A 122,182-nucleotide genomic window follows, 5' to 3' on the forward strand; every position below is an offset into this window, starting at 1 on the left:
CATAAGTAATATGTGAGTAGATACTTTGAGATTAGGTAAATACCTTTTTCCTTATCACACTTTTGCCTGTTTAGTATCCATTGATGATTCTTTGTTGAATCAGTTACTGCCGTAATGTTGCCACATTTTTTGAGTACCTCCTTGTTTTTTGGCACAATAAGATGCTCCAGACTCATCTTGTACTTTCCCTTCCCCCAACTTAGAATCATCTGTTTCTCCAATGAGTGCTGTTTCCTGTCAATGGGCAAATGGTATTTGGAAACCAAGATAGTTGTGCTCACTGCAATTGGTGTGTCTTTGCTTTTAGGCCCTTTCATTGGATAAAACTATTATATCCATGGTGTTTATTCAAAGAGGAAGGAATTGGGTAACAAAAGCTTTTAAACAACTTGTTTCCACTACTGTAATGTAAAGTAAATCTGACCTCAAACAGAATCTGATTTTTAATAAATTATTGATCATAAGTTTCAGAATCACTTAAGTAGTAAGAAACCATATTGTAAATCTCTCAGATATTTTCTTTAGGAATTTAAAGGGAAGTAAGGATTAGTTGGATATAAATTAGTCATAAAATTAAAATTATATTGCATTTCCATTTCATTTTGTAATACTTTGTTTTGAAACAAAGTTTCTTCTAAATGTTTTCTTTTAAATTAATGTCTCTTTTCATTTAAGTTAATATTTCTGTTCTAAACAATTTCATGTATAAACATTTATGAACAATTCTAATTCCATTCAATAACTCTAAACCTATTTATCGAACCAAAATATATTGAATGGGTTCATGGTATATAACTGTAACAATCCACAACATTTTAATATTATTATTAATAATAATACTTAGTTTACTAAATAAATTTTTGCCCTGAAGTATGCTTGGGAGGCTATTTTCTCCCTAAATGGTTAAAGCATAAATTTTTCTTCGAATTCAATAGCAGTTTGTAATGGATTTTTGTAGTGTGTCACTTAGTGTTATAAAACTTTGCCATTATGATTATTGCATAATTTATTTGTGATTTTCTATGTAATGCTGATTTTTTCCTAAACATTGAATCATTTCATCCAAGAGTTTTTCACATCCAATGCCTTGTCAGAATTTATAGTCAGGCAGCCCATGATTTTAAGCCCAGTTCTACCATCTTAGGATGTGTTATTTTGACAAACTCTTAACATCTCTGAGCCACAGTTTCCTCATCTATAAAATGACAATAATTATACTACCTATATCTTCTGTGAAAAATATTTAGTACGATGCCTAGTGTATGGAAGAAGTTCAAATAAATGTTAGCTATTACAATTATTATTATTAGCTGCTATTAATACCATAGATGTGGAAGTGATAATACATATTCTTTAATTGAAGATTTGTATTTAATGAAGAAATTTGAGGCCAAAGCAGGTGAAGTGACCTGTTGAAGATACTCAGCTAGTTAGCAGCGTAATAACAACTAGAATCATGCCTTCTGACTCCTGTCAGTGTTCTATTCACTTTTTTCAGGACATCTTTCTTTTTCTGTTTACATATTGATCTATATTGTCAACATGAAATGAACAAGAATTAAACCATAGTCACATAGACATGATAGTGTAGATTTCATGGTTTTCATCAAAAAACATGAAAATGCCCTAATTTTCCCAACAATTAGCCTGAATTGGCAGAAATTGTAGACTAAATGGGGTCTTATTTGCCATGAACAGCTTTGCCCTTCATAGCTGATTCTAGACTTTACCCCATGCCTTTATTCACATTTCCTGAGTCTAGAATGTTCTCCAAAAGTCCATAAGGAACACTCTTATTTTTTAAGGTCTAGTTCAAATGCCTGTTTTGGTAGCCTTTCTACCAGTCCTCTCCCCTAAATTAAGTAGAGCCTTATTTATGTTTTATTATACTTTCTTCATCCCTCTGTGATAGCACATATATATTCCCTTGCTTTTAGATTTCTTTACTTGTCTGTTTCTCCCAGTAGACTCTGAACTTGTCCATGGCACAAAGAATGTCTTTATTTGTCTTTGTATTCCTGGATCTTCAAAATAAATGTTTGACTGAGTTGGGGAGCTGCTAAGGGGAGGTAAGAGGGTGGTTTGGGTTCAGGAAAGCCTCCAAGAGATACAGTCAGTTACACACCACACTGTTGGGCTGTTTTGCCTCTGCAGGCAGTCTTGGAAGGAAACATTGCATCTAGTTAAGACCAGAAAAATTGACTGTGTACCAAGAGGGTATCTTCAGAGAGAGAGCCTAAACATGGGACACTAGAGGACCTAGTGATAGTTAGACTATATTTGGACCTTATCCTAGGATTTGTTTTATTCATTCTAGTAGAAAAGTGCTTAGATCCAGAAAAATAAGCAGAGGGAAAGTTACATTTTCCTGGAACCAGAAGTTTAGGATCGTACCCAAACTAGAGTCCCTGAGTCCCTTGTGAGTTTCACAAACTAAGAGAGAGGCAAAAAATTTCATATTCCCTGTAAGTATGACACAACAATTCTGCTTTGCAGTGAAATTATTGAAAGTTGAAAGGTCAGATGTGTGGTTCTTTCAAGGCAAGTATCAACCTTGGAGAGAGTTGTATTGGAGCCAGTACTCATTGGAGCAGTTCCACTGGGTATTCAGTAGTTTGTATCAAAGATGAATTACAGAAGAAAAGATTTTAAAAATGTGGTATCAGAAATATCTAAAATGTTTGTTGGTTTTTGCAGTGGCTGTGTGGAGTGGAGTGAATGTGGCAGGAGTTTCTCTCCAGGAACTGAATCCAGAAATGGGAACAGATAATGACAGTGAAAATTGGAAGGAAGTGCATAAGATGGTTGTTGAAAGGTCAGTAGAAGGGGGATTGATTAAAGGCAATTAATTTCATCTTTACATAGATAAAAGTATAAACAATTGCCATATCCACCACCTCAGATAAACTCTTTATATAGTAAGTGTGGTAGCCACTATCTTTTGATACAGACAAAACTAACTTACAGTGACTGGTCAAAGTTGCTGTAATAGTTTGCTTAGGGAAATCAAATGTTTTCTTTCTGGAGAAATTCTGTTATAGAGGTAACAGTAATAAAACATGGAATCAGTAAGTGAGAAGGACCTTCAGATTGCTCATATCAATAAATAAGGTTGAATTAATGAGAAATGTACATATAGACACTATTTTTCTCATAATTGCCTACAATAAACATCTGCTGACTGATCGCTGAAAGCGCCTAAGCTGTGCTGTGTTTATCTTTCCACAGTCAACTAAAGATGTTGCTTTTTTAAAAACTAATTTTTATTGGAGAAGCTGTAGGTTAACAGAAAAATCATGTAGAAAATACACAGCTCCCATATACTCCTTCCATGCACATGCAGTTTTCCCTATTATTAACCCTTTGCATTAGCAAGGTAGCTTTGTCACAATTAATGAAATAATATTCTGATTATACTATTAACTATATAGTCCACGGATTACATTAGGGTTCTCTGTGTTGTACAGTCCTATGGTTTTTTAAAAATTTTTTATTCTAATAACATATATACAATCTAAAATGTCCCATCATACACATTCAAAAATACAACAGTGGTGTTCATTACATTCACGATATTGTGCTACTATCACCACTATCCATTACCAGAACGCTTCCATCACCCCAAAAAAATTCTGCACCAAGTAAGCATTAACTCCCCATTCTCCATCCCATCCCAGTCCCCAGTAATCTGAACTCTGGTTTCTGACTCAATGAGTTTGCTTATTCTAACTATTTCATGTCAGTGAGATCATACAATATTTACCCCTTTGTGTCTTACTTATAATGTCTTTAAGGTTCATCCATGCTCTCGCATGTATCAGAACTTCATTCCATTTTATAGCTGATTAATAATCCATTGTATGTATATGCCACAGTTTGTTTATCCACTTATTCATTGATGGACACTGGGGTTTTTCCACCTCTTGGGTATTTTAATTAATGTTGCTATGAACATTGGTGTGCAAATATCTGTTTGAATTCCCTCTTTTAATTGTTTAAACAATTGTTTTGTGTATATAAAAGAGCCGTTTTAGTTGGTGTGAAGTGGTGGTGGTATCTCACTGTGGTTTGGGTTTGCATTTCCCTGATGGCAGTCTGGTTTCATTAGCTGTTTAATCTGACTTCAGTGATCTCTTTTATAATTTCTTTCCTTAGTGCCTATGAAGTCATCAAGCTAAAAGGATATACCAACTGGGCTATTGGATTAAGTGTGGCTGATCTGATTGAATCTATGTTCAAAAATCTATCCAGGATTCATCCAGTGTCAACAATGGTGAAGGTAAGATTAATTGTTTAAAATACAGTATGATTTCTAGCATTGTGTTTCTTACATAGATTAAACAGAATGATAGGAAGATGAAGGAAAGGCACATTAGAAATAAACATTTTTTGTGAGCTAAACAATAACTATAACTATTATGTTTAAGAACTTTATTTTTCCATTATTTTGTGGCTAAAAAGTAGGAGGCATTTTTATAAGTAAAGTTTATAAAGTCCTATTATGCAGTTTTTTCTAATCTGCATCTTAGTGATTCACATAAACTCTTTTCCTTAGCTAACGGGCACAAAACCTATAAAGGCCAGTATAAAACCTGTAGAGGCTAAGACATCTAATACATTTTGATAGTTCTCCCTTGTTGCATGTAGTGAATTAGATGGTATCTCTGAATTTTATTCAGCACATGCTAAAAGTAATAACAATTTGAATGTTTAATAGAGTTTAACTACAAATTGGTATATGAAACTAGATTGCCTTTGATGTTATACGTGATAACTTAGTAAATTTAGTTTCATTCCAAAGCTAAATGGTTTAATAGAAGTTAATTATTTTTGAAACAAAATTTTGTTAATTTTGAAAATCTCAATTCAATGCTTAATATAGTAAAACATCATTTAAGACAACCAACTCATTTTCTGTTATTCTATGGCGGGGATAAATGGGGGAATGCAATAGAGTTGAAGAATATGAAGTATTACACACAAATGCAAATGAGATGCATATGGAAGTATTTGAAGGTTAAACGGCATGATGTCAGGGGTCAGATTTAAAATACTATGGCAAAATTTAAAAGGTAAGTATGGCAAAAATTGGATAATTGCTATGTTTTGGGATACATATATAGGAATATTTTATTCTCTACTTTGTGTATATTTAACAAATTTTTGATTACAGTAAAGTACCTCTTGTTTAATACAAACAAGTGACCCTAATTATTTAGTTAAATGAACCCATGAATAAATTACTTATAAAAACTGATAAAAGGTTTGAAAATTGTACTAGTTTTTCGCAACTCTTGAGAGTTGTGTCAAGTTTTTTTTTTTTTAATGGCTTCCAACTACTTCTCAGTACCATTTAGGTTGTCTGTCATCCTTGATTCCCGTAATTACTAAAGAAATTTACAAACATGGAGAGTAATGAATGATATGTTGACAAAGAACTCTAACACTTCATGAAAAATAGTTTATTGCAAACCGCATTTGAATTCAATTTCATTTGAAGACATAATATCAAATTTCATTACAGACTAAGTATAATAGATGTCAATAAGTATATTAGTATTTATTACTTTCTTTGAAATAACCCAGTTTTATTGTAGTGTATATTGGCATACTTATATATAAAATTTAATTCAAAACATAAGTATTGGGAAAATATGGGCTAAGAGTGGTGAAAATTAGGTTAAAGAATGAGTTTGTATTTACCAAATTTCCTACAATTCTGTTTAAAGATAGAACCTCTGACTGTTCCCCCTGTGGTCTCATTTCTTAATCTAAATGCTTTTCTTGCTTCTGACAGGGGATGTATGGCATTGAGAACGAAGTCTTCTTGAGCCTTCCATGTATCCTGAATGCTCGGGGATTGACCAGCGTTATCAACCAGAAGCTGAAGGATGATGAAGTTGCTCAACTCAGGAAGAGTGCAGAGACCCTCTGGGACATCCAGAAGGACCTAAAAGACCTGTGACGTTTAAGTTCTATGCTGTAGAAATTTGAAAACTACAGTGTAATTAACCTTGAGCCATTAGTTATCCTCACTGTACATGGATCACAGTTGCTTTTATCTTCCTAAAGATGTGAGTTTGGGCCCACAGAATCAAAGTAAATGTTTGGTTTAATGCTTGCAGTAGGAACCCTTGAACAAATAAAATCAACTATAGTAGTGTGCTTCTGTTTCTAAGATGACTAATGATTTCTGGAAGTTTTCAGTCAGTCTTGCTTTCAGATAAATCTTTCCATGCACCACAAATTTTCCTACGTTCCAATATCTCTTTCTGAACAGCACAAACATTTTCTTTCAGGACGTGTGGCATGATTTTTGTTGTTGGGAATATGGCTACCATTTTTTTAATGTTATATTTTGAAATAATTTCAAACAAGCTGCAAGAAGAATCCAAAACAATACAGAGAATTCCAATAGATCCTACCCAGATACACCCAGATTTATATGGTTACCATTTTGAGGTTACAACTGAAGAACTATGGCCAGCAGGTGGCAGTTATAATGAAGTCCATTTTCATTCTCTTAATGGAAAAACTCTAAAATAGAGCTTTCTAAAATTGGAATTAACTTCCTTGGAAGTGGTTGTATTTGATAGTGAAGGAAAAGGAAAGTTTGGGCTGAATTATCTGCATCCTAGGAGACAGACTAATATGGGGGGAGTAAAAGGAGGACTTGCCTAGAATTCTGTCCTTATCTTCCTTCCCTTCATGCTCCACCTGCAACACTAGTTCTTCCAGTCTAAGCTCAAGTGCCACTGCTGCTGAGAAGTCACCTGATCTAGATTCTCTCCACTTTCCTCTACTCCGATATTAGCCCTTACATTCCTTCTCATGGGATTTAATCATTTATGAAAATAATTATCTGCTTATACAACTGTCTTTTGCTTCTTTGTATTTCCAGTACTTAGCATAGCTGTTAATGAATGTTTGTTGTTTTTAAATACTTATTAAGCACCTCTACACCTAGTTGCGGGACAGCAACTGTGGGTTACCTGGCCTAACTGTTCATCCACCCAAGAATCCATGATTTTTGTCTGAGCACATGGCAACTCAAAATTAAGACTGCATTTCCCAGACTATTGACTGACTAGGTGTGACCAAGTGACTAAGTTCTAGCCAATGAGATTTAAGTAGATGTTTTGTTTGGTACGTCAGGCAGTCCCCAAAAGTGAGGGTCAGCCCTTTCTCTTTATCCAGCTGCCTGGAACTAAGATGTGATTGCTGGAAACTTGGCAGCTGTCCAGGACCATGAACACAAAGGCAAAACCCTTGGGATGGGCAGAGCTGAGAGCTGGAAGAGGCCTGAGTCCTTGGTTTTCATGGAGCTGCTATACCAGCTATGGCCTGCCTGCTTCTAAATTGTTTTTACATTAGAAGGAAATGAACTTCTATCACTGTTATTTTGGGTATCTGTCTTAACTCTGTAAGACTACAGCTGTCAGACTTAGATCTGACACACTCTGTAAGAATGTTGGGAATACAAATCACAAGGAAAAATAACTGTTAAACAACTTTTTTATCTAATTGAGATGCATGTGAATGATACAGCAAAACAAAGAGCTGTAAAATCAAGGGAAAAAAGTCTTCACATACTCAGTTGGAGCACTTTATTATATTTATTCTCTGGGAAAACATGGAAAATGGAACTGCTAACATTGCCTAGGAATAGAGTAGAAGCCCAATATAACGTAATACATGGACTCAGCTACTGCATGAATCAATGTCCAAAATACAGACTAGGACTGACATGGAGAGTTTATCCATAAGGTAATTTAATCCCATAATTTTAGAATTGGGAATGACTTTTGCCCAAGCTATTTTACAAAAAAGAAACCGAGACCAAAATACTAATTTGATTTGCCTAAATGTAGCCCAGCTAGTTTGAGGCTGTATTGGTTAATTAGTATTCTTTCAAACTAGCTTAAACAACAGCAAAAAAGGTGTGGGGGTGTGGTGGGGGGCTTGGTAATAGAGATGGAAACTTACTGGTGTACCTAAACTGAAAAGTCCAGAGGTGGAACTGAAATCAAATAAGACTATATTCAGGGCCTAATTAATTAATTAATTAATGGACAATAGGATTATAAAGTTTTTCTCTAGCTCTCCTGTGTATTTATTCAGTTCCCAGACTTTGTAGTGGCAAAGTGCCAATAGCAATTCTAGTCTCAAATCCTCTCAGAAAACCCTATGCACTACTTGGAAATTCCAGAAAATTTCTCATTGCATCTTATTGGTTCTCACTGAATGAAATGCCCACCCCTGAAGCTATCGCTATGGCCAAGGAAGTACAGTGCTCTCATTAACTAATGACTCGATTCTTCTGGAGCCAAAACCCATGAATGGAGAATGGTAGAGGGGATGATCCCAGAAGAAAATTGAGGTATTATTTCCAGGCATTGGGGGAAATATATGCTGGGGGTTAAAAACAACAGATGTTTTCTCTCGTGGCTGAGCTGGGATTAGAATTCTCACATCCCCACACCCAATCTGTGATCCTTTCCTACTACCACATTTTACTATGTGGTATTACTGTCCTCCAACAGCTGTTAATAAAAGGCTTATGCTGGTTGCTGCCTTAGTGAAGTTTAATAAAAAGTTTATTCTGGATTCTTCCTTCGTAAAGTTTTCAGGTCCAGTGAGGGTCTTATAGAGGAAATCCACTACCTTTAACATTCTTGTATCTGGCTCAACCTGCTTCCTGTTACTATTGGAGTTCCCCACTTAGAAAGGCTTGTCATTGCATTAGAAAACAGATCAATGGAAAGCAGACTTCCAGTTTTGGAACAAATAAGTCTATGTGAACAAAATTAAGTAGAGAATAAATGGGGAAGCTACAACATGTTCAACTAGACAATGAACAAATGGTTACTGAGTGTCTGTTTGATACAAGTAACTTTTCAGTTGCTAAGGTGGAAAGAGAAGGTATAGTCCCTGTCTTCAGGAAGACAAAACATGTATGTGGTTGCATGATATTTATATGAATAGTGCAGTGCACAGAGAACTATACAGGCTCCAAATATCATACCTTCAGAATTACGACCCTTCTCCCAATCCCATGTGATCAGAGCATCAGATCCTTCATTTAAAAATGTGAATGAATACTTAAATGAGATGGTATGTGGGAAAGAACATTATAAATTGTAAAGCCCCACATACACACATTATTATCATAAAAACATCAGTACAATGGGATTTTATTCAAGTGCCATGACAGTTATGAAAATAGCAAATTTTTGTAGGCTAAGGGACACTTCCTGAAGATGATTTACATGAGATAGCCTAAGTAAAACCTTGTGGAGAAAACACAATTTAGATAAGTGGAAATGATTAGCAATAGCCCAACAATATGAATGGGGGAAAAAATGTTGTACACATGACTCATACCTTAAACCAAGACAAATTCTAAATGGATTGAAGATTTAAATGCAATATATAAATTAATATATATAAGTTCTAAAATAAAACATGGAACATTCCTTGATTACTTTGGAGTTGGTGGGAACTTTCTAACTAAGGCTCCAAACCTAGGATCATTAAAGAAAATGCTGATTCGATTCAACCACAGAAAATAAGAGGTTCCTGCATGGGAAATGATGACAACATAAGCAAAATCAAAAGACAGTGAACTTGGGGGAAATATTAACTCATATCACAGACAAAGGGTGAATTTCCCTAATGAATAAAGAGTCCTTGGAAATTTATTTTTAAAATACCATAGGAAAAATAGACAAAGGTGTTTGAATACACAATTCACAAGAAGGGAAGCAGGTTATTAATGTGTGAAAAAGGTCCTTGATTTCATTCATAAGAAATGCTAGTTAAAAGTACACTGATATACCATTTTTCACCTAAGACAACAGGAAAAATCCAAATTTTTATAACTTATTCTGTCAGCATGTCTTGGGGAAATGGAACTCATATCATTAGAAAGAGCATGAATTGGTAAAGCCCTTATGTAAGGCAATTTAGCAATATCCATCAGAATTGCAAAAGCATATGCATTTTGACTCAGAAATTCCAGTTTTGGAAATTTATCTTACAGACAAACTAACATAAAAACAACACAATATATAGTCTAGTTTATTCAGTCAGTATTGTTTGAAATTGCAAAGGATAGAAAACAACTGAAAGGTCCATAAACAGAAAGCTGTTTAATAAATCACAGACATTCGTTATATATATTATTCCATTATGTAAAAGAATGAGCATGCTTTCTACATACCAATATGGAAAGATATACTGGTAAGTGAAAAGAGCAACATGCACAACAGTATATATTATGCTAACTTTTAGACAAAAAGAGGAGGAAAAAACATTTTGTATTTGTTTGTATGTTCATTAAGAGAATGTAAGGGTCCCAAACAAACTCAAACTATGTATCTTTCCTTTCAAAGCCAAACACAATGATATTTGCATTTTCAGCAATTCTGACAGATTAATTTTGTCTTATTTTATTTTTCAGCCTCCTACACCGTGGAAAAGTAATAAAAACAACTTTTTTAAAAAATGATGTGTCCTTTAAAAAATTCTGAATATTCTAGTGATGAATTTTTTTAATGGTCTTGCCTGGGTCACAAGATAAAGCAACCCATGTCTTCAGGCCACTAGATTAGAAGAGCTATTTGTTATTATTGTTTCTATAAAAGTCAGAGTTTACAAAGCTCTTTGAAGATCTAGTAATTTTCTCTTGGGACAGTGAAATTCTAATGATACATTTATGTGAGATACTTTCATTGTGTGTAACAGGCAATAAGCATCAATTTTAAGTAATAAAATCTCCTTCCCTTTTCAAGCACACTGAACAGGCTGTTTCTGAACAGACTGTGTTTCAGGATAATGTGAGCCTAGCATTAAAGCATGAACTTCCTTCACTAGATTGTTGGCTTGAAGCCCATAGAAGTCAACAATGAAAGAACCACCATTCTTTTTAAATGACCTGAATTACCTCGTCTGTGCTTAGCTAATAGAGGACAGAACTTACAGTGCCAAAACTAATAAACTTAGCTGGGCAATCTAGAGGAAAAACAAATTTTAACACCCCGAGAAAACAGATTAAATTAAATTTATTTTGAAACATCTGAGAAATTTCAGTATTAGTAACTAGAGAACAGACATATAGAGAGACGAAGGTAGTCTAAGTTTGGTTTTGGGTGAAAACAACTAAGAAATATAGAACATTCATGAAGGTTAGAAGGGTTAAATGATACAGGAGATGTTTCTTCTCCCAAGTGAAAAAAAAAATCACTCAGAAGGTGATGACAACACACTTCCATGATTATCTTTTGTTTGTTCTACTGACATGGTATTTGCCCGCCCACATTATAAAACATTGATGGTTGCCTGGCATGTCTCTGAGTGCTGAGGAACTAGACGGCTGCCTGGAAACTGACTCCTACCTGATGCCAAACAGCTGGTGCTTTCAAGTTTTGCTAAAGACTTAAATGGTCATTTCTAATCAGCTACCTAATTCTAAGAACAATGCAAAAGATATTTTTAACATAGGCAAAAATAATCCATATATATTAGCCAAGGGCTTTGCAAAATGACATAATAATCTGCTTACTTAAAATCTGAAGATGTATTATACTTTTTTTCTATCCCTAGTAATAGTGTGGAGGGGATGGGAGAGGAAAAGAATGCTAGCACAATGCTTACCGCAAGGAGACTTTTAATAAATATTAGTTGAATTGTGTATTAGAAAATATTTTGTTAAAAGTATATTTAATATTTAAGTATATCCATATGGATATATAAGAAGGCATGCATTTTCTGCATGTTAACCTGGAACACATTGTCTGCTCAACAATGTATTTTTACATCACTTTAAAATTAAATGGCTTTTAACAGATATTTGCACACCAACGTACATAGCAGCATTGTTCACAGTTGCCAAGAGAAGGAAATGATCCAAATGTCCTTCAACAGTTGATTGGATAAACAAAATGTGGTATATACACACGGTGGAATACTTTGCAGCAGTAAGAAGGAACAAGGTCGTGAAACATATGACAACATGGATGAACCTTGAAGATATAATGCTGAGTGAAATAAGTCAGACACAAAAGGAGAGATACCGTATGTTTCCACTAATGTGAACTCTGTGAAAAATGTAAAATAAGTGTCTTATAATATAGAATAAAGGGGACCTAGAGATAGACAGAAGCTTGTGAAGGGGGAATGATAATCTTACATGTACAGATATGGTAACGAGGGTGATCTTAATGGTATGGGAACAGTCAGATGTGACTATGGTTTGTTAATACGTTTATAAGTATCAGTGATGCATTGAAGGTGAACATGTTTGTACATGCTTATTTAAAGACATGTAATTCACAGAGTAACACTACAAACCTAAATAAGTGTTAGCATGATATACTTATAAGGTATGACATTGGTGCAGAGGGTTAACAACAGAGTGGTATGGAAAACTACCCATTATGTATTAAAGACCATATTTAATAGGAATATCTCACTGACTCTACACTAATAGTAGGGATGAATAATTAGCAGCTGATAAGAACTCTGGGATCTATTATGTTACAATAATCATTCAAAGTTGAGAGTGATGATGATTATACAACAAAGTGAAGATAATGTAAGAAACTGACCATTTATCTTGGGATAGAATATAGATTAGTAAACTTAGGAATGCACTACTTAATAAATCAAGCCCTCGACTTGAGGCTTGCTCTTGTGAAATTTAGGGTTGTAAATAGGAGGCTAAGCTCTTCTATAATTATGCTCAAGAGGCGCCTCCAGGGAACCTCTTTTTTTGCTCAGATGTGGCCTTTCTCTCTCTAAGGCCAACTTGGTAAATAACTTCCCCACCACAAGGAACGTGACTCCCAGGGACTGAATCTCCATGGTGATGTGGGACATGACTCCCAGGAGTGAGCCTGGCCCAGGAAGCAAGGGATTGAAAATGCCTACTTGACCAAAAGGGGGAAGAAAGAAAGGTAACAAGCTGAAATCATAGTGGCTGGAGCCCAAATAGAGTCAAAAGGCTATCCTGGAGGTTTCTCTTAGCAAGCTCCAGCTAGACAACCCAAATGACCACGGTATGCCATGCCCTTTACAAAAGTAGTCCGCAAATACCAAGCTGAGATTCTATAAAAGATTCATTCAATAAATTTTTTTTTTTTTTAACTTTTTTCTTTTTATTAAATTCAGTTTTATTGAAATACATTCGCACACCATACAATCATCCATGGTATACAATCCACTGTCCACAGTATGATAACATAGTTATGCATTCATCACCGCAATTTATCTCTGAACATTTCCTTACATCAGAAAGAACCAGAACAAGAATAAAAAAGAAAAGTGAAAGAACACCCAAATCATCCCCCCATCCCACCCCATTTGTCCTTTAGTTTTTATCCCCATTCCTCCACTCATCCATACACTAGATAAAGGGGGTGTGATCCACAAGGTCTTCACAATCTGACTGTCACCCCTTGTAATCTACATTATTATATAATTGTCTTCAGGAGTCCAGACTGCTGGGTTGGAGTTTGGTAGTTTCAGGTATTTACTTCTAGCTATTCCAATACATTAAAGCCTAAGAGGTGTTATCTATATAGTGCATAAGAATGTCCACCAGAGTGACCTCTCGACTCCATTACTCAAAAAGTTTTAACTTTCAGAAACCTAAATCCACCAGAGTGTTTCTGTACCAGACAAGTCCTAAAACCCGGAGGCTACAGCTTCCTTTAGAATAACAATCAGATGCAGCCCCCTTCCCCATACTGTCAACACCCCCTTTCAATATGAAGAAGTTAGGGTGCTCACTGCCTAGACACCCCTGAAAATGGAGAAAGAGATTAAGTGAGAGGAAGGGGTAGCAACAAACAAGATAAGATTTAACAAAGGTCTATGAATACTGGAACTTTATATAATTATATATGCATTTTTGGAGTGTTGGAATAGCTGGAAGTAGACAAATGACATGGTGGAACTGAAGCCTACAGCATCCTTTGGGATTTGCTCCATAGCTGCTCACTGAATTGTGCCCTGGAGGCCTTCACTTTTCTGTATACATCTTGTATTGCATAATAGGGAAGGGACTGAGACTGTGGAACTGTAATCCATAACAATTTTTGAAATTACCTATATAGCTGCTTGTTGAGCTGTACATCAAGAGTTGACACCTTTCTATACGTATATTTTACAATAATGGAAATGGATGAAGTTGTGGGAAAAAAATTAAATGGCTTTTAAACACTTTTCTCAGCCTGCCTCAACCCATAAACTAAATAGTAGGGTAATTAGAATTTTAATCAATAAAAATGTATTTGAACAAGATCCCTTGCAAAATTGATTTTTTTTTTAATTTTGAGAATATTCAGAATGGAATAAAAGAAATAACATCCCATTTTAGGTGGAGTAATAGAAAGCTTAGAACAAATTTTAAGGCTGATTCATACCAAAAGGGAATTAATTTATGATGGCTTCCAGGTTTTTTTTTTAATTTTTTTTTTATTGAGATTGTTCAGATACCATACAACTATCCAAAGATCCAAAGTGTACAATCAATTGCCCCTGGCACCACCATACAGCTGTGCATCCATCAACACAATTATTTTTTTTTCAATTTTAGAACATTTTCACTACTCCAGAAAAGAAACAAAGACCAAAAAAAGGAAACTCACATCCTCCCATACCCCTAACCACGCCACCCCCTCCATTATTGATTCATAGTTTTGGTATAGTACATTTGTTACTGGTGATGAAAGTATGTTAAAATACTACTAACTGTAGTATATAGTTTGCAATGGGTATATATTTTTTCCCTATATGCCTCTCTATTATTAACCTCTAGTTATAGTGACATACATTTGTTCTAGTTTGTGAGAGATTTCTAATATTTGTATAGTTAATCATGGACATTGTCCAACACAAGATTCACTGTTTTATACATTCCCATCTTTTAACCTCCAACTTTCCTTCTGGTGACATGCATGACTCTGAGCTTACCCTTTCCACCACCTTCACACGCCTTTTAGCACTGTTAGTTATTCTCATTACATGCTACCATCACCCCTGTCCATTTCCAAATATTTAAGTTCACCCTAGTTGAACATTCTGCTCATACTAAGCAACTGCTCCCCATTCTTCAGCCTCATTCTATATTCTGGTAGCTTATATTTCATGTCTATGAGTTTACATATTATAATTAATTCATATCAGTGAGACCCTGCAATATTTGCCTTTATGTGTCTTATTTCACTCAATATAGTGCCCTCAAGATTTCTTCATCAACCCATTTCTTTTAAGATTGTTTTGTTCAAACAGTATACATTCCATCCCAAGTAAACAATCATCGGTTCCCCATATAGTCACATATTTATGTATTGAGCACCATCGCCACTCTCTATACAAGAACATTTCTTCCACAAAGACAGAGGAAGAGTCAAAGAAGGTGGAGAGGCAAAAGAAAAAGGCAAGAGAGAGAGAGAAAAACAAATGAACAAACAAACAAACTTGATAGCTAGAAGGTGACAAAAGGAAAGATAGGATTAACCTAAAGTAGAATAAAGAGTCAGACAACATCACCAATGCCTGGAGTCCCATACCCTTCCCCTATTCCCCACCCCACCCCCATATGCATTTAGCTTTGGTATATTGTTTTTGTTACATTAAAGGAAGCATAATACAATGTTCCTGTTAATTCTAGCCTCTAGTTTCCATTGATTATATTTTCCCCCAATCCCACCCTATTTTTAACACCTTGCAATGTTGACATTCATTTGTTCTACCTCATGTAAAAACATATTTGTACCTTTTATTACAATCGTTGAGCATCCTAGGTTTCCCTGAGTTACACAGTCCCAGTCTTTATCATTAGTCTTTTGTTCTGGTGTCCCACATGATCCCAGCCTTCCTCTTTCAACCATATTCACAGTCATCTTTGTTCAGTGTACTTACATTGCTGTGCTACTATCTCCCAAAATTGTTTTCCAAACCTCTCACTCTTGTCTTTTCCTTTATGTCTGCAATGCTTCCTTTAGTGTTTCCTGTAGAACAGGTTTCTTGTTCACAAACTCGGTCATTGTCTGTTTGTCAGAGAATATTTTAAGCTTTCCCTCATATCTGAAGGATAGTTTTGCCAGATTTAGGATTCTTGGTTGGTGGTTTTTCTCTTTCAGTATCTTAAATATATCACACCACTTCCTTCTTGCCTCCATGGTTTCTATTGAGAAATCCACACATACTCTTATCAAGCTTCCTTTGTATGTGATAGATCGTTTCTCTCTTGCGGCTTTCAGGACTCTCTATCTCTGATGTTTGATAATCTGATTAAGTGTCTTGGTGTAGGCCTATTCAGATCTATTCTGTTTGGGGTACACTGCACTTCTTGGATCCATAATTTTATGTCTTCCATAAGAGATGGGAAATCTTCATTGATTATTTCCTCTATTATTGCTTCTGCCCCTTTTCCCTTCTCTTCTCCTTCTAGGACACCAATGCTACATAAATTCTTGCTTTTCATTTTATCTTTAAGTTCCCGGAGATGATGCTCGCATTTTTCCATTCTTTTCTCTATCTGTTCTTTTGTGTGTAGGCTTTCAGGTGCCTTGTTCTCCAGTTCCTGAGTGTTTTCTTCTGCCTCTTGAGATGTGCTGTTGTATGTTTCCAGTGTGTCTTTCATCTCTTGTGTTGTGCCTTTCATTTCCATAGATTCTGCCAGTTGGTTTTTTGAACTTTCAATTTCTACCTTTTGTATGTCCTGTGTTTTCATTATACAGTTCATCTCTTTTGCCATATCTTCCCTAAACTTTTTGAATTCATTTATTATTAGTTGTTTAAATTCCTGCATCACAGTTGAAGTGCAAGTTTGTTCCCCTGACTGGGCCATAACCTCATTTTTCTTGGAGTAGGTTTTAGTTTTCTGTTGTCTAGGCATGGTTTCCTTGGTTACCCCAATCAGGCCTCCCCAGACCAGAATGGGCTAAGGTCCCAGAAGGAAGAAATATTCAATATCCAGTTTCCCTGAGGGTGTGTCTTAGAAAATTGGTACACCCTCTGATGCCTCTAGTCACTGTGCTTTTCTGCCCAGCAGGTGGCGCCTGTTAGCCTATAATTCTTGACTGGTGTAAGTTCTGAATGAAAGGCAGGTAGTAGAGCTGGGCCCCGCCCCTTTCCTCTTAGAGAAGATAGACGCCCTAGGGGTAGGTCATTAGCATTTCAATGATCTCTCTCTGCCTGTGATATACCCTTGTCTGGGTCACAGAACTGGGAACTGAAAATGGCTGAGGCTTTCTCCACTGAATCGATAAAGGAACAGAGCTAGTCCGAGGCGACCCTCTGGCTCTCCAAGGTCAGTCATCACCCAAAGCCTCTGTTGATTTTTGGGGGATTTGTACCTGTAGTGAGCAGTTCACACTCGCTAATTAAAACCCCAGTTGGAGCTCAGCTGAGCTATATTCGCTTGCTGGGAGAAAGATTCTCTCTGTAGCTCGGGCTGTGGGAGAGGGGTCTCCTGATTTGGATCTGCAGTTTTTACTTACAGATTTTATGCTGTGATCTCGGTCATTCCTCCCAATTTAGGTTGGTGTATGATGAGTGGATGGTCATGTTTGTCCCCCCTGCAGTTATTCTGGATTATTGACTAGTTGTTTCTGGTTTTTTTTAGTTGTTCCAGAGGGACTACTTAGCTTCCACTCCTCTCTGTGCCACCGTCTTAGATCTTCGATGGTATCCAGTTTTAACTTTATTCCTGGATATGCTTTGTCCCTATTTTTGTTATTCCTTTTTTTTTTAATCCTACTTCAGAAACATGCTACTTTCTCATTGTCTTATGGACAGACAGTAAACAGTGTGAAATATGTCTAAACAAAATTTAGACTATAACTAATTAAAACCATACAAACAAAAGCAAAAGCAACATTTCCAGACTTTTATTGAGTGTTATTCTCCACTGTTAGGGGGTGGGGTCTGAAAATGGAACAACAATCCGTACTTTCTATAAGCTTGATGTAAAGAAGTAGACACAAGCACAGAAAATTGCTATAAAATGTGGCATGACAAATATAGTCAGATAAGCAGAGCACATTAAAGAAACATCAAAGAGGAACAGACAACTCAGTCTAGGAGGAGGAGTGTAAGAAAGCCTTAGTCTGGATGACACATGACCTGAGTCATAGAGAATGAATGAAGAGTTACACAGGGGCAGAATGTGCTGCAGACAGATCATTCCTGGCAGAGGGGACAATGACACAGGAAGAGAAGCAGGTCAGAGCATGGTGTGGGGGCTTTGGAATGCAGCCTGACATTGCTGGAGCATCAGGTTCATGTTTCTGAGTGTTAGATGTTGAGGCTGGAGCAGGTGGCAGGGGCCCACTTCCACCTAGATTATTCAAAAGATGAAATCATGGTGGTACAGTATACAGGGACATATCCAATTCTACAGTGAATTCTGACAACATTTAACCTACTTGAAAAACCATGATTTTTCAGTGCTTATGGATTTCTGAATTATTTACTTATTAAACTCTAAAAAAAGAAATTCACTGACCTAAAGCATTTGTTTTAAGGTGGAAATAATCTTTTCCCTCCTCATCCTCAATTCCTCAACCTGGGAATTGACTGCTTTTATACTATTATGAATAGAGAGGATTGACTCAAGAAAGAAAAGCATCAGTTCTAGAGGGAAGGGATTTTTCCATCAGATGGCAGAGCTCCAAATTCTGATAAAGTGCTGTCAACCCTCTTACATGCTGTAGTGGATCAAATTATGTACCACCATGTAGACATGTTCTTGATCTTTTTCCACATTTCTATGGTTGGGAACCCACTGTAAATAAGATCTCTTAAAGATGTTATTTAGTTAAAATGTAGCCCATTTTAGGTTGGCTTTAATCTGGATTATTGGAGTGCTTTATAAGCAGAAGAAAGTATCTACTTGTATCTTTGGCTTTATGATGAGTCTCTTGCAGGCAGTATATAGTTGGGTCAGGTTTTTTTATCCATTCTGCCAACCTCTGCCTTTTGACTGTAGAGTTTAATCCATTTACATTTAAATTCACTACTGATAATACAAGAATTTCTTCTGCCCTTTGCTATTTAGCCTTTGTAAGTCTTTACCCTTTTTATCTCACTTCCATTAAAGCCTACTTTTACATTTATTAGTTTGTTTTGTGTTGTTACATATTGAGTGTCTTCCTATTTCTATCTGGATATATTTTTCATCTGTTTTCCTTGTGTTTACCATGGTGTTAAAATTTAACATCCTAAATATATATTAATCATATTTGGTTTGATAGCAACTTAAGTTAAATAGCATGCACATATACTTTTCCTAAACTCATCCTCTCTCCCCCCACCATTATTTTGTACTTCTTACCATGTGTATCTTTGTACATTGTGTGTACAAGAACCTAGATTTATTGTCACTTTTTATGCATTTGTATTTTAGCACCTGTAGGAAGTACGAAGTGGAGCTACATATCAAACAATACAATACAATAATAATGTCATTTAAAATTACCCAACTGGTGACCTTAACTGCAGGTCTTTATTTCTTTATGCTGCTTTGAATGACTGTCTAGTGTCCTTTCTTTTCAGTTTGAAGAACTTCCTTAGCATTACTTGTAGGGCAGGTCTAGTGGTGATGAAGTACTTCAGCTTTTGTTTATTTGAGGATGTCTTAATCCTTGTTTCATTCTTGAAAGAGAGTCTTGCTGGATATATATAAAATTCTTAGCTGGCAGTTGTTTTCTTTCAGCACTTGAAGTGTTTCAAACTACTACCTTCTTGTCTCTATGGTTTCTGATAAGAAATAGGCACTTAATCTAATCAAGGCTTCCTTGTACATAACACATTGCTTTTCATTTGCAGCTTCCAGAATTCTCTTTGTCCATGGATTCAATAATTTGATTAATATGTGATGGGGCATTTTTTTCTCCTAGTTTATCCTGTTTGGTGTTCGCTGGGCTTCTTGGATATGCACATTCACGTCTTTTGCTAAGTTTGGGAAGTTTCCTGTCATTATTTCTTTGAATAGTCCTTCTGCCCCTTCCTCTCTTTCTCCTCCTTCTGGGACCCCTATAATATATATATTGGTATACTTGATGGCTTTTCCGGAGATCACTTAGGCTATTTTCATTTTTTATAATTCTTTTCTCTTTCTAGCTGTGCTGGTTTTAATATATTATGTCCCCCCAAAAGAGCCGTGATCTTTTAATCCAATCTTGTTGGGTGGAAACTTTTGAGTTTCCATGGAGATGTGACTCAATCAATTGTGGGCGGGACTTTTGATTAAATTGTTTCCATGGAGATACGGATCTGCCCATTCATGGTGGGTCGTAATTAAATCACTGGAGTCCTATAAGAGAGCTCACAGACAGAAGGAGCTCAGAGCAGCTGAGAAGGACATTTTGGAGAAGAGCTGAAAGATCCTTTTGGAGAGCCACTTGGGAGCTGATGTTTAGAGATGCTTGTCCAGAGTTTGCTCCAGAGAAGGTAAGAGACAAGCCCAGAGACATTTTGAAGAAAGCCATGTTGAAACACAACCTGGGAGCAAAGGAACAGCAAATGCCAGCCATGTGCCTTCCCAGCTGACAGGTGTTCCGGGTGCCATCAACCTTTCTTCAGTGAAGGTATCCTCTTGTTGATGCCTTAGTTTGGACACTTTTATGGCCATAGAACTATAAATTTGCAACCAAATAAACCCCTTTATAAAAGCCAATCCAAAAAAAAAAAAAAAAAAGCCAATCCACTTCTGGTATTTTGCATAATGGCAGCATTAGCAAACTGGAACACTACTCTTCAGCCCAACTTGTCTTAATTGTCTTCGAGTTCACTGATTCTTTTTTTCTGTGAGCTCCAATATGCTATCTCCTGGGAATTTTTCACTTCAGTTATTGCAGTCTTCAACTCCAGTAGTTCTGTTTGGTTCCTTTTTAAAATTTCTATCTCTTTATTGAGATTCTCAGATTGTTCATTTATTGTTTCCCTGATATCCTATAGTTCTTTCTATGTATTTTATTTACCTTCCTGAGCATTTTAAAGATTTTTTTTTAAGGGCTTTGTCTAGTATGTAAACAGTCTGGTCTTTTTCATTGGTGTTTTCTGGATTTTCATCCTCTTCCTTTGGTTAGGCCATTATTTCTTGTTTCTGTGTTTGTCTTGTAATCTTTTCTTGTACATTATACATTTTATTATTTTAAAATGTTAACTCTGGGATTTATTCCCTGAGATGTATGTTTCTTGAGTTTGTAACCAGCTGGTGACATGACAGAGATTTTCTTGAGTATCAACCTGCCAATCAGAAAAGTCCCCCAGGGGAATGCAAAAGTGCAGGGTCCTCCCTATCTTTTTGGGCCTTTGTCTTGTCCTGGCCTTTGTGCTTGCTAATGGCTTTAGGAGTTTCCCTGTTTACAGGAGTTTGAATTCCCCCACTACTTTCCAGCAGAATTCCCTCTCCCAGCTGTTTAAAGCAGATAAGTTTTGCCCTAGGCCTTCTGCATCAATTGTTTCTTATACTACTTTCATTGTCATAAGCTGCTCTTGCCTAGTGGACAAATTCTGAGAGAAGGAAAATGCAGAAGAATGTGGGAGAGGAGTCTCTCAGGTCAGTATTTCCCAGCTAGAACAAGGCTAGGGATCCACGAAGGAGGACAGAGGCCAGCTATAAACTGCCCTGGGTTGGGGATCAGGAAGGGCATCAAGAGCTTCTTCCATGCTCCCCAAAGCTGTGCTTTCTTGACCTGCCAGCAAAGGTAGCTCTTCAACTGCCCTCCACAGCTCTGAGGAAGCATACCCTCTTTAAGTCTCCTCTGGCACCCTTGTCTGGAGTGGGTTGGGATAATGGGTGCCATCAGAGCTGGGCCCCCAGTGATCTTAAGTAGCTAATCAAAATCTGTGCTCAGAGATCAGCCCATGCCTACCTCAGTTCTTGGAGAAGTAGATTTTTATGTCTCTTTCTGGCATCAGCAATCTATGCCAGGGGCCAGACCTCACTTGTAGCCTACCATGAGAGTGGGGACTAGGCACAGATAACCACCACACTGAGTGAGCAATTTACTGGTATTTATCATAATTTATCAGCCTCTTTTTCCTGCTCTTCCCTGGATGCTGTATGATACTCTACTGGACTTCTAAGTTTCAAAACAGTTGATTCAGACAATTCCTGCCTTTTTAATAGTTATTCTGGTAGAAACACTGATTCCTGGGGCTTCCAGCTCTGCCAGCTTCCCACAATCCTCAGTCCCCCTTTATTTTTTTCAACTGTGATATTTCAACATTTTGCTCATGCTTGATCACTTAAGCTTGCCTGATCTTGCTTCTAAGTATCTAAATATGAAGAAATCTACCTATGCTTTCAAAAACATTTTCATTCATTCATGAGGCCAGTCATTAATTCTGGTTGAGTGTCTACTATGTACAAATCAATGGGAAGGCATTGAAGAAAGAGAGGAAGGCAAAGAGACATTGGACCTTTCCCACAGCAACAGTGGGAAAAGCAACACTGATCAAATAACCACACAGGTAGATATGCAATTACAAATTGTAATAAGCATTATGAGAGAAAATTATTCTTGTTAGCATTCTGCAATTAATAGGTGAACCTGACCTGTTTTGGGATCCCATAGAAGCTTCCCTCTGAAACAGTTCCATTTGAACTAAGATTTGAAGGCTAATGAGTGGAAGAGTATTTTAGACAGAAGGCACAGCATATACAAAAGCTTTGATGTGAAAAGGATCATGGCCTACTCAAGAAACTAACAGAAAGCCAGTGTGGTTGGGACTCAGAGAAAAAAGAGGAGAGCACAGAAAGAGGAAGCTACAGAAGTAGTCCAGGCCTGTATTCTGCAAGTTCTTATAAGTCAAGTAAAAGCTCTTAATCCATAGCCTAACAGAATGTGGTGGCAACTGAGATGTTTTCAGTTTTGGTATGATGTAACCAGATTTCCAATTTCCTAAAAGCACTTTAGTTTTGTGACGAATGGGTTGCAGAGTGTCAAGAGTGGGTTTCATGGAAATATTAAAAGATTAGGCAAGAGATTATTGTAACTTAGACTAGGGTTTTGGTGATGGGGTGGAGACACAGAGAAGTGAGAGACTTCTGGAGATATTTAAAGGCTAAATTCATAGGACTTGGAAGCAACAAGCAGCATGGCCTTAGTGGTTAGGACTGTAGATTCTGAAGCTAGACTGCCTAGTGTAAATCACGGCTCTGACACTTGCTAGCGATGTGACCTTGAACCAGTCCCTTACCTTCTCATGCCTCAGTTCTCTCACCCATAAAATGGCATATTAACGGTTGTTCCCTCCCAGCATTGTTGTGAGAACTACAGACTTAATAAATACAAGGCATGTGAGTGCTCTAGAAATGTTTGATACTTTTAGATTGGTTATGGGAAGCACAGATAAAGAAGGAGGAGTTAAGGAGGACATATTCAAACATGGCTGAAATTGGTTTAGAATGAACCATTTGGGAGCAAGAAATTGTCAAGCTCTAAACTAATAACCTACCGGAGGTGTCTATTCTTGCCCAATGGGAAAATATTTTTTTCAGGTCAGATCCCAATAAGGAAATTACTCTCTCTTCAAAAAAAGTATTAAAAAATAAATAAATAAAACAAAAGAAGACAATTGCTAACACCAAAAAGCAAAAACAGAACTAGCTACCCACATACCACGAGGACTAACATTAAAGTGATGTAACGCTGTTCCGTGGGCAATAAGGAATTGGCAGCAACTTCCTAGGGGGAGCTGTTGAAGCACACTCATTCATCTATTCTTTCGGCACATATTTGTGGAGTGCCTATAATATGTCAGGCAATTTGCAAGATGGACAGGTTTCCTATTTGTTTACCAATTAGTTTGGGAGATCTATGTTAAAACAAAAGAAAGCCCAAGCAATTATTTAAGAAAAACTCTATATCTGAAATTAACAAATTGGAAAACAAACGTGAATGAAACTGATAAAGTAAAAATAAGTGAAAGATAGGAAAAATTACTAAACACAATAAAGATTGTATTTAAGAGGTCAATAGCAAACATATTAAAATACTAATACTAAAAGTAGTCTCATTAAACTTAGAAAAAAGTTATAGTTTTTCATCGTTATTAGTTGATAACATTTCAGATATTCTAATTATTGCAATCAAATAAAAATGAAATGTGTTTTAAATATTGGGAAAGAATTATTATTTTTAGAAGATTGTTTAAATTAAAAAAAATACAAGAAACACCATTAAAAACCTATCAGCACTAATGAGACATTATAATAAGATGGCAGAATGCAAGATAACTATATAAATGTCAACAACTCTCCTTTATACTAGAAGAAATTCAAAATTGAAATGGAAAAATACCCATTTCACATATCCCATTATTGGTAAAAAGCTCTAAAATATCTATGAATACAACAAATTAAAAAATCAAAAACTGGAGGAGGAGAAGATGGCAACATAGAGAGGAGTGGAAGTTAGTTAGTCCTTCCAGAGCAACTAATAAAAAATGAAACAACTAGTAAAAGATCTGGAATAACTATTGGGAGATGACTGCTACTCTCCACTCATCATACACTAACCTGAATTGGAAGGAATACCCGAGATCACAGCATAAAATCTGTAAGTAAAAACTGCAGACCCGAGCCAAGAGCCCCCTCCCTCACAGCAACCTGAGCTGTAAAGCTTCGCGGTGTTAGTGAGCAGCACTCTCTGAACAAGCAAATATACTTTAGCCCAGCTCCAACTGGGGTTTTAATGTTAACTGTTCAATACAAACTACTAATCCCCAACAAGCAGACAGAGGCTTTTGGTGACGACTGACCTTGGAGAGTCAGGGGATGTATCTGTCTCAGGACAGGGAGCCCAAAGGATCAGGTGCTATCTCCGGCTGATGGGTGAATCTGGGGGCCATAGACTCACCCTGAAAGGGGGCTTTCTCTCTCTCAACCTGGGCAGCTCAGTGGAGAAAGTCTCAACTGTTTTTGGCTCACAGTGCTCTGCAGTAGAGAAAGCCTCAGCCATTTTAAACTTGCAGCACTCTGACCCAGACAAGGGTGGAGATAGCAGAGTCAGAGAAACAAAGAATCTATTTATATACAAATGACTGTCTCTAGGGGTCTATCTTCCTAAGAGGAAAGAGGTGGGGCCCAGCTCTACTACCCACCTTCCATTCAGAACCAAACACCAGAGCCTGGGGAAAAACAGCCATGGGCCACACCTCCTTACACCAGTCTGGAGTGACAGGATGACAAGCGCCACCTGCTAGGCAGAAAGCCACAGGGTGTGTCAATCCTCTAAGACACAGCATCAAGGAAACCAGATACCGAACATTTCTTCCTTCTAGGATCTGAGCCTGTTCTCATCTGGGAAAACCTGACTGGGGTGGCCAAGGATGTCAGATGCCTAGACAATAGAAAACTACAACCTATACTAAGAAAAACAAAGTTATGGCCCAGTCAAAGGAACAAATGTACACTTCAACTGAGATATAGGAATTTAAACAACTAACGCTAAATCAATTCAAAAAGTTTAGAGAAGATATGGCAAAAGAGATAAAGGCTATAAAGAAAACACTGGGTAGACATAAGGAAGAAATCAAAAGTTCAAAAAAACAACTGGCAAAACCTATGGAAATGAAAGGCACAACACAAGATATCAAAGACACAATGGAAACATACAACAGCAGATCTCAAGAGGCAGAAGAAAACACTCAGGAACTGGAGAACAAGGCACCTGAAAGCCTACACACAAAAGAACAGATAGAGAAAAGAATGGAAAAATATGAGCAATGTCTCTGGGAACTTCAGGACAAAACAAAATACAGGAATGTATGTATCATTGGTGTCCCAGAAGAAGAAGAGAAGGGAAAAGGGGCAGAAGCAATAATAGAGGAAATAATCAAGGGAAATTTCCCATCTCTTATGAAAGACATAAAATTACAGATCCAAAAAATGCAGCAAACTCCAAACAGGATAGATCTGAATAGGCCTACTCCAAGACACTTAATAATCAGATTATCAAACTTCAAAGACAAAGAGAGAATCCTGAAAGCAGCAAGAGAAAAGCGATCCATCACATACAAAGGAAGTTTAAGACCATGTGCGGATTTCTCAGCAGAAACCATGGAGGCAAGAAGGAAGTGGTGTGGTATACCTGCTCTACAGGAAATACTAAAGGGAGCACTACAGACTGATAGGAAAAGACAGGAGTGAGAGGTTTGGAACACAATTTTGGGTGATGGTAGCATCACTGAACAAAGATGACTGTGAATATGGTTGGAAGAGGACGGTTAGGAGCATGTGGAACACCAGAAGGAAAGAGGAAAGATAAAGACTGGGACTGTATAACTCAGTGAAACCTACAGCATTTAACAATTGTGATAAAACGTACAAATATATTTTTTCATGAGGGAGAACAAATGAATGTCAACCTTGCAGGGTGTTGAAAATAGGGCAGTATTGGGGGAAAAATACAATCAACATAAACTAGAGACTATAATTGACAGAATCATTGTATTATGCTTCCTTTGATGTGACAATATACCAAGGCAATATACCAAGGTAAATGCAGATAAGAGGGGGGCATAGTGGAGGGGTGTGAGACTCTTGGCATTGGTGGTGTTGTCTGACTCTTTATTCTACTTTGGTCTAAGGTTATCTTTCCTTTTGCTGCTTCCTAGCTGTCATGTTGTTTTTTGTTTGTTTGTTCTCTTTCTTTTTTCTTTCTCTTTCCCTCTCTACCTTCTTTGATTCTTCCTCCTGCTTTGTGGAAGAAATGGAGATGTCCTTATATAGATAGTGGTGAGGGTGGTGAACACATAAATACATGACTATGCAGGGAACCATTGATTGTTTACTTAGGATGGAATGTATGGGGTGTCAACAAAACCATCTTAAAAAAAAATGGGTTGATGACTAAAACTTGAGGGCAATATACTGAGTGAAATAAGCCAGACACATAAGGACAAATATCGCAGGGTCTCACTCATAGGAACTAATTATAAAATGTAAACTCATAGACATGAAATATAAGTTACCAAGATATAGAATGAGGCTCAAGAATGGGGAACAGTTGCTTAGTATGAGCAGAATGTTCAACTAGGTTGAACTTAAATGTTTGGAAATGAACAGAAGCAACAGTAGCATGTTGTGAGAATAAGTAACAGTGCTGAATAGTGCATGAATGGGGTGGAAAGGGGAAGCTCAGAGTCCTATATGTCACCAGAAGGAAAGTTGGAGGTTAAAAGATGGGAATGTATACAACAGTGAATCTTGTGGTGGGCAATGTCTGAGATTAACTGTACAAACATTAGAAATCTCTTCCATGAACCAGAACAAATGTATGACACTACAACTTAGAAGTTAATAATAGAGGGGCATAAAGGAAAAAATATATACCTATTGCAAACTATATACTACAGTCAGTAGTATTTCAACGTTCTTTCATAAACAGTAACAAATGTACTATACCAATACTACGAGTCAACAATGCGGGGGGGGGGGTGGTGGTTAAAGGTATGGGAAGATTTGAGTTTCCTTTTTTTGGTCTTTATTTCTTTTCTGGAGTGATGAAATGTTCTAAAAATTGAACAAAAATTGATTGTGGTGATGGATGCACAGCTGTATGGTGGTACCAGGGGTAATTGACTGTACACTTTGGATCTTTGGATAATTGTATGATATGTGAACAATCACAATAAAAAATTAATTAATTTAAAGAAATAAAAAACTTATGTGAAGAAAATTATAAAATTTACTAAAGAAAAGTCTTGGATAAATAGAGAGACATTTCATATTCCTGGATGGAAAGACCTAATATCATAGTTATTCGTCCTTCCCAATATAAAATTACTTGAGTACCCAGGCAGAATCTGAATGAACAGATGCATTTGTTTTTGTCTTGGTGGGGTGAGGGGTGCAAGGAGAGGGTAGTTGTTTTGGTGGTGGTGGATTTGTCCAAGTGCCATTGATTTAGATGGGCTGTTTTATGCACAGTGGTAATATGGGCATAGTTTGCTGTTAAAATGATCACTCTGGCTGCTGACTGGAGAATGGACTGGGTGTTTGTGGCAGGGAAGCAATGAGAGAAATGTGGAGAATTTAGGATGAGTAAGGAGGCTAAAGCAGCAGACTAGAGATTATAGCAGGTTAGAGATAGGGGTAGCTTGGACCAGGCTGGCAATAGAAGCAGTGGAGAGAAATGGACTCTTTGAGATATAGTAAAAGAAAAAATTTTTAGAACTTTGGTTTTAATGTAAACTCTGAACATTTCCAGATGCAGAATGAAGAAATTGGGAAGGATTATTAAGGTCCCCGACATGTGGTAGTGATTCCCAGTAGGGAATATCATGGGAGAGACAGATTGCCATGAGACATTCAGGAAAGCATCAATAAAACCAAAAAACAAAACAAAACAAAAAAACAAGAAATGATATGAAAGAAGATTTTTCCTTCACTCACATCTAGCTAAGGACTTTCAGCAATTATTTGCAAGGAAAACTGGAAATTAATAATGGAACTATCATTCATATTTTGCTGCATAGATTATATTAAAGTTAAATGTTTAAAAATTATACGTGCTATTCATTGCATAACATGAATTATGTCATTGGCAACTAACCCTGTTGTCTTCATAAAGTTCTAAATTAGTGAATTCCTCCAGACATTGCTGTGATTCAAATAGATAACTGGGTGAACGCTACCTCAGTTACTCTCAAACTTCTGCAGTCCAAAGTAAGGAAACTGGGTGGGAAGTGTTCCTCACAGAGGGTTTTTTTTTCCTCTAAGATTTTATTCAACTGCTCTTTTCCCCAATCTAGGAAAAGATTCAGACAAAAAGGCACAAACTCACCTTAAATAAATGAGGTTATTCTAATCAATTCCTACAAAGTATATTTTGTAAAAGAAGTACCACTAGGAACCAACCAAAAAAGTCAGGGAGTTCAGCAGGGGCTGTAAGAGAACTTGGGAAGATACACACATGCCCACACCACTGAGCCTGTCCCTTTCTCCATTAGAAGATGGAGCCTAGCACCCCTCTTCAGAGGAACTGCTCTTCAGTTGGGCCATGTCTCTGGAAAGCTAACAGAAGCAGCTGGCTGGAGAAGGGATGTGGCACATCCTCAGGCACAACCCCTGAGGAGGGAAGGGGGTACTTAAAAGGAGCCAACACTGGCCCAGCAGCAACTCCATCCATGAGGGTGAAATGGACCAGGGCCCTCCCTCCTCTACATTTGTGCTCAGCCCATGTGGATGCTTTGACTCCAGGTCAAACCTGGGCAACAGGTGGAGTTGGGAGGAGCTACAGAAAAGTCAGAAAAAGAAGAGTGCCCCACTGGGGCTGAAGTGATTTCTGTTTAACAGGTCAAATTTCTTTGTGATATATTGACACTAGAGAATGAATTAATTGCATCAGGGGAGAATCAACTCTTTTCTACCTAATTTCTCAGGCAGGTTTAAGGAGGTCAATTCTTCATGAAAATGTTTTTAATAAATATCATTTTGGTAAATAATAACCATCACTGATAAGAGTAAAAGTCTAGTCTTTATGGTCTCCTGAAACCCTTAAAAAAAAAAAAAAAAGATCAAAAGAGAAACATGTTTAAAATAGACTGACTTTCTCTTCCAGTTATTCCACAAACTGTCCTGCTTCTCTCAGAAGAAGATAAAACAGATTATTTTAAATGATGTGTTTTGGTCCAGGTAAATTTCTAGTATTCTACACAATTATGATAAAATTCTGAACTTCATATACATGCCTACAGACTGACAAATTTGTCCCAGCATGTCCACAAAACTCCAGGGCTATGACACACTATGCCAGGAATGCCAGGAATTACACAAATGGGCCATTAAAAACTTAAAAGGACATTCCTGGTTATTTGTGGAATTTACCCAGTTTCAAAGATGTAGATTTTTTTTTTTTCTCTTATGAGAGCATTTGGATCTTTTAATTTTCTGAGATTTATATGGTTTGGCATAAAATACACTTTAAAGTCTTTCAAAGTCTTTTTCTTTGTATTTCTCCACAAATAATGTTGTGAAAGCTGTATGTTTTATTTCCTCATCAAGACCTATTTTTTACCAGTGCAAAGCTGAAACAATATATGCTTTCAGGAAAGACGGTATCTTTGAATTGCAATCCAAAAGTTTATTTATCCTAGGATTTAAAGACCCATAACATCTGTTTTTGGTTGTGTTTCTCTAATCTATGGTCTAACTTCCCCAGAAAGTAAGAATTACTAGGCTAACCACTAAATGGGTAATAAATTGCAGTTGATTTGAACTCTTCCTTGTTTATTTTAGAAGAGACTGCATACGTTACATCCTGACTATTCATTTCCTGAACTTGATCTTTTCTGACTGGTTCAGCCTCAGGAATTTATTGCCTGTTATCTAAGAACTACTTTTTTTATTATTATTATTATTATTCATTTTATTGAGATATATTCACATACCACGCAGTCATACAAAACAAATCGTACATTTGATTGTTCACAGTACCATTACGTAGTTGTACATTCATTACCAAAATCAATCCCCGACACCCTCATTACCACACACACAAAAATAACCAGAATAATAATTAAAGTGAGAAGGAGCAACTAAAGTAAAAAAGAACACTGGGCGCCCTTGTCTGTTTGTTTGTTTGTTTGTTTCCTTCCCCCCACCTTTCCACTCATCCATCCACAAACTAGACAAACAGTAGTGTGATCCCTATGGCCCACCCAATCCCACTGACCCCCCTCATAAGCCACATTTTTATACAATTGCTAAGAACTACTTTTTAGCTAATTATGATGTTATGTGCATAAGCCACATTTTTATACAATTGCTAAGAACTACTTTTTAGCTAATTATGATGTTATGTGATATATTTTTAGGTCCAGAAGGACCTCTCAACTCTATTTGAGATCTCTCAGCCACTGAAGCTTTTTGTTTCATTTCTTTTCCCCCCTTTTGGTCAAGACGGCATTGTCAATCCCACGTTGCCAGAGCCAGGCTCATCCCTGGGAGTCCTGTGCCTCGGTACCAGGGAGACTTATATCCCTGAACCCCATGCTTTTAATTATTAATATGCCCATATGGTGAAATACATATTTGTGCCCTCATGTATCTTCCTTGCAGGGTGTTAGAAAGTCCCCTTGAAACAAATAATAGGACATATTTGCCATTGATGAACTAGCACATGAACTTAGAAGAAATCTCTTGCATTTTCTAATGACCCTCTCTTCTGAATCATCCAACCTAAATCAACACTGGTTTTATATAGTCATTTATCAGGAAAGTGATTCCACAATATTTCTTGGCACCTATTTCAGTGTTATAAAAACAGCTTCTTTCCTAGTCAAAGTTCATGTGGGTTTGCCAACCACATAAAATAATACTTCTCTTCCAAATGTAGTGATTAAGAAATAACCCAGTACTGATTTTATGAAAAATATGATTTTTTAAAAAACCTTAAGCTTAAATATAATCTAACATTAATTTATCTTAAAATCTAATTTTCCATCCAGAAGAGCCAAGCAGCATGACTCGTCCCAGCACAGAACAGTGGGAGCCTCCCAATCCCACCCCACACACTCTAAGAAGACGGATGATCCTTGGAAGGAACCCAGGGATTCTGCAATAACCCCAGCAAGACACTCTGGAGAGTTTCGTTGGTGAGGAACCTGTGGCAGCTGGGGAAAAAAGTGTCTTAACTGACAACTCCATGTGGATCGTTGACCCTTTTGATGGCACAACTAAATTGCACATAAATTTCCTTTTGTAGCCGTTTCGATTGGCTTTGTTGTAAATAAAAAAATGTGATTTGTAGTTGTGTACAGTTGTATGAAGGATAAAATGCAGACTGGCAGAAAAGGACAAGGTGCCTTTTGTAATGGTCAAAAACTACAGGCTTCACAAGAAGATATTACAAAAATCACTCTTGGTGACAGTTTGGCTCTTCCAGCACACCAGACTGTAAGAATTGTTCTTTCTAATATGAAAAAGCTTCTCTCCATTCCCATTCATGGGACCCAGGGTGCTGGGACAGCAGCTGTTAATATGTGTCTTGTGGCAACTGGAGGAGCAGATGCATATTATGAAATGGGAATTCATTGCTGGGATACAGCAGGAGCTGCATGATTGTCATGCAAGGTGATGGGGAGCAGCTGGATGCAACAGGTGGACCTTTTGATTTGACATCATGAAGAAAAACTGCTTTAAGTAGAAGATTAGCTGAGAGGATAGCCAAAGAAATTCAGATTTCTTCTTTTCAAAGAGACGATGAAGGTTAATTACAACAGCCTTGCCTGTATAATCACATTTGCTTTTCCCCAGATTTGATGACGTATTGGTGATGGTACAAAAACTTAGGACAACTGTTTCAGATATGTAATGTGCTTGGTATAAATTGTCTTTTATGCTCAGATTAGAAAATTGGAACTTGTTCCATATTTTACCAACACTAGGTATGCAAGAATAGCAAAATGTTTGTTTCATTGTTTTAAAAAGTTTTATGGGTAAGATTTTACTATGGGAAAAATTCCAAGGAAATACAATATATGAGACAGGTTTCACGTCAACAGAAACAGTCAGCAAATTTGAGTTTCTAAGTATAGTCCACTGAAATATTGGCTTGCTATTTAGATACATGAGCACTCTTTTAAGTAAAAAGTTACCTTTTTGGAAATATTTTTTCTCTTTAGTCCCACAGCCACATTTAATTAAATTTGTAAGGTTATAATGGGTACCTCTTAGACCAAGGCTTCTCTCTTTACAGAGAACCTTATTTGTTTTATTCACCAGTGTACACATAGCTATCCAGCAGTACCTGTCAAATAGTATGTACTCAAAAAAAAAAAAAAATGCTGAGGGAATGAATATTTTAAAGGCAGAAATTCCTAGTTGAAACAGATTCATAAGAGTAGAGAGCTTATCATTCTGTGTTTTTGCTTTAGTTATTTTTGAAGCAAAACCTATCTAGTTTTCCTTTCTAACATTTTACATTACATCCCTTTTTACATTTCAGATTTCTGTACCATTACACATTACCATACCATCAGTTATTTCTTATTGTGGACATTTCTGCAAATAATATATTTTCCAAAGCACTGCATTGCAGTGTTTATTTGGATTCACTTTAAAGTGACCATATAGGACAGAAGAAACTATTTTTAAAAGGTACTCTCATCAGGTTTCTGATATAATTAGATATGGTATGTCAGTTTACTAAATTGAATATTTTTTGTTTTAAGACGTTTACATCGATTTTGTTGTACACAGGAAACCTAGAATCTGGCAAATATGCTGTATTGTTAATATTGAGCCATTTGTTTTCTTCCCAAACTCCCTATTTCATTTCATTTTCACTGGATTTTATTCAGCCTTTAAATATTCCTTAAAAATCTATGGCTTATCAAACTCAGAAAGAAAATTGTACTGATTCATAGATATTTTTAAGGATTAATTTAATGTTTGACTTAGTTGCTTGACATGTGAACAACAATTAAGTTTTATTGTAGGCTTTTGTGAGCCTTGTATTTGGTAAAATGAAAAGCGCTTCTATAAAGTTTTCAAGGTAGCGGGTTATCTTGAGTATTATAATTATTTTATTTGGACAGTTGATTTGTACTTAAAACATCTCATACTGAATTATTATGACAGGTTGTTTTCACAATTAAATTTATTTTAATTAAGACTATCATGAATAAAATTTTAAACAAAACAAAAAAAATATAATTTTCCCACAGTAATTTCCTACAAATTAGGAAATTATGATTATCATAATGTTTATGACTTTCATGACCTATCCTTCTGGTCTGACACCATTGCATTCAGGATTCTTGTTAATGAGAATATGGTTTTATGCCATGTGCAAACACAAATGGAGAATTATTAGGTTGACGGAAACAGCTAAGTAAAAAATATATCTTCCCAAGGAGACATTTGATAAACATTGATGGGAAAATAGCTAATTTGAGTCTATTTTGCAGGTTTCATTAAAGTGAGGTAGGACAGATTCTCTGGTTTGTCTAACTACACTGATCATTGACATTGAAGATAAAGAAGGCGATTACCAGCAGGTGTCCCACCTGACAGAAACTGGTTTAGTGCAACAAACATTAGATTGTCTCTCTTTATATTAAAAAAATAAACAAATATTCATGCATTGTCTATTCCATGGTACAATTTTGGAAGAAAATCAGTTAAGCATTACCACATACATAACTTGACTTGTTATCCTTGTCATATTTGGCATTTACTCAAATATCCCTGTATATTTTATAAGCTTCTGAGTAGTATATATATACTTATGTTTGGTATAAACCTACGCCATAAACAAGATCTGGCAATGTTTCACATCCTAAACATGGTGGAAGTATCAGAAAAAGAAGTCTTTAGCTCAGTGTTTCTATCCTCCACCCCAGCGTCTCTGCTACCTGAGTAGAGCTTGGCGAAAAGTGAGTCTAGATGGCAACCAACTAATGGTCACCTGACTTGAGACCAAGGCAGGATGCAGATTAGCAACTTGAGCTGGCCTTCCATCAGATCGACTTCATGTGTCTGATTTGCAGTCCCTGGACTGCAACTCTGAGCCAAAGCAGGATTTGGCAGACACTGTAGCAAGGCTGTTTGTACATTCTTTTATTTAATATTTATGACAACCTCAGAGGTAAGTATTATCATCCCCATTTTACAGGATAGTAAGTAGTCCCATTGTAACTGAGATTCACCTGACTCCAAAACCCTTATTTTTAATTAATTTACTATGCTACCTTTCCAGCAACCTTAAACTTACAGTATCATCTGGTCTTGGCTTGTTCTTGGTAGCTTATGCTCTCATCTTCACATACATTCACTCTGGACTCAGATTTTTGTTAACTGGTATTTTAAAAAAATCTAGTGGTAGTACTTATTTTATTAAAAATTAAATAGGAAAATGGAGGGTAATGTACATTGACATCACAGAGCAAAACAAGGACAAAAGCAACAGAAAATTTGATTGAAGTTCCCTGGGTGACTTGCTCTCTCCTCAAGGCCAGATCATCCCTCTGCCTTCTCTCTTTCCAAAAATCTCTTTCTTCTACCTCTTTAACCACAGAAGACATAATCCCTTCAGCTTGTCTGCTCTACTCAGCAAAAGAAGAGTTTAAAATAAAGCTAGAACTTTTCCATCATCTCAAACAGAAATTGGATCATAATGGATGGTGGCGATGGTAGTACAACATTGCAAATGTAATTAACACAACTGAATTATATATTTGAATGTGGTTAAAAAGGGAAATTTTAGGTTACATATTTGTTACTAGAATAAAAAATTTTTAAAAACCAAAGGACTGTACAGCATGAATAGTGAACCCTAATGTAAACTACCAACTATAGTTATTAGTATAATTGTAATACATCCATTGTAACAAAGGTACCACACTAATGCAAAGTGCTAATAATAAGGAAAACTTTGTATGTGTGGGGATATAGGAACTCTGTATTTTCTGCTTGAGTTTTCTGTAACAGAAACAACTTCTCACATTAAAAAATAATAATAATAAAACTGAAGCCAGAGAAAAGGGCTCAGCAAAACAAAAGCTCTATTCTAAAACCAAGTTCTAGGGGTTTGGGTGAACCTCAATTTATGCTGCCACTAAAATAATCTCAAGAGCCAAGGTCAAAATCCCTTTCATTATCTTCAATGTGATGGGTAGGCATTTTCATCTTAGAATAGAAGGTTAATTTAAGGATAATTATTTCCTCTTTCTTTATTACTTCCTCTTCTTTGGCCACTTTCTGGGCAGCTACTCCAACTGTACACAAGAAAACAAACAAACAAACAAACTAAATCAGGAGCCTAAACTTCCAGTGAATCTAAAGACCTGAGAGCTAACATAAATGAATGAAGTAGTCGCATGGAGACTGAGGTGATGGTGGTGACTGCTAAATGGACTGCTAAATGCTCAGCTCCAGCTGATTTTTGACATGAAGATACACAAATGGATTTAGGTAGCCAGGTCCTCTGATTTTTTTCAAGAGAAAATGGAAATCTGAAGTTTTGTGTGAAATCTCGCTTTTTTGAGAAATACTTGCTTTAAAAAATATCTTTGTACCAACACTGTATGTGCCAAGTAAAACTCCAGCCACCATATTGTGATCTCTATCTTAAAAGGTGAACATTCTGGGGGCTCTGATTCTGTAGTCTTCTCTACTCACTATGGAGATCCTCTTTCTGAGATCTCACCATCTAGTGGCTTCAATTAACCAGCTATGTGCCAGATTCCTCTCCTGAAGTTCTGAGTAGGCAGAATATCTAACTTCTTACAGGACACCTGGCTGGTAATTCAAACTCACCATGTCTAAAACTGAAGTCATTATCTACTCTCTCAGGCTAATCTATTCTTCCTCTAATGTTCCTTATTTTAGTACACTGCATGACCATCTACTTAGTTGCTCAAACTAGAAATCTAGGCATTGACCCATATATCTCCACAATCAATAAACTCTATGTCTTGTCAACTCTTAAATATGTTCCACACCCACTTCTCTCTAATCCCACTGCCATCACTCCAATGCAAGTCACCACCATCTCTTGCCTAGATTACATTAGAGTCATTTTTACTGAGGTTGAGTTTTAAAGACAACATATAAGAAGAAATCCTAGTCAAAATACATGTGTCAACCCTCAAATATATTCAGCCAGTAAGATACACAGATCTTGAGAAGATCAACAGTAAGAAATATACACTCCCATTTCCTGCTCATTCAGGGCATCCATTCCCCTCATTGAGTGGATTCTCCCACACTATTTAAATTTTTCTCTCTTGTTATTTCTATCTTCTCTTTTCTCAGCACATATAATTGAATTTGCATAAGTTAAATGTCCATGTGATACATCTCCAAAGTACTGCAAACACATCATCTTCCATCTTATCCCTTCCTAATCCATTCTCAATTGTGCATTAAGAGTGATCTTTGGAAAATGCAGATCTTTAGAATAATTCAGTTTTTGAAATCTGGCATCTGGAATAAAAAATTTACTATGTGTGTTTTGTTCCAAGTTTTATTAGACAGTTACACAAAGAAGTATATTTACTTTGTGTTAAATCATTGGGCTTACAAATTATGCACTTTGCTACATGTGTGTTCCATTTCCCCTCAAAAATTAAAAAAATTAAATAATGAAAATCCTAGCATGGATTTTCCTTGTTAGGATAAATTCAAACTTTTTAACACCCCTTCCCACCCACTTCTCCAGCTTTATTCTTATATCACTTTCTATCTCAATATCTCTGAGATAGCTGCATTGACCTTCCAGTTCCTTAAATTTTCTACATTCTGTTTTGTCTGTAAGTCTTTGGATGACCTAGTTCCTCTGCGTGGAACCCTCTTCTGTCCAGGCAGATAGTTCCTCTGTCCTTAGTTTTTCCCTAATTTTTGTTTTCAGTGTTAATTTAGATGTTATTTTCTCAAGGAAGCCATTCTTAATATTTCTGACTGGGTTAAATTATATTGTTACATGTTCTCATGTCACCTGTATCTCATTCATAACTCTCAGCACCCTTTAGTTACTTGTTTAATACCTGTTTTCTCTGCTAACATAAGATCCATGATCACAGTAACTGACACATTTGATTCTCCATTTTAATCTTGTTTCTGTACTCACAATATTGACACAAAGTATAGAAAATGGACAGCTGAGAGCATAAAAATGAAATATATAGGGATGCTGCATTGAAAAATAAAGGTAATCTTTTTCACATTAAAAAAGAAATGACTGAATGCTAAATAATTCCTTATCGTTGCTGTTTTTTTATAGCATTGAAAAGAAAATAGGAAGTTTCACAGTTTTACATTCTGGAATTTGTGACTCGTGCAGTCTTGAACTTCCTCTCTTGTCCTTCTCAATAATGCGTTTTCTCCATATTAAACCCAAATAATCTTTCTGAAGCACAAATAAGATCACATTACTTCACTGCTTAAAACCTTCCAATGACTTCCTATTACAACCAGGATAAAAGTTAAGCTGTAAAAAGCTTCTCTATGATCTGTTCCCTGCCTTCCTCTCTGAACCCATCCCTTCCAGTCATCCTCTCATTCTTTATGCTCTGAGCTCTAGGCTCAGTGGTTTTAATTCTATCCCGTAACAGTTAGAGTCATTGACAATGCTTTCCTCAGATCTTTAAGTGTTGCCTCTTTTTCATCAGTTTGTCTTTATTTGCATATCACTTCTTGGCCTCCCCAGCTAAAGCACCCATTTCCATCCAATGACACTCTACCATTTTGCAATATTTTTCTTCTTCAGAAACTTAACAACACCTGAAATGAAATAATTTGCTTATTTGTTTACAAGTTACACGTCCACCTGGGATCAGGGACCTGTTTGCTGTTCACTGAAAATTTTCTCAGATCCTAAAATAATGCCTAGTCCATAGTAGGTATCCAATAAATATGTTAACTGGATCATTCTGGAAATTCAGGTGCAGTCTAATCAAGCCTTGGAAGTCCTGAGGACTTCCAGGAAGATTCCAAAATGTCAAAGCAAATGTGCGGCTTTCTAAATGTATCTAGTGACCTCTGCTGGAATACTTACAAAGAAAATCAAATACAAGTCTACATTTTTACTAACTGCCCCCTCATCTCTTTTCATTGAATGATAAAAGGTTGGTGTGAGTATGAAATTACGGATCAGGAACACTTGAGAGTCTTCTCATCTCGGAGAGAATCCCACCACCCTTTCTGTCTGCATGATTGCTCTCTTCCTGCACCCAGCTCATCAATTTGTGTGTCTAGAACAAAGTTTAGAGAGTACTTGGGGATATGTGAAACAGAGAACTTTCCTGGATCACTCTCCACATATGATTACGTAAATAATTCTTTACACATATATATGAAAGAAGGGAATTTATCTAGGTAAAATGGATGGATGAAGATATATCCAATGGACATATTCCATATGATTCCATTTATTTCACCTGTGACTAAGGAAGCAATTTTGGAAATTGCATTCACCACTAAAATGCAAATAATTGGAAAAGGGTGTCTCATGTTGAGAATAACAGGATCTACTACAAGAAATCACTAGGGGTGTTGTATTGTTGAGGGTGTTGCTACTTGAGGTAAAACACCTGAGTGAGAACCAAGGACCAGGAATTTCAAAATATCACAGTAATTAGAGTGGGAATGTATGAATCATGAGGTGATCTGATTATTTCAAAACAGTTTTACTTATTTTATGTATGGTATACATAAACTATGGTATACATATGCATATATATATGCTTATTGAAGAAAATATGTAGCACACAAGTAGACAAAAGACCACACAAAGATTAATAGTAATCACTACTATCTAAAGGAAACCATTGTAAGACTTATAGCATTTAGCCTCCTAATCTTTTATGTCTGTTCTGTCTTCTATTTACATATACTTCATAAGAAATGCATATGTACATTTTTTTCCAAAATGAAGTCAATCCTGTTTATACTACTTTGTGATATACTCATTTTCATTTAGTGTATTATGAAGTATTTCCACTGATCTAAGGTCACTTTCCCCAATAAAGTTTTATGTAATTAATTATTTGAACAGGCAATAAATGCACATAATACAATAATCAAACATTTTAAAAATGTCTCCTTTTTACTTTTCCTCTTTAGTGTAGTAATCACTGCTAGTGGGGGAAGCTTTTAATGGACTACCACATGTCTTATAAATAAGGCTGATAATAAGTATTAAGTTATTGGTATAGTGCCAGGAACTATATTATATAAATAAATAATTTTTTATTTATATAAATTGCTGCATTGCTATTTTAAAAGAAAACCAAAACTAAGTCAAGAAATTGGCTCAAGGAATAGGGGGCAAGATGGCGGAGTGGTGAGGAGCAGCATTTCGTCTCTCCCCTAGAGCAGCTGGCAATTACCCAAGAACTATCTGAAACAGTGTTTTCGGGTTCTCCAGTAACCAGTCACACATTGGACACAAGTTTGGAATTGGAGGAAAAGCTGAGATCGCAGCGAACATTGTAAGTTCCCCGGACCAGGGGTCTGGCGCCCCTCCCCACCCAGACCTCACAGACTGTCTTGCTGCCGGCTCCCTCAAAGGGGGGGGGGGGGGGGACAAAAAACAGCAATCTGCTGAGGGCAAGAAGGGAGGCTCAACCCAACCTCAACTGCAGAATTAATTAACAAATTAATTAACTAACTTTGGGAGCTGGGGTGCTAAAGAAGGGCTGGGCTCCGAGAAGTGGGGGCACGTAAAAGCGGGCACCCATTCCCAGACTCCAAAAAAGCCATTTTTTTTTCCCCTACATTTTGTCCCTTCTGGCCTCTCATTGATCTCTTTTATCTTTTTGCATTTCAATAGCCCCCAGCAGGGGTGGAACTGAAGCGGTTGGAGAGTAATTATCAGACAATAGCCCAAAGCATATCTTTAAATGCTCTATTCTGACACTGACAAAACTTCCAGGCTGGGGAAAGACTTTTAAAAGAGACTCTTTTTTTTTTTTTTTCCTTTTTTATTTTTCTTGATTTCTTTTCTACTTTTTTTTTTTTTTAATTATAAAAGTAATACATGTGGTTATTTTCTATCGGAAAGCCCAGGTTGAGGGACTAGGCTGGGCTTGGGGGAGACAGAGTACCCACAGTGTCTTTGAATTCCGTATTCACTACTGAAGGCCTCCACCCCCGTCTTTAATTGGCAACTCAGGCTGACCAAGGAATCTACCTGGAGAGACCCCAAAGAGGAGAGAGGAGAAGGGAATAGTACCCCTGAGAGACAACTGGAGTTCTAAGGATTGGGAGAGTAGAGGGAGGTCCAGCTCAACTGGCAGTCCTCCTTCTGGGAATTCAGACCCCAGGGGCTGGAATTCAGATTCCGGCTTCAGTCAGCCACGCCCCTGACAGGATCAGAGTCACCAGGAGAACTAAAGTCTACATACCTCCTCACACTGGTGGGGGAGCTGTGGGCTGGCCAGCGCCACCTGCTGGACAGGAGAGGAAAAGCACCAATTCTAAAGGACTCATAGGAGGGTCTCATTCTCAGGAAAACGCCATACTCTCCCAATGAGACCTGGGCCTCACTAGACTGGGAAAATCTGACTAGGGTCGACCATATCTGAGGAGACCCACTCACAAAAAGGTTACATAGAGGCAGAGCAAGAAACAGAAAAACAAGAGGGGAAAAATTCTGATCAACTAAATAGAACCTAAGTTAGAGGTCTAGAATAAGTTGAACTGAATAACAGAGGCCAGAGAACAAAGCCAACCAACAAGAAAACCACTAGGTAAACGACAGAAAACAAGCTCCAAAATAAACTAATCAAGAAAATCAGATGCCTAGACAACTTAAGATAACAAGCCATACCAGGAAACACGAAAACATGGACCAGCCAAAAGAACAAACTAACAGCTCAGCTGAGACACAGGAGTGGAGGCAACTAGTGCTAAATAAATTTGATGAAATGAAGGAAGATACAGCAAAAGAGCTGAAGGATATAAAGAAGACACTGGCTGACCATAAAGAAGGATTCATAAACTTAAAAAAACAAATGGCAGAACTCATGGGAATGAAGGCCACAATGGAGGAGATGAAAAACACAATGGAGGGACACAACAGTAGATTTGAACAGGCAGAAGAAAGGATCAGTGAACTGGAAGACAAGTCATTCGAATTCATACACACAAAAGAACAGATGGTGAAAAAAATGGAAAAATATGAGCAGGGTCTTAGGGAGCTGAGTGACAACATGAAACGCACAAATATACGTGTTATGGGTATCCCAGAAGGAGAAGAGAGGGGAAAAGGGGCAGAAAGAGTAATAGAAGACATATTCACTGAAAATTTCCCAACTCTTATAAAAGACAGAAAATTAGAGACTCTTATAAAAGACAGAAAATTAGAGATTCAAGAAGTACTATGTACCCCAAGTAGAATAGATCCCAATAGACCTACTCCAAGACACTTACTGGTCAGATTGTCAAATGTCAAAGACAAAGAGAGGATTCTGAAAGCAACAAGAGAAAAGCAATCCATCACATACAAGGAAAGGTCAATAAGACTATGTACAGATTTCTCTGCAGAAACCATGGAGGCAAGAAGACAGTGGCATGATATATTTAAGATACTGAAAGAGAAAAACTGCCAACCAAGAATTCTATATCCAGCAAAACTTTCCTTCAAAAATGAGGGAGAGATTAAAACATTTTCAGACAAACAGACACTGAGAGAGTTTGTGAATAAGAGACTGGCAATACAAGAAATACTAAAGGGAGTGCTACAGGCTGATAGGAAAAGACAGGAGAGAGAGAGTTGGAGAAGAGTGCAGAAATGAAGATTATCAGGAAAGGTAAAAGGAGAGGAAAAAATAAGATATGACATATAAATTCCAAAAAACAAAATGGTAGTAGAAAGTACTGCCCTTACAGTAATAACACTAAATGTGAATGGATTAAACTCCCCAATAAAAAGACACAGACTGGCAGAATGGATTAAAAAACAGGACCCATCTATATGCTGTCTACAAGAAACTCACTTTAGACACAAGGACAAACATAGACTGAAAGTGAAAGGTTGGAAAAAGATATTTCATGCAAACAACAACCAGAAAAAAGCGGGAGTAGCTATATTAATATCAGGCAAGTTAGACTTCAAAAGCGAAACAATTAAAAGAGACAAAGAAGGACACTATACATTAATGAAAGGATCAATTCATCCAGAAAACATAACAGTCATAAATATTTATGCACCAAACCAGAATGCCCCAAAATTCATGAGGCAAACACTGCGATCACTGAAAGGAGAAATAGATACCTCTACAATAATAGTTGGAGACTTCAATACACCACTCTCATCAATGGATAGAACATCTAGACAGAGGATCACTAAAGAAACAGAGATGTTGAATTGCATGATAAATGAACTAGACTTGACAGACATTTATAGAACGCTACATCCAACAACAGCAGGATACACGTTTTTCTCAAGTGCTCATGGAACATTCTCTAGGATAGACCACATGTTGGGTCACAAAGCAAGTCTCAACAAATTTAAAAATATTGATATTATACAAAACACTTTCTCAGACCACAATGGAATGAAGTTGGAAATAAATAAAAGGCAGAAGGTCATAAAATTCACAAACATATGGAGGCTAAACAACACCCTCTTAGAAAACCAGTGGGTAAAGGAAGAAATTACAAGAGAAATTAGTAAATACCTCGAGGCAAATGACAATGAAAACACAACTTATCAAAACTTCTGGGATGCAGCAAAGGCGGTGCTGAGAGGGAAATTTATTGCCCTAAATGCCTATATTAAAAGAGAAGAGAGAGCAAAAATTGAAGAGTTAACTGCTCACCTGGAGGAATTAGAGAAAGAACAGCAAACTAACCCCAAAGCAAGCAGAAGGGAAGAAATAACAAAGATTAGAGCAGAAATAAATGCAATTGAGAACAGGAAAACAATAGAGAGAATCAACAAAACCAGAAGTTGGTTCTTGGAGAAAATCAATAAAATCGATGGACCACTGGCTAAGCTAACAAAAAAAAAGAGAGAGCAGATGCAAATAAATGCAATCAGAAATGGGAAAGGAAATATAACTACTGACCCTGCAGAAATTAAGGAGATAATGAGAAGATACTATGAGCAACTATATGCTAATAAACTAGACAACTTAGATGAAATGGACAACTTCCTAGAAAAGCATAAACAACCAACATTAACTCAAGAAGAAATAGATGACCTCAACAAACCAATCACAAGTAAAGAGACTGAGTCAGTCATCAAAAAGCTCCCAAAAAGGAAAAGCCCAGGACCAGATGGTTTCACATGTGAATTCTACCAAGCATTCAAGAACGAATTAGTACCAATCCTGCTCAATCTCTTCAAAAAAACTGAAGAAGAGGGAAAGCTACCTAACTCTTTTTATGAAGCCATCATCACCCTAATACCAAAACCAGGCAAAGATACTACAAAAAAAGAAAATTATAGACCAATTTCTTTAATGAATATAGATGCAAAAATCCTCAATGAAATACTCGCAAATCAAATCCAGCAGCACATTAAAAGAATTATACACCACGACCAGGTGGGATTTATTCCAGGTATGCAAGGCTGGTTCAACACAAGAAAATCAATTAATGTAATACATCACATCAATAAATCAAAGCAGATGAACCACATGATCATCTCGATTGGTGCAGAAAAGGCATTTGACAAAATTCAACATCCTTTCCTGATGAAAACACTTCAAAGGATAGGAGTAGAAGGGAACTTTTTCAATATGATAAAGGCAATATATGAAAAACCCACAGCTAACATCACACTCAATGGAGAGAGACTGAAAGCTTTTCCTCTAAGATCAGGAACAAGACAGGGATGCCCACTATCACCATTGTTATTCAACATTGTGCTGGAAGTTCTAGTTAGAGCAATTAGGCAAGAAAAAGAAACAAAAGGCATCCAAATTGGAGAGGAAGAAGTAAAACTTTCACTATTTGTAGATTACATGATTCTATATGTAGGAAAGCCAGAAAAATCTACAGCAAAGCTACTAGAACTAGTCAATGAATACAGCAAAGTAGCAGGCTACAAGATCAACATGCAAAAATCTGTAGTGTTCCTATACACAAGTAATGTGCCACAAGAGGAGGAAATCAAGAAAAAAATCCCATTTACAATAGCAACCAAAGGAATCAAGTATTTAGGAATAAACTTAACCAAGGACACAAAAGACCTTTACATAGAAAACTATAAGAAACTGCTAAAAGAAATTGAACAAGACCTGAAAAAATGGAAGAACATACCATGTTCATGGATTGGAAGACTAAATATTGTTAAGATGGCAATTTTACCTAAACTGATTTATAGATTCAATGCAATACCAATTCAAATCCCAACAACTTACTTTACAGAAATAGAAAAACCAATAACTAAATTTATTTGGAAGGGTAAGATGCCCTAAATAGCCAAAAATGTCTTGAGAAAGAGGAATGAAGTGGGAGGTCTCACGCTACCTGACTTTGAAGCATATTACAAAGCTACAGTGCTCAAAACAGCATGGTACTGGCATAAAGACAGATATATTGATCAATGGAATCGAATTGAGTGTTCAGAAGTAGACCCTTACATCTATGGACAACTGATCTTTGATAAGGCAGTGAAGCCGAAGCAACTGGGAAAGAGCAACCTGTTCAATAAATGGTGTTTGGAGAACTGGATATTCATTTCCAAAAGAATGAAAGAGGATGTCCATCTCACACCTTATACCAAAATTAACTCAAAGTGGATCAAAGACCTAAACATTAGCACCAAGACCATAAAACTCTTAGAAGAAAATGTAGGGCAATATCTTAAAGATCTTGTGAAAGGAGGTGGTTTCTTAGACCTCACACCCAAGGCACGAGCAACCAAAGAACAAATAGACAAATGGGATCTCCTCAAAAGTAAACATTTTTGTACATCAAAGGACTTTGTCAGAAAAGTAAAAAGGCAACCTACACAATGGGAGATGATATTTGGAAACCACATATCAGATAAGGGTTTAATATCCTGAATATATAAAGGAATCCTGCATCTCAATAACAGAAAGACAAACAATCCAATTAAAAAATGGGCAAAAGACATGAACAGACATTTTTCTGAAGAGGAAATACAAATGGCTCAAAAGCATATGAAAAAATGCTCAACTTCACTGGCTATTAAGGAAATGCAAATCAAAACCACAATGAGATATCATCTCACACCTACCAGAATGGCCATTATCCAAAAAACAGAAAATGACAAGTGCTGGAGAGGATGTGGAGAAAGAAGCACACTTATTCATTGTTGGTGGGAATCTAGAATGGTGCAACCACTCTGGAAGACAGTATGGAGGTTCCTCAGGAAGCTAAATATAGATTTGCCATATGACCCAGCTATTCCATTGCTGGGTATATACTCAGAGGAACTGAAACTTCAGACACAAACAGACATTTGTAAACCAATGTTTATTGCAGCATTATTCACAATTGCCAAGAGAAGGAAACAGCCCAAATGTCCATCAAAGGACGAGTGGATAAACAAACTGTGGTATATACACATGATGGAATATTATGCAGCTGTAAGACAGAACAAAGACATGGATCATGTAATAACGTGGATGAACCTTGAGGACATTATGTTGCATGAAGTTAGCCAGAAACAAAAGGACAGATTCTGTATGGTGTCACTAATATGAACAGACATTAATGAACAAACTTTGAGAGTTAAAAGCTGACAACACAGGCAACCAGGGGATAGTAAGAGGGCAGAGACCAGCCATTTGATGCTGAAGGACTACAGAATGTTTAGGATTGATTGCATAGATCCAGAAATAGATAGCATAATACTGTGTGATGGTAGCACAGTATTGTAAGTACACTGAACAAAGATGTCTGTGAGTAAAGCTGAAAGAGATGGGATAGGAGAATGTATGACACCAGAGGTAAAGATAGATGATAAAGACTGGGACTGTATAACGTGGCAAAAACTGGAGTGGCCAATGACTGTTACTAAATATTCAAATATAAAAATGTTTTTGCATGTGGGAAAGCAAATGAATGTCAACCATGTAGAAATTTGAAAAAGGGATGGTATTCAGGAAAAAACATAATCAAAGCAAACTGGAGTCTATGGTCAACAGTAACATTGTAACATACCTCCATTAAATGTAACAAAGGCAATATGCCAATGCTAAATGTATATGAGAGGGGGATATAGGGGAGTAATATGGGATTCTTGGTAGTGGTGTTATTTGCTGTCCTTAGTAGTATATTGTATTGTATGACATGTTATTTTTCTTTTTATCATTTCTTCTTATTGCTAAAAACAAACAAACAAACAAACAATTTTTCTTGTAGTAATCAGTATGTTCAAGTGCTGATTGTGGTGATAAATGTACAACTTTGTGATGATACCATGAACAACTGATTGTACACTGTGGATAAATGTCTGGTATGTGAATATAACTCTATAAAATTGTAGGAAAATATATATATAGGAGTAAAAGTGTTGGAGAAAACATGGTGAGAGGGATGATGCCTCACCAATATGGACTAACTACAATGTGTAAACTCAGAATTGAATCTTAGAACATAGCCTAACGTGGACACAATAATTGTAATAGTCCCTAGACTGTAAGCTCTTACAGCAGTTAACTCTATCCCTGAATTGTAAGGCCTATCTCTAAACTTTGAGATGCTGATCCCCTAGCGTATACCTGATTGGTCTCTGGAACAATGCATATCTCTCAGACACCTGAAACTCAGAGCTAGAGCTCGGCAGATATGAATGTCAGTATTAGTGCATACAGCCACTGTCAAAAAAAAAAAAAAAAAAAAAGCTGAAAAAGAGCCCAGACTTCAATTAGTGATATGAATGAAGCAGGTCTGGTTAAGACCAGGGCAAGCCAGGCCAAAGGGTAAAGGTTGAAACTGATTGTGTTTTAAAACTTCAACTTTCATATGAGACCAAGGGAATAGATATCTATTTGGTACAGGATCTAAATTTTCTAAACGGTACAACTCTACAGTCGATTTGTTCAAAAACCACAATTGCATGGAACTTTGAATAGGAAGTGAGATACAGTAGGTTAGTGTAGGCTGGAGTGAAATAGTGACACAACCCAGAGTAATTTGGGCAGATAATAAAAAATATATTTACAGCCTCCCCCTCCCCAGCCCTGAGGATCTGGGGGAAGGTGTGGATGTGTTGGACATCATCACCTGGACTGGTGTTGATGTTGTCACAAACATTGGGACTGGCGGTTTGATGTACTGAGCCCTCGAGCATGGGACTTGCCCTTATGAAGCTCATTACCAGAAAGGAGAGTCTAAAGTTGTATGTAATGGTGCCTAAGAGTCTCCCCCTGAGTATCTCTTTGTTGCTCAGATGTGGCCCTCTCTCTCTCTAACTGAGCCATCTCGACAGGTGAACTCGCTGCCCTCCCCCCTATGTGGGACCCAACTCCCAGGGGTGTAAATCTCCCTGGCAACGCAGAGTATGACTCCCGGGGATGAATGTGGACCTGGCATCGTGGGACTGAGAGTATCTTCTTGACCAAAAGGGGGATGCAAAATGAGACGAAATAGTTTCAGTGGCTGAGAGATTCCAAATGGAGTCGAGAGGTCACTCTGGTGGACATTCTTATGCACTATATAGATAACACCTCTTAGGCTTTAATGTATTGGAATAGCTAGAAGTAAATACCTGAAACTACCAAACTCCAACCCAGCAGTGTAGACTCCTGAAGACAATTATATAAGAATGTAGATTACAAGGGGTGACAGTGTGATTGTGAAGAACTTGTGGATCACACCCCCTTTATCTAGTGTATGGATGAGTGGAGGAATGGGCATAAAAACTAAAGGACAAACGGGATGGGATGGGGGGATGATTTGGGAGTTCTTTTTTCACTTTTATTTTTTATTCTGGTTCTGGTTCTTTCTGACGTAAGGAAAATGTTCACAGATAGATTGTGGTGATGAACGCATAACTATGTTATACTGTGGACAGTGGATTGTATATCATGGATGATTGTACGGTGTGTGAATGTATTTCAATAAAACTGAATTTAATAAAAAAAAAAGAAAAGAAAAGAAAAGAAATTGGCTCAAGATTACATAGCTGGTAAGTGGTAGACTGGACTTGATCCCACAATCACCTAATCCCAACCAAGTGCTTGTCCACTCAGGAAAGGAAAACATTGTAACTAGCACATACTGAAAATGAATACATCAGTCTTCTGGTGTAATTTGGATAATGGGAATCAGCTATCCTGAGCTTTGTTCAAGCCCACAAGAACCAATCTCAGAGATCCCATGAGTAGACCCTGCAAACTGGGAGCGCTATCATCGCACTCTCAATCCCATTCTCACGTTTTATCAACAAGTCCTTGTTTGTTTTTATTGGAGTTTGTATTTGCAGAATCCATGCAGGTTAGGTAAACTCAAGCAAATAATTTTGTGAAGGAGAAGTCATTTTGATCATTTAGGCTCAAGTCTGTACTATTTTAGTACTTTATTTTCTTGATTAGCCATAGAAAGCCTTTTTCTCACAACTCAAAGGAAGGGGTAATAAACTATGTACTTAAGTTAGCTTTTAAAAACAAAGATAGGAATCATATGTATAGTTGAATTATAGAGGATATAGCTAATCTAGTTGATTCACATGGATTTATTAATATCATACAGTGAAATATCTTGAGTTATTAAAATAGGTTTAAGTCAAGGCCAACTGTACACGAAATGACAAAAGACTTAATAAAAGTTTCTAAAATAGTAAATTAATACCAACATCAACAAATTGCTCTATGAGAATTCTGCTAATAATTCTAAATGTGAAGGATATTTTATGTGAGCTTCAACTCTGCTGCTATATGGAATAATCTTATTAAAAATATTGATTTTAGCCTAAATCTGTAAAATAAGATGGTTCAAAATTAACCATGATTGTAAATGTCCTCATACCCTTTAGGAACAATGTAGGGCATGTATGCATGTATAGATAAATTAAAATATGTATACTCACATACATACAAACATGTGAAAAATGAAATATGTGGTCATTTTTCAGCAGAAAATGTGATCCTGGCCATATTTCAGTATCTAGTTTCCTTTGTAATTTTACCCCATAGACGAGCATTTTTATATCCAAGGCATTATTCTTTATAATTTGATAATATTTTAGGTAAAATGTATAAATATAACTAAAATTAATTTCTACCCCATTGAAGTTCTAGATAATTTAAATAATTATTGAAGATAATTGATAGGTAAAAATTATATTCTTTTATACTCTATATTCTTTATATTCTATACCCAAAAATATGCTGGGTATTATACTTTTTCATAGGGAAATTTTTAAGAAAAGGGGAAATAAGTTCTATACCTATCATCAGAATTTGATTTGTAAATGAACTAGGAATTAAAAAACAAAAAGAAAAGCAAAAACAAAAACAAAAACAAAACTCTAGAACTGGGAGTGAGAAGAAAGAAGACAACCTAGGAAACCTAATGGGATTTAAGGCACAGAAACATGTCTCAATCAACTGTACATATAATAAAAAAAAAAATTGCCTCCAATCTTCCAGAGGGAATTGCTTATATTGGATCACTTTGGAAGTGATGAAATAAGCATTGGTGACTGTGAGAGTCTAGTAGTTTGGTCAAAAGGACAAGGGCTAAAGGGCTGAACTTGTATCATGCTCAACCGGTGAGGATTCTACTATCTGAGGAGGTGTTTGCCCAAGCCCTGAGCTAGAGAGTTCACTTTGTGATTGTTCTGGGCTGTTTGGGTGGACAGCAATTAGGGATATTGTCCTCTCTGGGTCTGTTCAGAAAGACTGAAGAGAGGAGCTGGAATTCCTCCTTCAATAGGGAGTTCTCTTAGAAGTACAGGTTTCCCTCTGCTGGTTTATTCCTACAGAAGCTACCAAAGCCAATCACCGACCAGCTGTCTGAATCTCTGTGTCTCTAAGTGCACCTCTCTTGGGACCACAGTTACTCGAAACAGGGAACTTAAAGACATTTCAGAAGACTAGAAGAATGCTGCGGGGCCGGTCCCTTTCCGTGACGTCGCTGAGTGGGCTTCCACAGAGGAAAGTTGAAGACCTTCCTGTGGAGGACTTGCTGCTCTTTGAAGTTGCTTGGGAAGCAACCAATAAAGGTTGGTACTAGTCCTGAAGTTGGCTATTTATAAGATTGCTGGAGAATGTAGATTAGGATTCATGAAATCCTAATGAGGTCACTCTCAAGAATCCTAAATTGTCAGTGAATGAGGAAAGCATTCAAACATCTATTTGAATGCAAGTTTAGGTTACATTTAATTTTTCTTATTTCAGCAGGCAATGAAAGCTTAAACGTGTATATGGAGAGGGAGAAAGTTGAAAAACATTAGCTGTTCTCAGGGAATATGAGTTTAAAATAAAATTTAAATCCATGTTATGACAAAATAGGAATAAAGCATTAATAGCTACTTTTTGGTTTTATGAATTTATTTCTCAGCAAAAAGTATAATCAAGAACCTTGTTTTATATGATAAGACCAACAAGAAACTTTAACTACATACACTGTTAATGATTATATGAAATATTTGATAATGATTCAAATAATTCAAAATTCAAAATGAACTTGGAATTCAAGTTGTAACCTAGAAGCTGCTCAGACCCACAATATTGTGCTTCTATTGAGAAGAATCAAAGTAATTTTCTCTTCATTGCTATGCATACATGGGAATTATAAAATAAGAAAAGAAACAAACTTGTTAAAATACTTTTCTGTGCTGGATTTGCAAAGGCAAGGTAGAGAACTGCAACCTAAATGATTTTCATAATAAGGCATCCATAAAATTATAGAAACATTCCTTTTGGGTTGATACTCTGATGCTAAGAAGTATTAAAAATATTGAGGTTAATATTAGCAAAGAAAAATCAACAGTTTTGAAGGTTGAGTTCCTCAAGATCATGAGGTACCTAGTCAAATGATTGATGGGTAAATGGTAGTGATAACTTGTATAATTTAACATGAATGTGATGCATTACTTCTTCCTTCTGGCTAACCAGAACCAGCAAAACTTTGAAATGAGGGGCATCTATTCTGATCTTCACCTTATACTGAATGTTCAAAATTCTCATTTGCATAGATTCAGAAATTTATAAGCTTATGCAGAAATGCACAGAATGCATGCAAGAGAAGAAAGCACCCTCTTTTTCTTCATGATTTAGGGAGGAGGAAGCAAAGAGGAGAGAAAGAGAAACCATATTATGGAGAAGTGAAGTATTTTACTAGTAGCTGTTGTAATGTCCTTTTTCCAGTCACATGGTTTTAAAATATTTTCAGCCCAAAGTTCCTGGGAATAGAACATCTCTACTCCATGTGAATACCAGGCTGTGCCTTAAAATAAAGGCTTTTTCCACTTACGGGCATGAACTCAAGGATACAACTTGTTGGTGGGGAGAAAAGCCCAAGCATCTGGGATTCTTTAGCACCAGAAAACAGTCCACAAGACCTCTGAACAAGTTCAGCACTGGAGGAGAGCCCCTTCTCCTTCCTTCTTTTCCCTTGATCTAACAATTTAATAAATGTTACTGGAGCATTGCTCGTGGGTGCTGGGAACACACTGCTGGAAACGACTGAGTCCATGGATCTCAGGGCCTAGAACAGTGCTTGGCATACAGTAAATGCTCAATGAGGGTATTTTTAATGGAAAAATGAATAACTGAATGAATACATCTATTCTTCTTCTTTTAAGATGCCTTTGATATTTATTTTTAATTGATTCCCCTGCATGGGGAAGGAAATATTTGTAGAAAGGGGGCCAGCAATGTGATTTATACCCAAGTAGATTTCATCTTCAACATATCTTTATTTTAATATTTATCATAGTCTGATTATGTTAGATTTTTACATAGATGGACAATTATTGTGCCCATCCCCAAGAACACATTGTCACTATAGTTTCTTTTAAAATTTACTCTGAACTTTTACTTCCTTGAAGCTTATAGCAGGGATCATGAATCCAACTACTCTGTTTTAGAGAGAGTTGGGACTAAGATTAAGGTCTCCTCCAGGTCTAACTTTCTTTTTTACTGCCATATCAGAATTAAATATTAAAACCTCCATTTTCTAAGGAAATGTCCTAGAGATGAAAGAGCATAGGATTTGCATTTGAAAGCCATGGATTTCTGAGACATAGAAAAATCTCTTAAACCCTCTGAATGTCAGTTTCTTCATGAAGGAATGCTCCATCCATCTAATGATGTTTTGTGGCAAACAAGGAAATGTATTTATAACCAAGAAAACAAAAGATTTCTTAGAGAGAAAATAAACCATTGCTGCCAATATTTTGCCAATGAACAATGGAAATGTATAAAATATAACAAATGAAAGATGCACAAATAAATTATTGGACGTTAATTCTCAGATCTCAAAATAACCTTGATTTTTTTTTGCTTTGATTCGTCTGTTCATTATTCAATTATTCAAGTGCTTATTAGGTGCCAGGCACTGGGAGATGAGGGAGATCGAATTTAACAATGCAAAATGGATTCCTAATCTCCCAGAATTTACGAATCTATGAGGAAGATAGACATTGGACACGCAATATAGTCAACTGCAAAGAGTGTGAGGATAAACAAACAAGACGATTGAACACTATCAGTGAGGGGTGGGGGGCTCTAACCTGGTCTTAGTGTCTGGGAAAGCCCCCCTAAGGAAGAGATGTTTGAGGTGACACCTGAAGGATGAGTATTTGTTCGGTAAAGAAGAAGGAGGAGGCGATGAAGGGAAGGCAATGTTCTGTGTAAGAAAACTGCATATGCCAATTTGCAGAGGTAAGAAAGTGTACTCTGTTAAAAGATCCAAGGGAAGCTCAGAGAGGGAAAAAGAAGGGTATAAAAGGAGATATGAGTAATTAGCAAGGGCTCGTCTATGAAGGTTATGGTGAGTCAATAGACTAAGGAGTTTTATCTTCAATCCTGGAGCAATGGGAAGGCATTGAAGTTCTAAATAGTAGAAAGTGCTAGGTAGTCAGATTTGTTTTTGGAAGAGCATAGGAAAGCAAACCTGGAAGAAGACAGACAAGTTAGAGACCAGGGAATGGTACGGGGAGCTCTAGGGATGGAAAGTCAGACCAACTTTTTCTTTCTCCTTCTTTTCACAGGCCATTCTACAATTGTTTCTTGTCTACCTGTAATTGCTTACATAGTCCAGATCAGTGTGGACTTTGGACCAGTTATCATGGTGAGGGTATTTAGGATCATTAGAAATAGTTTAATGTCATTGTCACAAATCATGAATGCTAATTTAGTAGACATACAGACTTCTGAAATTCAGTCCCTGAATGGATGTTTCTGTCTTAAAATCTACTGAAAACAATTTGTTTTATTCTTAAAGCAGAATACTGCTGGACAAATAATTGTACCTTCTCCCTGCACAAACTAGACACCCTAGCTCAGGGTCACACGTATGAAGGGGACATGGAAGAACTCTGAACACTACAGTAAAAATGGTATGGTAGAAATTAATAATTGCAAGTCCACTATTCTGAGGTGGCAGTTTTAAAGGTGGGGTCCTTGGTATAAGTGGACTTCAAGGAGTCTTTGAACCTTCCAAAACTGTATCAGAAAATTATGGGCACATATGTGCAGGGGCTTTTTTTGAAAAAAGGACCCCAAGCTTTCCTCAGACTTCCAAAAGCCTTCTATGACTGAGGTAAGAATCACTGCTCACTGAGCCTCTGGGTTCCTGTTTGTCAACTCAGTAGAACCTAGAGAAACAAACAAAAACCCTATTTCCTCTATTGTTTTCCAGATGGTTTTCTCCAGAGCAGAATAGACAGTGTTCCATCCTCCCTAAGACCTAATGATATTTACCTTTTTGTGAAACTGCTCATTTTCTTCCTCCTTCCCTGCCATCCAGCAAGCTTTAAAGATCCATTAGGTGGGGTTCCATACATTTACTTGAGATCAGACTGATTATAGCCTGTTAACTACAGGGTCAGATTGCTGGGGTTGGAATTTCAGCTCCATTACTACCTGTGTGATGTTGGTCCCATCTCACAGTCTCTCTTATTGCAGGGAAGTTGCAAAAACAATATAGAAACAATACATAGAATTCCAACATACTCCCCACCCAGATACCCAGATTTCCCAACAATTAGTGTTTTGCCACATTTGTTTTATCATTCTATATCTATCTGTCTGTCTGTCTAGCTATCTATCTTCTGAACATTTGAGAGTAGCTGCATACATCCTGTTCCTCTAACACCAACACCTCCATGTAGAGCACGTGTAGAACACTTCCTGAGAACAAGGACACTCACTTATTTAACCATCTTAAGTTCACCTATCAAGTTCAAGAAACTTAACAATGACATCAAGCATACAGCCCATATTCCAATATTTTCAATTGTTCTAATAATGTCTTTTTTTTAAATTTTTTTATTGAGATTGTTCACATACCATACAACTATCCGAAGATCCAAAGTGTACAATCAGTTGCCCCCGGTACCATCATACAGCTGTGCCTCCATCAACACAATTTTTTTTTCAATTTTTAAAACATTTTCATTACTCCAGAAAAGAAATAAAGACAAAAAAAGGAGACTCAAATCCTCCCATACCCCTAACCACCCCCCCCCTCCATTATTGATTCATAGTTTTGGTATAGTACATTTGTTACTGTTGATGAAAGAATGTTAAAATACTACTAACTGTAGTATATAGTTTGCAATAGGTACATATTTTTCTCCTATATGCCTCTCTATTATTAACTTCTAGTTATAGTATCATATATTTGTTCTAGTTCGTGAGAGAGATTTCTAATATTTGTATAGTTAATCATGGACATTGTCCACCACAAGATTCACTGTTTTATACATTCCCATCTTTTAACCTCCAACTTTTCTTCTGGTGACATACATGACTCTGAGCTTCCCCTTTCCACCCCATTCATGCACCATTCAGCACCGTTAATTATTCTCACAACATGCTACCGTCGCTTCTGTTCATTTCCAAACATTTAAGTTCACCCTAGTTGAACATTCTGCTCATGCTAAGCAACTGCTCCCCATTCTTTAGCCTCATTCTATATCCTGGTAACTTATATTTCATGTCTATGAGTTTACATATTATAATTAGTTCCCATCAGTGAGACCCTGCAATATTTGCCTTTATGTGTCTGTCTTATTTGACTCAATATAGTGTCCTCAAGAGTTCTTCATCAACCCTTTTCTTTTAAGATGGTTTTGTTCACATACCATACATTCTGTCCTAAGTAAACAATCATTGGTTCCCTGTATAGTCACGTATTTATATATTCAGCACCTTCGCCACTATCCATATAAAGACATCTCCATCTCTTCCACAAAGAAGGAGGAAGAGTCAAAGAAAGCAGGGAGACAAAAGGAAAAGAAAAAGAAAAGAGAAATAGAAAAAACAAAACAAAACAAAACAAACAACAACAAAAAACTTGACAGCTAGAAAGCAACAAAAGGAAAGATAGCATTAACCTAAAGTAGAATAAAGAGTCAGACAACATTACCAATGCCAGGAGTCCCATACCCTTCCCCTATCCCCTCCCCCCCCCACCATACCCCTTTAGCTTTGGTATATTGCCTTTGCTAAATTAAAGGAAGCATAATACAGTGTTTCCATAAATTATAGTCTCTAGTTTGCATTGGTTGTATTTCCCCCCCAACCCCACCCTATTTGTAACACCCTGCAATGTTGACATTCATTTGTTCTACCTCATGTAAAAACATATTTGTACCTTTTATTACAATCGTTGAGCACCCTAGATTTCCCTGAGTCACACAGTCCCAGTCTTTATCCTTCATCTTTTGTTCTGGTGTCCCACATGGTCCCAGCCTTCCTCTTTCAACCATATTCACAGTCATCTTTGTTCAGTGTACTTAAATTGCTGTGCTACTATCTCCCAAAATTGTTTTCCAAACCTCTCACTCCTGTCTTTTCCTTTCTGTCTGCAGTGCTCCCTTTAGTGTTTCCTGTAGAGCAGGTATCTTGTTCACAAACTCTGTCATTTTCTGTTTGTCAGAGAATATTTTAAGCTCTCCCTCATATTTGAAGGATAGTTTTGCCAGATTTAGGATTCTTGGTTGGTGGTGTTTCTCTTTCAGTATCTTAAATATATCACCCCACTTCCTTCTTGCCTCCATGGTTTCTATTGAGAAATCCGCACATAGTCTTATCAAGCTTCCTTTTTATGTGATGGATCGCTTTTCTCTTGCTGCTTTCAGGATTCTCCCTTTATCTTTGACGTTTAATAATCTGATTATTAAGTGTCTTGGCATAGGCCTATTCAGATCTATTCTGTTTGGGGTACACTGAGCTTCTTGGATCCGTAATTTTATGTCTTTCATAAGAGATGGGAAATTTTCATTGATTATTTCCTCTATTATTGCTTCTGCCCCCTTTCCCTTCTTTTCGCCTTCTGGGACACCAATGACACATACATTCTTGCTTTTTGTTTTGTCCTTAAGTTCCTGGAGATTTTGCTCATATTTTTCCATTCTTTTCTCTGTTCTTTTGTGTGTAGGCTTTCAGATGCCTTGTTTCTAGTTCTTGAGTTTTTTCTTCTGCCTCTTGAGCTCTGCTGTTGTATGTTTCCATTGCGTCTTTCATCTCTTATGTTGTGTCTTTCATTTCCATAGATTCTGCCAGTTGGTTTTTCGAACTTTCAATTTCTACCATATGTACACCCAGTGTTTTCATTATACAGTTCATCTCTTTTGCCATATCTTTCCTAAACTTTTTGAATTGATTTAGTATTAGTTGTTTAATTCTATATCTCAGTTGAAGTGTAAGCTTGTTCCTCTGACTGGGCCATAACTTTGTTTTTCTTAGTGTACATTGTAGTTTTCTGTTGTCTAGGCATGGTTTCCTTGGTTACCCCAATCAGGTTTTCCCAGACCAGCCCAATAATGTCTTTTTGAGCATTTTTTCCCTCCATTATTATATCCAGTCTAGGATCATGGATTACATTTAATTGTCATTGTCTCTTTAGCCTCTATCTTTTTTTAAATTGTGGTAACATATATACAAGATAAAATTTCCCATCTCAACCATCCCCAAGCTTATAATTCAGTGGCAATAGTCAAATTCACAAAGCTGTGCTGCCATCACCATCATCTATTACCAAAACTTTTCCTTCACCCCAAGCAGAAGCCCTTCACCCATGATGCACTGCTCCTCTTTCCCCTCATGTAATCTCTGGGCATATTTCTTCATAAAGTGAGAGACTTGGATAATCCATTATCATGCCACCTTTCACTTCAAGTGTTTGTATGATTTTTGTTTAACACAAAAGCAGAGAGAGATAAGGAAAAAAGATAGAGATAAGGGTTACTTCAATCCATGGGTGACATAGTAATTGGGGGTTGAGGTTTCCTCGCTCGCTATGGGAATACAGTGGCCATGTCAATGACATCCTAAGCCGTACCACATGGAACACACAATCTATGGAAAAGCCATACTTACTACACAGATGGCTTCAAAAAAAGCACTAGGATCCCCATTTACTTTTCACCTAGATTGCTAGGCCTACCCCTCCAGCATAAAACATCTGGAGCTGTCAGGGAGAGGTATAATCAGGGTAGAGTGGTGTGAGTGGTCTTGCTCCAAAGTGTGAGTATCAGCTCCCACCGCCTGACACTGCAGTTACTTAGATTTGAACCACAGACCCAGCAAAGTCCCAGACACACAAGCATTTGTTGACCATTGACACCAGTAGTAGCCCTTACTCTCTTTCCTAGCAGACCTGCTTCCTCAGAGATTGATGTTCTAACTGTATAATGATTAACTCTGCTTCTGCAATTGTGTTCTGGTACAGAAGGGTCCGATAAGTAGCCATACATGCTGAAGCAATCATATGATTTCCAAATTATGTAACTTTAAGCATTTTAAAAGTAGCAAAGATTTACCTTTTTATATATACAGTGTCTTATTTTGGCTGGTGTCCACTCTACACTGCTTCAGAGTCCTGATTTTTAAAATATCAGTGGTATTTCTAGATGATAATTAAGAGTTTTCACTCCTTCATTGACATATTTGCCATGATAGTTCATCTTTTCTTTCATATGAAAGGCCTGATACTTTGTCCTCACACTAAAGTTAGCTCCCATGTTGTTTCAGGAAAATACAGATCAATAAGATACAAAGTACATGTTTAAAAATGAAGACCAAGTCCAAATTCAACAAGCTACACTGCAGTAAAACAATAATTCAATAAAAAAATATGTTGGTGGAGTTCTTTGGTTTTACTCTGAATTTGAAAATAAGAATGATCCCATCTCCAGGCTGTTGCACTTACTGTACTCTAGCATGCTAAGAAAGACATTTGGGGCAATGCGTGGTAAAATAGAGGACAAATTGAGGAAAACTTATTGGCATATGAATACGGGGAGGTTGAGAGAGACTAAAATGGTCTTTGAGCATACAAAATAGCACCAAGAGCATCTCTCCACAGGAAGTATGTAAAGGGAAAAGAAAAAAAATTCATTTACAAGTAGGTCTCACCCAAGATAGGATGAACTCACTTTTTAATTTATGTCTTTATTCCTAATAGATTGAAAGAGCATAGCCATAGTATTTATAAACACTCTAAAGTCATTTGGGGGCCATCTATATAAAGGCTGAAGCCCTCAATTGGGAAAAAGTAGCAAATTAATCAGCTATGTTTATCTTTGCATTTCAATTTCCATATCAAACCATTTATTTTTTTTCCAACCAGAATGTCCTTTGCATCCATTAGCAAATAAAAATGTTTGCATTTACCCAAATGTATTTCTATTTAAAACACATAATTTAACAAACAAGAATGTTCTAAGATCTCCAAGAAAGATGAAGTTTGCAAAAAAAAAAAAAAAGATTTTTGAAGAATAGAAATATTAGTAAGACATTTAATGAATATGTACTATCCAAAGCCCATAAGGTATGCCACCTGATAAGACGAAGGAAATTAGTCGACAGAAGAGGAGCAATCATTTGAAGATATTGCATTTGTATGGACTCAGTGATTTTGTATAAAGCTTATATATGTTTAAATATGATGCTAAGATTAAGACTCACATATTACAGAAAATTTCCTCTTTTAAAAAAGTTGCCCTCACAAACTATTTCTCTAAATTGGTTTTTCTTCAAAAAAAATAGCTTTGAAATGTTCATTAAATTTTCTGGAATTTGGGGAAACATTTAGGTGCACTTTATGTTGGCATTAATTCATGTAGACTTAGATTCATTGTTGAATGACTAAGTGAGTCACGTTTGCTCTGGTCTGATCTGGAAGCCTCTACTTGCAGGTTCAATTCTGAAGACCCTCTTCATGTGTTCCACGCTGTCCTCATCACCTGTCATCTCAGCTGTGATTTATAGTCTTCTTATTAACAGACTGCTGAAGTGACTGTTTAAATTTCTTTTAGATGTATTCAGAAAGTCTTCTGAAAGATGAAGCTTTTAAGAATAATAAATTTATGTAGGTGCACATATAAATTGCTTCCATGTAATATTTACTTTGGGTAATTACATTAGCTCTTCTAGGTCTGAGGGAACTTCTTTGCAAATTAATGAATCTCATTGGTATCATATAATAGTATCGGCATTTGCTTTTTGTGTCTCACTTTTAAGAAGGCAATTTTGCAAAAGTTACTTTGAGTGGCTCAGGTTTGAAGACCAATTTACGGATAAAATTCTACCTTTTGGCCATTGATTGTAACTATTGATAAAATTTATTATTTAAAGTCTAAGTTACTGAAATAAGAGATTTGGTAGCTATCAAATCTTATTTCCTGAGGACTTGGATACTTCATAAAAAACAGTAATGAAAAGTGAGAACAAATATTCTTCTCAATATACAAAATGAAATTGCTCTTTGAAATTGAGTTGAAGTTTGGTGCCAGGGTCTGTATTAGCTCTAGAATTTCATACAGGATTTCTTGAGTCACCCACTTGCCTAGAACTCATGGATAAAGCATTGCTCAAGAAGGAGATCAGAGTGTTTTCATAATCTCATAACAAGATCATTGCTTAAAGAGGGCACAGGAAATATCTCGCCTAGGTTTATTGGATGTTATCGTCCTCTTGGCCCTCCCCTATTTCTTCTGCCTGGCTACCAAATCTCAAAACTCTTCTTTTGAAATCTCCTCTTGGCTCTATTTCATCTCCTTTAAATGTTACCTTTGTCTAGAAAATTATTCCCCATGATACAACCTTGCCTAATTTCTTCATCTTTTTTAAAGTATTTACTCTAATCTCAACTTTTCAATGAGGCCTAAGTTTTTAAAACTCTTTATTTTGAAATACATTGAAACTTACAGGACAGTTACAAAAATAATACAAAACCCATACAGAGAACTCCAACATACGCTACCACCCATCCCCATACTCAGATTCACCAATTTTAACATTTTGCCCCATTTGCTGTATCATACTATCTATTCATCTATCCATCTATCAATTTTCTGAATATTTGAGTATAGATTGTATACATCATGTCCTTGAACACTTAATATTGCCATGTACATTTCCTAAGAACAAAAATATTGTTCACTTATGTAAACCACCTTAAGTGCAGTTATCAAGTTCAAGAAAGTTAACATTGATACAAAGTATACAGTTTATATTCCAATTTTTTCAAATGTCCCAATAATGTTCCTTTGAATCTCTTCTCCCCCCTTGTTAGAGCCCATTCAGGATTGTGTATTGCACTTAATTGTCATTGACTCTTTAATTGCTCTTTCTGTTTTTTTTTAATTGTGGGAACATATACCCAACATAAACTTTCCCATTTCCACTACTCCCATGTATACCACTGAATGGAATTACTCACATTCACAAATTGCGGTATCCTCACCACTTTCCCATATCCTTGAACAGAAACCCTATACCCATTATGCATTAACTCCCCATTCCCCCTGTGCCCCTCAGCCCCGGCAAACTGTATTCTAATTTCTGTCTCTATGAGCTTGCATGTTCTCTGATATTTTATTATAGTTAGCCATGGGACTTACAATTAATATCCTAAATATATAACAACATCATTTGCTTTAATACCAACTTAATTTCAATAGTGTACACAAACCATGTTCCTAGTCTCCTCCATCCCCTCACCTTTATGTAGTTCTTGTCACAAACTACATGCTTATACGTTACGAGCCAAAACCGCTGATTTTTATTACACTTTATGCATTTGCCTTGTAGGAACTAAAAAGTAGAGTTAAACCAAAAAAAAAAATACTACTGGCATTTATATTTACCCATGTTGTTTCTCTCACAGGAGATCTTTATTTCTTCATGTGGCTTTGATCTATTGTCTATTGTTCTTTCCTTTCAACCTGCAGAACTCCTTGAGCATTGACTCTAGGGCCGGACTAGTGGTGACAAAGTCCCTCAGCTTTTGTTCATCTTGGAATGTCTTAACCTCTCCCTTATTTTTGAAAGACAGTTTTTCCAGATACAGAATTCTTTGTTGGCAGTATTTTGCTTTCAGCACATTAAATATGTTGTCCCACTGCCTTCTTGCCTCCCTGGTTTTCAATTAGAAATTGGCACTTAATCTCAGCTCCTTTGTCTATGGCACATTGTTTCTCTCTTGTAGCTTTCACAATTCTCTCTATTTTTGACATTCAACAGTTTGATTATAATGTACTGCAGTGTGGGTCTATTTGGGTTTATCCTGTTTGGCATTCGTTGAGGGTCTTGGATATGTATATTCGTGTCTTTCATTAAATTTTGGAAGTTTTCAGCCATGATTTCCTTGAATTTTCTTTGTCTTTCTTTGTATCTTCTCCTCTGGGACTCTCCAGTGTCTATACTGGTACACTTGGGACTGTCCCATAGGTACCTCAGGCTCTGTTCACTTTTCATCTTTTCTGCTTTCTTCTCTTCAGACTGAATGATTTCAACTATCTTATCTTCAAGTTTACTGATTCTTTCTTCTGCCAGCTCCAATCTGCTGTTGAATCTCCCCAAGGAGTTTTAAATTTCTGTTATTGTGATTATCAGCTCTGTTTGGTTCCCTTTCATAATTTCCTTCTCCATTGATATTCACTTTGTGCTCACCTGTCATTTTCCTTATTTCCTTTAGTTATTTGTCCATATTTTCCTTTAGCTCTTTGAGCATATTTAGGACCATTTAAAAAAACGCTTTGTCTGGTATGTCCCTGGTCTGGTCCTCCTCAATGATGGTTTCTAATACTTTAAGCTTCCCTTTTCCAGGTCCATCACTTCCTCTTTCTTTCTGTGTTTTTAATCTTCTATTGAAACTTGGATGTTTTGATATTTTAATGTATTATTGCTGGAATTTAGACTCTGAGGCACCCATCCTTAAACCTGTATTTAGTTAGTGTTATGATAAAGCTTTCCTTGAATGTCAGGAGCTAAGGGGAATGAGGAGGAGGAGGAGGAGGAGGAGAAGGGGGAGGAAAATACCTTTCCTGGCCTTTGCAGATTGACTTTTGCAAGTGTTCTCCTTCAAGGCTTAGCCATACAATGAGTTTAGAAACTAGCTGTGGCCAAAATGTTCCTTTGAGGTAGGGGTCTCCCTGATCCTGTCTGCATATGCATCTTGTCTTTGGCATGCACATTTGGCTCTAGGAATTCCCCCATTAACATGGGTACAAATGCCCCCTCTTCCCCAGGAACAGGTTTCCTCACAGTCCTCAGCATTGTACTGTATGTCTTATGGCCAGCAATCCCTTGCCCCAGGCAGCATGATTTGACTGCTGTCCCATAGCATTCTGTTGGAGAGCTCTGTGAAATGCCTTCTACCTGCAGGGCAACTGTGAGACAGCGAGTCCCTCAGGTCACCACCAGACAGACTGAACCAGACACATAAGCTCCCAGTATGTGCACAAGGGTTATTCTGCTCCCTCTGATACCAGGACCAGGGATCCACACTGGGAACATGGGCCATGTGCTGAACTGGTGAGGGGTGGGAGAGGGGCTAGCCACAGAGCCATGAAATACTGCCACTTTTAAGTGGATTTTTTATTGATTCAGCACTTACCCTGTTACCACAGTCTTTTAAATTTTTTTTTTTTTTTTTTTTTTTTTTTTTTGGAGCTTTGAGAGATGTTTCTGCCATTTCTTACTGGTTGTTAAAAGTTTCTGTTGGGGAACAGAGTCTTAAAGCACCTTAATCCTTTTATGTTCCTAATTTTTAGTACTCATGCTGCAACCTGCCCAACTCCCCCCACCCCAAGGTATGTACTATTTTATCCCTCCCCATTTAACAGATGAACAAATTGAAACTTAGGTTGAGTTAATTACTTCAATATTAAGTAGCTTCCAATTTTTCAACAAAATAATGCTTCAGTAAACATTCTTACTCACTCATCTTTTAGTATTCCTCTTATTTTCTCCCCAGGACAATTCTCTAGATGAGGACTTGCTGGATCTAAGAGTATGCCTATTTTCTGGCTTTGTGTTTTAATAGTGGTAGTGCCAATGCCAGAGGAAAAAAAATGAAACAATGACTATAGGAAGGGAGAAATACCATATAAGTATGAAAACTTAGATTTGTGTCATTGGTTTTGATATCAGGGTTAGGCCATGCAGCATCCCTCAAAATTTACCAGCTCTTTCCACTGCCAAAAGATACCTTGCTTGGTGCATTAGATGGGGGAGTAGCTGCCTAAGTTGAGAAAATGCTCATAATTTCTGCAGCTTTAGGAGAAGAAGTGAAATGTGACTACTGCTGCTGAAGGTGTGTGTCATGCAATGGCTGTTTGTCCCAATGTTACGTTTCAATGTGAACAGATCTTTCAAGCCAGGTACTGCTTTATTCTAATCACTTTTTCAGATTTCCTTGAAATATATTTATTTCTTTGCTGCTGTGAACTTGCTGCTCTATGACATGCACCCAGATGGAACTTTAATACATGTATTGAAATGAACCAAGTATCGACCATTTGTTAGCATCCTTTAAAAACATGTTTACCATTAGTCTTTTAGAAAGTTAAAAGACTTTTTTTTTAGAAAGTGCTTGGAGGATCCTAAATGTTAACTTAAAAATGAGAACTCATTTTCATCCCTTCCTCAGTTAAAATGACTGGAATGAATTTCTAACTTGAATGTTAATGGAGCCTTTTCTTTTTAACAGTTGGTGGCATCTATACGGTGATTCAGACAAAGGCCAAAACAACAGCAGATGAATGGGGAGACAATTATTTTCTCATAGGTCCATACTTTGAGCATAATATGAAGACTCAGGTGGAACAGTGCGAACCTGTGAATGATGCTGTTAGAAGAGCAGTGGACGCAATGAATAAGCATGGCTGCCAGGTAAAGGACTGACACCTCACTCGGCAACTGTTAGCCAATTGTTAGGGGAAAACAGACCATGAAAATGAACTCACATCAGGAGAAATCCATGCACTTACTTAGGGAAGAGGAGCGGGTTTGTGAGAAAGATGATAACTTTGATTTAAAATTGGTTGCATTTGAGTCACCTTGTGAAAATGAAGGGAAAATGTCTACTAGAAATAATGGGTTTGGAGCTCAGCAGAAGGCACATGGTACAGATGTATTTGGGGCAGTCATTTGCATATAGATTGTAGTTAAAGTCACCGATGTTGATAATATTACTCAGTGGGAGTTCACAGACCAAGAGCAGAAGTTTTGGGGCCAAATCTTAGAGAACGCCAACATGTTAGAGGAACTATATTAGAAGACATCTGAAACTGAAAAGGTAGAAGACAGTGGTGTAGAACTAAGGATGCCCAAGTCATTATCTAATATGGTAAAAGATACTTTACAGATAGGATTACAGTAAAGCCCTTGAGATAAAGAGATTGTCCTGGATTATCCTAGTAAACCCAATAAACCACCAGGGTCCTTAATAGAGGAAAACAGTAGAGCTAGAGCCAGAGAAGAGATGTAAAGGTGGAAGTGATCTGCTTTGAAGATGGAGGAAGGGGTCATGGGCCAAGGAGTGCAGGTGGGCCTCCAGAAGCTGGAAAAGGCAAGGAAACAGATTCTCCCCTAGAGCTTCTAGAAGGAACACTTCTCTGCTAACACCTTGATGTTAGCCTGTAAGACCTATTTCTGACTTCTGACCTCCAGACCTGTAAGATAATGTTTGTGCTCTTTTAAGACACTAATTTTCTGGCCATTTGTTACAGCAGCAATAGGCTGTTAAGTCAAGGGAGGGGAGAGTTTCAAGTACGAAGGAGGGATTGAGTCAACAAGGATTGAACCAAGGTCAAATGGATTTGACAATATTCAGGTTGTTGGTGACCTTGCAATGTATACTTTCAGAGGACAAGGGAAGGTTAAATCAGATTGCAATGGGTTGAGGAAAGAACAAGTGATAAGGGGAAGGACACAGATGTTGTGGTTGTGAGATTTTTCTATGTTGGAGAAAGATTGGAGAGACGTGGTTTTCAGAATCGGTATTTTTAAAAAATATTGGTGAGATCTAAGCATGTTTCTGTGTCAAAATATAATATCTAGCAGATGAGGAGAGTTAGCGAGATCAGAAGAAATAGATGATTGAAGAGAGTAAAGTTACTGAAAATGGGGGAGGGCACAAAATTCAAAACACTATTGAAAGGCTCATTCTTTGCCCCTTTCACTCAAACAGGATATAACGAATGAATACAAATTGAGGTAAGTTGATGAAGAATTCAGTATGTCGCACCCAATGGCTTTGATGATCTTACTGAAGAAGGAGTTAAAGGTCACCTTATGAGAGCAAGGAGGCAAGTGTTGAAATAAGAAAATTTGAAGGAAGACATTTCTAAAGAAGTGTTCAAGGGAAATATAAAAGAATCTCTGGACACTCTTAAGTATAGCCATGATGTTTTAGTGACATAAATGTACATGGCTCTGTGACTTTCTCCAGCAGCCATCTGCAACCTGAATGGAAGTGTGGAAAGTTGAACAGCTAGAGTTCCAGTGCTGATTATTTCAGTGGACAAGGTAGCAGGAGTATTGGTAGTAATTATGAGAGTGACTGTGTTGGTTGACTTGATGGACAATTTTATTTGAAATGGATGGGAAAGGACATAAAGCTGAGGAGGTGTTAATTTTGGAGAAAATGGAAATTTCCAGGAACTGGAGGTCTTGAAGAGGAAGAAAGACAAACACATGCATTGGGGGACAAAAAGTGAGAAAACTGGAAGGATAGTCTTGGTCAGATAATAGAAAACTGGAGTCGAGTATTTCAGAGGAGGAACAGTTTAGGTTATGACAGGTGTAAGAATGTAGTGATGAGTTTGGGGGCTAAAATCAAATGGACTTGAAGTTATTTGAAGTCAACAAGGTCAAGTAACTATCAGTGTGAGATTGGACTTTGAAGTCACCTGTGATAAGGTGGGAACACACCCAGGTGATTGGTAGAACAGACAAAGGCAGTATATTCAGAAAGCATGAATCTAAAAGATGTTTTTATACATAAACAGAAGAAAAGTTGTCAAATTGCAGTGAAATTTTTTTAAAAATATACTAACTTTCCTTCACACCCATCCCAGTAATATAGTTTCTCGGATGAAAAAATAAAAACCCCTCACTTGAGGCTTCCATTTGGGTGATAGTATCTAGGAAGTGTATACAAGGTTTAAGGGGCAGAATATTTAATTTACAATGGAAATTGAAGTCCTAGAGGGCACCAGTGAATGATTTCATAGGAAGGGTAGCAGAGAGAATGCAGGAAAAGTGATAGGGGTGTGATAGGAGATGTCAGAAGGGGCTTGCATCTTGTGAAGGAAGAGGAAGATGAGAAGCACAATGGAAATAACTGGTCTCAATATTCTACATGGACTTCTGCTGTAAGGATGTTTTTGTGATGGAGCCAAAAACTGACTGGGAGTCAAAACAAGCTAGCTTACAGTCTCTGCTTGTAGTTTCAACACTGCTCTGTGATCTTACCTCATTGTTTAGTATGTGACATATTAGGCACTCAGTAAATATTTGTTGAATGAGGGAATTAGTCAATGAATGTTCCAAAGAGAAAAACAGTGCAAGTTGTTTGGGGTTTGGGAAAACTCAATCTCAAAAAGTAATGGGTGACATGATAAATACTAAATTATAATGAAAGCAACTGGCATGCAATGAGAGTCCCCAAAGTTGGACAAGGCATTGGCTTTAGATAGAAGGAATGACATCACCACACATGCTACATCCCATGGGAGGAACATGATGATCAAATGGGCTTCCAAGCTCTGCACAATTAAGCTTTGGGTGCAGTCACAAGAGTCAATATGTAAGCACTGTGAACACTTTCAACTTTGTAGAGGAGCCTGAATGTCAATGAGAGGTTTGAAGTGGTTTATGGGATTGTGTACCATGTAATAGGAGAATAAACATAAAATAAAAATCAAGACAAAGGAACAAGTGAATTAGTATAGAGAAATAGAGAGCAAAGGAAGAAGTTAAAACATGGATATATAAGTGAATACATAAATGCAATTGGAAAAATTTGAGACAGTTATTGCATTAAAACTTGCAAAAAGTAAAACAATCAGGGATAAAAGAAAAATAAGTCAATTTGAAGAACGTATTTAGTTAAGATCTCTGACAGAAAAATTTTAGGATACATGTGAGGACTTTTTCTTTTTTGGTAGGAGTAGTAAGAGAAATCAAATCATACACGTGTCTATAGAAACAACTTTTCTCTAGCAGGAAATGTTTTAAGTCCTATAGTATAAAGGGAAGTAAGTGACACAAGGAAGCATTATATACAATTACAGATGTTAAAGAAACAGAACATTTCATCTTAGGACTATCATAAAAGCATAGACCATAATATTAAATCTTATATCCATGACCTCAAGGTCACAGAGGGTAATGAGGGACAGAACGACAGAGATTACAAGACCTCTTTGTTTTCACATGATCAAATTTAGTGAAGAACAAGAACTTGGAAATCCTAGATGACTGGATGCAGGCCCATTCCGTTTTTCAGTTCCAAACATCAGATGTTCTTCATTATCACTACAGCTTTCTATGCAGCATGTTCTTTCTGCTGTTGAGTTCTAAATAAGGCTTAAATCCTGTAAACACAAATACATTCTCCTCACTTGTACTCCTTCGTATTACTACATGGCTATATGTTCTTTTCATGGCAGGTGCATTTTGGAAGATGGCTGATTGAAGGCAATCCTTACGTGGTGCTCTTTGACATAGGCTATTCAGCTTGGAATTTGGACAGGTGGAAAGGAGACCTCTGGGAAGCATGCAGTGTTGGCATCCCTTATCATGACCAAGAAGTCAATGATATGCTGATATTTGGATCTTTAACGGCCTGGTTCTTAAAAGAGGTACATTTTACTGTGTAGCCACACCACAGAGGAGCAGCACAATTGCATTCAGTGCCCAGCAACGATCCCAGGATCTTCATATTAGGCACATTTTGAGATGATGCTATTATTGATTGTCCTAATACATTGTAAAGAAGTATGAGAAAATGTTCAGCATTCCTTCAGCTAACCGCTAATCTCTGGAACAAGGTAATAATAAAGCTTATCAATACTTCAGGCCAGCTATAAATGGAATAATACGTATAAGGTATGCAGTGTAAATTGCCTGCTTTATAGAGGATACTCAACACATATACAAAAACAAGGGATATTATACATCATGTACTATGTACATGAATTATAGGATCATGGTTGTACAAAATAACTTGAAGTATTAGGTTTTGTTTATGCATGAGTACTTTTGCAAGTGGCGGGGCTTTTAGATATTTTCCTTCTTTTGTGAAGGGCTGAAGTAAGAGAACTTAGCAAGCCTTGGAGTAATCCATAGGTATAAAAAAGCAATAGCATTGGAAATCAGTCCTTTTCTAATTGCACCAAACCTGTACTCTCAGCTCTTCAGAGTGTATCATTAGGATTTCTATAGACCCATTACTTCAAGGTGATTGTACCTGGCCTGCAAGTCAGATGGTGCAGAAAGAGCATCCCCAGCAAGGTGGAGATGTAGTCTAAGGACAGATCACAGAACTGTTATGTTGGGGGGTTCCCCTTGACCAATCCTTCTTACTGATGAAGTCAGATTTTAAGGGATGCCTTGAACTGAACAGGGAAGGTAGAGGGATTTGGGGTTGGTGACAGCACAGAAGAAGGAGAGGTGGGTGGTTAATGACAGATCTGCAATCTTGTTTTAGCACTGATTAGTGGAACCAACTCTACATACCTCTGCAAATTGCCTCCCTAAGCCACCCCCCTAGAAGCATGTCTGTTGTCATTCTTTTTAAGGGAAATACAGGGGAGAAAAGAAAAAAAAATGAGAGTCCCAATTTTCTCTAACGAAAAGCTGTGCCAGAAACAGAGATTTCCTCTGATTCAAAGAATGGAGATATTGAAAAATATTAAGGCTGCTGGGAAAGTCCTGTTTCTGCTGCCACCTCTTTGCTGCCACTGGTCTGATCAACTGTTAAAGTGAGAAGATCGGTGACTAGCCTAGTTTGTTCTAATAGAATTAGACCAGGGTACTCAGTATGTTTTGATATTTCTGTTTGATTCTAAATTAGTCATTAACTTATTCCTTATACGACCATGGTTTTAAAACAATAATGTGTCCATTAAAATGCTTGGGCTGCAAGGAAGAGAAAACCAAACCAAGGTTGAATTAAAACGTGAAGGTATCTGTTGTTTACTTTAAAAGAAGCTTGGTAGTAGGTAGCCTCAATTAATTCAGCAGCTCAGTGATACCATCAAGGAAATTATTATTATTGCCTAATATTCATTCATCCATCCATTCAACATGTATCCATTGAGAGCCTACCAGGCACTTACTCTATGAAACCCCTCTATGGATAGGAAAAAAAAAGCTGGTCCTTCATTAAAACGTAAGACATAAAAATATCTGGGCCTTATGAACATGCCACTGAATTCTATAAGATACCTTATACTTCCTCAGTGTGCATGCTTCATATTTAAACCCCTTCAAATTATGATAAAATTTACAGGCATAACAAATTTCTTTATGCTGTGGACTATGAGCAAAGTCAAGCTTCATCAACAACTTTTCTAAATGTTTTTTCTCTGATGTAGGTGACAGATCATGCAGATGGTAAACACGTCATTGCCCAATTCCATGAATGGCAGGCTGGAATTGGATTGATCCTTTCTCGAGCCCGGAAACTTCCTATTGCCACAATATTTACCACCCACGCTACACTGCTTGGGAGGTATCTCTGTGCAGCAAATATTGATTTCTACAACCATCTTGATAAGGTAAATGGTCCTCCTCTCTCCTCTCCACCCTCTCCCCACCTTTCTTTCTGGCCCTTGAAGCTGAAGGATGACAAGTATTGATTTTCACATTTCATCTGCCAGCTGGATGGCAGAAATGCCCTTTTAATTAATCAGTATTCATGACAGAGTTTCTTCCAGGGTGACAGCTCATACAGTTTAACTTTGCTAAGAGTGCAATAAGTTAGAGTTTAGAGGGGAGAGGCCTGATTTCTCTTCCACTATATAGCAATAGACGCAGAGGGGCATGGAGGGAGCACGACACTGTGGCCATAAGGTTGGGCTCCTCATCTCCGCTGAAGCTTGGGGAAGGCTGTGAAGACAATGGACCCACACAGAGAGCAACTTAGACTCTATCCCCCAAGTGAACAACTAATTGGAAGCTTTAACTCTGCAACATGTGGCCGAGTTTTTGTGGACTCATGTAAGATAAAAGTTACTGAAAACTGGACATAGGTCTTTTGTGCCCAAACAGTTGTGCCTGTTTGTCTTAAGAGGCTACCCAATTCCATGGCACAGTATCATTTAATTTTGACTGCTTTCTTCTATTTTTTCAGTCATTTATATCTGATTAATAAAAGTATATGTTTTATATTGTGTCAATAATATCAACAAAGCATTTTGAATGTTGCAGAATTGGTATATATATTACCAATCAAACTGATAATGAGTTAGCTTTCTGCGATTCAGTTTCACTGTCAGTAAAATTAGTAGTGGGCAAGTTGGTTCCTAAAGTCTTTCTCATTTTAAAATATTCTAGGACTCGATGAAATGGAATATAGTGGTGTCTGTGTGTAATACACAGCTAATACTCAGAAAATGGTAGTGAAAAGTTATAATATCTGAAAGACAGAGTACAAGAAAGTTCCTTCTGACAAGCTTCAAGACTTGTAATGCAATGAATAGTTCTAATAATAACTTCCCCATAAAAAGGTCAGCCTAACCTAAAGGTTAAATTGTAAACATAAGATACATTTACAATAAGGTCACCAAGGAATTCAGATAGTCAGGAGATCAGGGACCTTTCCTACCGGTGTATGGTAATGGTAGGCTATTAAGGACAAACCAATGATCTGTGATAAGCTCAAAAACCATGTTTCTTGCAGAACAACAGACTTAGACTTTCTGAAAAATAAAGTAAAATAAAGTATTGAGAGAGGCATATCATTTTTTTCCTTTTTGATGTTTGAGTATTACAAAATAGCAATTAATAAAAATAACTAACAATATGCATTGTATATGATTTTCTAATTAATGCAATAGTCAATGCATTATAGCGTGTAGTTATGAATTATAGCTTTATCCCTTTGACAAAAGGTCAGTTTTTATATCCTAATGTGTTCAAATATGATTATATATCTCCCCTCTTAAAAACCCTCACAGGTTGTGATAAAATATAAGACCCCAGCTCATCTTTCTAATGAGAGGCCCTATCCAGAAAAGAGGGCAACAGATAACAAATAGTCAAGAATCAGGTTCTGAGTAGAATTCATTATCATTTCTCAAAGCAAAAGTCCCATGCTCACAGTATGTTTAGAATTTGAGTGATACATAAAAAACACCAAATTATTCAGATGAAAAAATTTTTAAAAATTCATCATAAAGCATATGTCATAATTTGGTCTTTCCTGCAAAAACTAGGATCAATTTCAGTAAGTTCTGACTTAGGCAAACAAACATGGGGAAAATGAAAACAAGAAAAAAATTATTCAACCTTTGTAAAAGCAGAGAGAATAGAACAATTTTACTGAAATGATAACTAAAAGCTTCTTTTTTTGTTGTTAATAGACAATCCAAAAGGATCCTGATATTGGCTTAAGTTTTTAGTAAAACTCATAAACTAAACTAACATTATTGCCATTTCAACCAGCATATGAATTTTCTGAGACCCTTCAAGCAGATGTTTCCAAATGCATCCTTATCAGTCCAATCATTGGTCAACTATCCCCTTAACTATAATGGCTAATGGTTTTTAAAAATGGGCTTTAGTTTTCTTATGCCTTGGCCTCTCTTTTCTTGATAGCAACAGAATTTCTTGGACTAAAATCTGAGGAAAGTGTTATTTGGGATTACACAGCAGTGAAGGAAGCCATAGACAAGTATTTGATGGGTTTTAATTCTTTTCTCTGGCCAAGTTTTGAGCTAGCCACCTTCAGTTATGGATATAGCCACCTGTCATTGGAGTCGACATTCCCTTTACCTGGTTAAAATATCATTTACCTCATTCTTTATTGTTCTTTTACACACACTAAACAGTATTCAGAAAACATTAAGAGATAATGAAAAAGCAAGAAAGTAGGACCCATCATCAATAGAACAAGGTCCTAGATGCTGGAATTATGAAACAGAGATTTTAACATAACTATCATTAATATGTGGAAAAGGTGGGCAATGTGCAAACAGATAGAGAATTTTAGCAGAGAGATAGAAACTACTTTAAAAAAAGAGTCAAATGAAACACTAGAAATAAAAAAAACAGTGTCAAGAGATGAAGAATTGTTTTAATGGCCTTGTTGGCAGATCTGACACAGCAGGAGAAAGCATCAGTAAAGTTGGATATAGGTTAATAGAAATGATCTAAACAAACACAAAGGCAAAAAAGAGTGAGGAGAAACAAAGCAGAGCATCCAAGAGCTGTGGGACAATATTAAATGGTCTAAAATACATGTAATTAAAGTCCCAGAACAAAAATAGAGAGTGAATGGGGCAGAAAAAAATGCATACAGAATTAATGGCAAGGAATTTTCTAAAATTAATGGCAGACCAAAACCACAAATCAAAGAATTTCAGAGAACCCCAGGTGGGATAAATACAAAGAAAAACACACTTAGGTAAATAATTGTCAAACTACTAAAAACCAAAGGTACAAAGAAAATCTAAAGGCAGCCAGAGTTGAAAACAAAATATCTAAAAAAGAACAATGATAAGAATTTCATCTGACTTATCAAAAACAATGGAGGCCAGAAGACAGTAGATCAACATCTTTAAAGTTCTAAATAGAAACAAACAAACAAAACTGTCAACCTAGAATTCTATATACATAAAAATATCATTCAGAAATGAAGGTTAAAAAAAAGAAATTTTCAGACACAAAAAGATGAAAAAAATTGACTCCAGCAAAACTTCAGTACACAGTGTTAAAAAATGTTTGTTAACCTGAAAGAAAATGATACCAGGTAGAAACACAGCTTTGTAGTAAGAAATGAAGGACATCAGAAGGAGTAAATAAGTCAGTAAATATAAAGGACCTATTTTTAATTATTTATATTTTTCACAGGTATCATTCAGTCTCTTTAAAGGTATTGATTATTTAAATGTGAAATATTAACAAAGGAACGTGAGGTTTATAGCATACGCAGGTGTCAATTATGTAACAACAAGATAATAAAGGATGAGAGGGTAATAATTGGGAATATACTATTGTAAAATTCTTCATTGCTTGTGAAGTATTGAAATATTTTTTGAATATAGACTTTGATGAGAACAGACACTGGTGTAAGAAAACTCAAAGAGACATGACTGAAAAGTAAATAGAGAAGATAAAATTGATTTTAAAACATAAACATAGTTGATTTACTTTTAGAGAAAGGCAGGAAACAGGGACAAATAGCAGATGGGACAAATCATAATAAAATACTGACATGGTAGGAATAAATCCAAACATATCAATAAATATAAGTGGACCAAAAGCCCCAATTAAAAGGCAAAGTTTGTTAGACTAGATTCAAAAGCAAGACCTAACTATAAGTTTTTTAAAAAAACACATTTCACAAACAGATTGATATTAAAATGATGGAAATATATATTCCATGTAACCATTAAGCAAAACATATCAGGTATGGCTATATTAATATCAAACAATATAGATTTTAAGGCAGAGAGTAGTATCAGAAATGACACAAATTTTTTTTTACTGATAAAGGGATCAGTTAATTGTGTATAAACCTAATAACTGAGCTCACAAATACACAAATCTAAAATTGGCAGAACTAAAGATTGACAAATCCACAATTATAGTTGGTGATTTTAACACTGCTTTCTTAGTAATTGTTGTATTTTTACAAACAAGCAGCTGACAGTAGGAAAAGGAAATTTAAAACAATACCATTTATAATAGAATCAAAATATAAAATATTTAGAGATATATTTAACAAGTTACAAAAAATGCTGAGAAAAATCAAAGAAGATTGAAATAAATGAAGATATATACTATGCTTATCGATTGACTCAATATTATTAAAAATGTCAATTCTACACCAAATTTATGTATAGATTCAATGCAATCCCATTCAAATTCGCAGCAGGGATTTTTCTAGAAATTGACAAATTCACTTTAATATTTAATTATAAATATGAATTACCTAGAATAACAAAAACAATCTTGAGAAAGAAAAATATGAAAGATTTGCACTGACTTTAAGACTTTCTATAAGTTGGAGTAATCAAGACTGTGGTATTGGTGGAAAAACAGACAAAATACAAGTAGAAAAAATAGCCTAAAAATAGAGCCACATGTAAATAGTTAAATGATTTTTTGACACAAAAGCCAAAGAAAGTCAATGAGAAAAGGAAAATCTCTTTAACAAATGGAGATTTTGTATATCCATAAGAAAAAAATAATAATCCCAGACACCTAACTCATACCATTGCCAAAATTTAATTTGACCTAGATCATACGTCTAACTGTAAAAGTTTAAACTATGCATCTTCTAGAAAAAAAATAGAAGAATATCTTCAAGACCTTGAGGTAGGTAAGGATTTTTTTAGATAAGACACAAAAAAGCACTAACCATAAAAGACATAAAAAGATAAATATAATTTTATCAAAATAATATGTCTGCTCCTCAAGAGAAATTGTTAAGAAAATAGGTAAGTCAAAGACTGGGAGAAAATAATCATAATATGTATACCACTCAGTGGACTTGGGTCCAAAATAAACACAGAAATCTTACAAGCCCATAATAAGAAACAACCAATAAAAATGGGCAAAATCTTGAGCAGACACATTTTTTAAAATGGCCAAAAAGCACATGAAAAACATGAAAAAGACTCAACACCATTAGTCATCAGGAATTACAAATTAAAACTAAAATGAGATACCACTATACACTCATCTGAATGGTAAAAAATGAAAAGAGATTGCCATCATCAAATATTAGAGGATGTAGCACAGCCTAATTATCATATACTGATATTGGGAGTATAAAATAGTTACAACCACTTTGAAAAATATACATCTATTCTATGACTGAGTAATTCCACTCCTAGGTATTTATTCAAGAGAAATAAAAATGTGTTTACACAAAGCTGTGTACACAAATGTTCATAGTGGCTTATTCATAATAGCCAAAAACTAGAAACAGCCCCCATATCCATCAACAGGGGAAAGGATAAATTGATTAATCAATACAACAGAAAACTACTGAACAATAGAAAGGAACAAACTACTGAATTATGCAACAATATGGATGACTTAAAAATATTAAAGTTAGACACAAAAAAGTAATATTTTGTAGTTTCATTCATGTGAAATTCTAGAAGAGATAAAACTAGCCTATGGTAGTAGAAAGATCGATTATTGCTTCAGGTAAGAGGGACTGACTGGAAAGCAGCATGAGGAAGTTTTTTGGAGCAGTAAAAATGTTCTTTCTTAATAGGCTCTGTATGCATTTGTCAAAATTAATCAAACTGTTTATGTAAGATCTGAGCATTTCACTGAAGGTAAAGTATATCTTCATAAGAAGTTTTAAAATAGTAGGAGATATTTAACAATTACTTACCACTCACCAGCTACCAAATACCCTGCTTTGAGAGAGATGAGGAAGCCGCAATTACAGCTTCCTCATTTCTAAGGAAGCTCTCTCTCTCATTTCTAAGGAAAAGTCCCCAGAGTTATATCCATTCTCAAAGAAAAGGGGGTGTGGGGATAGAATTTTCCTGCAGAGTCATTCTACTTGTGCCCAAAAGAAACAAACATTTTCCACTTTTCTACAGAAGGATAAACCTTTGTTCATGTCACAGGTTAAAAACAGTAATTTCTAAAATATAATTTATTCGAGCAGAATGACACTAAAAGACTGTTTATAAAATGTTTTGCTCATGTGCCCTTACTGTAGAACCGCTGAGTAAAAAGCAATTGACTTCACAGTTTTACAGACTTTTGATTTATATGTTATCAATGAATGGAATTCAGCAGCCAAATTATAGTTGTGTCAATTTTCAACTGTTTTTAAAATGATTCTCAGTTAAAATGGGCTGAGTTGGTGTTGTGCTGATGGTTAAGAAGTTCGTATAGCAATGAGTCTTTTATTGGGCAAACCTCATCTACCCCTCTTTTTTTAAATTAGCCAAATCAAAGTTTAAGATTTTTTGTTGAAAGGTATGATTCAAATTAACACAAAATTTCTGGGCAATATCTGTTTAGTGACCAAAAAGTAAAGTAAGCCACTTTAAAATGTCATCTTTTTTGTTTGTTTGTTTGTTTTCTTGGTAACTTGCGGTCATCATTATCAATTCACTTTTTTCTTTAAAAAAAAAAAAAACCTTTTATTGTAATAACACATATGCAACTCAAAATTTCCCATTTTGACCACTTTTCAGTATAAATTTTGAGTATTAATCACATTCACAATATTGTACTACCGTCACCAACATCCATTACCCCACCTTTTAAAAATGTCATCTTTTTTGATCCATAAAATTAAGTTTTACCAAGAGTTGACTGAGGTCAAATTCCATGAGGCCAAAGTATTTATGGAATTTAGACCCATTACTCTTTCTGCTTTCCCTAGTCAGAGCTGAGTGACTTCGCATCATAGAAAAGTGATTCACAATTTCTTAAATCTTTTCCCTGACAATTAATTATGTCATGTTAATTCCTATAATTCAAATGGTAAAACCCATGTGTATACATTCTATTCAATAATAGTTTTAAATTGAGTAAGTTGACTCCTTCTTGTCACAAGCAAAGCACATAAATAGCCAACTACTCCCTGCCATCTGGCGTTGCTGTAAAGCTACAGGAGGGCCAGGCAAACCTGTAGGAATCCCCATGGGGTCAGGAAAAGGCAGGAGCTTTTACTTATCCCTGTCTTCAAGAGACCTTTCATGGAATCATCAGCTTCCTGTTATCATCCCTGTATCTTTGCATACTCACTCCCCATCTCTAAATGCCCAAATTATAAACATTCTTCAAGGCATATGGTAAATGCCATCCCATCTATGAAATCTCCTTATTCTCTATAACCAAAATAATAATGATAATTAACAACAATAGCTAAAGTTAACTGAGCATTTTTCACGTGTTTTCTAAACATTTGACCTGCATTAGCTCATCGAATCATCAGAAAACCCCATGTGATAGGAATCATTTCATACTTCTCTCCAGAGTTATTTTTCTTAGACATAGGTCATGTCTTTACCACACATTAAATGAACCCCTTCAATGGCTCCCCATTGTGTATAAGACAAAGCTTTATCTTAAGGGACTTTAGTGATCTGGCCCTACTATGTCCTACCAGCCTTTGTCTCCTACATCCTAGACTCAATGCTACAGTCACATCAGACATCCTGCTGTTTTCTGCACATGCTGTGTTACTTTATATGCTTGTTCTCTTCAGGTCAACTAATTTTTCAGTCCCAAATAACTTTTTCCCAATGTCCCAGTTCACATGCCATTTTATGTATCCAACCAACTGGTGATACGAAGATTAATAAATTGTGGTCCTTGCTCTTGAAAAGCTTACACTCTAGAAGTGATACTGATAATATGAACAATTATTATATAGTGTAAGATACTTTTCCCTATTTCCAGCCACAGTGAATCAGCTCTACTCTCATCCTGTACCTTACTCGGGCACTAACTCATTTCTGCCTGACTATTGTCTCTGTTTTCCTGCTAATTTGTACACTCCTTCAGGGTAATAAGTACACATAAATCACTCAACAAAAGATGGGTGAAAGATTTGGTTGAATGAATGAGGCTAGCCATATAGAGATTTTAAGAAAACATCTGCTAATGCAAGGATGCCACGTAGAGCCTGATTCAAATGTTTCCACAGAGATAGTTGCAAATATTATGGACTTGAGAGAACATTCTAGGAAATTTCCTTGTCCTAATCACTGGAATCATCTAATGAGTGATTTTAGTATTTTCCTCTTTATGATGTTGTAAGTATTGGGACGTGTTGATAGAGTCAGAATCTGAATTATATAAAAGCAGGTTAGAGCACAAGCTTTGGCATCAAACTGGGCATAAGTAAGGCTCTGCTAACATGCTTAATAGGAAAGTGACCTCAGACAAATTTCTTAACCTCTGTGATGTTCAATTTCCTCCTCTATAAAAAGAAGCCAAAATGGCTGTTTTGGTGGCTTATGAAGATTAAATAAAATAATGTGCTTAGGAGCATGCCTGGCACACAGTGTTGAAGAACTACTAATAGTCTTTTTTATGAAAATTATCCTACTGATATGACACCAAAAATGTTATATACACTATTCTCTTAGACACTACTAGTTTCATTTGCAGCTACACGAGACACAATTAGCAACAGCCCACAGCTCTTGCCAATTATTTAAGTAATTATGGAGGGTTTGGCTGGTTCATTTTTTTTTCTTTTAAGATACACAATCTAACAAATTATCTAATTAAATTAACTATATACTCTTTGCGTTATAAAGGGCAAAGGGTATATGTGACCTTGGAAAAGCATTTGTCTTTTCTGTTTTTCAGGTTCACTTTCAGTGAGTTAAGGATAATAATAATTATCCTTATTTTCAGTGTCAAGTTGAATGTCAGCTTTGTTTTCTTTTCATGGGCAAAATATGATAAATACCTTGGGGAGAGGAATTAGCTCAATATTTGTCAAAGGTGGGATAAATAAAAGTATAACTAAAATATCAAAAAATCAAAAATTCTATATGATATAGCAAGGTGAAAAAATCATTTACTTGGGGGGTTAAACAGCAGTTAGAAATAGAAATTAAGTAAACAGCTCTTTTTTTGTTAAGCAAGTAGTTATGTACTTTAGTAATGGACTTAATAAAAATGTATCATTACTTTTTTTTGGTCAAAAAATTTCATACAGCCTTGAAGAAAAACATGAGAATTATGTGATTTTGTTTTCCTTATGCGGAAGTTTCAGTGTAAGCAAATGTATGTGTTTCTTTCTTCTTCCTTTTTTTTTTTTTTTTCCTTTAATTTTTTACAGTTTAACATAGACAAAGAGGCTGGGGAAAGGCAGATTTACCACCGGTACTGCATGGAAAGAGCCTCTGTTCATTGTGCTCATGTGTTCACCACAGTTTCTGAAATAACAGCAATAGAGGCAGAACATATGCTGAAGAGAAAACCTGGTAATTATTCTTCCTAAGTTTGTCCTTGATTTTTCAGTTCTAAATAACATTAGAGTATGAAAATGTTTGCTCAGCATAAAGTAACTGTTGGAGGAAGAGTTGCATTCACTCTTACTGCCCAAACCTTTATATGTGTTTTAAGTCTCAATTTCAGTAGCATTGCAGTGAAACCAACACTGAGCTATATTTGGAGCATGGTAAATATTCAATCTGTGTTTGTTGAATAAATGAGTTCTGCTTGAAACGCCCTAGGTCTGAACTGTGTTGTCATAATGACTTAATGTGTGGAACCCAGCTGTGTCGGCTCTTCCCTTTTAATACAACAGACGTCAAGAAGAAAAAAAATCGGAAATTTATGTATCACTCACAGCCTTACATTTTGTAACGCTACCTCATTGTTTTATTTTTCCCTCAAACTTCCTTGCAATTTTTTCTGGAACCTACTTCTATATCATCCTTAGGTTGCCATGGAAAAGGCACGTTTACAGAACATGACACTACCACCTGGCCACAGTTGCTTGGTCCAGAGGTAGATACTCAACCTAAGCTGGGCTGATCAGCATGCTTCATAGAAAGGGGTCTAAACAAATGAATCTCAGTTTTAAAACAGTCTTGTATAATGTGGATATCAGTTTTGAAGCTGTTGCAGTTCCATTTTTCTATTATGTTGCTTGGGATACAGAGACCATTAAGTACAGTAAAGGTTAGGACATTTTAGGTTCTAAACACTGTTTTAGACCATAGTTTAAACTAATTCTGGAGGCCCAACTCAACCTTTGTCATGCATCCAATTAAAAAATTCTTCTTCATACTTTAGCTAGTGTTAGTAGGTATGCCAGTTTGGATGTATTATGTCCCCCAAAATGCCATGTTCTTTAATGCAATCTTGTGGGGACAGAGGTATTAGTGTTCATTAGGTTGGAATCTTTGGATTAGGTTGTTTCCATGGAGATGTGACCCACCCAACTGTGGGTAATACCTTTGATTAGATTATTTTCATGAAGATGTGGCCCCACCCATTCAGCATGCATCTTGATTTAATCACTGGAGTCATATGAAAGAGCTCAGTCAGAAGGAGCTCAGTGCTGCGGCTTAGAGAGGCATTTTGGAGACAGGCATTGAAAGAAGACTTTTGCTAGCCCAAAGTTTGCTTGGGAGAAAATAAGAGAACACCCCCAGACACCTAGAGAGGAACGTCCTGGGAGAAGGCCATTTTGAAAGGAGATCCCCAGAGCAGATGCCAGCCACGTGCCTGTGCCTTCCCAGATGACAGAGGTTTTCCAGACACCATTGGTGTTCTTCAGCGAAGGTAGCCTATTGTTGATGCCTTACCTTGGATAATTTATGGCCTTAGGACTGTAATTTTGTAACCAAATAAACCCCTTTTATAAAAGCCAATCCGTTTCTGGTATTTTGCCTAAGAGCCGCATTAGCAAACTGGAACAGTAGGTTTGTATTTACAACCAAATAGCCCTGATCATTATATCCTCCTTGCTTAATCCTTGTGGTCTTGTCTGTAGTTCCCTTTCTTTCAGGTAACAGTCGAATGTCTAAAGGAGGTATTCCAAGGTGCTACACAATTAAAAAAAAAAAAGCAAGAATCCGAGTACTTTGCATAGTAGCAGCATAAGGATCATATGGTATTCTTTCTTCTTTCCAAGGATTCTTATGGCTTCACTTGGATTCTCACTCCCACTCCTCCTACAGGACTTTATTCTATCAACATGCTCACTTCTTTCTTGGTTCTTCCTTTTTTCCTGTCTATGGCATCCTTTTCTAAGCTTACAGAAATGTGTTGTTTTTTCCTATTCTAAAATAAAAAAATTGTTTTCAGGCTGCTACTCTATCAAATAAGGACAAAGTCTCATCCTTCCTCCTGCTGCCAATTATCTTAGAAGCAAAATTCACAGCTGTTGCTTCTGCTTATTCATCAGCACCTTGGATTGTGGCTTCCAGACCCCACAAAAAACAAACAAATAAACAAACAAGCAAACAAAAAACAAGAAACAAGAAAAAACCCACCAAATTCAAACTCACGTTTCTTTATTTTAAAAGTGTTCCTTGGCATTCCTTGGTATTCAAAGGTGGTGGCCACCTCTACCTTTCCCTTACTTTCTGTGACTCTACACAATCCAAGTTTTTTCTAACATGATTCTTCTTTAGCTCTCTAATAGTTTGTCAGCTTCCTTCTGCTTTTTAAAAGTGAATGTTCTCCAAGATCAGATGCTAGATTCTGTTTTCTTTATATGCTATTTCCTTTAATTCTTACTTTCTTAGAAAATCAACTGTAGAGGCTTGGTTAAAACCATGGGCTTTGCTCCAAATGCCTGAATTCAGTATCAAAAATGATTTTATGTTGAATGTGTCTTTCTAGCAATGTGACATTGTACAAGTTATTATTTAAGCTCTCTATACAGATAAAGCACAATAAGGATGATAATACTATTTATTATATAGATTTGTTGTGTTAAGTAAAAGGATTAAAACATGGTAAGAATGAAGATCGGTGTCTGATTCATTGAAAAGGCTGAAAAACTATTGGTAATTATTATTTTGTATGGATCACTGTCTTGGTTTCCACAAGTTCCATCTGTATTTTTGGCTTGCCCACAAGCTAATGCCATCTGAAGTTCTACCAGAACTTTAAACACTGTAATCTACTCCACGTCTAACTAGTGATAGATTCATTTGGTAGCTCTGATTGAAATTGTGAAATCTCTGAACGCTTTGTAGCTCAAGAAGGTCAATGGACTTTTAGTAGATCATTAAACATAAAATCTTTCCCAAGAGCATTTTGAAAAAAAAAAAATATATGCATCATGTAGCATAAGTATGGGCTTTGTAATTTCTAGTTTTCCTTGACGTCTGCCCAGTTAAAATTATAATCATACCTTTAATGCTGTGGGCACACATCCAGAGCAAGAGGCAAATGTCTGGCCTGGATACTATGAATGTAGCCAGATGTGTTTAAAAAATATTACTATACACTAATTGGCAAACACCTATTTATTACTTTATTATTATGCATTGAATACGTATTTGACTCCAAATCATTTCTGACATTAAAAATGTAATATTTTGTTTAAAATACTGGCACAAAGGCAACATCATAAATTTACTAGTTACAGATACACAGTTGAACCACGTACCTTGAAACTTGAAAATAATGAACTTTAAAATGACTGCCCTGAAATACTAAAAAGACTGCCTCTTTGGATTACATGCTGAGAAGTTTTTATTCTACATTGAAGCAAGCAAAGTACTCCTACTAAAAAATGCCAATCCCTCAGCAGTTCATGGACTCATATGATTACTATAAAAATCTCTCTTTGCCCCCCTTTCACCTAAAGTTTGGCTATTTGAAACTGGAAAATTTGAAGGCACAATTCAATTCAGAGTCATCCAGCTTTGTTCAGAGATGAAAATTTTTCAAATAGAATCAAAATTCTCATATGAATATTTTGATTTTATTTGCAGAACTGTACCATCTATTTTGAAGATTTCTTGGAAATACAAGTTTTGTGATGTCATCTTCAAGAGATGTCATATAATAGAACTACATTTAACATTTATAGTGTCAACAAAAGAAAACACTCTAGCCAGTTAGTGATTTCATGGTATATTGCCAAAAAGGTCATCAGGGTTCAATGTTACTGTGAATCTTTACAAATAGACCAAGCACTACTGTATACCTCATTCCAGTGTATAGTGGCAAGGATGTGGAGAGAATGTTTTGCAAGAAGGTCCACTTTAAACTGCTATGACTCTCAAAAATCTATTAAAGTTCAGGAATTTTCTAGCAGTCCATTTTACCTGATAGGAATTATTCATATAATAATGAGGCTGAAGCGTTCTACTGCAACCAGAACATTCAATAAAATGGCTCAAGTTTCTGTAGCGTATTTTGACAGCACATACAAACTACCATATTCACAACATAGGTATGGTATGTTCATTTATGACACAATAAACATCTGTTCTAGTTTGCTAATGCTGCCAAAATGCTAAACACCAGAGATGGATTGGCTTTTATAAAAGGGGGTTTATTTGGTTACACAGTTACAATCTTAAGGCCATAAAGTGTCCAAGGTAACACATCAACATCGGGTACCTTCACTGGAGGATGGCCAATGGCGTCCGGAAAACCTCTGTTAGCTGGGAAGGCATGTGGCTGGTGTCTGCTCCAAAGTTCTGGTTTCATAATGGCTTTCTCCCAGGACGTTCCTCTCTAGGCTGCAGTTCCTCAAAAATGTCACCCTTAGTTGCACTTGGGGTATTTGTCCTCTCTTAGCTTCTCTGGAGCAAGAGCCTGCTTTCAACAGCCGTCTTCAAACTGTCTCTCATCTGCAGCTCCTGTGCTTTCTTCAAAGTGTCCCTCTTGGCTATAGCTCCTCTTCAAAACATCACTCACAGCTGCACTGAGTTCCTTGTGTTTGTCAGCTCATTTATATGGCTCCACTGATCAAGGCCCACCCTGAATGGGTGGGGCCACGCCTCCATGGAAATTATCTCATCAGAGTTAGCACCTATAGCTGGGTGGGGCACAGCTCCATGGAAACACTCAAAGAATTCCAAACTAATAAACACTGATAGGTCCACCCACACAAGATTACATCAAAGATAATGACGTTTGGGGGACAGAATACATTCCAACCGGCACAACATCAGTTTTCACATGTTCCTTGGCCAAGATCGTTGGAATCATATTCACCTCTACAGTAGACACCTACATGGCAGGTATCCAAAAGCAAACAAACAATGAAATCAGAAGTTACTTTCTTAGGCCATTGCAACAGTACTGCCAGCTCTATGCCTATCCAAGCTAAGGAACTTGCAATTCAAAGTTCAGCTTCCAAAAACAAAGTAAAAGCTTTAAGACTACAGTAGAAACCACTGGTTTCTACAACACAGTGGTTCTTCAGTTACTACAATATTTTGCATTTACAGAGTACTTTCTTGTGGAATCAACTTTGCCTTTGGGAAAAAAGAAGGGTTCCTATAGGGTTCTGGGTCAATTATATGTAATCAAGAATATCCAGTTTCTTTTTGCTTTGTTTCCTTATTTCAAAGGCATCATGCTGTGAACGATTTTTTTTCCCCTATCCAAAGTCCAAATTTACTCTCTCTGTTTAAGGAAATATCCATTGTGTGGCCTTGGTGAAAGGCAAGACTCTGCCTTCCATCAATAAAGCCAAAGGAGGACAAAACGTGACTTCTTTCTGCTTCTAAGCAGGTAGGAAGCAAATGAGAGATCCACATTCAACCAGCCAGAGGCTCCTGCCCAGGACTTCAAATGTTGAGGAAATAGGGCCAGGAGGCCAGGGCAGTTGGCCAACATTCGCAGTAGTGTCGGAGCACGGGTGTCCAGAGGTGGCCATGGGCCCACTGTTTTGCCTTTTCCTGACTGAGGCTGGGTTCTCAATGGCCCTGTCTCCTTCTGCCTCTGTTCATCTTCTGACCTGCATTCTCCTGGCTTACCACTAATTCTGTCAGCGCCTTTGTATCACTTTAATCAAGTCCTTTTCTGCTTAAGTGAGTTAGACACTTGGTTTAAACCAACCTGTTCTACATCCAAGAGTGCTGACTAGTATAGAAAATTTCAGGAAATTATAAAATGGAATTAAACAAAATAGAAGAAAGTAAAAGTGCTCACAATTCTACTATCCAGAGGTAATTACAGTCAATACCTGGATGCATATTCTTCTAGACTCTTTTATATGTATATTTTACCTTTACCAAATGAGAACAAACTGCATTTACTCTTTTGTTTTCTACTTTCTTTTTTTATTTAACAATATACTGTCAGCCTATACCAACACTATTATTTTAAATAACTAGACAGAAATCTATTGTAAGGATATATATCAATATATGCATGGACATTTAAAATTAAATATTAAAAATACATATTAATTAACATTAAATTAAAAATTTAAAGATGATTGTAATAGTTAAATTTATTACCAAGTGCTTAATGATTTCTTTGGGATAAAATCTTAGAAATGAAACTCCTCTCTCAAAGTTTATATATATTTTTGAAGCTTTGGAACATAATGACTACTTTCTGCAATGTTCTAGAAGTACAAGTTCAAGTACAACTGGTATACAGATATGATATGACCCACAAATTTCTGAGCATTGTCAAATTGTACCTTGAAATGTTTTAACCAAATTATACTTTCTTCAGAAAAATAGCATTTCTACACATTTTTACCAACATAATTTTTTCAGCCTTTGACAATTGTATATGTAAAAAATGCTATTACATATTCTTCTGGTGTACATATCTCTGGTTACTGAGTCGAAACATTTTTTCATCTGTTTATTGGACATATATATTTATTCTTCCATTTAGTTGGCAATGCATGCTTCTATCAGGATGACTGACTTTTTTCTTATTGATTCGTAAGCACTGTATATACATGTAAACAGACACACACACGTGCTTTAAGTGTCATGTGTTGCTTTTACTGAATTTGCCATTTGACCTTTAATATGGTTATTGATAGTTTGGCAATTACGGATTTGTTGAGCCCGTGCTAGTGCCTTTATATGAACTCTAACCAGAATCTTTTTGGTCAGGGTCTTCCCTTCCTGTGGTTAGTGTTGCTTAACTACAGAATGTTTCCTTCTAGTTGAGAAGAATAGCAAGAAATTCGTAACAGTGGTTGCTTCCAGTGAGGCGAAGTTGTTGAGGTGCAGGCATGGAAAGCACAGAGACTATTCAAAGTATATGTTTTGAATATTTGAAACTCAAATGATGTTAATTATTACTTATTTAAACTAATTAATGGAAATGAGATTCAGAATGATACCAGCTAGAGTGGAACCACTCACAAACTGAAGGTACTCTTACTAGTACAGTAAACCTTGAGTAGAACTCCTTTTAAATAAAATTTGTAATGATTAGATTCTATTTAGTATTTTTACTCTTAAGATAAAGCTACAATTTTTAACTATATACTATGTTTGAGAATCCACATAATTCCATATCCATCAATGAGGCATAAATTTTTTTCATACCTTATGTCTTGAGCCATGTAGGCAGTGTTATGCTAGATCATATGGGCTCAGAGGAGCCAACTGCCAAAATTTCAGGAAACTTGTGAGCTGGTAGTTAAACACAGCCAAACACAGTTTATATAATTTATAAAATTAAATTATATAAACTTATTATTAAATAATATTAAAAATAAAACTAATTACTAAAACACATTACTTCCTAATTATTTTACTACATTTTACTATTATCTATGCTCTCGAGTATGTATACCTCTTGTACGTATACGTATGGTGAGAACACTTTCTAATGGTGTTACTACGAAAGTCTTCCTAACTCTTCATTCAGTGAGAACACATTGATAGCTTAAAACGGTCAGGGCAGGAATACTTTACACCATGGAAACAGGCAAATGTTACAAAGCAGGTCTCTGTCTCTCCTTTTCCTGGACAGTCAGTTGCTGAACATTTACCAGCATGGAACTTACGTGTGAGACTATTCTGCAGTATAAATACGGCTATTAGAAGACCTCCTCTACTTAACTCATCAGGGTAATAAACTTGGACAATTTGTGGACATAGGTCCTCTCTTTTTGGTTGTATGTGAAACAATTTAGAAACTTTCAGAAGAATTCAAGTCATAACAAACTGGTACCCATATACATCCTTGCCTTCTACATCTTTTTGGGCAATTCAGCTGCATGACACAGTGGATAAGCATGTAGATGCTTGGTTTCATAAAACCAAACATATGGTTTCATGAAAATTACATAAATTAATATTTTTCAAACATTACAATGAAATAAGTACACCCCATATAAATCTTATAGGAAGATGAATATATTTAAGAGGTCATTGTCATCCTGTTCTGAACACCCTATACAGTTTATCCAGGAATTATTTATAAGAAAGCCTTTCCTGGAAACTTCGGTGAGCTAAAATGACTCTTGCTACAGCAAGGTGTGTTTGTTGACATAGCTTCTGTATTAGGTTCCTATGGCTGTTATAATGAACTACCACAAAGTTGGCAGCTTTAAACAGCACAGATTTATTCTCTTACAGTTCTGGAGATAAGAAATCCTAAATCTATTTCACTGGACTGAAATCAAGGTGTCAGCAGGGCCACTCTCCCTGTGCAGGCTGTATGGGAGAATCCACTTCCTTGCTTTTCTCAGTTTCCAGTGGCTCCCTGGAGTCCTTGGCTTGTGGCCCTTTCACCTCTACTCCCCACTTCCATTTTCATACAGCTTTAGGCAGTCAGATCTCCCTCTGCCTCCCTCTTATAAGGACCCTTGTGATTACATTGGGTCCACCCAGATAATCCAAGATTATCTCTTTATCTCAAGGTCCTTAACCTAATCACATCTGCAAAGTCCCCTTTGCTTAGATGGTAACATTCACATGCTCCAGGGATTAGGGCCTGGATGTTTGGGGGGACCATTATTCTCCTACCACACCTATGTTCTTGCTTTTGCTTTTACTGCTACTAATAACCCACGTATTCAACTTAGTAGGTTGTTTCCCTCATGTATTCTGAGTAGTCTCTATCTTACCTATCAGAGAACAATATTCTGGAAAAACAAGAATGTCTTCCTGCCTGCGCAACAAAATCTTCTGGGCAGAATGCGTCAGTTTGTATTTGAAACAAAGGTCTGCCTTTCCAATTTTCCAAATGGCGGAAGATTGCCCACCCACTTGTTTAAATAAGACGGCAAGAGGTAGTTTAGTGCAGGGGTTAGGGACATGGTGGCTGGACATAGCCTGCATATTGATTCTGCTCCCACTTACCAACCATGTGATCTTGGACAGGTTCCTTAACAACTCTATGCCTCAGTTTCCCCATCTGAAAATGCAGCTGACAAAAGCACCTACTTCATTGGTTGTTGCAGGGACATTAAATGAGTTATGCTGTAAAGTGTTCGGAGCAGTACCTGGTGTCTACTAAGCAACTGATAAATGTAACCACAATAATTATTATCACTGCTATCAATCAAGCTGTTTCATTAAACCAAGGGCTCATTGTCATTTTGGTCAGGTACTCCCAATTTCTTTTTTGAGCCAGAAGATGTGGAATTCTGAAGTTTTATGAATATTTAATTCTATAATAGTCAGAAACTAGAAATGTTAATAGCATTTAACATTTTAGATTTTTCTATAATGGTACCTTGTCTCAGAAGAGAATTTTCTTGATTTTGCTTCGCTTTTCCAGATGTCATTACTCCAAATGGCTTGAATGTTAAGAAATTTTCAGCAGTGCACGAGTTTCAAAATCTACATGCCATGAACAAGGCTAAGATCCAAGATTTTGTTCGAGGTCATTTCTATGGGTATGCATTCCTTTCTTTAAAAAAAAAAAAATTGCATGTGATTCCAGGAATCTTTGGTAGAGAGAAAGCAGGATTATTATAGTAAATGTTTATCTTTCCCAACCCTCTTTGTACTTTAACAGAATTCATAGGTACATTTTGTTGATGTTGCTTTATTTCACTGGAAACTGCTTTTGTTTTATTTTAGTCATCTGGACTTTAATCTTGAAAAGACTTTGTTCCTTTTCATTGCCGGGAGGTATGAGTTTTCAAACAAAGGAGCAGACATCTTCCTAGAATCCTTATCCAGGCTAAATTTCCTGCTGAGGGTAAGAAAGCTTTACCACATGACACAGTGCTCTCTTAGGGAGGATTTCTTCTAGGGGAAGTGGAGAACTCCCTGGCTACCTTAATAGTTTTCCAGTTAATACCTGATTTTGAAAACTATCCTAAAAATGGATATTTTTAGGATACATATTAGGGTTGTCATATTTTTCACTTGTGTATTTGTCATATTTTTCACTTGTGTATTTGTCTATTGTGAAGTACATTTTTTCTTGAGAACCACAGGTTTTCTTGAGAACCACAGGTTTATTACATTATACCTGCTATGTTTTACGAAGTTGTTATAACATCCCCTTTCCCTACCTAAGTTTGTAACCAACTGAAAGATAAATACCGATAAATCAAGCAAAGAGAGAACAGAGTACACCTTTTTTAACTGATAAAGTCTATAATGGAAAATGTGGCTTGGGTATATGGCAATAATGTGCTTCCCCACCCTGAACACTGGTATTAGATGAAGTCATCCAGCCACAGGCAGCTCCAGCCATCACCATCCTCCACTGACAGCAGCAGATTTCAGAGTCACATGACCTCACGGACTGGCAGCCAAACCCTAGAGCACTTGCTCTCTGGAGAAAGGGTCAGACAAGCACATGTTCTTGCTCCCAAACTCACCAACTATGTCTCTTCCCCAAGGACAGGGAACATATAGAAGGTTAAACTTGGGGAGGCCCCACCACTGAAACACAAAGGAGCGGGGTAGGGGTTACTACTTCCAACAATGTGGAATCATTTTTCAGTCAGGAAGGTAGGCCTTAAAATGGGTTCCCAACTAATCCAGCAGTAAAACATGTGCCAATAGAAGCAACCACAAAAACTGGTACCACGAAATAACCGCTGATTGATGTTACTGGCTTATATTCCAATCCATCATGTGAAAACATAAAACAAATACTCTCACAGGGGACCAGTGTATGATTTCAGCCGAGACAATCTAAAGTTTTCCTGATCTCTGTACCACTCTCCAGACAAACTTTTATTTTCAGACATTGATTTATCCTTACCTTAGAGCTGACATTATACCAAGTATGCTAAAAGATTTACTACAGTCCCATTAATAAGAAAGCAATACACTAATAAAATACCCAAGTCTGCAAAATAGGATTGAAGACCAGAAAGATTATTCCTCATAATATTTTCTAGTATGTACATATTCAACAATCTGTATAGATGGGCTCATAGTTATATCAAACATATGTCATGATTAGGAAGATTATTAATCAATTTCTCCATACAATGATTAAATATTCATTTTAGTTTAAGATGTGAAGAAAAAGCCTCTAGCTATTATTCTTGGATAATTAAAATACTTGGAAAAGTTAAAAGAAGGCCACTCCTTTCATGTAGTGCATTTACTCTTTGCTAGCACATTGGTTTCTTCAGGAGTGAGCTTCCTATTCTGTGGCTTCTGCAGATTTCCTGAATAAGTCAGGTCCCCGAGTGCAGAACCGATACATCAGATGGCAAAGTGCCCCATACACAGGTGATAGTTAATTACTTCCAGAATACATGAACAGGTTTTAAGTGAGTTTATGTTTTCATTACCACACTGTTTGATATCATTTGCTTCTGAGAAATGCCAGATCAATGATATTCGTGAGAAGAAGAAAAAAACTTAACAGATTTTAGTCGGAAAATACCAATTTGAATATCAGCTCTGCCACTGACAAAAATATTTAAGATAAAAGAGCTCAGACAAAATTTATAACCTCTTGTGCTTCTCTCTCCATATAAAATGAGGAGAATGATATCTCTTGTACAGGGTTATTGTGGAGTGAGTTGCTATGTGGTTGGGAGTACACAAGCTCAGGCACAACAGAAACTTTCAGCAAATAACCACTTTATTACTTACATGTAGCATAAAGGGTCCAAAAGAGCAGGGGAAGAGAGTCCATCATGACCAGTTTTCCAGACAGGCCGACTGCTCTGGTCAGTTGGTGGGTGGCAGCTCCTCAGGCCCCACTTGGCTCCAGAGAGGAGAGACAAATCTCTGCTGCCTGAAGGCAGGGTATTTGTCCAATGCAGGGGCGGGACCCATCACTGAGATTTCTTTCCCTGAGAAGCAGCTGGGGCTGCTTGTTCTTAATTTCTACGTTTAAAATCGGGTCAGATAGGGGACTGGTGGTTTAACAGGCTGGGCCCTCTACCACAGGACTTGCCCTTGGTGAGACTGCTGCAGCAAAGGAGAGCCTAGGCCTGCCTACAATTGTGCCTAAAAGCCTCCTCCTGAATGCCTCATTGTTGCTCAGATGTGGCCCTCTCTCTCTAGCTAAGCCAACTTGGCAGGTGAAATCACTGCCCTCCCCACTACGTGGGATCTGACACCCAGGGGAGTGAATCTCCCTGGCAACGTGGAATATGGCTCCCGGGGGAGAATCTAAATCCAGCATCGTGGGATGGAGAACATCTTCTTGACCAAAAGGGGGATGTGAAAGGAAATGAAATAAGTTTCAGTGGCTGAGAGAATCCAAAAGCAGCCAAGAGGTCACTCCAGTGGGCATTCTTATGCACAATATAGACAACCCTTTTTAGGTTCTAATGAATTGGAATAGCTAGCAGTAAATACCTGAAACTATCAAATTACAACCCAGAACCCATGAATCTTGAAGACAATTGTATAAAAATGTAGATTATGTGGGGTGACAATGTGATTGGGAAAGCTATATGGACCACACTCCCCTTTGTCCAGTGTGTGGATAGATGAGTAGAAAAATGGGGGCAAAAAAGACAAAAAGACACCCAGTGTTCTTTTTTACTTTAATTGTTCTTTTTCACTTTAATTTTTATTCTTATTATTTTTGTGTGTGTGGTAATGAAAATGTTCAAAAATTAATTTTGGTGATGAACGCACACTATATAATGAATGGTACTGTGAACAACTGAATGTATGCTTTGCATGACTGCATGGTATGTGAATGTATCTCAATAAAAATGAATTAAAAAACAAAACAAACAAACAAACAAAAAAACAAAAGTAGGGTCAGTTTTTCATTAGACTTAGCATCTCCCCATGGCTGTCTGCAGAATAGAAACACCTGCACACAATAGTAAAGGAGGCGTGGGGGGTAGGCGAGTGCTGGGCTGCTAAATTTGTCTGTGACTTCCCCCAGCAGTTATCACAAGGATTAGGTTAAATTATGTATTTAAACACCTGGCAAAGTATCTGCCATACCTGAAGTGCTGAGTTTATGTGCTTCCAGTAGGGCTAGAAAACAAAATGCAACATTAACATGAGAATCAAGACATCTTACAGAAAAATATAAACAATCTATTTATGCAAATCGGTGCAGATAAACTGAAAAAAAAATAGAATAAATCAAAACTAAATTACTCATTAAATTTCCAATCTGAAATTTTGAAGGGCTAATTTTGGCCCTATAATATATATGTGCACATTTAAATTATTTTTTAACCACAGGGGGAAAAAAAAGTAATAACCAAAGCAATAGGGTTATATAGTTTAGATTATCAATGCCATGAAAATATTTTGTCTGAATTTCCAAATTGGTAAATTGATCAATCAGGATTGAAAGCCAGATTTACATTTAAATTCCTGGAAACATCTCAAGTATAAATTCTCTGAATCATACATAAGTAATTTTTTTATCTAAAGAGACTTAAAACACCTCTTTTCAAAGTTTAAGGTCCATCTGTTGCACATTCCATTTTATCTTTGTTGTGTTTTCTAATCTCTCATCAGATGCATAAAACTGATGTCACAGTGGTGGTGTTTTTCATTATGCCAGCCAAGACAAATAATTTCAATGTGGAAACCCTGAAAGGACAGGCCGTGCGAAAACAGCTGTGGTAATCCCTCATGTTGTCAATGTTCTCAAGCAATAAATGTAAAGGGATTTTTTTTAAGTGAATGACCTCTGATATATCTCCTTGAATGTTTTTCCTGAAGATTGTTAGAGCACATATACTACTTGGTTCCTTCCTCTTTGTGTTACTACCTTAAATTATGTAATATCTACAAAACAACTGTGTTACTATAAAAACTTCAAAATGAGCTACCACAGAAGGAGAAATGTTTAAAGACGAGCCTCTGTAGAAGTCTTTAAAGATAGGTTGAATTTTTTTAAAGCTTTTTGTTTATTTGTTTTTTATCATGGAAATGTCCAAATGTGCAAAAGTAAAGAGATATGTACAATTACGCCAACATGGGCATCACCCAGATTCAACAATTTTCTATTAATTGATAATCTTGTGACATCCATACCTCTGTCTACTCCATGTCCGTCCTTGATTATTTTCCAGCAAAAAGAGAGCTTGAATTTTAAGCCCTCTGGGTGGGTCAGGGTGTTCTGCTGCCTCAGCTCCAGAGGTTTTAATTCAAGCTAAATTGATACGTAGGAAAATAAGGGAAAAGGCTATGCAAAAGAGACCTGCGTATTTTCAAAAGATGCATTGACAAAACGACTGCATTGTCATGACAAATAAAGATTAAAAATTATGACACTGTTTAACTTATAAATCTTTCTACTGCAAACAGGGACATTGCACATTCTGTGAAGGAAAAGTTCGGAAAGAAACTCTATGATGCGTTATTAAGGTAGGTGCTTGGAGTACTTAATACTTTTAATGTTTAATATTTTTAAGATTTAGGGCTTCACTATTTAAAGTTAACAGGTTATGGACTATAATATAGGACTTAGCGTTTGAAGACACATTAAGTCATGCAAGCAGGTTTTGCTTTATCCTCCATTTGAGAAACAAAGTAAACAAATTGCACAAATGAAAAGATCCTTATATGCGCAGGTAGGTTCTAATTCAATGGGAACCTCATTAAAGATAGTATGTTCATCAGAAACAGAGGGAGAGTTCATGAGATTTTAAGTAAAAATATATATTAACATGTTAAGATGCATAGCAACATATATATTGCTTAATAAATAGTAAAATATATTGACAATATGTAGGTTTTGTTATAATATGAAGAGAAAACTTTGTTGTCTCCTGATACTGAGGGTTGGTGTGCATCATTTCTGTTTACCAGGAAAAGAATCAACTTATGCAGGGATATGTTATGAGCCTCTTAGAATGTCATAGTCAGGAGTGGACAAAATATAATGAGTGCTCCATGATGGTTAATATTAAGGCATTAATAATTAATTTCAGTTTTCTTTCATACTATCAAATGTGTTCTTTTATCAAACTTCTTCACATCTCTGGGATTTGTCTAAGATCTTCATCAGGAAACTACATTTGCTTTACACTTATTTTTAAAGTGCTTAGAACAGTCTCTGATACATAGGCAGTACTGAATTACTGCCAGCTGTGTTTATTTTCATTATTAACATTGTTTTCTCCACAGAGGAGAAATGCCTGACATGAACAATATTCTGGATCGAGATGATCTAACAATTATGAAAAGAGCCATCTTTTCAACTCAGGTATTAACGAAAAAATATGCCCACCATTTCCCATAATTACTGAAATCAATTTGAATCAATATTTTGATTTATTGGCAAATGCTAACTTGGGAAAATTTTTAGCATGAGAGCTAGAAGAGACATTCTTATGTTCTCACCTAAAGGACGACTTTGTAGCTTATCTTTTGTGGGTGGTTTTCATGGCTCTTTTTTTTTTTTAAATGCAATTTTATTGAGATATCTTCACACATCATTTAATCCATCCAAAGTATGCAACCATTGGCTCACAGTATCATCATATAGTTGTGCATTCATCACCACAATCAATTTTAGAACATTTTCATCACTCCAAAATACAGAAAAAAATAAAAATAAAAAAGAACACCCAAAACATCCCTTACCCCTTATCCACCTATTATTTATATAATTTTTGTCTTTATTTTATTACTTACCTGCCCATACACTGGATAAAGGGATGTCAGTCACAAGGTTTTCGCAATCACATGGTCCCATGATAAAAGTTATATAATTATACAATCATCATCAAGAATTAAGTCTACTGGATTACAGTTCAATGGATTCAGGTATTACCTTCTAACACACTAGAAACTAAAACAGAATATCTATATATTGCATAAGAATAACCTCCAGAATGACCTCTCAACTATTTGAAATCTCCAAGCCACCGAAACTTTATTTTGTTTCATTTCTTTTCCCCCTTTTGGTCCAGAAAGCATTCTCAGTACCATGATGCCAGGGCCAGGCTCATGCCTGGGAGTCATGTCCCACGTTGCCAGGGAGACTTACACCCCTGGGAGTCATGTCCCACATAGGGGAGAGGGTAGTGAGTTTATTTGCAGAGCTGACTGCGAGAGAGGCCACATCTAAGCAACAAAAGAGGTGCTCTGGGGGTGACTCTCAGACACAATTATAAGTAGGCTTAGCTTCTCTTTGCAGGAATAAGTTTCATAAGGGCAAGCCCCAAGATCAAGGGCTTGACTTATTAAATTGGGATTCCCTAATGCTTGGGAGAATATCAGGAATTCCCCAGGTGGGGAGGTTTAATATTTCCACGTTTTTCTCCAGTCCCTCAAGGGGACTTTGCAAATAGTTTTTTATTTTATGTCCAAAATACTCTGGGATGTGTCAGGGTATTACATTAACATGTACAGAATAACACGATCTCATTCCTTATTGCAGGTTCTAAGTAATTTTTTGTTATTTAAATAAACTGACGATATAGGTTAAATTAGATAGTGTGCTATGGAGAATATAAATTTTGTATCCAATAAATATCTTTTAAATAACAGTTAAAACTCAGGAGTAGGTGTGACTGTTCTAAGAGCTTGCAGTCTAGGAATCTTTACAATAAGCCTTATTGAACATAATCAATTGCCCAATCTCTGTCCACATTCTAGCCCCTGATAATCTATGCTCTCAAATTCAATTCTCAGCATTTGTTCATTATAGTTAGTTTACATTAGTGAGGTCTTACAATATTTGTCCTTTTGTTTCTGGCTTATCTCACATAATGTCCTCAAGGTTCATTCACCTAGTTGCGTGTCTCACGTCATTCCTTCTTGCATCTGCTCAATATTCAGTTGTATGTATACTCCACAGTTCACCCTTCTGTTCATCAGTTATACCTTTAGGCCGTTTCCATCCATTGCAAATAATGAATACTGCTGTCATAAACACTGCTGTCATAAACATCAGTGTGCAAATACCTATTCATGTCTCTGCTTTTGGTTCTTCCAAGTATATACCAAATAACAGAGTTGCAGGATCATATGGCAACCCTAAACTTAGCGTCCTGTGGAACCACTACACTGCCCTCCAGAGGAGCTTCACCATTCTACTTCCCTACCAACAGTGAATAGGATTATCTCTCTCTCCACATCTTCTCCAGCACTAGTGTCTTTCTGTTTATTTTTAAACAGTTTTATTCACATACCATACAATCCATCCTAAGTGAACAATCAATAGCTCCTGATATAATCACATAGATATGCATTCACCACCACAATCTATATGAGAATATTTCCATTTCTTCCGTGAAGAAGAAAAAAATAAAAGAATAAAGAATAAAAAAATTAAAAAGGCGAACCACCACCATCAACAACAAGCATCCCATATCCCTCCCTTATATCCTCCTCTATTGACATTTAGCTTTGGTGTATTGCCTTTGTTACAATTAATGGAAAAATATTACAATGTTCTGTTCATTGTAGATCCCAGTTTGCACTGATTGTATTTTTTTCCCATACCATCCCATTTTAAACACCTTGCAATATTGACATCTACTTGTTCTCCCTCATGTAAAAACTTTCTTACCTTTCTACATTAAATCACCATCATTGACCACTCTAGGTTTTGCTAAGTTACACAGTCCCAGGTTTTATCCTCTCTCTTTCCTTCTGGTGTCATACATGCCACTAGCCTTCCTCTTTCAACCATACTCACATTCAGCTTTCTTCATTATACTTACAATATTGTGCTATCATCACATAGTATTGTGCTATCCATTTCTGGGTATTTATAATCAATTCTGTAGAACATTCCGTACTCCTTCAGCATCAAATGCCCAATCTCTGTCCACTTTCTACCTCCTGATAACCTGTATTCTTAATGTTAACTTTCAGAGTTTGCTCATTATAGTTAGTTCATATTAGTGAGACCATTCAGTGTTTGTCCTTTAGTTTCTGGCTAATTTTGCTCAACATAATGTCCTTAAGGCTCATCCACACTGTTGCATGAGTCATGACTTTATTCTGTATTACAGCTGTGTAATAGTCCATTATATGTATATACCACAGATTGTTTATCCACTTGTCCGTTGATGGTCATTTAGGCTGTTTCCATCTCTTGGCAATTGTGAATAATGCTGCTATAAACATCAGTGTACAAATGTCCGTTTGTGTCCTAGCCTTCAGTTACTCCAAGTATACACCTAGTAATAAGATTGCTGGATGATACATAGCTTCATGAGGACCAGCCAAACTGCCTTCCAGAGCAGTTACGCCATTCTGCATTCCCACCAACAATGAATACACGTACCTCTTCCTCCACATCCTCACTTGTAGTTTTCTGTTTTGTTAATTTTTTTTTTAATAATGGCCATTCTAGTAGGTGTGAGATGATATCTTATTGTGGTTTTGATTTGCATTTTCCTAATAGCTAGTGCAGTTGAGCATCTTTTCATATGTTTTGGAGCCATTTGATTCCTCTCTGGAAAAGTGTCTGTCCATGTCTTTTGCCCATTTTTAAATTGGGTTGTTTGTCTTTTTGTTGTTGAGTTTAGGATCTCTTTATGTAGTCTGGATACTAAACCCTTGTCTGATATGTGGCTTCCAAATATTATCTCCCATTGCATAGGCTGCCTTTTTACTTTCCTCACAAAATCCTTTGATGCACAAAAGTATTCGATTTTGAGGAGATTCCAGTTATCTATCTCTTCTTTCATTGCTTGTGCTTTGAGTGTGAGGTCTAGGAAACCACCTCCTATCACAAGATCTTTAAGATATTTCCCTACATTTTCTTGTAATAGTTTTATGGTCTTAGCTCTAATGTTTAGGTCTTTGATCCATTTTGAGTTAATTTTTGTATAAGTTGTGAGATAGGGTCCTCTTTCATTCTTCTGGATATGGATATCCAGTTTTCTATGCATCACTTGTTGAAGAGGTTGCTCTTTTCTAGTTGGGTTGACTTGACCACCTTATCAAAGATCAGTTATCCATAGATGAGAGGGTCTACTTCTGATTACCGAATTTGATTGCATTGGTCAGTATACCTGTCTTTATGCCAGTACCATGCTGTTTTGACCACTGTAGCTTTGTAATATGCTTTAAAGTCAGGTAGTGTGAAACCTCCCACTTCATTTTTCTTTCTCAAGATATTTTTAGCTCTTCGGGGCACCCTGCCCTTCCAAATAAATTTGATTATTGGTTTTTCTATTTCTGCAAAGTAAGTTGTTGGGATTTTAATTGGTATTGCATTGAATCTATAAATCAGTTTGGGTAGAATTGACATTTTAATTATATTGAGTCTTCTAATCCATGAACACAGTATGTCTTTCCATTTATTTAGGTCTTTCTTGATTTCTTTTAGCAATTTTTGCAGTTTTCTGGGTATAGGTCTTTTATGTCCTTGGTTAAATTTATTCCTAAATATTTGATTCTTTTGGTTGCTATTGTAAATGGATATTTTTTTTCTTGATTTCCTCCTCAGATTGCTCCTTACTAGTGTATAGAAACACTACTGATTTTTGTGTGTTGATCTTGTATCCTGCCATTTTGCTGTACTCATTTATTAGCTGTAGTAGCTTTGCTGTAGATTTTTTGGAATTTCTACATATAGGACCATGCCATCTGCAAACAATGAAAGTTTCACTTCTTCCTTTCCAATTTGAATGCCTTTAATTTCTTCTTGCCTGATTGCTCTAGCTAGAACTTCCAGCACAACGTTGAATAACAATGGTGAAAGTGGGCATCCTTGTCCTGTTCTTAATCTTAGAGGCAAAGCTTTTAGTCTTTTCCCATTGAGTATGATGCTCGCTGTGGGTTTTTCATATATTCCCTTTATCATGTTGAGGAATTTTCCTTCTATTCCTATCCTTTGAAGTGTTTTCATCAAGAAAGGATGTTGAATTTTGTCAAATAGCTTTTCTGCATCAATCGAGATGATCATGTGGTTTTTCCCCTTTGATTTATTGATATAGTATATTACATTAATTGATTTTCTTGTGTGGAAACATCAGTACTCATTATAAAGTGTTATGAAACTTGTCTTTGTATCCACTCACAAAATTCATTTGAATTCAATCTATCCAATTGAAAAAATGTGTGTATTGAAGTAAGAACAAAAATCTTCCCAAATTTTTCAGAAAGCATAGAATTTTGAATCACAATAGAGAAAATGTAAATATTTCAGTCAAGTGGAATTATTGCAAGATGGGAAAGCCAAATACTGTGTCACATGTACACCAAAACTCATATCTTAACAGTGAGGTTTCTGGCACTAGGAGGCAGCCCCCACCCCAGGAGGAAGCAGGAGAGTGGCTCTTCTTGAGTTAAGATTTCAGGACACCCTTATACTTCAACCCAGTCCCAAAAGCAGTCAGGAAGCCAAGACCTTTTCTATAGTAGCTGCAGGTGAAGAACGAAAGCTTTATGTGTTCACAATATGCGGAGGAAGTTTTTCAATCCATTCTTCCTCTGAAACTTGCACAAAACTTAGTCATCACCATTAGCGTCATCTCAAAAGACTGAGGGCATAAAGGCTGGATGAAATGTTACCAATGACCTATTGTTGAAATTAGTCACACTGATGAATTCTTTCCACAAACTGACATTTTCCCCTCTCTGTTACTTCAGCGACAGTCTTTGCCTCCAGTGACAACTCACAACATGATTGATGACTCCACTGATCCCATCCTCAGCACCATTAGGCGAATTGGACTTTTCAACAGCCGCACGGACAGAGTCAAGGTAGAATGAATTGTTTATGTAGGGCACTTCAAATTTATTTATAGCACATTTTTTTGAGAATTTATTTATAACCTTCCTTATTTGTTTTAACGTCTATCAGAAATATTTTAAATGATATTTCTAAAAATAATAATAATAATTCTTTCTGCCAGGGATAATTAGAGGTTAGTGGATATTTTGGAATCATTCTTGAAAATTGAAGCAATGTATGGCTTTGAGTCATAATTCTAATACTTATTTTCATTATATAGAACGGTAAATAAGCATCAGAAAACTACTAAATTTTTACAGATACAAATATAAGAATTACTTTATTTAATGAATACTTGATATTAACATGAATTGTTTTTGTTCCTTTCTGATAGACTTCAATTCAAGGGGACAAGGTGAGAAATTCCTAATTTCAAAGAATATGGCTAATGAAGGTTTTATGGAATTTTCTACAGATCAAGTATATCTTTTGACTCTTGGGTCCCTACAATGACTAGGCAAAACATTAGTATTTACATGAATAATACCTGGTTTCTGCCACTGTGGAGCTTAATCTCTATGATGTTTACTGGGGACCTACAAAGTTACAGGCACTACATTTGGTGTGGGGGACAACAGTGAGCATGTAAACAGTTCCATTCACCAGTCTTCAAGATTAAATTGTGCAATCTTTGCCAATCTCTTCAAAGACCCTCCCACCTACCCCCACCCTTTGCGTTCCATTCTCTCTTTTACTTTTAGCAGATGACCTCATGGAGAGCCGAGTGAGTTGTGAACTCCTTCAGTGTCACTCCATGCTGGCCCACAGATCAGGTTATGGCCTATACTTACTTCTGTTTCTTCAGGTTCATTTCCTTCTACATTCTTAGGAATCATGCCCTGTTTACCCTTTATTGTATTATAGGTTTCTTCCCTAATACTAGCTCCTTCCCTTTCTATCTATAAATATTCCTTACATTTCTCCACCTCAAAAAACAAGTGCCTTAACCCCATCTCCCCTTCATGTTATTAAATGTTTCCTACTCAAGAATTCATTTCTCAGTTTCCATTCCCTCCTTGACATAGGCAGGGGGAGAGATGATGAGGGCCCCTTACAAAGGCAATACCAGAGGCTGGAGAGGAGAGAACAAGGAGAGAGATGGCTGAATGTAGAAAGGATCAGAATTAGTAACCACAAGGATATTGGGAATGAGAAAGAAGAAGTCAAGGATAAGAGGCTCCTGACTTCAGCATCTAACCAGTGCTATCCAAAAGCAAATGAAGGCTTTATCAGAAGTTGCTTTGAGGGTCATGCCATGAATTGAGTTCAGCTTTGGATAGATTGGATTTGAGTTACATGGTGAGATATCCAAGTAAGGGTGTTTTATAGGCACTTAGAGAACACAGGTCTGAGGCTTTCAAGGGCAATCATGAAGAGAGTGACTGATGCGTAGAGATCGGTCTCTAGGACATCAATCTCTGGGAGATCCATCTCCCAGGAGATCCTGGGAATGATAAAACTGACACGCTGGGAAACCAGGTTGAGTGAGTGCTGAGAATAGACCCAAGGAAACTTCAAGATTTAAGAAGGAATTAGGAGAAGAAAAGTCAGTGAAAGAAATAGAAGGAGCAGAGATTTAGAAGAGAACAATATCTCAGAAATTTAGGCAGGAGAAATTTACAAGACAGTAGGAGGATCTCATAATATAGCATTTAATGACACAAGCAGTTTATAAAATCTTCTGTGTTTGCTGTAATATACTATTTTCATTTTGAACATATCCTTTGTATATTTATATGCATTTATATTTTACATATATTTAGATAATTACGTTTATATACATTTATATGTCAATGTTGCACAGTGCCCTAGCATTTGGGTGATTTTTATTTTCTCCTTTGTTTCTGTATTTCCAAAATTTCTACATCTAGCACATCTCCTTTAATGGGCAGGTTACAAATTTCTCCCTAGAAATGCAAGGATGTATCTGCCAAGGACCGTGGTTTACATTTTTCAGTGGGACTGGATTTGCAGAGGCATAAGGCTCTAAATTGACTTCATTCTCATATAGTTTTCCCTTACTGTATAAACTGCTTCCCTCTCAAGTATTTTGTCTCTTGGAGAGGAAATAGTAGGGAGGAGGAAAGCCTTTTCTTTCCCCATAGATTTCTGTTTTTCTTCCAACCCTTTATGTCACACCCATGTCTAAATCTGAGGATCTGCCTGGCAGATGTTATGTACAATAAGCACAGCTGGAAGGGAGGAAGGGGGGAGGCTGAGAGGAAGAAGGGATACAGCAGGAGGCACGACATGGCTCATGTTTCCCTGACTCTTGTGTAGACCGAGGCTGGAAAGGCCCTTCCTTGAATTTGGAAGTTCTGAACCAAGTGTGCTTTGCTGATGTATGTTTTTAAAATGTTTAGCAGTGAAGCCATTTTCAGGGAATGGACATGTACCATATTCCCTAAACATATTAAACATCGTCATATTTCTGTGTCTTTACTGATACCCTTATCTCATTCACTGTAACAACTCCTTTAGGACCCAACTTAATCATCATCTCTTCCCTCTACTGTTCCCTAATATTCACTCCTTTTCTCTCCTCCAGACGGGAACAATTGTTTCCTTATCTACATTCCCAATTCACTTTGTACCTACTGCAATTACAGGGATTATCACACTGAATTGTCCTGATTTATGTGTCTATTTCTCCAGATAGACTGTGAGTGTTTTGAAACACAGATCATGTCTCATCTATCCTGTGCCAGGTTGGGTACTCTGAGAGGCAGATACCAAGACAGGATTGGATGTGCAGAAGACTTATTGGGGAAAACTCCAGTGAAGGACTATGGGATTGCGAGCAGAAGTAGGCAGAGAGATGCAGAGAAGACACCTGTGATGAGAGAGAAGAAAGGAAGAATAAGGCAGGAGGAGCCTTAGTCTGTAGGCTGTTATAAAAATAATTCCCATCCAGGCTGATAGGAGCTCCCCAAGCAAAAGTTGCCCTGCAGAGGGATCCTCCATTGAGCAGAAATAGCACAATCCTGATACCCCTCTCTGCCCAGTCCCATAGGCCCGGAGCTGCAGCTCAGGTGGATCCAGAGGGGAAGCAGTTAGGGATGTTGGTCAAGATCCAGGAGCAGGATCTCTTGAAGGAAATCTGATCAGCATTCCAGGGCAGCCACATCTATATAGAAGTCAGTGTGCCGAGTTAAGACTGTAATTGGCCTGCCTGGCTTGAACTCCTTCCCTGCCACTTATTCAATTTGTAAATTTAGTTAATCTATCTGTATCTCAGTCTTCTCATTTGTAAAATGGTGATACAATAGTCCCATATCCATAGAATTGTTAGGAGGCTTAGATAGATAACATTGGTGCCATAATTAGCATAATACCTGGCACATATTAAATGTATAATAAAGGTCTATTTTTATTAGTACTTGGCCCAGTCCTTGCACTTGATGTGCGCTCAGTAACTTGAGGAATAGAGGGGTAAAGTTAGGTGAGAATAGAAGAAGGTGGATTCATCTCTGCAGGAGTTGATGTTTTATAAGAGAGATGACGTGTTAGCTAGATCTTCACAGGTAAGCAGGAATTTGCCCTGCAGACAATAGGAAGGAGTCTCCCTAGTCAGAGGAAAATGCAGATGAAAAGGCACAAAAGCACATGGCTTATGTAGATTGAATGGAGATGGGTGTTTGTCTCATACAAATTTATGATTATGCGATTAAACTCATGAATATTTTGAGAAGTCCATTTGTAATAATTAGTAAGCAAACATACCCACACATACAAGAAATAAAAGAATAGCAACTTCCTGACACTTAATGAACATACAAAGCACCAAGATAAACTTTGGTCAATTCAGAATGAGCTATTTTATTTTATTAACTTGACACTAACTCAGCTCCTGTGCTAATATAAGTATCTCTTTGATCACCTACATATTTATAGAATTCTGTAGAGTGGCTCTTAACTCTCAGAGTTGATTGCAAAGTTTTGATATGAATATCTACATTGGATTCAGCAAATGTTGCAGTTTATTTCAAATTCGAATTAATTTATCACCTGTCCTGCCTCAGTGGCGGCATGGTATAGTTAAAAATGCTCCTGATTTCAGATTTCAACCCTGAGTTGCCACTCCATGAAAGGAAACTAACTTCCTGAGCCCTTAGTTCCCTCCTGTGATAAATAAAGGATCAGACAAAATTTTTTTCCTAGTGATCAAGGATCTGCGGTGAGCCAGCTGCTCAGCTAGGGGCTTCTGTATACAGGATCTCACTTAATCCTCTCAATAACCCTGAGCTTCTGTGATGGGCTGTTTTCAGGCCCAGAGCAGCTGCTTTCTTGTTATAGTTGTGCTGTCATTCTGTTTGGCTGGGAACAAAAGGAATGAGCCATGGTGTTTTCATGTTCCAAAATGGGCTCTGGAGGGTGTGACTTATTCCTAAGCTTGAAATGCCACTGGTTCTCAAATCCTCTTTTCCAGTGCTTCACCAAAACAGTACAGTAAGCTGCCGATTGGATGGCTGCCTAGACACCATCAAGATCTGAGTTTTTTGCTTCTTTTTCTAGTGTGGTACTTTGCGTATAATAGGAGCTCAAATCATGTTTGGAGGAGGAAAGTATTTTAGTTACCCTTACTTTGCCATCTTGCAATTCTTGACATTGTATAAACCATCATTTTTAGGTACTGGCATTAGACATTTAGCCTTTTTATTTTTTTCTTGAGTTTAACTTGTCTCCTATTTGTAGATCTACTGAGACATAACTAATGCCTGTATATTCCTTGTGGATCAATAGGTTAAAATGCTGCATTAAAATGAAAACTAAAGACTATTTTTAACTTTAATCCCTGGCAGATGATGACATTATAAAGTAATGAAAGCAATTTAAAATTGGATAATTCAATTGCCCTCTTTAGGTTTTAGTTTCCTTATTTTAAATTAAGGATAATAAGAGTCTCTTTTCTACCTACCTCACAATTTTGCTAAGATTTAATGGGGTAATAGATGTGAAGATTATTTGTAATATGTAAAGTGTTACACAAATGTTCCTATCATTATTGTTACATATCCAAATTAGGGTTTCTCTTCAAAGTAATTGCTTCAGAGGAAGGTATACCTATTCCATGAATAAAAAAGAGAGAAGTCTAGGGTGTTTGGTTAAAAAGTTTCTTTTTCCTCTGCCTCTTTCTCTTTCCCTTTTCTTCATGAACAATTTAGGTCTAAAGCCACTGTGTGGGCAACACAAGGTAGGTGTCTGTACTGGAGGGTGAAGGTGTTCTAGAGACCAGAGGAATGTGTCAGGGCCCGAGCAGGGTGAGGAAGGTCCAGAACCTGCCGGAACAGGGTGAGAACTGGGGAGCGGCCCATAGCAGGAAGTAAGAACCCCAGTGGAGTGAGGAGGGCACCCAAGCATGGGCAGGAGTGGCAGTGGAGAGAGGAATTTAGTTACACAGACAGAGATTGACCTAATTCAATACATTAAAGATAGTAGAAGCCAGGTTTCTCATGTTGGAATAAGAAGGCACAAATATGGAAAGGGAGAAAACGAGAACAAATCTTATGGTGTTGGACTGAAATTGGAGGTATTGCTGTGAACTCAGGATTTTCCAGATATACTGATATCGTGCATATATAAAGAAATCTTACAACTCAACAACAGTAGTACAAACAGCCCAATTATAAAATGGGCAAAAGATATGGAAAGACATTTCTCTGAAGAGGAAATACAAATGGCTAAAAAACACATGAAAAAATGTTCATCTTTGCTAATTATTAGGGAGATGAAAATCAATACCACAATGAGATATCATCTCACACCAATAAGAATGGCTGCCCTTAAACAAACAGGAAACTATGCTGGAGAGGATGTGGAGAAGTTGGACCTCTTATTCACTGCTGGTGGGATTGTTTAATGGTACAGCCACTCTGGAAGACATTCTGGCGTTTCGTCAGATAACTAGATATTGAGTTACCCTTCAATCTAGCAATTTTACTTCTCGGTATTTACACAGAGGATCTGAAAGCAGTGACACGAACAGATATTTGCACACCGATGTTCATAGCGGCATTGTTCAAAATTGCCAAGAGACGGAATCAACCTAAATGTCCTTCAGCAGATGAGTGGATAAACAGAATGTGATATATACACACCATGAAATACTATGCAGCAGTAAGAAGGAACGAGGTCATGAAACATATGACAACATGAATGAAACTTGAAGACATAATGCTGAGTGAAATAAGCCAGACACAAAAAGAGAGATGTTGTATGTTACCACTAATGTGAACTCTGTGAAATATAAGTGTCTTATATTGTAGAATACAGGGGACCTAGAGATAGACAGAAGCTAGAGAAAGGGGAACAATAATCTAATAGGAACAGACAAGATATTGAGGGTGATTTTAATGATATGGGAATGCTCAGGTGTGACTATGGTTCATGAATTTTTTTTTGGTATGGTAGGAATATATCAGAAGGAATGAAGTTATTTCAGGATAGTTGTTTTTCCCATTGCTTTGCCTTGTTTTGCTTAGAGATGTTTTTTTATTTGATAAAGTAATGTTAAAATAAAAAAAGAGATATACAGATAGATACAGAAATATAGATGGATGTAAACTGTGTGTGTGTGATGTTCCTTATCTGTCTACTGAGAGGGCCCTCAGAAGATAACACCACAATAGCAATAAGCACACCTAGCACCCAGATTTTGGTTCCCAAATACCATTTTCCACTAAAAAGAACCAGGGCTCTTGGAGAAATGGCTGAGTCTAGGGCTGGGGCAGGGAAAGTACAAGATAACCTGGAACATCTTCTTGTGTCAAAATCAAAGAAATGCTCAAAGAATGATGGAGACATGTCAAAAGTATACAAAAACCAGCTTAAAGGAACTCCCATGGGCCAAATCAGAGATAATTTGAGTATCAATATTAATAAGGATAGTGATGGATTCAACTGCATTGAAAAAATAGGAAACCATGAGTCTAATGCCAGTATTGATCAATTAATTAAAGGCTTAATTAGGAGCAAGATAATTACATAGCTTCAAAATAACTTCAGGCAAAATACTTATTAACAACAAAAGAGATTTTTAAAAAAGTAACTGTATAGTGGAAGGCACAACCTTAATGAAGAGATTAAAGTAAACATCATCAGTAATAGGAAATAAATAAATTTTATATACCATCTGATAAAAAGCAATGAGAGGAACCCAGCAACACTTCTGTGATATTTCTGTCAAAGATGCATAACTTGAAGCCATTGATGACCGACCATCAGACAATCCAAATTGAGGGGCATATTTCAAAATCACTGGGCTGTAATCTTCAAAAGCATTAAGGTCATGAAAGTCAAAGAAAGACCAATAACACTTCCAAATAGAAAGAACCAATGTGATAACTAAATGCAGCGTATGATTCTAAACTGGACCTTTTTCTGTAAAGGACACTATTTGGACAATTGGAGAAACTTGAATGGGGTTAAAGGGTTAGGTGGTAGTGATTTATCAATGTTAATTTCTGGATTTTGATGCTAGTATGTAGATAAGTAAGAACATTCTTGTTTGAATGAAATACACATTAAGTCCTTAGGGAAGATGTGCATCAAATCAGCAACTTTCTCATAAATGATTCCAGGAGAAGTCTAAAAATCTCTTCTTATTGTACTTGCAACTTTTCCGTAAGTTGGGGATCATTTCAAAATAAATAAATACATATTTTAAAAAGAACAATCTCAGTATTTTAAAGTCATATTTTATTTATTTGTTTCTAAGAACTACTTAGTAATGAGCAGGTAGTGAGAGAGAATCTAATAAATAGGAGAATAGGAGAATTCATTCATATATAGTTCTCCAGAAAATTTGTTAAGTAGCTATTCTAGTCACAAATTCCCAATGTAGCCCTGCTCTCAAGAGAGAGTCTCTGGCTTTGTAGAACATTACAAAGTGGGGTTATAGAAGCAGTTCATACCAGTTGCATGAGAGCCAATTGTTAAATTTGTGGAAAATTTTGTGAGCCAGTTTCACATATAGCCATTGTTAAAAATTAAATCAGCTAAACTTAATAATAAATCAATTACATTTAAAACAAAGATAATATTCATAACTTCTCACTTCCTAATTATTTTTCTATTACCTCTTGTTCCGATTTGCTAATGCTGCCGTTATGCAAAACACCAGAAATGGATTGGCTTTTATAAAGGGGGTTTATTTGGTTACAAAGTTACAGTCTTAAGGCCCTTAAGTGTCCAAGGTAAGGCATCAACAATAGGATACCTTCAGTGGAGAAAGGCCATTGGCATCCGGAAAAGTCTCTGTTAGCTGGGAATGTATGTGGCTGGCATCTGCTTGTTCCCAGGTTGCATCTCAAAATGACGTTCTCCAAAATGTTGCTCTTGAGGTGTTTGTCCTCTCTTAGCTCCTCCAGAGCAAAAGTCTGCTTTCAACAGCCATCTTCAAATGTCTGTCTTAACTGCAGCACCTTCTTCTGTCTGTGAATCTTTTTATAGGACTCCAGTGATTCAATTAAGACCCATCCTGAATGGGTCAACTAACATCTCCATGGAAATTATCCAAGCAAAGCTCTCACACACAGTTGATTGAGTCATATTTCCATGGAAACACTCAAAGGATTCCAACCTAATCAACACTAATACGTCTGCCCCCACAAGATTACATCAGAGAACATGGCGTTTTGGGGGACATATTATATCCAAACCGGCACACCTATGCCCCTGAAGTTATTTCTGTCTCTGTATGCTGGAAATCTAGCAAGGTAGAAATACTGTGTAATGATGTGCTACTGCTTATCTCTTCCCAAATCCAAGTTCAGTGACATCACATTGGTAACTTGAAATTGGCCATGGTGGGGGTATATACAGCTTGGAAATTGGCAAACACTAAAAATGTGCTTCATTTATTATTTATTGATTATCTAGACTAAAGAAAGCTGTGGAGAAAATATCAATAATGCAGATTTTGCTTAAAAATGTATTATGTCAATTGTGAAAACCCTGTGGATTGCACTCCCTTTATCCAGTGTATGAATGGATGAGTAGAAAAATGAGGACAAACCCTAAATGAAAAATAGGGTGGGATGGTGGGGGGGGGGGTGATCTGGGTGTTTATTTTTTTATTTTTTTTATTTTTTAATTTTTATTTTTTATTCTCATTCTGATTCTTTCTGGTGTAAGGAAAGTGTTCAAAAATAGATTGGGGTGTTGAACGCACAACTATAAGATGGTACTGTGAACAGTTGATTGCACACCATGGATGATTGTATGGTATGTGACTATTTCTCAATAAAACTGAATTTAAAAAAAAAAAGAAGGGGCAGGGAATGTTATTGCATAACGGGTTCAGAGTTTCTATGGGTGCATGATGGGTGCAGAAGTGATGAAGAATTGGGATAATGGTTGTTGGTGATGGTAGCACCACATTGTGACTGTAATTAATAACACTGAATTGTACATTTGAAAGTGGTTAAATGGGAAGTGTTGAGTTGTATATATGCTAATACAATAAAAAGTTTAAAAAGATTTTTGAAAAACCAAAGAGAATTTGAATGAAGCATGGACTTCATTTAATAATAATGTATCAGTATTTGTTCATTGTGATAAATGAATTATGAAAATGTGAAATAATAGGGAAGAGTAATGGGAATTGTATGATTTTCTCATATTTCTGTAAATATAAAACTGTTATAAAAATAAAGTCTATAAAAATACTCAGGAAAAAAATGTATTATGTCATGTAGCCATTAATGTGAGTGGCAAAAAATTTTTAGGAAATATTTTTCCATCTTTCAAATACCGGTAACCAACTCAGTAAAGAAGTCACTTACATCTTTGACGAACCTGTGAAGTTCTGACAAATGTCTTTGTTATTTCACTTTCTTTTTACTCATTATCAAAGGGATCAACATTTATGTCAGAGCTACATTCATTCATCAATTTTAACCATAAGTTAAGAGCAAAAGAGTTTGACAAAAATCAACAAAGCAATTTTGTTAGAATTAATCAAAGTATTGTATACTTTTTATTATTTGGAAATAGAATGCCACACATTCTATCAATCTGTAAACTTAGGTTTTCATATAAACACTTCGGCTTTTACTCTGAGTGAAATGGGAAGCCACTGGAGGATTTTTGAGCAGGGGAGTCACTTACAATTCTGAAAGATCACTTGGTTGTGAGGTGAGTAGAGACCATAGTGGCACAGAAGCAGGGAGATCAGTTAGGACGCGACGGCTTCCAGGCAAGATGTGGTTGGCTGGGGTGAGGTCTTCTAGTCTGAGCTCATCTAGACAGGACACCTTCCCGTCCCTTTGCAGCTCCTCTCTTGGCTAACTCATGCTGGGGGCATGTGAGAGTGGTGCAGTAAACAGCTCCCCTCTTTCTTGCTCAAGTTAGAAATGAATTGAGAAAAAAGACAAAACTATTAGCAGTTAGAAAACCAAATGTAATCTTTATTACTGATAAAAGCTGAATTGAAAGATGTAGTTTAGCGTGAGCAGGCTAACTCCCTAATCTAGGCCTTGGAAACTGAGGGAAAGTCAAGTCTGAAGAGTTGATACTTACACTTGTGCAAGATCATAAGAGAAAGAGAAAAAAATTCCCAGGCTTTTTTCTTTTTCTTTTCTAATTTTCTTTTTTTTTTCCCCTGACTCTAGAGCAGAAGGATTCTACACTATTGAAATAACCAAATTGTAAGAGTTTTTTTGTTCATTTTGTTCATTTTCTCTTTTATTCTCATGTGAATTTTCCTTTGTTAGGTGATTTTGCACCCAGAGTTCCTGTCTTCCACCAGCCCCTTATTACCCATGGATTATGAAGAGTTTGTCCGAGGCTGTCATCTTGGAGTATTTCCCTCATACTATGAACCCTGGGGTTATACTCCAGGTATGTAACATGCACAGATTGCAGAATGTTTTCAAATTTGTTTGCATTTTATTTTATGTACATGTATCTAATATTCAAAATGGATATGTAGTTTCTATTAAAATTTTGATTTTGAAGTTTGTTTTAAAAATGATTTGGGTTGGCTCTGTCTAGGGGCCAATTTCATGCCTTGTAGATACTTACGTAAGTGTAAGGACAAAGATTATGTAATATACCAGGGTCTGGTTAGGCATATTTTGGTGGGTATCTGAGTTATCTCATTGCATTCCCAAGAAAAGGAATGTTTTATAAAGATTATGTGCTATTTAGTTATTTCTACTAGTCCAATACTATCATATGAAGGAGAGAATAATATGGAAATAATGGTCCAACAATATTGTTCTCTAAAACTTATTGCAGAAGATACTTTTACAAAAAATTGATCTTTAATTTTTAATAGGTTATATATTCACATAGCTAAAAAAAAAACAAATAGTATAAAAAGGTAGAGTGATCACACCCTTGTCCCTCTAAAAAGGGGATATTTATAGGAAAAAAAATAGCAATTTGGTGTGTAGTAATTGTGACCCATTACATTGCTCCATCCGGAATCTCCCCTCTTCCCTTTTGTTCTTCTGATGGCACACTCTCAGATCTACTAGCTACTTTTCTTCTCTGACCCCAACTAGCATAGTTGCTATTAGCATCAAGAGGGATCAATCTTTATTTGTACTGAAATGCCTAATTTTTAACAAATAAATCCTTTAAATACTAATGTAAAGAATATAGTAATGACTTTTCCATCTTTTACTGGTAATCAGAGATGCTCCTCCCTGGTTCAGATACAGTTCTATTTATGTATTTCAAAGAAAATGTTCAGAAAACATTTTGTACTAATAGAGAATGAATTTGGCCTTCTGCATCTCAATGTCATCATTGATATAAAGCCCATATTAGGGTATAGCAGGGGCCAAGGTTAGGTGGATCATAGGCTGAATTACAAAAAGGAAGAACTTTTCCAGTCTTTGCTTTGCAATCCCCAGATTTATTTTTTTCAATTCAATTTTATTGAGATATATTCACACACCATGCAGTTACAAAGCGTACATTCAGTTGTTCACAATACCATTATATAATTGTGTGTTCATCACCAAAATCAATCTCTGAACATTTTCATTACCACACACACACACAAATAATAAGAATAAAAATTAAAGTGAAAAAGAACAATTAAAGTAAAAACACTGGGTGCCTTTTTTTTTTTTTCCCCCATTTTCCTACTCATCCATCCATACACTGGACAAAGGGGAGTGTGGTCCATATGACTTTCCCAATCACGTTGTCCCTCCTCATAAGCTACATTTTTATACAATCATCTTCAAGATTCAAGGGTTCTGGGTTGTAATTTGATAGTTTCAGGTGTTTACTGCAAGCTATTCCAGTTCACTAGAACCTAAAAAGGGTTATGTATATTGTGTGTAAGAGTGCCCAACAGAGTGACCTCTCAGCTCCTTTTGGATTCTCTCAGCAACTGAAGCTTATTTCATTTCCTTTCACATCCCCCTTTTGGTCAAGAAGATGTTCTCCATCCCACGATGCCAGGTCTAGATTCCTCCCCAGGAGTCATATTCCACATTGCCAGGAGATTTACTCCCCTGGCAATCTCCAGATTTAAATAGAGAATGTAAAATTGTATAGAAACTGGAACTTGTAATATTTACAACAGGAGTAGTACTGAGAGACCTGCATAACATCCAAGTCTGTTGTTCTAGGTTCCATCAAGAATAATATATCAGCATCTATAAAGATATTAAAAGTTCTTGGGATGGTAGAACATCCTTGTGAATGTGATTAAGGCCCCTGAATTATATGCTTGGGAGTGGCTGAGATGAGAAATTGTATGTTGTATATATGTTTCCACAATTTAAAAGAGAGAGAGACTAAAGAGACAATGACAATTAAAGGCAATACATGTTCCTGGATTGAATCTAGTAATAAAGGAGAAACTACACAAAAGGACATTATTGGTACAGTTGAAACAATTGGACTATATACTATATGTTTTATATCAATGTTAAATTTCTTGAACTTGATAATTGCATTTAATGTAATTATATAAGTGAATACCTTGTTCTTAGGAAATACATGGAAGTGTTAAATGGTAAAGGAGCATGATCTATGCAATCTACTCTCAAATGTTTAGAAAACAGGTAGATGATAGAAAAATGATACAACAAATGTAGCAAAATGTTAAACATTGGTAAATCTGGGTATCTGGGTAGGGGGTATATCAGAGTACTCTGTATTATTTTTGTAACTTTCCTGTAAGTTTGAAATTCTTTCAAAATAAAAAGTTAAAAAATATTCTTGGTGGGGTAAACAAAGGATTACTAGTTCTTGTAACATGACACAGAAATGTTATCTATCTGACTCCTCTGGCTACTCGCGTAGCTCTAAAAATTGCTATTGATGTCAGTTCCACTTTTGTGAAGGTTGCATCTTCTTACTTATGAAATGTCTGTATGAATACCTTAAATTGTTTTTAATAGAATATCTGTCTTTTTGAGATACATAAAAAACATAGTTTTCACTAATGAACTTACTAGTTTCCTATGACCTTTATTCCTATTATTTCTAATAAGTAGCAAAATCAACTATTGGAACTTTCAAGGACAGAGGAGCATAAAACCTAGTGCATGAGTGACTGGGGGACTATGGGAAGTGATTTATCTAACAACAGGCCTTTGACCAAAAATGTCATTTTACAGGGCAAAATTAAACTTTATCCAACATGGCAGGGGAGGTATATCCAGTGTTCTAAAATAAAGGCCAGAGAAGATGTATAAAAAGATGAGTTGATGAGAAAAGGAGTTTGAGGATTACTCCATAGTGAATGAGTCATTTCTGTTTTAGATTAACTGAAGGGAGTTGATCACACCTACCTAACTTTCTGTAATTATGGAAATAATGAGACAGCTTGTGGTATATGATTGGCATTATCATACTAGAGAACTCAAAATTTTTTTTTAGAATAATCTTTTTATGTGACAGTGCATGTAGCTTCCCTCAGAAAGTGGCCATTAAAGCCTGTGTTTTGTGTTCTGAGAAAATACAATGAATATAAACACTTCTTCCATTAGATTCATTTAATGAACATTTACTGAGCTCAAATCAGTACCTAGCATTTTTCTAATGGGTGTATTAAGGAGTATTTAATTAAAAAGATAAGGATCTGTGCACTTCTGTGAAACTGTAGGCAAAATTGTGCATACATGTGTATGAGAATTTTTCTGGGGACAAGTTACACAGTTTTCATCAGTTTCTTAAAGGGCTTGGTCATCCCCACTGTACTTCCTACTCCCCAACCCCTGCCCCCCCAAAAAAAATATTATAATAATAGGAGAACCACTGCTTGCTGGGCATAGAACTAAGCCAAGAGGAAATTCTTGCAGAGTGTAATTCACAGAAAATGGAGAGATCATTTTTTCACCCATCTCCACCCCCAAATTGAGAATAATTCCATATTCAAATATAAAGTTCTTGTTAAAAATGCAGACAGGCTTGAGAGTGGTAACTTAAAAGACATATTAGGTATTTTCTGGAAAACAGGTTTTGACTAAAAGGGGAGGGAGGACTGAAAGAGACCATGAGTTCACCGAGTACCTAAGAAAGTGGAAAGGATTTCTGGCAAGGGAGATTTATGTGAAGGGAGAAGGGGATCATGTCTAAAACATATTTTACCTACTTCATAAGCTTTCCAAGAACTTAAAGACACAGGCTTTGAATGCTGCAAAAACAAAAGCACCTGCAGTTAGAGAGAACAGAGTAGTGGTTATAAGCAAGAGCTCTGGAGCTGGGGCCCCTGGCTTCGAATCCTAGCCCTACCCCTTCCCTGGCTTTGTGAAGTTGGGCAAGTTATTTAAGTTCTCTGGGCCTCACTGTCTTCACCTATAAAATGAGGATAATGATAGCTCCACTTCATAGAGTTGTCAAGAAGATTAAATGAGTTAATACATGTAAAATGCTTAGTAGAGTGCCTGGCACACAAAGTTAACACGCTATTACTAGGTAATTATTATTTGGGCTTTATTTTCCTCTGTGTGTATAAGAGGATATAGAGCTGGCCTGAAGCCATGTCTTTGTCTATGTTTTCTGGCAGCTGAATGCACTGTGATGGGGATCCCCAGTGTGACAACTAACCTCTCTGGCTTCGGCTGTTTTATGCAGGAGCACGTGGCTGATCCTGCTGCATATGGTGAGGTTTTTCATCATTAACCCAGCCCTGGGAGAAAAGACCTTTAATAAACCAAACAGAGAGCCTTTAGAGAGGCCGACTCTAAAGCTATCCTGATAATTAAACTAATATTTATACTTCTTGTTTAGTTAAAGGTAGGTTTAATTATGTGGTCCATAGATAAGAATGCTGTAAACATTGAACATGTAGCCCAAAAGCCAAACTAGAAAAAGAGTGATAAATGTGGACAATACTTTGTCCTGATACCTTTTTTTTTTAATTGTTTCTACTGCCTAGAAGTGATTTTACAATAACCAGAATCTTAGAGTATGTATATTGCTCAGTGGTATTGTTTTACAAGTCCATGCCAAATGAGCAAAACTCACTGAAATTGTTGAAAATGGTAGGAGAATTTGCATGTCACCATCTGTATGTCCTCGTCCTGGAGCAAGGCAAGTTAGAATGGGATAGATTCTCTACCTTCATGTTGCTAATTCCCTGGGGTCTTTTACAGAGGTCTCCTCAGGCTGGAACTGTGGTTCTCAGCCATGGCTGCAGAGTGAAAGCACTGGGGAGTTAAAAAGCAGATACCCAGGTCCAACCCTGAGAGATTCTGAGTAATGAGCAGCTCCACTGGGAATCACTGATCTAGGGAATCCTATCTTGCTATGGTTTTTCAGCAAGACCCACTTTGTTGGCTGCGTGTTTGTGACAGCCGTAAGCCGTTGAAGGAGATCACAGAGAAAACAAAGTCTCAGAAGGGAAAAGATAAAGCAGAGGCAGTATGGGAGTCAGGGAGTGGATACTGTAAATGGTCTACGATAGACCAAAGAGATAATGAGGAATAAGGGAAGAAATGTTTTAAGATTAGCCCTACTGATTGCATAAAAGAATGTTCTTGTTCATGGGAAATGTATATGTGAATTATATTGTTTGTTCAAGGATGTGTGCAGCCTGCTCTCATATGTTCAGAAGACAGAGCAATAGATGATGGATGATAGGTAGGGAGGGAGGGAGGGAAGGGGCGAGGGAGAGAAAGAAAGAAATGGTGGTGTGACAGGTGTTAAAGTTGGTGGATCGGGGTATCAGGGGAGGGGGATCAGGGTATGCTGGAGTTCTGTGTATGGGGTTTGTATTGTTTTTGCAACTGTTCCTGTAAGTTTGAATTTATTTCAAAATAAAATTAAAAAAAAAAAAAAGATTAGGCCTACTTTTACCTGTGCTTTGGCTTTTGTGCCCTTCAGGTATTTACGTTGTTGACAGGCGGTTCCGCTCTCCAGAAGATTCTTGCAACCAGCTGACTCAGTTTCTCTATGCATTTTGCAAACAGTCACGCCGCCAAAGAATTATCCAGAGGAACCGAACTGAGAGGCTCTCAGATCTTCTGGATTGGAGATACTTAGGCAGAGTAAGCAAGTTTGTTATTATCAGAAAGGACCACTTAAAAAATCCCCCTGGAATATAAAAGTGTTGATTCCAGCCATAATCTGTAAAGTCAATTCAATATCATAATTGTTAAACTCTCAGTGATGTTTTCATGTTCTTTGTTAATAAGACTTTGCAAAGTCTTAAATCCAATCCTTCACATATAGTTTGCCTCCATGGCAATAAGTCCATCAAGGTTTGTGCTAATCTTACTAGTTATTCTATCACCAAGGTTTAATGTGATGCATTACAAGTATGCATAACTGTTTGATGAAGATGAGAAAAACATTAAGAGAAAAGTCCTTACTTTGCTTCACTCCAAAGAGATAATGTGATCATATTCATCAACTACAGTGGGGAGCAGGAACAATATTGCTTTTCAAAACGACAAGTACAGGAAGTGCCTTCTTGTATATACACGATAAGTGTACAGACACCCTGATGTTCACATATCTTAACACTGGATGATTTAATAAAAAATAAATTGACTTCACCTTCTTATAATGAATCTATTTACGTTGATAAACTCTCCTGACAAATGCTGCTGTTTGCTGGGCAACTATACACACCAATGCCAGAGCTCACTACAACCCTTAGTGAGTAATCTTACTATCTCCACTTTATAATGGGGGTAGAAAGGCCCTTAGAAGTTACATTTCCTACCTCAGGTCAGAAGCAGAATTTAAATCCAGTTTGTCTGACTATTCAGGCCCCATCTTTTTGCCACACCATACCAACTCTCTGAAGAATGAAATCAGTGTTTTCAGCTGCTCAATTAGAGCTCAGTTTAGAGCTTAGGATGGCCACTAGGGTTTTCCCCCCAACTTTTTGTAGTATTTCTTTTCTTATGCTTTTAAAAATAATGTATAACTAGTCTATAAACCAAGATTTGCTTTGATTTTCAAACCTAGGGTGAGTATATTCTGTCATTTTAAAAAAATCGTAAGTAGGAGAATAAAGTTTATATAATTATATATAAATTATGTATAGGCTGGAGCTGTGGTTCTCAGCCATGGCTCCTCTGAGTTCATATGTAATTTATCAGCCAGGGGTCACTTTTACTATAAACAATTTTGCCTAATAACACAACTGACATTCTACCCAAATCAGATTTCCAGAGGAAAAGAGTTAGAAAGTTAACCAAAGTTCTTATTTGTTCCTAAATATATATTACTTGGTTATTGATCTGTCTAAATCTTGTTTTTTAACCTGTGAATTGGCTTTCTATCACAGTATTACCAGCATGCCAGGCACCTGACATTAAGCAGAGCTTTTCCAGATCAATTCCAAGTGGAACCCATGTCACCACCAACGGTAAATATTTTATGTATTGTTTATTTGTTTTGAAATCCAAGTTTCTTATTTATGATCACTTCTAACAATACCTTTTAAAACTATTATATTTTTTCATAGTTTCAAAGCAAAGAACAGAGGAACTGATAAGTCAGACCATCTGAAAGCCCTAGATTTGGAGTTCACCTTATGTATAGGACAAATAGACAGTAGGCTTAATCTTGTCATTGGAGAAGTACCTCCATACAAAAACTCTCTCTGCCTTACTGCTTGAAAACTTTCTATTAGACATCCATTCTTTTGGAAATTGTTCAAACATAAACTGGGCTCCCCTAGCAGGAAGTGAATTTGCCATCCAAGAAAGAATTTAAATATAGGGTGACCATTTGGCAAGAATAATTCAAACACCAGAGGAGTTGGAGTAGATGAGAGTTTATGCTCCATTCTGCACTGCCACCAGGGGATCTTCTTCTAAGGCCCAACTAGATGTTTAGAGTCGTGAGACTACCATTGGCCACATTTGTTGTCAGATTCATGTAGCGGTCTATAAAACAGGAAACAGCTTGCAAGGAAGGCAGCATCAGGTATTTCTCTTCCGTGGGAGGAGTCCTTGCAGTAGTCTACACAACTGTCAAGGAGCTAATCTTCTTTGCCTCTCTGGACCCTTAACCTGGTGGTTCATGTGAAAAAAAGACGAAATCCATCCCACTGGGAATGGCTCCACCTTGGTGTGGAAGCTCCATAGCCATGGGAGCCAAAAACCAGCTATAAATCTCTGTAGACAAACTTTCATGTTCTCTGCAGACAAACTTTCATGTTCTCTGCAAAGAATACACCAATTACAAGTGCTTCACATTCAGGGATGCCCCAAAGTTATGCATCCCCACCAAGTTTTTATAGATCCTCTGAGTTCATATGTAATTTACCAGCCAGGGATTACTTTTACTATGAACAATTTTGTCTAATAACACAAATGACATTCTACCTACATCAGATTTCCAGGGAAAGGGTTTGAAAGTTAACCAAAGGTCATATTTGTTCCTAAAGAATGAGGAAGGGTTTTCTTAACACTTCATCGATAAATTCCAACTCCTGTATTTATGATTTTACCATTTAGAGAGTTAAATTCATAGCTCATTTAGAGGCACTCTGATGATAATTCAGCTATATCCATCTATTTATCCAGCTATTAAACTAATATGTATTGAGTATCTATTCTCAGCTAGGTCCTAAGTGCAGAAATCAGCTGTTTTTTATATTATTCTCAGGAAAAATATCTGAAGCTTTAAATGACTGTACATACATGACATAATGATAATATATACAAATAACTGAAAAGCAGAGCAATATATGCTACAACATTTTTGTTAGAGGGCAGGGATCATATTATTCATCTTTGTTGCCTCAGTGTCATTATGGTGCCTGAAACATAGCTTGTGGTCAGTAGGTGTTTATTAGAATAAATAAGTGATGTCAGTGAATCTCAGAAGGGCAATCATTAAAACCTAGTGATATTTGCTCAACAACTGCAATAACAGCAACTGATGGAATTTCAGGGTCAACTAAGTGGCTTGACTTCCATGATTCTCTCTAGTAGAAGCTTTCTGTGGGGTGTTCAGGGTGTCCCTGTCCTGAAATTTTATTGCACAAATCTTGAGGATGAGATCATGACTGGCAATATCAGCAATGTGTCACGGCTGCTGAGATCAAAAGTTCTGGAATCATCATGGCCTTGGCACAAATCTTGGCTCTGCCCCATGAATGCTGTGTGACATTGGTCAAGTTGTTTGACCCTTCTGAGCTTCAATTATTCTTTTGTAGAATGGAAAGAACAAATTTATCAAAGTGTTGTTGCAAAGATTAAATAAGACTATATGTATATATCACCTAGCACATATTAATGCTTGATACAGGATAGTTGTATATTTAGTGAATCTCTCTTGAGTTTGGTGGTACCAGAATCAAAATAACTCAAAGTTAAGGCATCTGAAGTGACCAAAAAAGATATCTAACTATGTTCTTTATTAAATGTGCATTCATAGTATTGACATTATTGAAAAACAAGAAGTTGTCATAATGTTTATGTCTTCCTGTATCTTTCACAGACAGAAGGATTTAAATATCCAAGACCTTCGTCAGTACCACCTTCTCCTTCAGGGTCTCAGGCATCCAGTCCTCAGAGCAGTGATGTGGATGATGAAGACGAGGATGAGCGCTATGATGAGGAAGAGGAGGCCGAAAGAGACCGGTTAAATATCAAGTCACCACTTTCTCTGGGTCATGTTCCTCATGGGAAGAAAAAGTTGCATGGTGAATACAAAAACTGAATTCCTCACTTACTGAACAGAGCTAGTTTAGTAGGGACAGAATTAGAATGATTAAAGGAGTGTCAATGCCGAAATTTTCGTTTTCTTATTCTAAGTATTGCAATGGATGAGTTGGGCCTAAAAAGTGGAAGCAATTAAGTGAATGTCATTTTGGTAAATCTTAAAATAAAATCCAAGTTAGTTTCCCCAACTCCTCTTTCCTCGGGAAATTTAGGCTTGAGAGTTTTAATTAAAGGAGGGAAGACTGGAAGTATTTTTAAAATGGCTAGTTTAAGCAGTAAGAACTTGTCTTTTACTATTTTTTACTTTTAAATTGTCATCATTGCCTAGTATTTATATAGCTTCTGTACCCTGCCAAACAAGTCTCCCTTTTCTCCCTATGGATCCTGATCTTAACCAAGATTGTGCACTGCGTACTTTTTAAAAGTAACTAGGTCTTTATGATTATTTGCTGTGCCCATGAGTCGGAATCAGAAATTTGTATCTAGCTTTGCAGAGAATCAAAATTCAAGGAAAATAGCTATCCAGATCCTGATGCATATTTATAATGTCACTTCTGAAATCTAGAATTCATGTTCAAATTAACAATAAAAAGATGTTACCAGTCCAACTCTAACAATTTTCCTATTGTTTAAAATGGAAAGCCTTTCTCAAAAATTTGGTCAGTTTTCCATAGATGAGAATATAAAATGGTACAAGTGCTATTCTTTTAGTTCTCCAGGATAAAGGGGAACTGGAAGAGGAGCTGGTCAAGTCTACTTGGGGAGACAAAGAGACTTCATAGGGTAAGCCCAAATTTATATGAAGTAACATGGGTGATATAAATGCCCACTTCACATGCTGGCTATGAGAATTAAATCAAATTAGAAATGAACTCTTCCTTAAGGAATTTATAGGTTACCTTCTTTATTGATCAGGGTTCTCCAGAGCAACAGAACTGACAGCATATATATGTATGCAATATTATAAGATTTATTTTAGGAACTGGCTCACAAGACTGTGGGAACTGGTCAAGTCCGAATTCTGTAGGGCAGGGCACAAGTTGGGAACTACAGTGAAGATTTTGATGAATTATCTAGGAGAAGCTGGCTGGCTAAAGTAGAGATAGAAATTCTTCTTTCTGACTTCTGAAATCATCAGTTCTCCCTTTAAGACCTTCAACTGAGTGGATGAGACTTCTCTCATTGCTGAAGGCAAATCTCCTTTGTTGATGGTAGATGTAACCAGCCATAGATGCAATCAGCTGACTCATGATTTTCATGAAATGCCCTCTCAAGGGAACAATCAAGCCAGTGCTTTCTTGACCAAACAACTGGACCCCATAACCTAGCCAAGCTGACACATGAGCATACTTCCCATCTCCTCTTTCTCCTGAGGCCAAGGTAATATAATGTAACACAAGGTGGCTGGGATATAGGCTTTCATTTGTTATCACCAGGTAAAGAAGAAATGTTAGCTGGAGATTGATTTTAACATCCCAGGACCTCTTTACCTCTTTGCCTCCCTTTCGCCACCACCA

The 122,182-nt window shown here is 36.7% G+C and overlaps 2 protein-coding genes and 1 pseudogene across 3 annotated transcripts in view; all 3 read left to right on the forward strand.

The window, feature by feature from the left end:
- The window catches only part of LDHB (lactate dehydrogenase B), a 20,454-nt gene extending 14,287 nt beyond the window's left edge, over positions 1–6,167 (forward strand). Inside the window, exons 6-8 of the mRNA XM_037846600.1 lie at positions 2,698–2,815; positions 4,156–4,279; positions 5,798–6,167. Of these exons, the coding sequence (XP_037702528.1) occupies positions 2,698–2,815; positions 4,156–4,279; positions 5,798–5,965 (410 nt within the window). The 3' untranslated portion in view covers positions 5,966–6,167. The remainder of the gene's footprint in view (positions 1–2,697; positions 2,816–4,155; positions 4,280–5,797) is intronic.
- A 12,046-nt stretch (positions 6,168–18,213) lies between these two features.
- On the forward strand, positions 18,214–32,241 carry LOC119542881 (annotated as a pseudogene).
- A 17,918-nt stretch (positions 32,242–50,159) lies between these two features.
- GYS2 (glycogen synthase 2) lies at positions 50,160–121,279 on the forward strand. 2 transcript variants are annotated; one of them, XM_037846076.1, is made up of 17 exons: positions 50,160–50,621; positions 64,571–64,752; positions 68,538–68,729; positions 70,467–70,649; positions 79,877–80,021; positions 89,230–89,347; positions 89,535–89,655; positions 93,372–93,478; positions 94,167–94,226; positions 94,989–95,067; positions 100,419–100,532; positions 100,898–100,918; positions 111,279–111,405; positions 115,544–115,639; positions 116,863–117,026; positions 118,277–118,357; positions 120,442–121,279. In XM_037846076.1, exons 1-17 carry the CDS (start codon positions 50,501–50,503, stop codon positions 120,661–120,663), a joined length of 2,133 nt encoding a protein of 710 aa, XP_037702004.1. In that variant the 5' UTR covers positions 50,160–50,500; the 3' UTR covers positions 120,664–121,279. The 2 variants fall into 2 exon arrangements, with proteins under 2 accessions (XP_037702004.1, XP_037702005.1); XM_037846077.1 differs by lacking the exon at positions 100,898–100,918 and having other exon boundaries at positions 50,162–50,621.
- The last annotated feature ends 903 nt before the right edge of the window (positions 121,280–122,182 follow it).

This window comes from Choloepus didactylus, chromosome 8, assembly GCF_015220235.1.
Source record: "Choloepus didactylus isolate mChoDid1 chromosome 8, mChoDid1.pri, whole genome shotgun sequence".
NCBI classification, from domain to species: Eukaryota; Metazoa; Chordata; class Mammalia; order Pilosa; family Megalonychidae; genus Choloepus; species Choloepus didactylus.

Excerpts from the sequence above, each read along its gene's own strand:
- GYS2 (XM_037846076.1), top strand. The coding sequence starts at position 50,501 with ATGCTGCGGGGCCGGTCCCTTTCCGTGACGTCGCTGAGTGGGCTTCCA. Across the intron at positions 89,348-89,534 it reads GTTCGAGGTCATTTCTATGG|TCATCTGGACTTTAATCTTG; the intron begins GTATGCATTCCT and ends GTTTTATTTTAG. Across the intron at positions 118,358-120,441 it reads AACCCATGTCACCACCAACG|ACAGAAGGATTTAAATATCC; the intron begins GTAAATATTTTA and ends TATCTTTCACAG.